Here is a 143,604-nt window from a genome sequence, read left to right on the forward strand (position 1 = left end):
TGGTGCCTGTGTACATATTGCTGCTAAGTGCTTGGTGGTGGAAGGTCTTAGAATATGGTTTTGACCCAACCTCTTCACCATACTGCAAAGTGAGGTCTAAAAGAGGTGGAATCAATGTGTTTGACCAAGCTAGGTCTTTGAGCGCCCTGTCAGGAGTGCTGGTGACCACTCTCACATACATGCTTTGTGGAATCAGTGCCCAGGCAAGTCCTTCCAACAGTATCTAATTTGACCTGAATCAGCAGCTATCTGCTCAAGCTTCTGGCTTCTGGACTTGGGAAGAATTCTTGGACAGCAGAGGGGAAAGGCTGGCTGGAATCCCAATCCATTCAGGCAAAAAGGCTGCCCAGGGCTTGAAGACCTTAAGGAAGGGAGAGTCTGGGAGGGTGTAGTTGGCCAAGTAGACGGTCTCCCCACCAGCCAGGTAGCCGGCCCAGAAGCCAAAAGTGCCAATTGTCATTATTGTGTGGTTGCAATGAGCAAGGAGAGCAAAATCCCTCCCTGGAGAGGACTCGCGCCCATCCCCAGAAAAATAAACATCCCCCCTGGAGGCATTGATGTTTTCCTTGCACCACTCCATCCCATTGCTGGTCACCACAAAGATGGGATTGGGGTACTTCTCTCTGAAATAGTTCATGGCTTTCTCCAAATATTCTCTGTCAGCCACCACACCTTTCCAGATCTTGGGCATCACATGGACATAATCCCCTCTGCGGACATGCACTCCAACGTATGTCACCTCCTGGCGCTGCCCCCATAGCTCCTGAAGATATTGATTGGCTTCTTCCTTGATGTGGTCATGGAAGGAGAACTGCTGAAGTATCTCTTGGCGGATATGGTGATAAAAGGTGTAAGAACATGGGTAGCCCGTCAGCTGGACGTACTTGCCTTTGATGTGTTTATAATCCTCTGACATCCAATCATGCAGACCAAAGTTCCTCCAGCGGATCTTTTTAGCCACTTCAGCATGGAGCACTGGTAAAGTGATTTGGAACATTGGTGAGAGGTACTGGTGCATGGCGGGACTGATGTAGGCTTGATGTCCATTCATCTTGGCTAAGGCGTAGAGGGTGGCATATTGCCCCATCTGGTTTCCCAAACGGCCAATGGAGTTCACTGTCCATATACCACTATCCATTGTCTTAGAGGATGACCTGGAAGAAGTGGTGTTATAGTATGACCGAGAAGAAGTGGTGGTGGTGGTGAGGGAAGCAGGAGGTCCCATCCCTGGGAAATTGGGTGCATTCTTGAAGCTGATCCTCCACTGCTGATATGGTATTTTTTCAGACAAGTACAAGAATGTAGAGAGGGACAGGAAGCCAAAGAAGTACAGGAAGAATAAGAGGGCAGGTTGGCTGAAGGAACATCTTTGGGGGAGATCCATAGCTGCACAATAGGAACACCTAAAGGAAGAGTAAAGTAAGATGAAAAGACAGGTAAGATCAACATGCAGAACACAACCACTGTTGTACATCAGCAGTGACTTAGATGGCACTGTGACCCTTTATGCCATACATGTCCATAACTTCAATGGAACTTACTCCCAGGTAAATGTGTATCAAGTTCCAGATTGAATTAATAAGCCTGAAAACCACTACACAAATGCCTAGAAAGACACTTAAAGTAAACCCACCCTTTGCACTTCGCAAATCCTTCTCCCATTTCCTCACATATGTAGTCTAACCGTGTTTTTGGAAATTTGTGCATTTTTACATCAACTCAGTCTCTAAACTCATTGTTGCTAATTTCTTGGAATTAGCATTGAAATTAAATTTCTGCCTAAGAATTCTAATTTATTTGCATAACTAAAGACATTCTTAACTGTAAATGCCAAAAAGGGAGGCCTCCTGTCTTCTCACTTCCTTGTTCTTAAGATAGTATTCTGCCACTTTTGACCACATTCAGGTATATGGCAACACAGTTCAATTCCCAGGAGTCACAATTTCCTAGATGTCCATCTAAGTTAAAGTCCTCTTCTTTGGTCTCTGAAGCAATGGGAGATTCATAAGGAGCCAGAAACTCTTTATGATTATCCCGGGATGTAACACTGTCATTGTTCTGTGAGCGATCATTTCCCCTGTTTCTTTTTCTTTCTCCATAATAGTCATTTCTACTTCTGTGATGTTGGCAGCTCCTGGAAATAAATGAAGAGATCCTCTCTGTTTCTGTAGGAACTGCTGCCTAATCCATAAATGTTTATTTGCTTCATAGTACCTTGATATCTGTTGCCTTTGTCCATGGAGTTTTCTTGGCAGGGATACTGGAGTGGCTTGCCGGTTCCTGCTCCAAGTCGATCACGTTTGATCAAAACTCTCCACTATGACCTGTCCATCTTGGGTGGCCCTGCACGGCATAGCTCATAGCTTCTCTAAGTTATTCAAGCCCCTTCGCCACGGGAAGGCAGTGATCCACGAAGGGGATCTATGAAGACTTACAACACCTTATAGAAATGACACCAAAGAAGGGTGTTCTTCTCATTATAGGGGATTGGAATGCTAAAGTAGGGAGTCAAGAGATAAAAGGAACTGGCAAGTTTGGCCTTGGAGTTCAAAACGAAGCAGGGCAAAGGCTAATAGAGTTCTGCCAAGAGAACAAGCTGGTCATCACAAACACTCTTTTCCAACAACACAAGAGACGACTCTACACATGGACATCACCAGATGGGCAGCATCAAAATCAGATTGATTATATTCTCTGCAGCCAAAGATGGAGAAGCTCTATACAGTCAGCAAAAACAAGACCCGGAGCTGACTGTGGCTCAGATCATCAGCTTCTTATAGCAAAATTCAAGCTTAAACTGAAGAAAGTAGGAAAAACCACTGGGCCGGTAAGATACAATCTAAGTCAAATCCCTTATGAGTACACAGTGGAAGTGAGGAACAGGTTTAAGGATTTAGATTTGGTGGACAGAGTGCCTGAAGAACTATGGATGGAGGCTCGTAACATTATACAGGAAGCAGCAACTAAAACCATCCTAATGAAACGGAAATGCAAGAAAGCAAAGTGGCTGTCCACCGAGGCCTTACAAATAGCGGGGGAGAGAAGACAGGCAAAATGTGAGGGAGACAGTGAAAGCTACAGGAAATTGAATGCAAATTTCCAAAAAATAGCAAGGAGAGACAAGAAGGCCTTCTTAAACGAGCAATGCAAAGAAATAGAGGGAAACAATAGAATGGGAAAAACCAGAGATCTGTTCAAGAAAATTGGAGATATGAAAGGAACATTTCGTACAAAGATTACCATAATAAAGGACAAAAGTGGAAAGGACCTAACAGAAGCAGAAGACATCAAGAAGAGGTGGCAAGAATACACAGAGGAATTATACCAGAAAGATATGGATGTCTCGTACACCTCAGGTAGTGTGGTTGCTGACCTTGAGCCAGACATCCTGGAGAGTGAGGTCAAATGGGCCTGTGGAGAATAGTTAAGAGCCTCGGACATAAGATCTCCAGGTTGATGGACTGTATGGGGTTGATGGAAGGGACTGGCAGAGGCCGAAACCAGGAAGAGGAGACGGTGGAAGAAGATTGGAAAATTTAAAGTCTATATAGGGAAATTTCGTAAAATTTAATGAGGGATAGAAAAATCTTGGAATGAAATTTTATGGCCTTAGTGGAAATGTTTTAAGAGGTTAAGTGTAATAGGTATATTAGTTTTAATGGGAAATAAGATTAAAAATATTTTAAGACAAAGGAATTGCTGAGATAACTTATAGAAGTGGAATACAAAAAGGGAGGTGAGAGGAGGTCAATGAAACAAGGGAATGAAAGATAGATTATGGTAAAGGTATGATGTGTGTTTTTAAATTGTTTTTGTTTTGTTTTGTTTAGTTTATTGCGTTTAGGTGTTAAGGTTGTGTTTTGTATTGTCTATATTGCATTGTTCCTTTTATTCCTTTTTTATTTTTATTTTTTTTGTAAGTTTTAAAAGTAATAAATATCATTTTTTAAAAAAAGAAAGTACTGCTAATAACAAGGCCAGTGGAAGTGATGATATTCCAGCTGAACTATTTAAAATTTTAAACGATGATGTTGTTAAGGTGCTACACTAAATATGCCAGCAAATTTGGAAAACTCAGCAGTGGCCAGAGGATTGGAGAAGATCAGCCTACATCCCAATCCCAAAGAAGGGCAGTGCCAAAGAATGCTCCAACTATCGCACAATTGCACTCATTTCACACGCTAGCAAGGTTATGCTTAAAATTCTACAAGGCAGGCTTAAGCAGTATGTGGACCGAGAACTCCCAGAAGTGCAAGCTGGATTTCGAAGGGGCAGAGGAACCAGAGACCAAATTGCAAACATGTGCTGGATTATGGAGAAAGCTAGAGAGTTCCAGAAAGACATCTACTTCTGCTTCATTGACTATGCAAAAGCCTTTGACTGTGTCGACCACAGCAAACTATGGCAAGTTCTTAAAGAAATGGGAGTGCCTGATCACCTCATCTGTCTCCTGAGAAATCTCTATGTGGGACAAGAAGCTACAGTTAGAACTGGATATGGAACAACTGACTGGTTCAAAATTGGGAAAGGAGTACGACAAGGCTATATATTGTCTCCCTGCTTATTTAACTTATATGCAGAATTCATCATGCGAAAGGCTGGGCTGGATGAATCCCAAGGCGGAATTAAGATCACCGGAAGAAATATCAGCAACCTCAGATATGCAGATGACACAACCTTGATGGCAGAAAGTGAGGAGGAATTAAAGAACCTTTTAATGAGGGTGAAAGAGGAGAGCGCAAAATATGGTCTGAAGCTCAACATCAAAAAAACGAAGATCATGGCCACTAGTCCCATCACCTCCTGGCAAATAGAAGGGGAAGAAATGGAGGCAGTGAGAGATTTTACTTTCTTGGGCTCCATGATCACTGCAGATGGTGACAGCAGTCACGAAATTAAAAGACGCCTGCTTCTTGGGAGAAAAGCAATGACAAACCTAGACAGCATCTTAAAAGGCAGAGACATCACCTTGCCAACAAAGGTCCGTATAGTTAAAGCCATGGTTTTCCCGGTAGTGATGTATGGAAGTGAGAGCTGGACCATGAAGAAGGCTGATCACAAAAGAATTGATGCTTTTGAATTATGGTGCTGGAGGAGACTCTTGAGAGTCCCATGGACTGCAAGAAGATCAAACGCATCCATTCTTAAGGAAATTAGCCCTGAGTGCTCACTGGAATGACAGATTGTGAAGCTGAGGCTCCAGTACTTTGGCCACCTCATGAGAAGAGAAGACTCCCTGGAAAAGACCCTGATGTTGGGAAAGATTGAGGGCACAAGGAGAAGGGGACGACAGAGGACGAGATGGCTGGACAGTGTTCTCGAAGCCACAAACATGAGTCTGACCAAACTGCGGGAGGCAGTGGAAGACAGGAGTGGCTGGCGTGCTCTAGTCCATGGGGTCACGAAGAGTCGGACACGACTAAACGACTAAACAAAACACCTTGATATCTGGTTCTATTCTACCTGTACATCCAGTTCCCAGCAAAGAATCCAACTTTCCCATGTTCTGTTGCTCGTGGTGGGGAGAAAGGAGTGACCTTTGCTGAAGAAAAACACCATACCATTCAGATGGGAGTTCCCACAAGGACTGTCCTTTAACTTTAAAGGAAGAAAGATCAAAATAAAAACAATTCAGGACAAAGAACAATTTCTGGAGAGATACCTGGAGGATTTGCAGAAAGGAACTGTAGAGGAGAAAGAACCACCTGATATAGCAAATCTATCATTTGGACTTTTACCACCACCATCGGAGGAAGAACAGAAGCTTGGAGCAGTTGGAGGAACAGGTACTTAAACACAAAATGTCTCTGCAACTTCTTAGTTGGAACTGTAATGGCTTGAACCTTCCTCGGAAAAGACGACAAGTTTTTCACATCTTGAAGAGAGAACAATTAGATATAATATGTTTGCAAGAAACCCATATTGCCAGGATACACAGGAAATTATTGATAAATAAAAGACTTGGTCAAGAATTTATCTCATCAGACAAAGTGAAAAAAAGAGGTGTGGTGATCTATGCAAAGGAAAAATTGGCCCCAAAATTGATATTTAAAGATGAACAAGGAAGATACCTGGCAATTGAAATACAAATCCAAGGAGAAAAGATTTTGATTGTTGGAGTATATGCCCCAAATGAAGGGAAGGCAGAATTCTTTAAGAAGTTGCATGAGACACTAGTTGACTTTATAGACTATAAAATCGTAATGATGGGAGATATGAATGGAGTTGTCTCAACAAACATGGATAAAGCACAGAGACAAGTGATCTCAAAAGAAGGGAGACTACCAAAGATCTTTTTTGAAATGACTGAAACTATGGACTTGATTGATATTTGGAGAACAAGGAATCCTCTAGAGAGAGAGGGAACTTTCTTTTCTGAGGCAAAAATGACATGGACAAGAATAGACCAAATTTGGATTTCTAGCAGTCTGGCGTCAAGAACAAAAAAAGTAGAAATATGCCCAAAAACTTGCTCCGACCATAATGCTGTGAAGATGGAGATGAAATTAACAACAACTGGATCCTTTAGATGGAGAATGAATGACACCCTTTTTAGAGATGAAGAGATTTACAAGAAGGCCCTTAAAACATTAAAAGACTATTTTGAGATTAACAGGAAAACAGATGTGGAGAAAAGAACAATTTGGGACGCAAGCAAAGCCGTGATGCGAGGTTTCCTAATCCAACAGAATTCTATAAAGAGGAAGAAACAAAACGAGAGGAAAGAAAAAATCCTAGAAAAAATAAAAGAAGGAGAGAAGAAATTGAGGTCCAAACCAAAGTCCCATGAGATTCTGAGAGAAATAAAGTTTTATCAGATGCAGTACATGGAGCTCATGAACCAACAAATAGAATGGAAGATAAAGCAAATGAGACAAAGAACTTTCGAATCAGCGGATAAATGTGGGAAACTTCTGTCATGGCAATTGAAAAAAAGGCAGAAAATGAACACTGTGACAAGTCTAGAAATGGATGGAAAAATTATCCACAAACCTAATGAAATAAACAATTGCTTTCAAAGTTTCTTTAAGAAATTGTATGCACAAGGGCCAATTAATGAACAAGAAATAGAAGAATTCATCAGAAAATATGGTTTACCAAAAATTCCAGAACAAAGTAAAAGGATCTTAAATGAGGAAATAACAGAACAAGAAATAGAGGGTGCCATCCAAAATATGAAATTGGGAAAATCACCAGGACCAGACGGCCTGACGGCTAAATACTACAAAATGCTGAAAGAATGGTTGATACAACCATTGAAGGAAGTTTGCAATGAAATTCTGAAGGGGAAAAAGGCACCTGAATCGTGGAAAGAGGCTTTCATCTCACTTATACCGAAAACAGAAACTGAGAAGAACCAGGTCAGAAACTACCGCCCTATATCCTTACTTAATGTGGATTACAAAATTTTTGCAGACATTTTGGCAAAAAGATTGAAAAGAGTGTTGATAGAGGAGATTCATAAGGACCAAACAGGCTTTCTCCCAGGGAGACATATGTCAGACAATGTGAGGAACATTATAGACATTTTGGAGTTGCTAGATGTTGACATTAATAGGAAGGCAGTTCTGATTTTTGTGGATGCGGAGAAAGCCTTTGACAATATCTGTTGGACTTTTATGAAAAAGAATCTCCAAGGGATGGGGGTAGGTCAAGGTTTTGAAAACGGTATAGGTGCAATATATTCCAAACAAAAGGCCAAGTTAATTGTAAACAATGTGGTAACAGAAGAAATACCCATAGAAAAAGGTACACGGCAGGGATGCCCAATATCCCCTTTGCTTTTTATATCAGTCCTGGAGGTCTTGTTAAACATGATTAGAAAGGACCAGTTGGTCAAAGGAGTTCAGGTCGGAGTTAGACATTACAAATTAAGAGCATTCGCAGATGATCTAGTATTGACCTTGCAACAGCCAGACACTAGTACTAAAAGAGTATTAGAATTAATTGAAATATTTGGTCGAGTAGCAGGTTTCAAATTGAACAAACAAAAAACGAAAGTGCTGGAAAAAAATTTAACAATGGAAGAAAGAGAGAGTTTTCAGAATGAAACAGGCTTGGAAATAACAAAAAGGGTAAAATACCTGGGGTTAAACTTAACATCCAAGAATGTGAACCTATTTAAGGATAATTATGAAAAAAGTTGGTCAGAGGTAAAGAAGGATCTGGAAATATGGTCAAGGTTGAAACTTTCCTTGTTAGGCCGAATTGCTACTATTAAGATGAATGTATTGCCTAGAATGCTGTTTTTATTCCAGACGTTGCAGATTCTGGACAAGATGGATTGTTTCAAGAAGTGGCAGAAAGACATATCAAAATTTGTCTGGCAGGGCAAAAAGCCCAGAATTAAATTTAAGATTTTAACTGATGCAAAGGATAGAGGGGGGTTTGCCCTGCCGGACTTAAGACTTTATTATGAATCGGCAGCTTTCTGCTGGTTGAAACACTGGCTACTTCTTGAGAACACTGACATTTTGGACCTGGAAGGGTACGACAATAGTTTTGGTTGGCATGCATACTTATGGTACGACAAGGTAAAGGTGTATAAAAGTTTTAAAAATCATATTGTAAGGAAAGCATTGTATAATGTTTGGATTAGATATAAAGATCTGCTGGAAAGTAAAACCCCTAGGTGGGTGTCACCAATGGAAGCTAGGGAAGTAAAAAAGCTTAATATGGACTCTAAATGGCCAAAATACCATGAGATTTTAGAATATGACGGTGAAAGGGTGAAACTTCAGAGTTATGAGACTAAAGCCTAAGGTCCGAGATTGGTTGCATTATCATCAGATAAATGAGACATTTAAACAGGACAGGAAAATAGGATTTCAGAAAGAGAGGTCAAAACTAGAGACAGAATTGTTGGAACCCAATACTAAGAACTTATCAAAAATGTATAACTTGCTGTTGAAATGGAATACTCAGGATGAAACGGTGAAATCAGCAATGATTAAATGGGCACAAGATATTGGTTATGATATTATGTTTGCTGACTGGGAACAGTTATGGACTACCGGTATCAAATTTACTGCATGTAATGCCTTAAAAGAAAATATTATGAAAATGATCTATCGGTGGTACATGACCCCAGTCAAGCTTGCAAAAATTTACCATTTGCCTAATAATAAGTGCTGGAAATGTAATGAGACTGAAGGCACCTTCTATCACCTTTGGTGGACCTGCCCAAAGGTTAAAGCTTTCTGGGAAATGATCTATAATGAAATTAAGAAGGTCCTTAAGTGGACTTTTCCTAAGAAACCAGAGGCTTTTCTCTTGGGCATGGTTGGCCAATTGGTGCCAAAGAAGGATAGGATTTTCTTTATGTACGCCACTACAGCAGCAAGAATTCTACTGGCAAAGTATTGGAAGATGCAAGAACTACCTACTCTGGAAGAATGGCAAACAAAGGTGATCGACTTTATGGGACTGGCCGAGATGACGGGCAGAATCCGTGACCAGGGGAAAGAGTCAGCGGAAGAGGACTGGAAGAAATTTAAAATATATCTTAAAAACAATTGTAAAATTGAGGAATGTTAAGATGTCAGGGGGTAAGAGGTAAAGAATTGCAGCAGTAATCAAAAAATATTAAAGGAAACTTTATGAAAGGGAATTAAGACAATGGACCTAAGGGTTGCTAAAGAACCATTAAACAAGGATGCAGAGATGGGGAGGTATGGGGAAGTCAAAAGAAAGAAGGGTATGAAATTACGATTTTGAAGCTATATTGTTTTATACTGTTTTTATTATCTGTCTGAAAAATGAATAAAAATTATTATAAAAAAAAAAGGAGTGACCTTTGCTTCTCCATCCCCTCCATTGTTCCATCTCTCCACCACCTAGTCTTGCTTCTTGCATGTGTCCTCCCCCCGCCTTGCACACACACACACACACACACAGTCAGCAAAAAGATCCCTCAGCATTGTTTCTCACCTGGTCACAGGGAAAAATTAACTTGGTGCTTGAAGTTGCAGCCAGTCTCCAGAGGTCTTCTGAGAAATGTGGGCAGGGCTCAAGAAAAAAGTACATCTGTTTTTATCTGCCTCTGTGTAGCAGTGCACCCCTCCTGGTAGGATTGCCCTATTTTCATTGGAGAAATGTTGGAGGGTATGGAGTTATCTGACCACCGAGCTGCCTGAAGGCAATCCTGGTCTCAGAGAAGAATTAAGCTGGCGCCAGTCTCAGAGGTGTTCTGAGAAATGTGGGCAGGACTCCTGAAAAAGTACACCTCGTTTTATCTGCCTCCCTGTAGCGTTGCACCTCTCCTGTGGGACTTGCCCTGCCTGAGTAAGAATAAGGAAGAGCCTTTTCCCATCTATTAAATATCTAGAGTTACCGTACTTAATTCCACATTTCAAGTTTCATTACCAATGACCTGCCAATTATTTTAACTGTTTACAATTATTTTTTTAAATAAATTCAGTATTTACTCCAGTCTTAAGAAATGATTAAAGTTAAACTGTATAAAATCTTGTAAAACCGATAAAAATGTTTAATAATAATAATAATAATAGAATAAAGAAGAGCCATAGATACCAAAAGGCTGGCATGCTAACCATATTTTTACAAGGAATTATTGCTTTTCTGCAGACCTGTCATAAAACCCATGCAGAAACTTTTGCAGATTTAGCAATCCTAAATGGCCATTTCCCACACCAGATACATGCATCCGACTTCAGAACTGCCCGGGGCTTCCTGGCCACTTGTTTTCCGCCTGCACTCGGAGCAACAATAATAATAAAAGTCCGCCTGTTAAAGCAGTGTATCTTACTAACTGAATACAGGATTTCTCTAATCACTTAGAATCGTCCCTTAAGGTGTCCATGGCCTTAATGCAGCGCTTTGAGTCTTCTGTAATTCCATGCAAGCTTGCAATGTGGCGACGGCTGAAGAATTCTGAATTCTGGGAAACACCCATTTTGTTTTGAAGAATAGCTCAAGTCTTAAGCTCGTGGTTTTGGAGAACAATATTAATATTAATAATATAATAATTTATTATTTGTACCCCGCCCATCTGGCTGGGTTTCCCCAGCCACTCTGGGCGGCTTCCTGCAAAGATTAAAAATACATTAAAATGTCACACATTAAAAACTTCCCTTCAGGTGTCTTCTAATTGTTAGGTAGTTGTTTATCTCTTTGACATCCACAGGGCAGGCGCCACTACTGAGAAGGCTCTCTTCCTGGTTCCCTGTAGCTTTGCTTCTTGCAATGAGGGAACCGCCAGAAGGATTTACAAAGCTTTACAATGCATGGAATATATCTTGTGAAATCTCCAGAAGCCAGAGACAGGGACCTGATGAAAGAGAGCATCCATCTCCTCTAGAGAGGGTAGATCATGGCCCATTTTTTTGGCAAGATGTAAGTGAGGTCCCTGATAAGGTTGCTAAGCAGCGGCCACGGGATACAGGAGCAAATGCATGGTGTTACTCAGAAAGAACAACTACAGCACCAGTCCACTTGCCCTTCTACTTTTAACTAATTAACTAAATTCAAATGGCTCGATTACATTTCTGCCTAGACTTGCTGAAGTAAGTGAAAAATTACAATGTAAGTAGAAAACAAGATAATCCTCTGAAATAATTTATTATTTATACTTTGCTCATCTGGCTGGGTTTCCTCAGCCACTCTGGGCGGCTCACAACAGAATATTAAAAATACGATAAAACATCAAATGTTAAAAACGTCCCTTAAATAGGGCTGCGTTAGTCAGATAGGTGTTTATTTCCGTGACATCTGATGGGACGGTGTTCCCATCACATCAGGGCGCCTGTGAATATGAAATAGTATAAAACACTTTGACAAATCTAAAATGATGTTACACAAAGCAGGATGGTGCAACAGATGGCTCTGATATAACTCAGTGTGTAGAGACAATATGCCATACAGAAGCATAGATCGCCCTCTGCCTGCAAAACCTGTTCCAGCAAGCTTGTCCCAGGAGACAGCCACACATGGGATTTGATGAATAAATTTTATATGTTGCTTTTTCTTGCTGAAGGCAACTCGAAGCAATTTTCAGCCAAACAAACATGTATGAGTTTTGCTCTGGTCCACAGTCAAAGTGTGTGTGAAAAAAGGGGTGGGAAGGTGAGTCTGGCATGTGTCTGGATCATGATCTGCTCTAGTTGCAAGGACAAAGTTGCGCAGAAATGTCCTATTGTGTGTAAGCACAAACTGCCAGCAAGCAAAACAAGTGCTAGACAAGTTGATTTTAAAACGGCAAACTGGTTTTACAAACTTGCAAAACTCTTATTGGAACTTTTGCAATTCCCCACTATATTTGAGGAAGTGATCTGGGTGCTTGTTCAGCTTCAACTAATGCTTACAAGTTGTACCATATTGTGATGGGATGATGAGCTGCTTGTGCGTAAAAGCTTAGTCCCTCAGAGTTTGCTCAGCTTAGCAAGACTCTGTCTTTAGCGGAGCCCTTAAGCGTGGCTCCTTCAATCGCTGGCAGAATCCGACAGTGGGCGTTTACGGAATCTACTCCAGCATAAAAGCTCCTTGACGGAAACGCGTCGTCTGGATTCTCGGCGCGACAGTTTCCGGCGAGGAGTGGGTGTACCTATGGGAGGACCTGAGACTTCTCCGCTGTTATCGCTGGAAGACTCCCTGAGCCATTCCTTCGTTTCTCTCTCTCTCTGATCTCCCACTCTCCCCCTGCTGGTGCCTTCCTCCGCTGCTGAGTCTCTCCTGACTTCTGAGAGACCCTCCACCTCCTGCCTTTCCGATGGCAGTTCCCTGACACATATTTTGCACACCATGTTTTGCACAGATCAGCAGGATGACTCATAAAACGAAGGGATGCTGCTGACCTGTGTTTCAGAGAATTATCTTGTTTTCTGCTTACTCCGTATTTTTTTTTGTTTATTTCAACAAGTCTACACATAAATGTAATCGAGTCGTTTCCATTTAATTAAAATTGATTAAATTAAATTGATTAAATTAATTAAAATTAAAATTAATTTAAATCCAATTAATTAATTTAAATTTCGCCAATGAAAATAGGGGCACCTTTCGATCGGCAAGCCCTAGGCGCTGAGGCTTTAACCCACAGCGCCACCTGCGTCCCTTTGTACATTTTAACTTTAACCATTTCTTAAAAGACTGGAGTATATTCTTAATTTATTTAAAAGATAATTGTAAACAGTTAAAATCATAGGCAGGGATGTAATGACACTTGAAATGTGGAATTAAGTATGGTAAAGGTAAAGGTACCCCTGACCATTAGGGCCAGTCGTGGCTGACTCTGGGGTTACGGTGCTCATCTCGCTTTTTTTGGCCGCGGGAGCCGGGGTACAGCTTCTGGGTCATGTGGCGAACATGACTAAGCTGCTTCTGGCGAACCAGAGCAGCGCATGGAAACGCTGTTTACCTTCCCACCAGAGCGGTACCTATTTATCTACTTGCACTTTGACGTGCTTTCAAACTGCTAGGTTGGCAGGAGCAGGGACCAAGCAACAGGAGCTCACCCTGTCGCGGGGATTTGAACCGCCAACCTTCTGATTGGCAAGTCCTAGGCTCTGTGGTTTAACCCACAGCGCCACCCATGTCCAAGTACGGTAACCACAGATATTTAATAGATGGGTAAAGGCTCTTCCTTATTTTTACTCAGGCAGGGCAAGTCCCACAGGAGGGGTACAATGCTACATGGGGACAGATAAAACCAGATGTACCAGATGTGAGTCCTGCCCACATTTCTCAGAACACCCCGAGAGCCTGGCTGCAACTTAGAGCTCCAGCTAAATTTCTCCTGAGACCAGGTGAGAAGCAGTCCTTTGGGATCTCTTTGCTGACTCCCTCTCCCCCCCCCCCCCCCGTGTGTGCATGGCGGGCGGGGGGGGGGCAAAACGCATGCAAGAAGCAAGACTAGGTGGTGGAGAGATGGAACAATGGAGGGGATGGAGAAGCAAAGGTCCCTCCCCTCTCCCCACCATGAGCAACAGAACATGGGAAAGTTGGATTCTTTGCTGGGAACTGGATGGACAGGTAGACTAGAACCAGATATCAAGGTACTATGAAGCAAATAAGCATTGTGGATTAGGCAGCAGTTCCTACAGAAAATGAGAGGATCTCTTCATTTATTTCCAGGAATTGCCAACATCACAGAAGTAGAAATGATCATGATGTAGAAAGAGAAAGAAACAGGGGTAATGATTGCACAAAGAACAATTTTATTAAATTTTAATTTTATTTAAAATATTTATCGGTTTTGCAAGATTTTATACAGTTTAACTTTAACCATTTCTTAAAAGACTGGAGTAAATACTTAATTTATTTTTTAAAAATAATTGTAAACATTTAAAACCATTGACACTTGAAATGTGGAATTAAGTACAGTAACTCTAGATATTTAATAGTTGGGTAAAGGCTCTTCCTCCTGGGGCACCGTACCTGGAGGGGCGCACTGCTACATGGAGGCAGATATAACAAGCTTTACTACTTTCCTGAGTCCTGCCCACATTTCTCAGTATACCCCTGGAGCCTGGCTGCAACTTAGAGCTCTGGCTTAATTCTTCCCTGAGACCAGGTGTGAAGCAATGCTGCGGGATCTCTTTGCTGACTCTCTCTCTCTCTCTCTCTCTCTCTCTCTCTCTCTCTCTCTCTGTGTGTGTGTGTATCTGTGTGTGTTTGAGGGCATGAGAGAGAAGGTAAAACACGTGCAAGAAGCAAGACTAGTTGTAGGGCACACCTTGTTCCCTACAGGTGAGCAGGATGACTCTCCTGATATGCATATCACATAAAATGAAGTGATGCCGCTGACCTGTGTTTCAGAGGATTATCATGTTTTCTGCTTACATTGTTATTTTTTGTTTATTTCAACAAGTCTAGTAATTGAGTCATATGAATTTAGTTAATTAGTTAAAAGTAGAAGAGCAAGTGGACTGGTGCAGTAGTTGTTCTTTCTGAGTAACACCATGCATTTGCTCCTGATTGCTAAATTATTATCTGCAAAAGTTTCTGCACGGGTTTCATGACAGGTCTGCAGAAAAACAGTAATTCCTTGTAAAAATATGGTTAGCATGCCAGCCTTTTGGTACCTCTCTTTCTTATTCATCATCATCATCATCATCATTTAACATTTTTAATTGGTTTTACAAGATTTTGTACATTTTAAAGGTAAAGGTAAAGGTACCCCTGCCCGTACGGGCCAGTCTTGACAGACTCTGGGGTTGTGCGCCCATCTCACTTAAGAGGCCAGGGGCCAGCGCTGTCCGGAGACACTTCCGGGTCACGTGGCCAGCGTGACATCGCTGCTCTGGCCAGAGCCAGAGCCAGAGCCAGAGCCAGAGCCGCACACGGAAACGCCGTTTACCTTCCCGCTGGTAAGCGGTCCCTATTTATCTACTTGCACCCGGAGGTGCTTTCGAACTGCTAGGTTGGCAGGCGCTGGGACCGAGCAGCGGGAGCGCACCCCGCCGCAGGGATTCGAACCGCCGACCTTTCGATCGGCAAGCCCTAGGCGCTGAGGCTTTAACCCACAGCGCCACCTGCGTCCCTTTGTACATTTTAACTTTAACCATTTCTTAAAAGACTGGAGTATCTTCTTAATTTATTTAAAAGATAATTGTAAACAGTTAAAATCATAGGCAGGGATGTAATGACACTTGAAATGTGGAATTAAGTATGGTAAAGGTAAAGGTACCCCTGACCATTAGGGCCAGTCGTGGCTGACTCTGGGGTTACGGTGCTCATCTCGCTTTTTTTGGCCGCGGGAGCCGGGGTACAGCTTCTGGGTCATGTGGCGAACATGACTAAGCTGCTTCTGGCGAACCAGAGCAGCGCATGGAAACGCTGTTTACCTTCCCACCAGAGCGGTACCTATTTATCTACTTGCACTTTGACGTGCTTTCAAACTGCTAGGTTGGCAGGAGCAGGGACCAAGCAACAGGAGCTCACCCTGTCGCGGGGATTTGAACCGCCAACCTTCTGATTGGCAAGTCCTAGGCTCTGTGGTTTAACCCACAGCGCCACCCATGTCCAAGTACGGTAACCACAGATATTTAATAGATGGGTAAAGGCTCTTCCTTATTTTTACTCAGGCAGGGCAAGTCCCACAGGAGGGGTACAATGCTACACGGGGACAGATAAAACCAGATGTACCAGATGTGAGTCCTGCCCACATTTCTCAGAACACCCCGAGAGCCTGGCTGCAACTTAGAGCTCCAGCTAAATTTCTCCTGAGACCAGGTGAGAAGCAGTCCTTTGGGATCTCTTTGCTGACTCCCTCTCCCCCCCCCCCCCCGTGTGTGCATGGCGGGCGGGGGGGGGGCAAAACGCATGCAAGAAGCAAGACTAGGTGGTGGAGAGATGGAACAATGGAGGGGATGGAGAAGCAAAGGTCCCTCCCCTCTCCCCACCATGAGCAACAGAACATGGGAAAGTTGGATTCTTTGCTGGGAACTGGATGGACAGGTAGACTAGAACCAGATATCAAGGTACTATGAAGCAAATAAGCATTGTGGATTAGGCAGCAGTTCCTACAGAAAATGAGAGGATCTCTTCATTTATTTCCAGGAATTGCCAACATCACAGAAGTAGAAATGATCATGATGTAGAAAGAGAAAGAAACAGGGGTAATGATTGCACAAAGAACAATTTTATTAAATTTTAATTTTATTTAAAATATTTATCGGTTTTGCAAGATTTTATACAGTTTAACTTTAACCATTTCTTAAAAGACTGGAGTAAATACTTAATTTATTTTTTAAAAATAATTGTAAACATTTAAAACCATTGACACTTGAAATGTGGAATTAAGTACAGTAACTCTAGATATTTAATAGATGGGTAAAGGCTCTTCCTTATTCTTACTAAGGCACAGCAAGTCCCACAGGAGGGGTGCAACTCTACAGGGAGGCAGATAAAACCAGATTCACATTTTTCTGGAGTCCTGCCCACATTTCTCAGAACACCCTTGGAGACTGGTTGCAACTTAGAGCTCCAGGTCAATTCTTCCTTGAGACCAGGTGAGAAGCATTGCTGGGGTATCTATCTCTTTGCTCTCTCTCTCTCTCTCTCTCCCTCTCTCTCTCTCTCTCTCTCTCTCTCTCGGTGTGGGTGTCTGCATGGGGGGGGAAACATATGCAAAAAGCAAGACTATGTGGTGGAGAGATGGAACAGTGGAGGGGATGGAGAAGCAAAGGTCACTCCTTTCTCCCCACCATGAGCAACAGAACATGGGAAAATTGAATTCTTTGCTGGGAACTGGATGAACAGGTAGAATAGAACCAGATATCAAGGTGCTATGAAGCAAACAAACATTTGTGGATTACGCAGCAGTTTCTACAGAAAGAGAGAGGATCTCTTCATTTATTTCCAGGAACTGCCAACATCACAAAAGTGGAAATGACTGTTATGGAGAAAGAAAAAGAAACAGGGGAAATGATTGCTCCAAGAACAATGACAGTGTTATATCCTGGGATAATCATAAAGGGTATCTGGCTCCTTATAAATATCCCATTGCTTCAGAGACCAAAGAAGAGGACTTTAACTTAGATGGACATCTAGGAAATTGTGACTCCTGGGAATTGAACTGTGTTGCCATATACCTGAATGTGGTCAAAAGTGGCAGAATACTATCTTAAGAACAAAGAAGGGAGAAGACAGGAGGCCTCCCTTCTTGGCATTTACATGTCTTTGGTTATGCAAATACATTAAAAAAATTTAGACCGAAAGACTAATTTCAAGTAATTAGCAACAATTAATTTAGAGACAAAGCTGATGTAAAAATGCACAAATTTCCAGAAACAAGGTTAGACTACATAAGTGAAGAAAAGGATTTGCATAGTGCAAAGGCTGGCTTTACTTGAAGTATCCTTCTAGGCATTTGTATAGTGGCTTTTAGGCTTATAAATTTAAAATTGAACTTGATATATATTATGGACATGTATAGCATAAAGGGTCACAGTGCCATCTATGTCACTGCTGATGTACAACAGTGGTTGTGTTCTGCATGTTGATATTACCTGTCTTTTCACCCTACTTGGCTCTTCCTTTAGGTGTTCCTATTGTGCAGGTATGGATCTCTCACAAAGATGTTCCTTCAGCCAACCTGTCCTCTTATTTTTCCTCTGCTTCTTTGGCCTCCTGTCCCTCTCTACATTCTTGTACGTGTCTGAAAAAATACCATATCAGCAGTGGAGGATCAGCTTCAAGAATGCACCCAATTTCCCAGGCATGGGACCTCCTGCTTCCCTCACCACCACCACCACTTCTTCTCGGTCATACTATAACACCACTTCTTCCAGGTCATCTTCTAAGACAATGGATAGTGGTATATGGACGGTGAACTCCATTGGCCGTTTGGGAAACCAGATGGGGGAATATGCCACCCTCTATGCCTTAGCCAAGATGAATGGACATCAAGCCTACATCTATCCCGCCATGCACCAGCCCCTGTCTCTAACTCACTCTGACTCCTCTATCTCCCCCCTCCCCAAAGAACCAACCAAACTAACTGTTTAAACCTCTGGCTGAGCCTCCAAATCAGGTAGGCTCCACTTCCGGGCTTTCTTATTGGTCAACCTATTAACCCTTTCTCTCTCTCAATACAAATGTATCCCCAAAGAATGGGCAAACGCCACAGCCACAATCCATCAAAAGTGGGTGAGTTAAATATTCGTTCACATCTTTTAAAAACTATAGTCCAGCCCCCAACAATGTACAGGGACAGTGAACTGGCCCCCTGTTCAAAAACTTTGAGGATCCCTGGTTTATTATGTTCTATGCTTTAAACTTTCCTGCGGTCTATAGAAGCAGGATGGTGTAGGTGTGTGTTTGTGTGTATGTATAAATAGATGAGTGAATATATGGACTTCTTTCTTTTTTTGCTTAATTTGCATACAGAAAACACCCGAGCAGGAAGCCATGAGGAGTTCTGAAGTCCAATCGCACATTATGATCTGCATGGGTTTCATGATGAGTCTGTACAGAAGTCAAACTTGTAAAAATTATGTTAACAGCAGTCAGTGTAAAGCAGTTACCCATGGCCCTTCCTTATACTATTGCAGTATCCAGGGAGCGCGACTCCCAATCCCACATACAGGCAGAGAAAACAAAGCTTGACTTTTCCTGAATTCTGACCAGATAGAATACCTTTGGAGAGTCACTGCAGGTTAGTTCTCCAATTTAATCCTTCAATTATCAGCAGCTGAGGGATAGTGCTGGGTGATAATGGAGAGAATGGAGTGTTGTTTGGCAGGTTAAGCTGAGAAACAGAGACATCACATTTCCATCCAATAAATTGCACCCCCAGCCATTGCAGTTGTTCCTCCTAGCCTGTAAGGCTGGAATTCTAAATACGTTTTGTTCTAGGGGGCTACATATTAACTATAGTGGAACATCTACTTACGACCATAATCTGTTCCGGAGGTCAGGTCATAACTAGAAACGTACATAAGTAGAGGCGCACTTTTCCATAGAAAGTAATGGAAAAGTGAATTGATCCGTTCTAGACGATGTAAAACACCCCCTAAAACGGCAGTTGGGGGTGGGGCAAGGGTCAGTAAAGGGCTGATTCACTTCGGCCAGGGTCACTTTTTTTCTTGCCAGGCCAGGTTCTTCTCTGGACTTCCTCAGATTAGTTCCTCAGTGGGGTTTGGGGCTGCAGTGCGCCCTGCTGTGCCCCTTGCAGGCAGCACCTCTTCCAAAGCTTTGTGGGTAGGATGGGGGCCCTCTCCCCGGCAGCAGAGGCCTCAGCGCTGCTCCGCAGCCAGCCGGGTGAGCTCTGGGCTGTTGGCAAGGCCTCTGCTCGTATCTAGAGGAAAGTTCATAAGTCGAAGCACCGACTGAAGGTCGTAACTGGAATTGTACATAAGTAGAGCTGTACATAAGTCGAGGTTCCACTGTAGATATGAATTAATAATGCCCTGTAAGTAGGATGGCTAAATGAGTAGGAAGAAAGAGGGAACGTGCGGAACTCAGTCTAAATTATTTTACTTTTTGTTGTTTTCTGGTACATGCATGCCATGATGACTACACCATTTTATGAATTAGACCCTCTGTTAGACAGGGGCATCGACTTACCCCCGCATTGAGAGGGCCTGGCATCACATGACCCATCCTGGCCCCGCCTGGCATGTCAACGCTCCCCCTGTGGTGATGGGGGGCCTCCCACCCAATGGGCCAGAGCTCACCCATCAGCAACGGGCAGCACAGAGGATGAAAATCACCCTCTGCATGTCCCTGTGATGGCCTGGGACTCAGGCTCGGATTCGGAGCCAGGGGAGTCTCAGTCTGCACCGTATCCTTTGCCTCAGGCATCATCTGAACCAAGTCTGGGGCCTGACCCTGAAGAGTTCCAGTCTGCACAGGTTCCCCTGCAACAAACACCAGCTGGGCCAAGTCAGGGGCCTGAGCCTGTCCTGGCTCCAGATGCGGGGATTACCTCATTGCCTTCAGCTAGGCCATCACTTAAAGCTGCTCCACTACCAGATGGGTCAGAGGAGGCTGAGGCAGCCCCTGGGTCTAGTAACCCACCAACATCTCCTGAGCTGCAGAGACTAAGGTCTGAGAGAAGGAGAGACCTGAGTACTCGCAGGAGGAGTGCTCGCCTTTGGGCAAAACAGGGAGGTGAGTCGCCGGGAGATCAGGACCGGCCGTTACTCTGACAAAGATAAAAGGCTGTCGGACCCTGCCCCAGGTTGTGGGAGCAACATGCCAGATCCTGCCTGAGATGCTGTACCTGTCCTTGCCTGGTTTCCTGCCTCGTGTCCTGCCTTGGCCCTGTCGGACTGATGCCTAGTGGAACCTTCAGATTCTGGACCGCTCCTGGACCACGCTTCACAGGTTACCCCCGGGCTGAGCACAGTCCCACCCCCACCCAACATGCCAGCACTTGCCTGGGGGTGGCAGGGGATGGGGAACCTCTCAATGAGGGGGGACAAGTCAGCGCCCCTGTCTGCCTCTAACAGGAGCAGAGAGGGTCAGATCAGTAAAATGGTGTAGTTGCCAAAAGAAACTTTGACTTCAAATAGAACAAAGATGTAAGTTTCATTGAAGTCAATAGGATTTGCTTCCACATAAACATGTATCATATGAAGTGTGGCAACGCAGTCCAAGTCATCACTGACATATATCAGTGGTTGTGATCTGTGTGTAGATACCACCTGTCTTTTCACTCCACTTTGCTCTTCTTTTAGGTGTTCCTATTGTGCAGCTATGCATCTCCCACAAAGATGTTCCTTCAGCCAACCTGCCCTCTTATTCTTCCTCTACTTTTTCGGTCTCCTGTCCCTCTCTGCATTCTTTCACTTATATGACAAGATGCCATATCAGCTGTGGAGGATCATCTTCAAGAATGCATCCAATTTCCCAGAGTTATCCTGTAAGATAACAGATAGTGGCATATGGACAGTGAAATCTGATGGCCGTTTGGGAAACCAGATGGGGGAATATGCCACCCTCTATGCCTTAGCCAAGATGAATGGACATCAAGCCTGTATTTATCCCGCCATGCACCAGTACCTCTCACCAGTGTTCCGAATCACTTTGCCTGTGATCAATGCTGAATTGGACAAAAAGATCCAGTGGAAGGACTTTGGTCTGCATGACTGGATGTCAGAGAGTTATAAACACATCAAAGGCAAGTACGTCCGGCTGACGGGCTACCCATGTTCTTACACCTTTTATCACCATATCCGCCAAGAGATACTTCAGCAGTTCTCCTTCCATGACCACATCAAGGAAGAAGCCAATCAATATCTTCAGGAGCTACGGGGGCAGCGCCAGGAGGTGACATATGTTGGAGTGCATGTCCGCAGAGGGGATTATGTCCATGTGATGCCCAAGATCTGGAAAGGTGTGGTGGCTGACAAAGGCTATTTGGAGAAAGCCATGAACTATTTCAGAGAGAAGTACCCCAATCCCATCTTTGTGGTGACCAGCAATGGGATGGAGTGGTGCAAGGAAAACATCAATGCCTCCAGGGGGGATGTTTATTTTTCTGGGGATGGGCGCGAGTCCTCTCCAGGGAGGGATTTTGCTCTCCTTGCTCATTGCAACCACACAATAATGACAATTGGCACTTTTGGCTTCTGGGCCGGCTACCTGGCTGGTGGGGAGACCATCTACTTGGCCAACTACACCCTCCCAGACTCTCCCTTCCTTAAGGTCTTCAAGCCCTGGGCAGCCTTTTTGCCTGAATGGATTGGGATTCCAGCGGACCTTTCCAATCTGCTGTCCAAGAACCCAGTCAAGTCCAGAAGACAGAAACTTGAGGAGGCAATTTTTGAATCATGTCTAATGTTAATAATAATAATAATAATAATAATAATAATTTATTATTTATACCCTGCCCATCTGGCTAAGTTTACCCAGCCCCTCTGGGCGGCTGTTGGAAGGACTTGTCTGGGCACTGATTCCACAAAGCATGTATGTGAGTGGTCACCAGCACCCCTGACAGGGGGCTCAAAGACCTAGCTTGGTCAAACACATTGATTCCACCTCTTTTAGACCTCACTTTGCAGTATGGTGAAGAGGTTGGGACATAACCATATTCTGGGCCCTTCCACCACTAAGCACTTAGCAGCAATATGTACACAGGCATTATTTCCCCCCTCACTGGTTTCACTGTAGAACTTTTTCTTGCCCCCCTATTCCAGATGTAGATCTTCACTCACTCCTTCTTCCAGGTAATTTTCCAGGTATTTTTGAGGAAGTGATTTGTGGGCTTGTTGAGCTTCAACTAATGCACACATGTCCTTACAAGTTGTATCATGTTTCGCACACCATGTTCCCTACAGGTGAGCAGGATGACTCTCCTGATATGCATATCACATAAAATGAAGTGACACCGCTGACCTGTGTTTCAGAGGATTATCTTGTTTTCTACTTGCATTGTAATTTTTCGCTTGTTTTAACAAGTCTAGTAATTGAGTCATTAGAATTTAGTTAATTAATTAAAAGTAGAAGAGCAAATGGACTGGTGCAGTAGTTGTTCTTTCTGAGTAACACCATGCATTTGCTCCTGTATCCTCTTGCCGCTGCTTAGCAGCCTTATCAGGGACCTCACTTACATCTTGCCAAAAAAATGGGCCAAAAAAATAGGGGAGATGGATGCTCCCTTTCACCAGGTCCCTGTCTCTGGCTTCTGGAGATTTCGCTAGATATATTCCATGCATTGTGAAGCTTCAGTCTCCCAAACCACGAGCTTAAGACTTGAGCTATTTTTCCAAACAAAATGGGTGTTTCCCAGAATTCAGAATTCTTCAGCCGTTGCCACATTTCAAGTTTGCATGGAATTACAGGAGACTCAAAGCGCTGTATTAAGGCCTTGGACACCTTAAGGAACGATTCTAAGTAATTAGAGAAATCCTGCATTCAGTTAGTAAGATACACTGCTTTAACAGGCGGACTTTTATTATTATTGTTGCTTCAAGTTCAGGCAGAAAACAAGTGGCCAGGAAGCCTCAGGCTGCTCTTACATCTGATGCATGTATCTGGTATGGAAAATGGCCAAGAAACCTGCCCAAGTCCAGAAGCCAGAAGCTTGAGCAGATAGTTGCTGATTCAGGTCAAATTAGATACTGTTGAAAGGACTTGTCTGGGCACTGATTCCACATCAGCATACAAAGTGAGCCCACAAAGGAGCATATTTTTAATGATGTGGCTATTTAGCCTGGACTATGTTAGCATACATTTTCTGATGTCTTCTCAAATGGAGGTTGGATCCTTAGGAGCACTGCTTGGGTGAATGAGATTGAGTCTCATTTTAAATATTAGAAGTACAGAACCAGGGAGTATCTGATTCCTGCCTCCAAGGCCTACTTCTCCAGAAAACCTGTTTTCTCCAAGAGCACCTTGATCTAAATATTATGTGATGACTGAATATTATGAAACTTGGGCAGACAAGCTAGGTGACCCACTAACAAAGCACCGAAATGCATGGGCAGTTGGGAAAGAAATTTTAATACTCAAAAAAGCTAAAGAAAAATACAGAAGTAAGCTCATTGTCGACTGTATATTATAAAATATTAACATCTATTCTTACCAAATAAAGTCATTTTAACCATATAGAATAATACCAAGCGGGTTTCATAAAAGGTAGAGTACTAAATATGAACATGAGACAACCAATCAGTGTTATCAAGAATATTAAGAACAGAGGACTCAGGGGACATGACTTCCAGAAACCAAAGGGACAATCAGGTGAGGGAAAGCCCTTGTTTAGAAGTCTGGCGAAAGAAAAGGCATTTAATACACACGGATAAAATGCTTCGCCATGCCACGTGGCTTGCGGGCATGACACAAGCACACCGCACAGCGTGCATGACATTGAGCGGTTGAGTGGCAAGTATGCACAGTTGCTGTGGAATTTTGAGGGGGCCCAGCACCCTCCTTGAAGCTTTTGGTGGGCCCACAACTCCCGCTCCCCCAGATGGTGCCCCTGACTCATAGCATTATTGTCCTTATCAAGCTGTGATTGTTCCAATTTTCATTTAGATTTGATGTTAATTCTGCAGTGGTTGACACCATTTGTGACAGAACCAAAGTCATGGGCAGATTCCTGGAAGCTGATGTACCGTGATGTACAGCTCTCTGTCTCTCTCCTTTCATGTGTTCTATGCAACTTGGTTTCTGAAGGGCATCATGGCTACAGCTGGACAGGATGAAGGCCAGGATGACATGATGGAAAAACATAGACACCAGCAGGAGCAGGGCCGGATTTAGGTTTGATGAGGCCCTAAGCTACTGAAGGTAATGGGGCCCTATATATGTCCAGCTGTCCTTTGTCAACAACAAATTGTCGCTGTTTTTTGTGTTGAATATATGCTATATGGTAATTTATGGACCTAATAGGTATCTAAAGCCATTTGCATATCACAAAATATGTATTTTATCAAAGTAATTGTTGAACTGAAATAAAATTAAGAAGTATATTAATAGTGAAATAATTATTAATCTCTAACTTAAAATGATTTTTTATTCATGGGGTGGGGGGGGGAGAGTGGGGCCCTAAGCTACAGCTTGTTTCGCTTATACGTAAATCCAGCACTGAGCAGGAGTCAAATGGGCCAATTAGGAGAATCTACAACCAGGGTGTCATTGACTATTTGCATATTCTTCCAGTTGTAGATCTGAAGATCTGTTTTGGGGGGACAGGGAGCGGGCGGGTGTGGGGGATTCCCTGGTCCTGATTGGGGTAACTGTGCCCCTGAAGGACCAGGTGCGCAGCCTGGGAGTCATTTTGGACTCACAGCTGTCCATGGAGGTGCAGGTTAACTCTGTGTCCAGAGCAGCTGTCTACCAGCTCCACCTGGTACGCAGGCTAAGACCCTACCTGCCCGCGAACTGTCTCACCAGAGTGGTGCATGCTCTAGTTATCTCCCACTTGGACTACTGCAACGTGCTCTATGCGGGGCTACCTTTGAAGGTGACCCGGAAACTGCAACTAATCCAGAATGTGGCAGCTAGACTGGTGACTGGGAGTGGCCACCGGGACCACATAACACCGGTTCTGAGAGATCTACATTGGCTCCCAGTTTCCGAGCACAATTCAAAGTGTTGGTGCTAACATTTAAAGCCTTAAACAGCCTCAGTCCTGTATACCTGAAGGAGCGTCTCCACCCCCATCGTTCAGCCCGGACACTGAGATCCAGCGCCGAGGGCCTTCTGGCAGTTCCCTCATTGCGAGAAGTGAGGCTACAGGGAACCAGACAGAGGGCCTTCTTGGTAGTGGCGCCCGCCCTGTGGAACGCTCTCCCATCAGATGTCACAGCGAGAAACAACTACCTGACATTCAGAAGACATCTTAAGGCAGCCCTGTTCAGGGAAGTTTTTAATATGTAACGCTGTACTGTTTTTAACACTTGATTGGGAGCCACCCAGAGTGGCTGGGGAAACTCAGCCAGATGGGCAGGGTATAAATAAATAATATTTATTATTATCATTATTATGAAGGGTTAGGCAGGGAGCCGTCACATGAGGACATTTCTCTCCACACAAAGATTCCTAGTTTCTCACTTGGAATAAAATTGAGAAGAGCTGAGCAAAAACAGAAAGCCTTGGCATTATTTGCAAACAGAGCTGGTTCTTCTGATTTTGCATGGAGCATCCTTGCATGCATCAGAATAGGGTCTTGGCCATTGAAATGGTTCAGTCAGGACTACTTAAAGCTGCCCTCTCCTCCAGCTGTACACAGCCTCCGCCACGATCAGCACCAAGACAAGCAAGACCAAGGCAGACACTCCCAGGCGGATGTTGTCCTCGACAGATGCGTCCCCTGTAAAAGCAGGAGAAGGGAGACTTTGTCACTTATTCATTGCAAATAAAAAACCAAGGCTCCTGCAAACTGCTCACTTTTCACTCTTGCATTATTTTGTTTTCCTCTATATGCCCACAAACTGGTGCAGGAAGTCACAGTTGTTTTTTCGTGATTGACCGTGAAAAGTTAAAGTGCGGCTTAAATTTGCGACCTTACCAAAATTGGCTTTTACGATATCGCTGCTGAAACAGACATATGGTAAAACGGAACGGGTGTAAGTGCCTGAAGAATTTTAAGGTGGCAGCTTATATGCGGGTATTGTCTTTTCTCTCCCTCCCCCCCCCTTAAATTTTAAAGGTGCTGATTATATTCAGGTGTGGCTTATATTCGGGCCAATACAGTAAATCCAGTAGGACCTATGTGGTCTTGCCACTTAGCAGAGAATTGCAGGTGCAGTTGGGGATAACTATTATTGCAGAATTTGAGTTAACCTGGTGCACAGCCTTGCTTTCCTAACTAGTCGTGTCCCAAGGAAACACAGCCCTGTGCACAGCCTGCTCGCAGTAGGACATGCTTGGCTCTGTTTTCCCTAATCTGCCAACTGCTTCCATGGCTCCTCTTGTTTGGGGGACATAGCTTAGGGGTAGAGCATCTGCTTTGCATGCAGAAGCTCACAGGTTAAATCCCTGGCGTCTGCAGGTAAAATGGGGAGAGAACGTCTCCTGAAATCTTGGAGAGCTATGGCCAGTCAGCGTAGACGCTACTGAGATAGATGGACCAATGGTCTCAACCTGTCTAAGGCACTTTCCTGTGCTCCTACCCAGCAACTTAACATGGAGCAGGAGGAAGGCAGAATGGTGTCCCCAGGGCCTTCTTGGGAATCATGAACACAGTACGTCCCCCCCCAAAAAAAATATTTATTATTTTCCATACATAAACATAACAGAAAAAGCCAACAATAATAAAGGAGAAAGAATGAAACGGGGAAAAGAAAAAGAAAAAAGAACATAAAACCTAAAATACATCAAATCACCACAAACTAAAACATAATTAATTGATCAAAATCCATCTTCCTAAACATATTACTTGACTTCCTCAAATCTCTTCCATCTGAGTTTTTTTTAGTAATTATATATAGCAGTTTCCAATATCATTATTTCACAAAACCATATCACAGTCATAATCATATTTCCTAACTTTTCTTATTGTACATTTTCTTATTTATTTATTTATTTATTTATTTAATCACAAGTTAATCCTAGGCCTAACTGATTCTTTCAAGTGATTAAAGGTAAAGGTAAAGGTACCCCTGCCCGTACGGGCCAGTCTTGACAGACTCTGGGGTTGTGCGCCCATCTCACTTAAGAGGCCAGGGGCCAGCGCTGTCCGGAGACACTTCCGGGTCACGTGGCCAGCGTGACATCGCTGCTCTGGCCAGAGCCAGAGCCGCACACGGAAACGCCGTTTACCTTCCCGCTGGTAAGCGGTCCCTATTTATCTACTTGCACCCGGAGGTGCTTTCGAACTGCTAGGTTGGCAGGCGCTGGGACCGAGCAGCGGGAGCGCACCCCGCCGCAGGGATTCGAACTGCCGACCTTTCGATCGGCAAGCCCTAGGCACTGAGGCTTTAACCCACAGCGCCACCTGCGTCCCTAGTGATTACATATCATTCAAGTGATTACATATCATTAATATTACAATATCTATTCAAATAGTCTTTAAATTTCTTCCAGTCTTCTTGGTATTCCTCTTCTTTCTGGTCGTGGATTCTCCCGGTGAGATCTGGCTGATCACACAGTAGGTTTTTTGTTGTGGTTCTGGACAGTTTAGAGTTAACACTCCCAGAGGTGTTCTTATTCATTGGGTGGCTGCCCATAATATCCGGGCATTTTTCTTTTTGTTCAGCAGAGTTACTGAGAGTCTCTGAGAGTTGGTTTTGTTTTTGTGAGAGACAGAACGCTGCAAGCATGCAGCTCGATTCTGTCGGTTTATTTCCTGTTTGTTTATGCTTCCGAACAAACACCTTTGGTAGAATAGAAGCACTGGTGTCAAGTTGAGTTATTGAAGGCACCACTTTGACACAGACCAAGCCATTTATGCTGCGTACGAACTCTGCAACGACAACAGCAGCGCGCAGAAGAAGCGTGTGGGTGGCCATAAACGTCGGACCAGCTCGTAAATCAGGCTAACTGCAGTGCTGGGTGGCAGACTCTGTGGGTCAAAGGATTTATGACCTACAAACTTTCACCGTTTTCCTGCTGAGGAATGGATTGGACCAATGGTATTCGTACGTATTTATGTATTTAATGAATTTCCATGCCACCTTTCACCCAAGGATCAGAGGGTGGTTTATAGTATAGTATTCATTAGTATAGTATAGTATTCATTAGGCGGAGCTCTGATGGGACAAAAAAATAACTAAACGTGAAAGCTCTGAAGAGACAGAGTTGAACATAGTAACAAATATGTGGCACTGAATCTTGCTTGTTAAAGAGAAGAGTTAAGAATTGGGAGTCCTGGGCCTGCTATTGTCACCAACTAATGCTTTCCCTATGCAATGAGAGGGGCTAAAACCTAAGGCATCCTGGGACCCCCACTCTGCACCTCGGAAGCCTCAGGTTCTGATTCTGCAAGTTTAATTCATTCATTTATGCTTTATTTAATGTTATTTGAAAGCCCTTGATCAGAAAAAGAATATACGTTGACATTATCAATAAAAGTCACCATTAAACAGAGATTAAATAAAATATGTAATGTTATCATGGATATTAAAACACATGTCACCATTACATCTTTAAATAGGCTTATTTAAAATTTTTTTTAAACAAAATAATTTTTTATTTGATTTTGCAAATATTAATGTATAACAAAACCAACTACATATCCATATAAAGAGATTTCTCTGAGTCTCGAGACTTCCTCCCATCTCCTCCATGGATCCTATTATAAACATTTTCTACTGCATATCATTTCATAATCTGTATTTTATATCATCCATATTATCCATAGTATTTGTTACAGCACAAGTGAGATTAAAATGTTTTTATCTGCTTACAGTGGTCTTCTAAAGAAATTATAAATTTCCCCCATTCTTTTTAAAATGCTTTGTCCTCTTGGTTCCCAAGCTTTCCGGTCGGTTTTGTCATTTTGGCATAGTCCATCGGTTTAACTTGCCATTCCTCTCTTCTTTCCACCAACAGAAAATGTTTAATGAAGTGTCAGTTCCTGGGTTCAACCCAACTGCTCTGCTATGTTTGCTTATCAATAGATGGGGAGTAGAAAGTGGGAAGAGAGAGAGAAATGTTGAATTTTGCGGCACCAGATACCAGGGCTCTCCCTTTCTGGACTCTGCTCAAAGGATTCTGGGCACTGTAGTTTGGTGAGGGTTGGTGATAAATGTAACTCTGTGAAGGGTAAACTACAGTGCCCAGAATTCCTTGCAGGCAAGAATGTGCACTGGATTCATTTTAAAGGTATAGGAGCATGCAACTCCAGACATGATGCCATGGCTATGAAGGACATCAAACGTCATTTGGATTTAGAACTCCTCTAGGGAATGTTACTCACACCTAGTGCTTATCTAGAAGGCTAGAATGGCATTGGGACACTTCTTTTGTTTCTAGAGAAAGCAAAAATGACACAGAATGAAAATTATATTGTGAACTGCCCTTCTTCCTCCTCCTCCCAGCTCAACTATCAGCATCAGAACTCTTCAGCAACCTTCTATTGGCAAAATAGACTTACTAGTTGAACTTGCAGCCAGTTTCCAAGGCCACAGTATAGCTATTACCTGAGCACACAACACTGGCAACTTCTCCATGGCTGCAATCATGTGTTCTCCACTGTAAGTCACAGTCCTTGAAGGCAACTTCTGTCCCCTGACAACTGACACCAGACAACCAGGTGGGACCATTTCCTGTTCCAAAGTGAGCTCCTCCTGCAGCCAGCAAGGCTTCACCGCATCCAAGCTCTCTACATACAGTTTGGGCACTGGTCAGATTCCATCTGTCATCACACACAGCCAGCCACTGCCAGTTGTGGAGCACCTCAACTCTTCCAGAGCAGCTGCTTGTACCGTTCACCAATCTGATCTCTGTTGAGATGAGAAATAGCTTCGACTGAAACGGAGTCTACTGATAGATAAAATTAATAAGATACAAGTTCAGCTGCTCTCCTCCACAGTACGGATAACAAAGATGGAGAAGAGGCCAGAATGTTGCATAAAATCCTCACAAATTATGGTTTGAACCTATTTAATGTGGTGCATATGAAGCGAAGGAAAGACTGTGCAAAAGAGGAGGGGAAGAAAACGCAGACAGAGGGTCTTTCCTGCTTCCATTGATATGATTATCAGCAGCAGAGCTGAAGGAAATGTGTTGATGACAAAATGGGCGTGCTGATTCAACTTGTATACAAGTTTCTAAACCAACTGTATAAAAGGTATAGGGACCCCTGACCATTAGGTCCAGTCGTGGCCGACTCTGGGGTTGCGGTGCTCATCTCGCTTTATTGGCCAAGGGACAGCTTCTGGAGCATGTGGCCAGCATGACTAAGCCGCTTCTGGTGAACCAGAGCAGCCCATGGAAACGCCGTTTACCTTCCCGCCGGAGCGGTACCTATTTATCTACTTGCATTTTGATGTGCTTTTGAACTGCTAGGTTGGCAGGAGCAGGAACCGAGCAACGGGAGCTCACCCTGTCGCGGGGATTCGAATCACCGACCTTCTGATTGGCAAGTCCTAGGCTCTGTGGTTTAACCCGCAGCGCCACCCGCATCCCTCTAACCCAACTGTATAGCTCCTATTAATTAATTTATATATTAAATTTGCATACCACCCTTCGTCTGTAGATCTCAGAGCAGTTCACAACATAACAATACAAGATAAAAACACGATAAGGACTATTTCTTAATTGTAATTTTTACCTGAGCATACAACACCAGCATCTTCTTCATGCACACAGTTATGTTCTCCCCAAGGCTGTAGGTGGCAGTGGTGGAGGGTAGCTTCTGTCCCCTTGCATCTGACCTCATCCAGCAAGATGGAGCCATTGCCTCTCCCAAAGTGAGCTGCTTCTTTGATCGACAAGGCTTCCCCACATCCAAGTTGCCTGCACACGACTTGGGCACTGCTCAGATTCCAACCATCATCACACACAGTCCCCCACTGCCCGGCGTTGAACATCTCAACTCTTCCAGAGCAAGGGCTTGTACCATTCACCAATCTGATATCTGTAGGGTTTAAAATGGTTAGAGTCCATTTTGTGCCTCCACCTCCCAATTCCTCATTTTTTGTAGCTTCCATGGGAAATGTTAAGGGTTCTAGGTTAGAGCATGGGTAGGGAATATCAGGCTCAGGGACCAAATGCAGCCCTCCAAACCTCTCCAGACCTGCTTTGCACCCTCTTGGAGTTTCTCTTTTCCTGAACTGGCAAGTGGTGGTGGGATAGTGCTCATCTGAGCCCCTTTCTTGGACACTCCAAAACACTTCTCCTCTTTCCATTCTGCCAACCTAGCAGAACCTCTCTCTTGCCTTTGCAGCATGGCTTACTGGTTGGAGGCTGCAGCTGCTCTCTTGCAAAGCAGAGAGCCTGTCCATCAAGAAGCAGCTGCAAACACAGCATGGAATTTGAGCAAGACTCTGTGGGTATCAAGGTATGGAAAATATGAGAAGGTGAGATGCCATAGAACGGGGAGAAGAAAAGTGTGATGAAGCAAGGGGGGCTAAATGGAGAGGGGAAATGGGATGGTGGGAGGAGAGGGAAAACAGAAGACGGAAAGTGGGTGTTGGGAGTGAGTGGGAGCGCAGTGGTGGGTGCACAGCGGAGGAGGAGGCGCCTGACAAGCACAGGGTGCTATCTATGGAGTCCAGATCTGCCATCACCTTTGGTCAGCTGAAGACCATTACTTTAAAATTTGAAGAGGTCCTATATTTCAGAATGCAGGATTGAATATATTTCTCTTCTCCTTACTTCTTTTACACACACACACAAACAACTTTAACTTGTTCTTCCCATTGCAGCAAGTGGTGGAAGCATCCCCAAAAGACCCCAGAGCCATTTCCCCCAAGAATACATCAGTGGAAAGATGCTCTATCTGGAAGTCATATCCCTTGGAAGGGCGTGTCCTCTCTACTTGCAGACCAACATGCTGAAAAAAACACCATCTCTGAGAGAACATGACTTTCAGATACACCTGCTTTCCACAGAAGTACAGTGGTACCTCGTGTTAAGAACTTAATTCATTCTGGACGTCTATTCTTAACCTGAAACTGTTCTTAACCTGAAGCACCACTTTAGCTAATGGGGCCTCCTGCTGCCACTGCACCGCCGCTGCACAATTTCTGTTCTCATCCTGAAGCAAAGTTCTTAACCCAAGGTACTTTTTCTGAAGCGTATGTAACCAGAAGAGTATGTAACCCGAGGTTCCACTGTATTATGAGGGAATATGGTCCTGGACCAGTGTGCCAATGCAACTAACCACAATGGCAAAGCATTTTCAAGAAAACAATGAGGAAAAATAAGCTTTTAATATCCTGAATTTCAAAATTGAAGTCATCCTCAAAATGTTTAAATAGATTTCTGTTGGCCTAATTGGCAGAGCAAACCTGCCTACTTTCATGGCAAAAGAATGGGGCTATGGAGATACGACATGCATTCTGCTGCACACAATCATCACCACTGGAAATGTGCCATTATTCCTTTTTGCTGATGCAAAATCCGGTCAAATTATGATAATGTTACTGAATATAAATGAGAATGTATAGTGGATGAGCACAAAAGAAGCTGATTCCCGAGATGCTGCTGAAATAATGATGTTTCTGGAATGTTAGACTTGCAAGTTATTCAAACCTTGGCTATTGGATGAAATTAGTCAAGTGTCAGTTCAGTCACCACTTTTGAAACCAAAAAAGAAAAGGCAAGAATGTAGGGAAAGAGGATAACTGGAGCCCAGAGGAAGAAGAATTGTTCTTACAGAGTTCACTTGCTGTATTGGCAAATACTAGTAAAGAAAGATTTGGCAGTTACAGCCAATTTAAAGTTGTGCCTGGTTCTACAACATAAAATCTAGAAAGTGGTGTACAAAAAAAGGACTAATATCCCTCCCTTCCAATGAAAAACAAGCGGTCCTGATGTTTATAGATGCTGAAAAAGCATTTGATAATGTTTCATGGGATTTTATGAAAAAAGTTCTTGAAGAGATGAACTTTGGGTGAGATTTAGGAAAGGGATTTAATCTATATATTCTGATCAAAAAGCCAAATTAATTGTGAACCAGGTGGTAACAGAGCAATGTAAAATACAGAAAGGAACAAATCAGGGATGTCCCCTATCACCTCTTTTATTTATTTTGGTTTTGGAAGTCCTGGCGAGAAATATCAGGGCAGATAATAAGACTAAAGGAATTATGGTAGGGAAAAAGGAATATAAGCTTAAAGCATATGCAGATGACCTTGTAATTATGGAAGATCCTAAAAATTCCCTTTTGAGGGTATTAGAGAAAATACAGGAATTTGGGCAAGTGGCAGGATTTAAGCGGAATAAAAATAAAACAAAATTATTAGTAAAGAAATTAGCAAGAGAAGATAAAATAGAATTACAACAAAATGTAGAAATAGAGATCCATTTAAAAAATCACATATTTGGGGGTCTGGTTAACAACCAAAAATATAAATATTTTAAAAGACAATTATGAAAAAAAAATTGGAACAAAATAAAAAAGAATCTAGAAATATGAGGAAGAAGGAATTTATCGTTATTAGGGAAGATAGTAGTAATTAAGATGAACGTATTGCCAGTTTCTCTCAACCTAGAATTACCTGAGCAGACAACACTAGCATCTTCTCCATGACTGCAATTATGTGTTTCCCAGTGTAGGTCACAGTCCTTAAATGTGTCTTCCATCCCCCGACACTTGGCTCCAGCCAAGCAGGTGGCACCACATCCTCTTCCAAAGGGAGCTCCTCTTGGGACAAACAAGGCTTCCCCACAGACATGTTCGCTGCACACAGCCTGGGCGCTGTTTAGATCCCAGCCATCATCACACACCGTCAGCCATTGCTGGTTGTGGAGCACCTCCACTCTCCCAGAGCAGCGGTTTGTACCATTCACTAATCTGATCCCTGCAGAGATTGAAAAAGGCTTTTTAACTTTTCAGTTCTGGTTTTTGTTTTTCTCAACAATACAATCAATGAATAAAAACAATAAAAAGAAGAAGAACAGCTGCTCTCCCTGTGCAAAGGTCAGAGGAGGCAGGGTTTCTGTTGAGGCAGGTGATTAGCTGTGGCAGGAGCTTATCAGAGCTTGCAGGGCAGCAGCTGAAGAAGGAGGAAAAAGGTGTTTCTTGTGTGTGTTTCTTGTGGCTGATTAGCTGCTCTCCCTGTGCAAAGGTCAGAGGAGGCAGGGTTTCTGTTGAGGCAGGTGATTAGCTGTGGGAGGAGCTTATCAGAGCTTGCAGGGCAGCGGCGCGCGCCTAGTGGCACGCGCAGTTTGATTCATCTTTAGATTTAGGGGAGCTAGTCTAAAAGGTTTGTTGGGGGAGACCTAGGTTTTTTTGGGGGGGAGTTATTTGTCCTGTCTGCACGCTTCTTATGATGGAGGACCGCTGTAGCCAGCCCCAACGACACGTTCTCAAGATGGAGAGTGAGGGAGCAGCTGCAGTCGCCTGCGGTTCCTGCACAATGTTTGCCATCTTGCCAAAGGTTGCAAGCAGCTTTACCTGCAGCAATTGCATGTTGATTGCCCTCTTAAAAGACAAAGTCCAGCAACTGGAGGAACGTGTGGCTACGCTCCAAAAAATTAGAGAGCTGGAGCTCTTCTTGGAAGCAACAGAGCACACCGTCTCCACCAAGGAGGAGACAGGGGACTCCCCTGAGAAGGAGGCTAGTTCACCAACACAGGAGCCAGATATATGGAGAAACGTGACGCAAAGAAGTAGGAGGCCCAGGGTTCGCTCTGATTGTTTAGAAATACACAATCGCTTTGAGGTCCTCTCCCCTAGCATGGAAGACGAAGAGCAGACTCCATTTGAGGATCTCTCCCTCGTTACAGTCGATCAGGTATATGAAGACGAGCAGCAAAGTCAGTCCTCAGGGAATGTGCAGGCGACCTTGGAACGGACAGCTCGCGGAAGAACCCCGACCAAACCTAAGAGGAGGCGTGTAGTGGTGATAGGGGATTCCCTACTGAGGGGAACAGAAGCAGTGATCTGTGGGCCTGACAAGATGTCTCGGGAAGTGTGCTGTCTCCCCGGGGCTAAGATCCAAGGTGTAACTGAACGACTGCAAGGAATCATAAAACCCACTGACAAATACCCCTTCCTCTTGGTTCATGTGGGAACCAATGACACTGCAAGCAATAGCCTCCAGAAGATCAAAAGAAACTATGAGGCTCTGGGCAGGAAATTGAAGCAATTAAATGCACAAATTGTCATCTCATCTGTCCTCCCAGTTGAACGACGTGGCCCAGGGAGAGAGGGAAAAATAGTGGAAGTGAACAGCTGGCTTCGCAAATGGTGTAAACAGGAACGGTTTGGATTCTTAGATCACGGACTGCAGTTTCTTGAAGATGGACGCCGCGGCCGCGGAAAGGAGCGCGAGATAACCCTCCGGGGGGTCTCGAACAACATGGAGATTTAGAGGGGTCACGAAGGCTCCGTGAACCCCGAAACCGCAGGAGGAATATCCTGGGGGACAAAGTACCCAGCGACGCTGCCTGTGCTCGCCTGTGTTGCCGGCGTTTAACAAGGCTGGAGCTGCAGCGTAAAGGGGAAGCAACAGACTCCATGTTGTGAAGCCTCAGGCTCCGAGGGAAAGCGGCGGACCTCCAACAACAGCGGAAAAGCTGGGAAACAGCTATAAAACACTGTGGAAAAAGCAGTGGGATAAAAGAAATACTGGAAAATATTTAGATAAGATTAAAGAAACTTTAAGATAAGAACCCAGCGGAGACGAAATAAGCGGTGAAAGGAGGAGGAGTCCACCACTGGTGGTAAGGTGAAAAAAGAGTATAGCGAGACGCTGGGAGAGAGGAAACAAGAATAATTAGCCACCAAGTGAGTGTGGTGGAAAGACCTCGGACACAAAGTATAAAGAGTCGGAGGCAAGGCAACAGCAATGTAACAGCGAAATTACTTAATGGACTAGAGAGAAGGGGAAGGGATCTTTCTGTTTCATTGGGACGGAGAGTGTTATAGCCAGCGTGGGCTTCTGCGGAGGACCTTTGTTTCCAAACTTTATGATTGTGGCGTTTCAGGAGTGTTGTGATTTAAACGGTGTGTGGAGTATAGGCTCTTTTCTAGTACTTTTTGTCTAAAGACAGAGACTATGACTATGACAGAGACTATAACAAGGTAAAGGGGGATCTTACTTCGTCATCCCAATCTGACATGTTCCCGACCTTCCTAGATGGCTGTGACTCTCTTTGGGATTTAAAGAGATATACACTTCGGGACTTAAAGAGATATATATTAACGTTGGACCAAGGGGAGATTGCGTCCAATCTTTAAGTCAAAAGAATACGGTATTGTAGGACCCTGCCCCTGAGTCTGGAAGTGTTTTTGGTGGTTCAGACGCTTACTATACCCACCCCCAAGACTTAAAAGACTTAAATACGTGTTTTGATTTAAGGTCCAGTTAAAATTGTGTTACCATCTGATACCCTATTAAGGGCTAATTTTTTTTTGAAGTGTACCAATCAAGTTAATTTTGGACCCTTACTGTACTACTTGAGAGACGTTAGCCCTGTTATTTCTGTATCCTATCCCTCCGGTATTATAGGAGGAATCAACCCTAAATATATAATGCCGAACGGTTCTAAAAAGGGGGTGGCAACACCAGCGGAAAGGAGGCCTTCAAGACAAGAAGAGGTGAAGGAGGCAAGAGAAATCAGAGATTATGATACCTTGATGGCCGAAATAAGAAAGGAATTCAAAAATAATGAACAGTATATTGAGAGAAAATTAATAGAGGTACAAAATACCTTAGATAAGAAACTGGAGGGAGTGGTGGAGGAACTGACAGGAAAAGTTAAAGATCTCTCAGTAAGAACTAAGGTTTTGGAGGATTCAATGAAGAGGGTCCAAAAAGATACGAAAGACAGTAAGAAAGAGGTGGACAGGATTAGACTAGAAGTTAAAGAGATAGGTGAGATACAGGAAGAGTTGTTGGATAACATGGCTCTGACGCAGATGCGACAAAATCAATCTAATCTGAAATTCAGAGGAATTCCAGAGAATTTAAATGAGAATATTAGAGCTAAAGTGGTGAAAGAGCTGGCAATTTGGCTAGACAGAAAAGAAGAAGAGATAAATCATTGTTTAGTAAATATTTTTCGAATAAGAATAAAATCGGCTAAAGCTAAAGGGAAAAAATTGCCAGGAGATGTAATAGCCATGTTTAATTCATTGGAGATAAGAAATGAAATTTTGAAACAGAATTATGTTAAAAGGCTATATATTGAAGGAAACCCAATCATTATTTTTAAAGAGATTCCTTCGAGATTTCTTCGAAGGAGAGACCCATATAAAAAATTAACAAATCAATTGAAGAAAAATGGGATCTTGTACAGATGGGAGTTTCTGGAAGGTATTTCATTTTATTTCAAGGAAAAAAAGTTCAAACTGTCTACCATTTCAGAACTTCACCAATTTGCAAGGAGGTACGAGAAGGACCTGGGAAAAATGATGGGGGAGGAGGAAGTGGGGAATCAGCAGGGGGAGGAAGGCGGGGGGAGTGAAGAAGAAGAAAGAGAGGAGAGCTCAATAGGAGAAAGAGAAGAACCAGAGAAAGAAGACAAAGAACAGTAGTTTGTATATAGATTTGATAAATTAATTAATATTGCATAACAGATGGCGTTAAAAATATTAAACTGGAACGTGAATGGGTTGAATAATAAAAATAAAAGGAACCAGATTGCACATATATTATTGAAAAAGAATTGTGATTTAATATGTCTTCAAGAGACGCATATAATAAATAAGCATAAGAGAGTACTAAGTAATAAGAGACTGGGATTAGACTTTGTGACATCGGACAGGGTGAAGCAAAGAGGGGTGGTAATATACATAAAGGAAAAATATGACCCTCAATTATTGTATAAAGACGACCAAGGGAGACTAGTCATAGTTCAGATGGTGTTTCAGGGAGAAAAAATAATTGTTGTTGGAGTATATGCTCCAAATGATAAAAAATCCGCCTTTTACTCTGAACTAGGGGATAAACTGATGGAATGGATGGACCAAAAAATGATACTGATGGGTGACTTTAATGGGGTGGTGTCTCCAAGCTTAGACAAATTAACAAAAAAACAAGAGAAGAAGGAAGGCAAATTACTGCGATCATTTTTTGATATGGTAAATAACTTGGGATTAATTGATGCATGGAGACTTAAAAACCCCACTATAAAACAATATACTTTTTTCTCAAATCCAAACCAGAGCTGGGGGAGAATAGATAGCATTTGGATATCGAAGGAATTGACACAGAATTTAATTAAATCGGAAATTCTTCCACAAACTATATCCGATCATAATGCGGTATCTATTGAGTTAAAAGGAAAGGACACTAAAATAGGTAGATGGAGAATGAATGAATTTTTATTCAATGACCAGAAGATTGTAAAAAAGGCCATAGAGACAATAGAAGACTATTTCAAATGGAATTTAAATGGGGAAACTGCTATAGAGATGGTGTGGGACGCAGGAAAGGCAGTTATGAGGGGTTTTTTAATACAGAAAAATAGCCAATTAAGAAAAGAAAAAGAGACAAAGAAAGAACAGATCTTAACACAGATTATGGAAAATGAGAGAAACTATCAACCCCAGTGAGGAGACTGCAAAACAGAATATAAAGATACTACAAGCTAAATTTTCTACAATAATTGACCAAGAGGTAGAAGGGAAAATTAAAATGTTGAATCAGAAGACGTTTGAATCTGCAAATAAGATAGGCAAATATTTGGCGTGGCAAATAAGAGAAAGAAGAAAACAAAATACGATCAGTAAGATAAGGGAAGGAGAAAGGATTGTGGAAGAACCAAAAGAACTAAAAAAGTTATTCCAAAAATACTATAAGGATTTATACAAAAGAGGAAAGGAAACAAAACAAGAAATAGATCACTTTTTGCAAGAACACCACCTAAAGCAAATTTCAAAAGAAGAAAAAGAGATATTAGACCAGAAAATTACTCAAGAAGAGATAAAGAAGGCTATTAAAAAGATGAAAAGTGGGAAAGTGCCAGGGCCAGATGGCCTTCCGGCCAAATATTATAAAACACTAAGTGATCAAGTATCCCCAGTGCTAGGAGAAGTGATGAACAATATACTAAAAGAAGGAAGGATCCCGAACACCTGGAAGGAAGCATATATTATACTGATCCCTAAAAAAGATGCAGACACCTTGGAAGTGAAAAATTACAGGCCAATCTCATTATTAAATAATGATTACAAGCTATTTGCAGATATAATGGCAGAAAGATTAAAAAAGGTTCTGAATAATAAAATACATAAAGATCAAACGGGCTTCCTTCCAGGGAGACAATTAAGGGATAATGTAAGGAACGTGATAGATATTATTGAATATTTGGATATGAGTATAGATAGACAAGCGGCCTTAGTATTTATAGATGCCGAAAAGGCGTTTGATAATATCTCATGGGATTTCTTAAAGAAAAGTCTGGAAACGATGGGATTGGGAGAGAAATTTAGAAAAGGCATAGAAGCAATATATAAGGAACAGAAGGCAAAATTGGTAATAAATAACACCACAACAGAATACTTTAATATACATAAAGGAACCAGACAGGGCTGCCCCCTGTCTCCTCTATTATTCATAACAGTATTAGAAATATTGAATGAGAGACTAAGGGGAGCAACAGAAATCAAAGGAGTTAAGGTAGGAAAGAGGGAATATAAAATCAAAGCTTTCGCAGATGACATCGTATTAACCTTAGAAGATCCAAAACATAGTGTAAAAGAGGCTTTACAAAAAATCGACGAATTTGGAGCTGTGGCAGGACTTAAGGTAAACAAAAATAAAACCAAAATGTTGGTTAAAAATCTAACAAAGGAAGAAACGATAGATTTAGAACGAAGGACGGAAATTGTGGTAGCTAAGAAAGTGAAATATCTTGGAATATGGGTCACGGCCAAAAATTTAAACTTATATAAGGATAATTACGAGGTCACCTGGAGGAGCATAAAGAAAGATATGGAAATTTGGGGGAGGATGAAACTCTATTTCTTGGGGAGGATAGCTGTTGTTAAAATGAACATTCTGCCTAGAATGTTGTTTTTATTCCAAACTATCCCCATACTCAAAGGTCTAAAACAGTGTAAAGAGTGGCAGAGAGCCTTGGCGAAATACATCTGGCAGGGGAAAAGGCCATGGATAAAAATGAAAATTTTGATAGACAAAAAAGAAAGAGGGGGTTTTTCTTTGCCGGATTTAAGCTTGTATTATGAAGCGGCGTGCATACTTTGGTTAAAAGATTGGATAAAACTGGAGAATAGAGACTTATTGGACCTGGAAGGTTTTAATAATTGGTACGGATGGCACTCGTACCTATGGTACGGGAAAGTGAAGGTCCACAAGAGTTTCTTAAACCATATTTTTAGGGGACCAATATACCAGGTATGGGAAAGGAATAAAAACCTCCTTGAAAGAAAAACCCCCTGGTGGCTCTCACCAATAGAGGTTTTAACGATCAAGAAAACAAATATGGAGGAGAAAAACGCCACTTATGAAGAAATGTTAAGAAAAACAGACCAAGGGTTTAAACTTAGACCTTATGAAGAGATAAAAAGCTTATTCACTGGTTGGTTGCAATATCACCAGGTGAATGATTTGCTGAAAGAGGATAAGAAGAATCTAGGTTTTGATGATAAAAAAATCAAAATTTAACATAGAAGTAGTAGAAGGTAAAAACAAAACTTTGTCTAGAATTTATGAGATACTATTAGAGTGGTATACAAAAGACGAGGACGTGAAGGAGGCAATGACTAAATGGGCAATCGATTTTGGCTATAACATTGATTTTGAAAGGTGGTTGGAACTGTGGAATAGTAACAAAGTTTACGGCCTGTATGGCATTGAGAGAAAATGTCTGGAAGATGTTATATAGGTGGTACCACACGCCTGTGAAATTGGCCAAAATGTATAGATTAACGGATAAGAAATGCTGGAAATGTGGTGAGGTGGAGGGTGACTTATATCATTTATGGTGGACATGTAAAAGGGTGAAGGGCTTTTGGGAATTAATCTACAATGAGCTTAAAAAAATACTTAAGTACACTTTTCCCAAAAGACCTGAAGCCTTTTTGCTGGGAATGACGGGTAAAGAAATCAAAAAAGAAGACAAGACGATATTTCTCTACGCCACCACAGCAGCAAGAATTATGTTGGCACAATACTGGAAAGTGGAAACCATTCCCAGCGTGAACGATTGGCAGATTAAAATGGTAAATTATGCTGAGCTTGATAGATTAACAGGTAGAATAAGAGATCAAGATGAACAGAAATTTCTGAAAAATTGGAGTAAATACTGGAACTATATTGGAACAAATGTTTAAAGTGAATTGGTGGGGCTAGAACAACTCTATCAGTGAGTGAATCTAAGATTTTAGATTAAAAATCAGTACGTAATGGAAGAAGACATTTGATACTTACCAAAAGGGTGGAAGGGAGTTCAGGGTTTGGGTTTTTTTTTTTTTTTATGATGTAGCCAATTTACCCGTCTTTGTATAGTCGGAGGAAGGGAAATGCTGGCTTGTGTATTTCTATTGTAGTGATTTCTTTTTGTATTTTTTTTTTTTGTATTTTTTCTTATTTGTGTATGTCTGTTCTGCGCATAACTTTAATAAAAATGTATTGCAAAAAAAAAAAGAAGATGATCATCCAAATGTCATAGACCAAATGGAGCAAACAGCACACAGACCTAGTGGTGGGAGGAAAAAATCCTTAAATAAGAGACACGGGGGAATGATTAATGGACTTCAATGTCTGTACACTAATGCGCAAAGCATGGGTAATAAACAAGATGAGCTTGAGCTCTTGGTACAGCAAACTAAATATGACATAATAGGCATCACTGAAACCTGGTGGGATAAGTCCCACGACTGGAATGTAATAATGGAGGGATACAATCTATTTCAGAGAAACAGACCAGACAAGAACGGAGGAGGAGTGGCATTATATGTCAGGGATGTGTATACCTGTGAAGAGATCCAAGATTTAGAACCTCAAAGCCAAAGTGAGAGCATTTGGGTCAAAATTAAAGGAGAGAAGAATAACAGGGACCTCATTGTGGGAGTTTACTATAGATCCCCAAGCCAAACGGAGGACATAGATGATGCCTTCCTGGAACAGATGGCCAAGCATGCAAAAGGAAGGGAGATAGTAGTCAAACTCAGCCAAGAGCATAAGGTCAAACAGATTCCTCACTGGCCTTGCAGACAACTTCATTGTCCAGAAAGTGGGAGAAGCAACAAGAGGAACAGCCATTTTAGATCTGGTCCTAACCAATGTTGATGACCTGGTTAGTGGGGTAGAAGTGGAAGGATCATTAGGCGCGAGTGATCATGCTCTTCTGAAGTTTACTATACAGCGGAAAGGAGCAGCCAAGCATACTAGGACTCAATTTCTTGACTTTAAGAAAGCCGACTTCATAAAACTTAGGGAAGTGCTGGGTGAGATCCCATGGACAGTAATACTAAAAGGAAAGGGAGTTCATGATGGCTGGGAGTTTGTTAAGAGGGAGATAGTAAAAGCACAACTTCAGGCAATACCAATGAGACGGAAACATGGAAGGTGCCTAAAGAAGCCAGGGTGGCTATCTAAAGAACTTTTAACTGAGTTAAGATTAAAAAAGGATGTGTACAAAAAATGGAAAAGGGGGGAAACCACCAAAGAGGAATTCAAACAAATAGCCAGCAAGTGTAGACACAAAGTCAGAAAAGCTAAAGCACAGAATGAACTCAGGCTTGCTAGAGAGGTTAAAAGCAACAAAAAAGGCTTTTATGGGTATGTTCGTAGCAAAAGGAAGAAGAAAGAAACAGTGGGGTCACTCAGAGGAGAAGATGGTGAAATGCAAACAGGGGACACAGAAAGGGCTGAACTCCTCAATGCCTTCTTTGCCTCAGTCTTCTCCAATAAAGAAAACAATGCCCGACCTGAAGAATTTGGAGCAAATAATTCAGCAGAGGAAACACAGCCCAGAATAACTAAGGAGACAGTACAAGAATACTTGGCTAGTTTAGATGTATTCAAGTCTCCAGGGCCAGATGAACTGCATCCAAGAGTATTAAAAGAACTGGCAGATGTGATCTCAGAACCACTGGCAGTCATCTTTGAGAATTCCTGGAGAACAGGCGAAGTCCTGGCAGACTGGAGGAGGGCAAATGTTGTCCCTATTTTCAAAAAGGGGAAAAGAGAGGACCCAAATAATTACCGCCCAGTCAGTCTGACATCAATACCAGGGAAGATTCTGGAGCAGATCATTAAGCAAACAGTCTGTGAGCACCTAGAAAGGAATACTGTGATCACCAATAGTCAGCATGGATTTCTGAAAAATAAGTCATGTCAGACTAACCTGATCTCGTTTTTTGACAGAATTACAAGCCTGGTAGATGAAGGGAACACAGTGGATGTAGCCTACCTTGATTTCAGCAAGGCATTTGACAAGGTGCCCCATGATATTCTTGTAAAGAAGCTGGTAGAATGTGGACTTGACTATGCTACCATTCAGTGGATTTGTAACTGGCTGTCTGACCGAACCCAAAGGGTGCTCATCAATGGTTCCTCTTCATCCTGGAGAAGAGTGACTAGTGGGGTGCCACAGGGTTCTGTCTTGGGCCCCGTCTTATTCAACATCTTTATCAATGACTTGGATGATGAACTCAAGGGCATCCTGATCAAATTTGCAGATGACACCCAACTGGGAGGGGTGGCTAACACCCCAGAGGACAGGATCACACTTCAAAACGACCTTGACAGATTAGAGAACTGGGCCAAAACAAACAAGATGAATTTTAATAGGGAGAAATGTAAAGTATTGCACTTGGGCAAAAAAAATGAGAGGCACAAATACAAGATGGGTGACACCTGGCTTGAGAGCAGTACATGTGAAAAGGATCTAGGAGTCTTGGTTGACCACAAACTTGACATGAGCCAACAGTGTGACGCGGCAGCTAAAAAAGCCAATGCAATTCTGGGCTGCATCAATAGGAGTATTGCATCTAGATCAAGGAAAGTAATAGTGCCACTGTATTCTGCTCTGGTCAGACCTCACCTGGAGTACTGTGTCCAGTTCTGGGCACCACAGTTCAAGAAGGACACTGACAAACTGGAACGTGTCCAGAGGAGGGCAACCAAAATGGTCAAAGGCCTGGAAACGATGCCTTATGAAGAACGGCTAAGGGAGCTGGGCATGTTTAGCCTGGAGAAGAGGAGGTTAAGGGGTGATATGATAGCCATGTTTAAGATATAAAAGGATGTCACATAGAGGAGGGAGAAAGGTTGTTTTCTGCTGCTCCAGAGAAGCGGACACGGAGCAATGGTTCCAAACTACAAGAAAAAAGATTCCACCTAAACATTAGGAAGAACTTCCTGACAGTAAGAGCTGTTCGACAGTGGAATCTGCTGCCAAGGAGTGTGGCGGAGTCTCCTTCTTTGGAGGTCTTTAAGCAGAGGCTTGACAACCATATGTCAGGAGTGCTCTGATGGTGTTTCCTGCTTGGCAGGGGGTTGGACTCGATGGCCCTTGATTCTATGATTCTATGATTCTATGGCAGCTGTAAACAAAATTTGCTCCCCCAGATTCTACGATTTAAATATCTTAGATTGCAGAGCCAATTACGTCTCTAAATTAATAATCCCAGCCCAACGTAGGGCTTTTATGCTGGCCCGTTTGAATGTTTTTCCCTCAGCATTTGTCTGGGGAAGATATCAAAACATTCCCAGAAGCAAGAGATTCTGCAGATGTTCTATGAATGTCCCGGACACTGTAGAGCATATCCTCTTTCATTGCCCATTGTACAGTACGCTCCGTCAACGCGTGCTGTCCCCCCTTTCGGGTGGTCTGGAACCCCAGCAAGCTGAATGTGTGGGACTCTACCTATCCGACGCTGACCAAAGGGTAACGGCGGGGGTAGCCGAGTTTTTGGCAGCAGTCCTCCAAGGAGCAGGTTAACAAGGAAAACCACTGATTCTATATGTATATATTTATATTTGTATGTAGCCAACTCCTGCCTTTTTATATATATCTCAAGGCTTTTATATGTTATTTTCCTTTTATGGTTTTACCTGCATAATGCCTAATAAAGGTTTGATAAGTAGTAGTATTCTATGATTCTATGAATAAATGTATTAATTTATTCATTTGCTATCTTGCTAAGTTAGGGCCCAGCGGCTCTTCATAGCTGCAGTCCTACTACTGATCGGCACAGGAGTTTTGACCTGAAGGTACAGACCTGCTGCAGCAGGATTAATTAAATACATCAAGGGGCACCTACTGGATGGTCTTACTGGTTATCTATGGCCTTGCCTGTTTATTTAAGACAGGTAAAGATCTTGGGTGGCGCTGTGGGTTAAACCACAGAGCCTAGGACTTGCCGATCAGAAGGTCGGCGGTTCGAATCCCCACGACAGGGTGAGCTCCTGTTGCTCGGTCCCTGCTCCTGCCAACCTAGCAGTTTGAAAGCACGTCAAAGTGCAAGTAGATAAATAGGTACCACTCCAGCGGGAAGGTAAACGGCGTTTCCGTGCGCTGCTCTGGCTCGCCAGAAACGGCTTAGTCATGCTGGCCACATGACCCGGAAGCTGTACGCCGGCTCCCTCAGCCAATAAAGCAAGATGAGCGCTGCAACCCCAGAGTCGGCCATGACTGGACCTAATGATCAGGGGTCCCTTTACCTTTTGGGACGCAGGTGGCGCTGTGGGTTAAAGCCTCAGCGCCTAGGGCTTGCTGATCGAAAGGTCGGCGGTTCGAATCCCTGCGGCGGGGTGCGCTCCCGCTGCTCGGTCCCAGCGCCTGCCAACCTAGCAGTTCGAAAGCAACTCCGGGTGCAAGTAGATAAATAGGGACCGCTTACCAGCGGGAAGGTAAACGGCGTTTCCGTGTGCGGCTCTGGCTCTGGCTCTGGCCAGAGCAGCGATGTCACGCTGGCCACGTGACCCGGAAGTGTTTCCGGACAGCGCTGGCCCCTGGCCTCTTAAGTGAGATGGGCGCACAACCCCAGAGTCTGTCAAGACTGGCCCGTACGGGCAGGGGTACCTTTACCTTTACCTAAAGATCCAACCTAATGAAGATCATGGCCACTGGTCCCATCACCTCCTGGCAAATAGAAGGGGAAGAAATGGAGGCAGTGAGAGATTTTACTTTCTTGGGTTCCGTGATCAGTGTAGATGGTGACAGCAGCCACGAAATTAAAAGACGCCTGCTTCTTGGGAGAAAAGCAATGACAAACCTAGACAGCATCTTATAAAGCTGAGACATCACCTTGCCAACAAAGGTCCATATAGTTAAAGCTATGGTTTTCCCAGTAGTAATGTATGGAAGTGAGAGCTGGACCATAAAGAAGGCTGATTGCCGAAGAATTGATGCTTTTGAATTATGGAGGAGACTCTTGAGAGTCCCATGGACTGCAAGAAGATCAAACCTATCCATTCTGAAGGAAATCAGCCCTGAGTGCTCACTGGAAGGACAGATCCTGAAGCTGAGGCTCCAATACTTTGGTCACCTCATAATAATAATAATAATAATAAATTTTATTTATATCCCGCCCTCCCCAGCCGAAGCCAGGCTCAGGGCGGCTAACAACATTAAAACAGTATGACATTATAAAACATTATAAAAATGAATTAAAATCAAAATTGATGGCAACCATAAACTAAAGCTTTGTAAAGATCATGAGAAGAGAAGACTCCCTGGAAAAGACCCTGATGTTGGGAAAGATGGAGGGCACAAGGAGAAGGGGACGACAGAGGACGAGATGGCTGGACAGTGTTCTCGAAGCTACCAGCATGAGTCTGACCAAACTGCGGAAGGCAGTGGAAGACAGGAGTGCCTGGCGTGCTCTGGTCCATGGGGTCACGAAGGGTTGGACACGACTAAACAACTAAACAACAACAAAAGATCCTACCTAGAACAAGCTGCATTTCCATGACCATTCATTCATTTCATAAAATTTATAGTGTACAAAACTTCAAAGTGGTTTACAAAGAGATAAAACTATAAAATCAGGAAAAAATTGAAACACATCAAAAACCTACAAAACCTAAGAGACTCAAACAGATTAAAATTCACACCAGCATTTCTAAGCACCTAGGTAGGTTTGTCTGAGCAAAAGTGTTTTTAACAGGCACTGGAAAGAGAACAGTGAAGGCGCCAATTGGATTTCAATAGGCAGGGAGACACTGCCACACTAAACAATTGAGTACTTACAGATGCAGAATGGGTATTATGTGGCACCTGTAGTAGTGCCAATTCCACCAACTGAAGTGGTCAAGAGGGCACATGTTAGGCGATATCACCTCACCCTTTACATGCCCACCCAATCACTGCACTCTCTGGGAGAAGGTCTCCTGCAGACAGCATCTGATCAGGAGGTCCATAAGAACAAAGCCTTCAGCCTGGTGGAACCCACCCTTTGGAACTTCCTCCTGTAACGTATCAGACAGGTGCCATCTCTATTGCCTATTTGGTGCCTATTAAAGTCTTTCCCCCTCCAACATTTAAAGTCTTTCTTTTTTCAACATTAAAACATTAAATCCTGTATTGGATTTGAAATTTTTTTATATACTGAATTGCTTTATTCATCAAATATATTATAATTGTTTTATACATAAACATTTTCATTGTTTTGATTGCTGTAATGATTTGAGACATTTCATAGGAAGCAAGTTTTAAATGGAATAAAAAAACAAACGAGGAAATTAATATTACCTGAGCATTTAATATGTGCATTGGAAGACCAGCACATCATTCTAGGGACATATCTTCCTTGGCAGTATTTGAGAGAAGCTACTGTTCCCTCACAGGTGAACTTATTTTCTGACACAAAACGTGGTCTATATCTACCACTTACTGCTGTCGCTGACAGGAAGGGTCCACAGCCAAGTTGCCGGCATATGACTTGGAAACTTTCCCAGTTCAAATCGTCTTCACATGGGGGAATCCAGTCCCAGTTGTAGAGCAGCTCAAATCTCCCAGAGCAAATATTTGGACCACCCACCAATCTGATCTCTGTTGGGTGTGAAAAAAGACAGATTTATATCTCCACCTCTCACATTCCTCATCCTCCCTTTTTATTGCCCCTAGTTATCAGAGCTCATCGAAACAGAATCTATTGAAGTGTTTTGTTTATTGGAAGTCATGCCTGAAACTGGGCACTTCTTCGACAATGATAGATATTTGCCTGTTGATTCTCACTAGGGGGCATTGTTTTCATTTTAAAAATATCCTTGTACTAAGCTAAATATTCATTTTGACACCCACCCACCCCAATTTCCAGAATTTTGATATAAACTGTGTGGAAATAACAATATTATATAATATTATATAATTAAAGCTTTTGGTTTTTGAATTGCCTGGAAGAAGATAAAAGATTCTCCAATTGCTGATTTTAGAAAGAAGCAGGATCTCGTTAACCGCTGGAGAGACTTCAGAAAACTTTGGACGGGTTCCTAGAATGTTGAGATGTGACGTATTTTTTAATTTGGAAATCCGCCATGATGGAATAAGACCGAGCTGCAGAGTTATAAATAGTCATAGGGGAAGGTGAGCTCTTAATATGTCATTATATCTGTATTTCAAGTCCGATTTGGTAAATCTCCCCTGGAAAGGCTAATGTTTGATGCAACCGGTCTGGGAAAATTAATGAGCAAAGGCCGAGATTTGATTTCATCGGAACTGGGAGAAGATGGTGTCTGCCAGCAGCGAAATGACTTTTGGATTTATTTGGCACAAACACCAGCGTGTGAGGAGATACTGCAACAACAGAGAAGGTTCATACATATAAAATCCACACCGAAACACATCATTGCTTATTTCAACTTGCTTGTGGAAACAACTCAGAGGCCATGAAAGAAGGAAGGTTAACAACAGGAAGATTTAAAGGAACTATTGGAAAGACTATCCAAGGCAGCAGAGATATGAGATGATCAGAGCCCCCCCCCCCCGAACTTGAAGCATGGGAAGTCCCTGTTGAATGGTCACTTTAAAATGTGAAGGTTCATTATTATTTCACAAGTTGTGTATGTCTTTAAGGGCCAGGGCAAAGGCAAATAACGAGACCCAGTCTTACAGCTGTGAAACATACCAGGTGCTGCTGAGTTGTGTTAATCAAGCTGTGTGTAAGCAATTGGGTGTAGTATATAAGGAGCAGCACCTAGCTCTCCCATTACCCTGGGGGATGGGTTGGTGGTTGGGTCTGGTTTGTTGTTGATGTATTTAGTGTATAAGGAGTTTTTGTTTTTCTTATTAAAACCTTGTTTAAGTTATTTTTGAGTCCCTTTTTAATGCATGGTCTCCCCAGCAAGCTCTCTGCAGCGCTACTAAACTGCAAATAGGCAACAGTCCCAACAAAAAAAATTATAATTTAGGCAGAATATTTGGACTATTTGATATGTATTTGTATAATTTAGAACATTCAATGTGATTTGATTGGATTGTTAAAATGGAAAACTTAATAAAAATGATTTAAAAAAATAATTCCAGAATTTTGGAGGGAAGGGCAGTAATTTCCTCCTTGCTATGGCTATCACCATCATTTGGATATATTCAAAATTTCAGCACAGCAGAGGAATTTCTACCCCCCCCCCTTGTTTCTTCACTAGTTTTTACTATTTTAGCAGTAAGTGTGGTGAGAGTCCCAGGGCACCCCAGAGTCCCTGGAAGGGCACTCCTTCCCCTTGTACACCCTCCCCCAGAAGAGTTGTGGGCAGAAATAGCCACTGAATATGTAAAATGTCCATAGTAATTAGGTTTTCTGGATATTAAAATAGCTAGTTATTTCAAATTCAGCCATTGCATTAAACTGGTATGGTGTCCTTTCAGGTCCCCACCCCCCACCCCAACCAAAAGCGAACAGAAAGGACAAAAATGATGCAGGAGGCAGAACAAAGCCTAGAAGAAACACTGCAAGAACCTATATAATGTTGTGAATTGTGTTCTAGATGAGACCCAGAAAAGAGTATGCAACAAGAAGAGGAAGGCTCACCCTCTGCCCCTTCACAGGATGATCAGAGCTCAAGAGAAGCCAACTTTTGGCATAATAGTCATGATTCAAATTTCAGCTAGTGTCTAAGCATTTATGTTACCTGAGCACACAACGGCAGCACCTTCTCCATGGCTGCAGTCTTTTGTTTGCCAGTTGTTTGGGGTGCACTCCTTGAACGTAGCTTCTGTTCCATGACAATGGACACCAGTCAACCAGGCAGGACCATGTCCTCTTCCAAAATGAGCTCCTCTTGGGACTGACAAGGGAGGGCTACAGCCAATTTCTCGGCAGACAACATTGGCACTGTTCAGATCCCATCCCTCATCACACATGGTCAACCACTGCTGGTTGTGGAGCACCTCAACTCTTCCGGAGCAGGGACTTGTTCCATTCACCAATCTGATGGTTTGGAGGTCTGTAAAGATTAAAGGAAATTTTGTTTCTCCACCTTCCAGTTCCTCATTCTTCCTGGCTTCCATTTAGGCTGAGGCACAACAAGTGGGCAGGTGGCCATGCTGGCATTTCCAGCTAGTATTTTTGTCTGTTGCTCACATTTCCCACTATACACAAACATGAAATTTTAACCAGGGGTAAAAATTTCCAAACTCCTTATAAAGATTTATTACATATACATTACCTAGCCCCTATTAATTTCTATATTAAATAATTAAATATTTTCTAAATATTAAAGCTGATTATAATCAATTCCTATAACGGTTATTCACAATTCCTGTTTTACATGTTGAACTACTGGATTGCATTTACATGGTTTTTCTACTGAGGTTCCTTGATTTCATCATGTAGGAGCCTTTTTTACAATTTGTTTATGTTTGGTATGAGAACATTATTGTCATTGTCATTGTGCGGTTGGGGGAAAAGAGAGGGGGAGAGGGAGAGAGGTGTGGGGGAACCATGAATGCTTTACCTTGAAATGCTGTTATATTTTACTCTATTTGTGGTTGTGAGCTGCTTTGAGCATACAGCGGCATACATATACAGTGGTACCTCGGGTTACATACGCTTCAGGTTACATACACTTCAGGTTACAGACTCCGCTAACCCAGAAATAGTACGTCGGGTTAAGAACTTTGCTTCAGGTTGAGAAGAGAAATCGTGCGGTGGCGGCACGGCAGCAGCAGGAGGCCCCATTACCTAAAGTGGTGCTTCAGGTTAAGAACAGTTTCAGGTTAAGAACGAACTTCCGGAACGAATTAAGTACGTAATCAGAGGTACCACTGTAAACTCATGATCATCTCAACATTTTAACCTTCTCATAAGACTGCAGTTTACCAGATAATTCAAAATAATTTAATTGGGTACACTTTAGGGCTGGAATGAACAGACTCTGGAGCACCATTTCTCACAAAACATGAAGCATCATTCTTTATCCAAAGTCCCCCATCCACAACTATAATAACACATTCTTAGATTTTTGTCTTAAGAATGATAAAAAATAGCTCTTTTTAATACAATGTCATATTAATCGGGTTTCTTGGTGTAGTCAGTTTCTATGGCTATTTTATGGTACTCTCTGAGCACATGATGCCGGCATATTCTCCATTCGTGCAGTCATCTTCTCGGAATCCTTGGACACAACCTTCAAGAACTTGTTTGAGAGTACATCTCATATGAATGTGCCAGAGGTGACCAACTCCACTGGCAACTTGGATATATAAATAAACCTTTTTTTGCCTTCCCCTTCCTCTTTCTTCTTATTGCAGTCTTGGTTATTTGAAATACAGGTCGAGGATAGAGATTTAACTGGAAATAAAGTTCCTCAAAGGGCGAGAGGACTGGGCTTGGAAGAAGCTGAAAACTCATGTTTCATATGGGTATAATATTTGTGGGGGTTTGGGGCCCCTCTCTCTTTGTGTGATTTTTATTCAGACTCTCCATTTTGGATTAGGTGTCGGGATCTCCGCTCGGCCAAGCTGATAAAGCTCATTTTCCTCCAGAATCGCCCCCGACGAATAATTAAAGACCTGAGCCTTTGATGAGGCCTCAAGCACATTCCCATTCAGCAGAGTTTCCAAAGCAGCAGAAGTGATGAGATTTATGGCTACATGCTATGCTTTATTACTAAGCTACACAGAGCAAAGAAAAATACATCCTCTCCCTGTGAGAGCAGAGAGCAACTGAACCAAAGGAACAAAGGAACAGGAAACCAGTAACGTCACATCCGTCTCCTCTCCTGTGAGACTTCCAACAGCCTGGACTGTCTCTGGAATGTGTGGAATGTAAACAGAGTCCTGTGACTCCAAAGCACTGCTCAGTGGCAAAGAGAAACTAACATTAGGCACATAGAAACAGCCAAAGAGAAAGTTCCACCCTCCTTTTCATTTCCCCTTTTATCCCCCCTAGTGGGACAAAGAACAACTCCAGCCCAGATGAGAAGAGGTTCCACCCAAGAACCAAAGCCCAAAATGGAAATTTCAGAAATGTATTCTGAATTAAGGAAAGATATAAAAGATAATGCAAAGAATCTGGAGGAGAAATTGGAGAGGATGGAAAACAAGATCGAACAGAATACAAGATCAGTGGACAAATCAAAGAATTATCAACAAAAAATTTAGAACTAGGAAAACCCATGCAACATTTAAAAGTAAAGACACAAGGCCTGGAAGAAACAACTAAGAAAACAAACGGTAAAAGAGCTGAAAGACCTCATGAGAGGTCTAAGTAAGATGCGGTAGGATTAAGTATGATGCAGGAAACTGTATGGGATTCTTTTGCAGTGCTGGAAATTCAGCAGAAAGAATCAACTTTGAGATTTTGAGGGATCCCAGAGAGTGTGGAGGAGGATATATAGGAGAAGAGCCAATATAATAAAAGAAATAGCAGGCTGGTAAGAAATTGAAGAAGAGGAAGTCAACTTTTCATTGGATAAAGCCTTCATGATCAAATCAAGTTACGCAAAAGCTAAAAAAAAACTACCAGGGGACTGTCTGGTGATATTCAATTCAAGAGAGATGAAAGGTAGGATACTATAGATGAACTATGAAAAAAGAGTGTTTTAACAATACAAACATCATAATCTTGAAGGAGATTCTGACCAGATTGTTAAAGAAGAGAAGTAACTATAAGTTTCTGACAGATTCATTGAGAGAAAATGATATACCGTACAGATGGGAATTTCCAGAAGGGAACTCATTTTCATACAAAGGGGAAAAGCATAGATGTAAGGACAAGTCAGTTTTGGAGGGAATATAAAAAACAACTTGGAGTCAAAACAACTGAGGGAGAAACAGGCCTGGAAGATAGAGGAGATAAACAGGAAGAAGAGAAACAAAAAGACTCATAAAGTGTATATAAATTATAAGATTGGATTCAAAACGTTTGACATGGAATGTTAATGGACTGAATAATAAATTTAAAAGAAATAAAATAGAACACATTTTAATAAAACAAAATTTGGATATAATTTGTCTTCAGGAAGACATGTTGCAAAAAACACAGAAGAGTCTTAATAAACAAAAGATTAGGAAAATAATTTATAACATCACACACACACACACACACACACACAAAGGGGAGTGGTAATTTATGTAAATGACAAATACGACCCGCAGCAAAATTTTAAAGATGATGAAAGAAAATCGGAATACTACAAAATATTAGAGGAAAAACTGTTTGATTATATGGATCCGAAAATAATTCTGATGTGAGATACTAATGGGGTAGTCTCCCTGGATATGGATAGGACAATAAGGAAATCAGACTCAGAGGAAGGGACACTATCCGTTACCTTTTTCAATTTAGTAGAAAACCTTAACTTAATGGATATATGGAGATTTAATCATAAGGAAGAATTGATGGATAAATGCTCCAACTGTAGGCTCCTGTTTAGGAGCAACTAATGCCAGTTTTGGAACGCAGGTGGCGCTGTGGGTTAAAGCCTCAGCGCCTAGGACTTGCCGATCGAAAGGTCGGCGGTTCGAATCCCTGCGGTGGGGTGCGCTCCCGCTGCTCGGTCCCAGCGCCTGCCAACCTAGCAGTTCGAAAGCACCTCCGGGTGCAAGTAGATAAATAGGGACCGCTTACCAGCGGGAAGGTAAACGGCGTTTCCGTGTGCGGCTCTGGCTCGCCAGAGCAGCGATGTCACGCTGGCCACGTGACCCGGAAGTGTCTCCGGACAGCGCTGGCCCCTGGCCTCTTAAGTGAGATGGGCGCACAACCCCAGAGTCTGTCAAGACTGGCCCGTATGGGCAGGGGTACCTTTACCTTTACCTTTAATGCCAGTTTTGGGACGCGGGTGGCGCTGTGGGTAAAACCACAGTGCCTAGGACTTGCCGATCGTATGGTCGGCAGTTCAAATCCCCGTGGCGGGGTGAGCTCCCGTCTTTCAGTCCCAGCTCCTGCCCACCTAGCAGTTTGAAAGCACCCTTAAAGTGCAAGTAGATAAATAGGTACCGCTTTATAGCGGGAAGGTAAAAGGCGTTCCGTGTGCTGCGCTGGTGCAGGCTCGCCAGAGCAGCGATGTCACACTGGCCACGTGACCTGGAAGTGTCTGCAGGCGGCGCCGGCTCCCGGCCTCTAGAGTGAGATGATCGCACAACCCTAGAGTCTGTCAAGGCTGGCCCGTACGGGCAGGGGTACCTTTACCTTTACTTTTAATGCCAGTTTTAGAGCTAGCATTTTCTACCTGAGTACCTGCCAAACATTCCTGCCATTCTCTCTCTCAACAATTTTCTGCCACCAGATGAGTGAATCTATCCAGCTTTCATCTAGAAATACTTTGGGTCTTTGGCTCTACACAGGATACACTAAACAAAATCTCTCCTACAACATTACCTGAACACCCCACACTTGCATCCTGGCTGTGATCACATCTGTGCTCTGCCAATGACTTTCTTGGGCATATGGACAGGGACGCTTCTTCTCCCGTACAGTTGACTCCCTCCAGCCAGATGGGACCCGATCCTTGGCCAAACAAGGCTCCACCAAATGCTTTGGAGGCATTTCCACAGCTCAGTTCTCTGCACACAACATGGGCGTCCTGTAAATCCCAGCCAGCATCACACACAGTCCCCCATTGCTGGTTGTGAAACACTTCAATCCGCCCAGAGCAGCGACTTGAGCCATTCACTAGGCGGAGCTCTGATGGGGAAAAAGAGGGTTGTTTGTTTCTTGTTTTTTGAAAGGCACAGCTGTCATATAACCTTGTTTATAATTTGGGATCTAATGAATGAAATAGAGGGGTTGAGAATTAAGCCACCTACCCTGCCCCCCACATTATCCTCCTAAATAAACACCATCACCCTTTCCATGAATTATTTAATACAATCGTACCTTGGGTTTAAAATGCAGAACACCCTCCCATCAGATGTCAAGGAAATATAAGATTGAGTCAAGTTGTTTTCCCCTCACATACTTCTGGCAAAGCTGTGAGGAGAACCTGAGCTTACAGGGTTAAACAGCTCAGAGTGTACGTCCTGCCTACTGTGGGGTGGGGAGAGACTCTGCATCACTTCTGAGAGTCTCAGCTCTTTGTCTTCTCTCTACTTTCGCTTTTGAGAGGAGCGGACATGTTTTCATGATGCTGCTTGCTGTGATAGACAATGGATAGTTTTCTGCTGTAATAAAGCTGCTTTTAGTTACTAGTAAGCTCTGTGTGAGACTGTTTAAGCACACTGAAGAAGCACAGAAGGCAGCAGCTTTCTCTGACCGCTGCTGGACTCTGCTTTTGCTCAGAGCATTGGAATGTGGACTTTGGAATGCCGAGGCCTGGCAGAGGTTGCGCAGCGAGAGCGGACTGGACGCCAGGCTTATCTGAGCAATAAATCATCTCAGGTTATGGACGGCAGTGATACGCAATTAGAGAAAGCCTGCTTTGATGTGCTGTGTGCTGAGAAAGCTGAAAAGCCGAAAAGCTGCTGTTTTAGGCTGCCGGAGGAGGAAGACCAGCTTTAAGGCTCTGCCTGTAAGGAAAGCAGGGAGTCTCACTGGCTGCAAGCTGTGTGCTGCAAAGAGTCGCTGGAGGCCTCTCCTCGGAGCCGGCCAGTATGTATGAGTACTTCAAAGCCCCAAGGGAGCACCGGGGAAGGAGATGGCTGATCTCCAGGGCTATTATGATGTCCCGTTTGAAAAGCTCACAGGCCACCAGACCTGGGAAATCTGGGCCAGAAGAGCAAGGGGGTGGTTTTTGGCCACAGGGCTCTGGAGTCCAGTCCAGAAGGAGCCGACCCCACCCATGCAAGCTGCTGCTGGAGATGGTGCAGCAGACCTGGAGGCTCTGCTGAGTGAGAGAGAGCAGAGAGTGCTCTGCATGTTGAAAGCAAGTGTGGACGCTTTGCTGTTGCCCCACCTGGAGGGCGTTGAGTCGGCTTAGGCCACCTGGCAGGTGCTGAGGAGTCTGTGTGAAAGCTCAGCAGGAGCCAAGAGCAGGGAGGAAGCCGAGAGCCCAGTGGGGGCTGCTGGCCATGTTCCTGAAGTTACAGCTGGGAGTAGCTGCTTTGTCTCCGAGATGCCGCATGATGCAGAGGCCCACAACCAGAGTGCTGGGGAGCGTGCAGGCCCAGGCTGTGCACCCAAAGGCGGGGGTGCAGGGAACAAAGGAATGGCTGAAGAGGAAGCTGTGAGAGCTGTTGCTACACATTGCTGTTATCGCTGTGGCGCCCCCTCCCATCTTGTGAGAGAATGTCCAGTGGAGACACAGGAACAGCCGAAGGCCGTCTCCCGTAGCAACCAGATAAAGGGCTCTTCGAAACGTGGGAAAGGAAAGCCAAAGGCAGCTGGCAGAGAGGGCTCTGAACATAAACATTTAGCAGCCTCTATGGCATCGGTCAAGAGTTGTCAACAGGACGCTGTGCTGACCTTTGTGGTTGACTCAGGTGCTTCTCATCATCTCGTGCCCTCTGGTGGATTCCTGGAGAACTGCACCTCTGTATCTTCTGGGGAAACTGTTTGTTTAGCAGATGGGACTAAACATGCTCTCATGCAGTCTGGCTCACTGTTTTGTTCTTTCTTACAGGATTCGATACAGGTGTTTGTTGTTCCAGGACTGTCCTGCGCGTTGCTATCTGTCAGTGCTCTTCTTGCTGATAGCTACAGAGTGTGTTTTGAGGATAATATGTGTTATATTTCTAAGAATGGACAGCAACTAGTCAGTGTTGAACGTAAAGACAAGCTGTTTGTGCTAGAAGCTTCTTTTGCAGGTCCAGATGACACGGAGGTGGCTCAAGCACAGTGTGCCAACGTTCCAGTCCATGATACGTGTGCCCACCTCTGGCACCGATGTCTGGCTCACGTATCATGGGGTTCCGTGAAGAAGATCCCAGAGTGCACTGAGGGGTGCAAAATGAAATCATGTGCTAAGTTTCTTGATTGTCGGGCGTGCAAACACGCAAAGGTGAAAACGTGCACATACCTAAGGTCTGAGAGGGTGACCACTAATGCTTTTTAGTTAGTACATGCAGATTTGTGTGGGCCGATGTCCGTGACCAGTATGGGCGGAGCCAAATATGCGCTGGTTCTGATTGATGACCACTCACACAACAGCTGGCTGTTCACGCTCAAACACAAAAGTGAGGCCGCACAGCTAATCAAAGACTAGTCTTTGCAACAAGACCTGGTCCCTGACCTCAAACCTGAAATATTTGGCCTGGAATATAAAACCCAACAAGCAGGAACTCCAGAAGCAGTGCCTCCTGTTCTTCTTATATGTCAATTCAGTTACACACAAACCATTTGGTTTAACCTTCTCTGCTGAAGTTTTTCTGTAGTCACTCAAGCTCCAAGCTGTAGTTCCTGGGGACAGGAGGATGACTCCACTCCTCAGCTGCAGCCCAACCCAAAAATTGCCCTTTGTGGCACATTTAGCCTTGGTGGGGGCGGCGGGGGGGGGGACTGCTATTACACCAAATGAGAGGCTTTTATTCAAGGCCTATTGTAGTCGGTGGGAGCCATTTTCAACACAGGAATCACAGTGCAGTTGTTTTTTAGTCGTTTAGTCATGTCCGACTCTTTGTGACCTCATGGACCAGAGCATGCCAGGCACTCCTGTCTTCCTCTGCCTCCCGCAGTTTGGTCAAACTCATGTTGGTAGCTTTGAGAACACTGTCCAACCATCTCATCCTCTGTCGTCCCCTTCTCCTTGTTCCCTAATCTTTCAAACACAGCATTTAGTCTTGAGGAAAAACTATTGATTCCATTAGCAGGTTTCCCTCCAAGCAAAAACCTGTATGATGTGGCCTGTATAAGGAAACTCTGCTTTGCAGGGCATATGGCCTGTGTGTCAGTTGTTCCCCACCACTGCATTAAAAAAAACCCCTTTAAATTTCAAAGATCCACCCTTTGAAAGTATAAGAGCTACAAGATTAGATTTTGCGTCAGACATAAGCACGAAAGGAGAGAGGGATGTGGGAAAAAGGAAAGATGCATTGTGGACTGTATCTCTTCTCCCTTCTCATGACTACTAATACCAATATGCTGCCAACAAAAGTGACAGACTGATTTAACTTATACCCAATTTCTATGTCCACAGTATGGCACCCTTTAATGCATTCACACCCATTACCTGAGCACACAACACCAACATCTTCCCAATAGTCTTCAAAATAGTCTTCAAAAATTACTTTATGCAACATATCATTTTTTTGACAGTATCTGAGAGCAGCTTCTTTCCCATAACAGGCTTCATCTTTCCACAAGAAGGGGCCATGTCCTCTTCCAAAGTGAGGTCCTTTCTCGGTTGACAAAGCAGGTCCACAGCCAACTTCCCTGCACACTACTTGGGCATCATGCAGATTCCAGAAAACAGAACGCACTGTCTTCCACTGCTGGTTGTGGAGCACCTCAACCCTTCCAGAACAAAAGCTTGAGCCATTCACCAATCTGGTTTCTGGTGGTTCTAGAATTTTGGAAAGGCACATCTGTTGTTTCTGTGCGATAATCAGCCTCATATAACCGACAGGCTTAAATCTAAATGCACGAAAGGATTCATAAAGTCAGGGTGCTTAGCCAGGAATTTTGCCTCCAGAAGGTGCCATTGCTGCTCTCAGCCCACCAGCCATTTTATTGTCTGGGCTTCTCTCCTGCCCTTTCTCTCTTTCCCAGGCACCCTTCCCTGCAGCCCTGGGGGATCCCTTCACCCCCGAAGTCAAAACAGCAAGCTCACCCAACCCCAGGAGGGAATCACAGGTAAAACTGTCTCTACACATTTGTGAGTGATTGTGTGAAAGAGTGCACACTTGCTGGTTTTTACAGCTCTACTATTGTGCATTGTGTACACTCATTTAATGCAACATGTGAACATCTGTAATATGGTTCAGTGACAGAAGATGTTTCCTTCAGGTGGGACACAAGGCAAAAGAAAGGAGGCAAAGGAAGATATCTAACATGTCTAAGGGTGATTCACTTTCATGAAGCCTCCATGTTGTCCAGGGGATTTCAATAAAGTGTGAAGCAACCTCGTGAAGGAAGGTCCCATGAACAAAAAGGCATCACATAAATTAAAGACCCAGGACATGCCCAAGGGTATGGGGTTCTTCACAGATTACCTTTAACACTTGTGCACAAACTCTCTATACAAGTACGACTGTGTGAAAGAGTGTGCATGTATTCATCTTCTAAATATCCATATATTTAAATCTTGTATCTTGCACCAATTCCTTGGCAGAACTGGATATAAAGGTAAAGGCAAAGGGACCCCTGACCATTAGGTCCAGTCGTGGCCGACTCTGGGGTTGCGGCACTCATCTTGCTTTATTGGCCAAGGGAGCCGGTATACAGCTTCTGGTGAACCAGAGCAGTGCACAGAAACGCCGTTTACCTTCCCGCCGGAGCGGTACCTATTTATCTACTTGCACTTTGACGTGCTTTCAAACTGCTAGGTTGGCAGGAGCAGGGGCGGAGCAATGGGAGCTCACCCCGTCACGGGGATTCGAACCACCGACCTTCTGCTCAGCAAGCTCTAGGCTCTGTGGTTTAACCCACAGCGCCACCTGTGTCCCAAAACTGGATATACTGCAATAATAATTTGAACTTGATAGTTGGGATTTTCCAAACTTCCCTCTACAGAGGATTCACTGACTCCTAAGAGAGAACCTTACCTGAGCACTCCACACTTGCATCCTGGCTGTGGCTGCAGTTGTGCTCTCCCCAGGGACCTCTGGGGCAATCATAGAAGGATGTTTCTTCTCCTGTACAATTAACTTTCTCCAGCCAAATGGGACCAGATGCCTGGCCAAACCAAGCTTCACTTCGCACTCTTAAGGCATTTCCACAGCCCATTTCTCCACAAACAACGTTGGCATCCTGTAAATCCCAGCCAGCGCCACAAACGGACCCCCACAGCTGGTTGTGAAACACCTCAATCCGTCCAGAGCAGTTACTCGAGCCATTTATGAAACGGAGCTCTGATGGAACAAAAAAGACTTATAGTAACATATCCAGGGAAGGAACCTACAGAAATGCTTGCATGTCTTGCTGCTAGTAGAGGTAAATTATCATATTAAGATTCATGCAGGTGGAGGGGAAGATCATTTAGGGATTTTAGTCAGTTGTAATAAAAATAGAAACAGAAGAAGAAGAGTTTGGATTTGATATCCCACTTTATCACTACCCGAAGGAGTCTCAAAGCAGCTAACATTCTCCTTTCCCTTCCTCCCCCACAACAAACACTCTGTGAGGTGAGTGAGGCTGAGAGACTTCAAAGAAGTGTGACTGGCCCAAGGTCACCCAGCAGCTGCATGTGGAGGAGCGGAGACGCGAACCCGGTTCCCCAGATTACGAGACTACTGCTCTTAACCACTACACCACACTGGCTCTCAAATAGAAACCAAAGCAGCAATTGCAGATATTTGTTGATTCATCCCATGTCAAGAATGGAGATAAATCCAGAAAATACAATCAATATTCTCTGTTGTTGCTTTCAAGCCCCAAAAGATGCAATTGGTGGCATTTGCTCCCCAATTCCATTATATTTCCTTTGCACTAAAATGAATGAGGTGGGAAAATATAGTGGCAGCATAACTTATGTAATTGCATAATTTTACCACAGTCCACAGTGAGAAAAATGACTTGTCAGAAGACAAACTGCAGGGGAAGGGGAACACTTGTCAGGAGCTGCACCCAGCCAGCTTACCCACCAACATTTCTCAGATGAAAAAAGGGGCATCAGCATATAAAGCCAGTAGCAGCTGGGGACCAGTTTACCTATGAGTACACTTATCTCCCTGCCTGGCAACTGCACTCCTCAGATGGGGAGCACAGCATACTCCAAATGTGGGCTTAGAATGCAGTGAGGCTGTGCTTTTCGTACTGCAGCTCCAGCCCTCTAGAATAAGGGGTCAGCTGAAATCAGAAAAGCACCTAACAATTTGATATTTGGCACCTTTTCAAAAATTTTACTTAAATGGCTTTCCACAATGCACGTGACCCAGTCATTTTAGAGAATGACCGCTCCCCGCTTAAAACGGGGGGCGCCCTTTGTGTGGACACGCGCAGCCCCTAGATCTGAAGCAGCTCCAACAGCATAGGCTTGGCTTTGCCTCCCTCAGGTGGGATACCTGGAGGTCTCCGCCTACCTCAGTCAATTGTCCAATCCCACCTGGGGGAGGTGTTGCCAAGGAGACCAGGCCAGGTAGGGGAGGGATTACCTGCCCACACAATAGAGGGAGGATCTTACCTGGGTTTCATAGGGTGGTATAAATAAAGTTTTACTCAGAGTTGACCCATTGAAATTAATGGGCCTAACTCAGTCACCTTAATGTTAGTGGATCTACTCTGAGTAAAATGCAGTAGAATACCACACACTGTCTCCATTTACTGGGTTTGTAACCTTTAATGTTTTGTTTTGTTTTGTTTTATCTTATTTTATTAGACACTGCTTCAGTAACTTTTTGTTGTGGAATATTTTATGAAACTGTAAATTAAAATAAAGAGTTCCAACTTCCCCTAGGTGGACCCTGGGGACAGGTGGGAACAGGGCAGACTCTTTAGGGTCAGGTGTGGATCAACAAGTGGGTGATTGGGTGGAACATGGCAAAATTTAACAGGTCGTGACTAAAGGCTAGAATAATCTGGAAGTTATCGTTACCTTATTTCTTCCCCACTGCGGATAGCATTCTCCACTCTTAGCATGTGGGAATATAATCCAGGGTTCCCCCCCCCTCCCTACCTCCCACTAACTACATTAAGACTCCCATTTCAATCGTTTTGAAAAATGCATTGAATTTGCTATAGCTCATCTAGTGTCACAATTGTATATTGCACTTTACAACACATTCAAAACGTTTTATTTGCAGCTGTGTGGCTGAGCCATAAACCAAGCTGAGGGACACCTACAAGTCTGCAAGAAATGATGTCAGAGGTTTTTGCCCAATTCCAGCTCTCTTGCCACCCAACAACCCTTTTAAAAGTTTGTTTACAGAGCTTGTTGGGAAACTTGCCGAGATTGGTGCCAGGGAAGACCATCACACTGTAATGTGTAACATGTTTACTCAGCAGAAAGTTGCACTGAGTTCAAAGGTATTTATTCCTAGGGAGTGCATTGCAGCCAAGAGAGAATTAGTGCAACAAGAGGAGCCAGGGCTCATATGAAGTGAGAGACCTGCAGCAGTTGTCCTGCTCCTTGCACCAAGGCTCACTTCAGCCAGCCACAAGCCTGACTCCCTGCCTTGCCAGTCCCACTCCTTTTCCCCGCTCAGCTGCATACCCTGGAGCCTCAAATTTCAGTGGCACCCTGTGAGGCCTCCCCAACTTCTCGCCTTCTATTGGCACCTGCTGCACAGCCCCAGAAGCTCTGTGCCCAGTGCCACCACACCAGTTACGCTCATGGCAGTTGGTGGGTATGAGTCAGTCCATGACAACAGTGCTGCAAGAACCTGCACCTTTTCCATGATAGGAATTACCATATTTTTCACTCTATAAGACACTCCAGACCATAAGCCGCACCTAATTTTTGGAGGAGGAAAACAAGAAAAAAAAAAATTCTGAATCCCAGAAGCCACAACAGCAAGAGGGATCTGGCTTCTGGGATAGCCTCTTGCTGTTCTGGCTTCTGGGATAGCCACGCGAAGCCTCTTCAGGACAGCAGGATGAAGGTGCCCCCTGCCCTCAAGAGGCTTTGTGCAGCCAAGCCAGGAGCCAGGACAGCAAGAGGGATAGCTGCGCAGCGATCCCTCTTGCTGTCCTGGTTTATGGGATAGCCGCGCACAGCTTCTCCCAGGCAGTGGGATGAAGGCTCCCCCAAGAGCCGCTCTCCCTTTAAAGAGCATGTGGAGCGTGTGTGCAGCTCTTGGGGGCTTTTTACCGAGGAGGGAGAAGGGGAGCCGCCCTCACTCCTCAGGGAAAAGCCCCCAAGAGCCGCACGCACGCTCCACGCAGCTCTTTAAAGGGAGTGCTGAGCAGAGCCTCCCGCCTGCATTCACTCCATAAGACGCACACACATTTCCCCTTACTTTTTAGGAGGGGAAAAGTGCGTCTTATAGAGCAAAAAATACGGTACTTCTTCCCAAGGCTTCTTATTCGAGAGTAATGCAGATAATGAACTTACTTGAGCATACAACCGCAGCAGCATTTCGATCACCGCAGTTCAGTGCCCCCCAAGACCTTGCTGGGCATTGACCGAGAGTTGATTCTGTCCCTGTGCATCGGACATCATTCAGCCAGATGGGGCCAGTGCCTCTTCCAAATTCTGCATTCTGTAGAGCTGATCTTGCATCTCCGCAACCCAACTGCCGACATACAACTCTGGCATCCTCCATGTCCCAGCCGTGACCACATACAGTGCCCCACTGGCCATGAAGGAGCACTTCAACCCTTCCACTGCAGCGACCTGAGCCTCCCACCAGCCTGATTTCCACTTGGGATGAGTTTGCAACATCTGAGTCTGAAGCTACTCCTGGGTCAAGCAAATGCCAGAGAGTGGGTGAGGAAATGGGATTATAGAAATTCATCCTATGTATAACCATTCTGAAAGTAGCAATAGGATATCAAAAGTGGGTGAGAAAAAGGGGAGTGACCACCATGTTGCTGGATCAGACCAACATCCATGCTCTTTATAAATTTCCAGCAGCATCCAATCAGTCAGTGCATGAAACTGGGAGCCCATGCCATCCTCTTTAGTGGATTTTAAAAAAAATATTGTTTTGTGAGCTGTTTAGAAGGCTTTTAGGCAGAAAAAAATGACATAGAAATACCGTATTTTTTGCTCCATAGGACACACTTTTTTCCTCCGATAAAGTAAGGGGAAATGTGAGTGCTTCGCAGGAAAGTCACTGCGCAGAGAGGGAGAACTGTGCACTGCCCCTTCAGCCATGTGCCTGCCTGGAAGCCGGAGGAGGAACAGAAGGGTCTCCTTCTGTTCCTCCTCCAGCTTCGCTTGAAGGGGCGCTGCGCAGTTCTCCCTCTCTGTGAAGGAGAGGTGCTGCGCAGAGAGGAAGAACTGTGCAGCGCCTCTTCAGCGACGTGCCTGCCCTGGCTTCTGCCTTAGCCGTGCGCAGCCTCTTCGGGCAGGGGGAGCCTTCATCCCGCTGCCCTGAAGAGGTTTGGCACAGTTATCCCAGAAGCCAGAACAGCCACACGGTATCCCAGAAGCCAGATCCCTCTTACTGTTCTGGCTTCTGGGATTCAAAATATTTTTTTTCTTGTTTTCCTCCCCCCCCCCCAAACTAGGTGCATCTTATCATCTGGTGCATCCTATAGAGTGAAAAATATGGTATATCCATAGCAAACTCAAAAATATAGCCTTTTGCTATATACACTATGCACAGCAGACCAATAGTTAAGAACAAAACAAACAAAAAACCCACACCTTTCATCACTACATCACTTAGTATATAAGTAATCATAGTGTGTTTAGTTACAGGTTGGATAGCTGTAGTCTTGCCCCAGCAGGTTACAGAAACCCAAGAAATGTTTTCTTCTGCAAGTGCTTCATTCCAGAATGGCAATTCACGGTGGTTCTTCCCTCTTAGATCTCTAGCTTCATTATTTGTCAGATCTCTCTTCTTCGACCATATTCCATGAGAACTTTCCCCTTTGGGAGTTTAGCCTGCAGTCTTGCTGGCTCCCTGTTTCCCCTAAAACACCATATAGGCGCCAACTCCAGGGGTGGGGGTGGGGGTGGGAGGCTGGGCACCCACAAAGTCAATGGACAAAGCTGGAAAGGGGCAGCCATCCAGCCTCTGCAGCGACACCTCCGAGACAAGTCTTTCAGCTCTGCCCTCTGCAGCCAGTCAGCGAGTCACCCTTTTCCAGGAGGGGGGGGGGTGGCCTCAGACGCGGAGGCATCTGAGCCCCTCCCCACGAAAAAGGGTACCTTGCTGGTGGCAAAGAGGAGGAAGAGGATTCGCCAGAAGACAGGTGTGTGTCATCACACACATGATGCACAACCTTGCATCACTTTTTTGGAGGAGCAGCTCTCCAAAAACGCGATGAAACATTGCGAGTCTTGCATGTGACAGTACACACACAACATGCACGCATGTTGCGGCGGTGGGCACCCCATGATCCTGAGGGCAAGATGGCGACCCTGCCATAAAGGACAATTCTGTGCCCTCAGTCTCTTCCCCCTCTATATGTCTCCAAGTCATGGAGGGAGGGGAATCCTCTGCCGCATCATGCCCTGGCCAGCCTATCGGCTGGCTCAGGGGGTGTGGCTTACAGGAAGGGCATGGACATAATGTGGAATATTTACAATGATTTTGACGAATTGAAAAATACTTACTCAAAGTTAGTCATAATTTGGTCTTCCCTGTTAGAAAGGCGCAAATGGAGAGATTGCAAATGTCCTATTGCTATTAACAAGTCCAGGAAAATACTGGAACGCTTGGTGGCTCGTAGAGTGGTGTCGCTGGGGGGCGGGTCATTGACCACCCCAACATTCGATTCAGCAAGGACACCCTCTACCATGGGGATGGCGTACATCTTTCCAATGAAGGGGACGATGTTTGGCTGGCTGACATTTCTGTGGGGATTAGGGATTGGTTGCAGGTTTGAGGGTATTGGCTGCGAGCTTTTGCTCGAGTGGCGGTGAGGCATTGGTCAGGGTATTGTTATGTAGATGGATGGGGGGGAGGAACGCCCTCATGCCCCCGGTTGTGAAGGGTAGTCCGGTAAAGGACTCTGGGGGCATGGCCCCGTCCGAAGCCTAGGCAGGCCAGGGCCCAAGGCACGCCCCTGAGCGGTGACCCCAGGGGAGTGCCTAGTTGATGTCCATCAGCAGGGCTCCCCCCTGCTGGTGTTAACCCTTCCCGGCCTCTCAGGCATACAGCCTGAAGCCGGATAGTTGATAGGACCAATGCCTAGGCCAATATCGCTCATTTCCTGCAATCAATAAAGTTGTGGCCAATTTTTGCCCCTTACCTTAACCTATGGTATCTTGTGTCTTTATTTTTTCTGGTGGGAGGTGGGAACTCGCCACGCAACAATTATGGTCTGTATTGTGAGAATAGGAACAGGTCTGCCAAAGCACTGGCACGGGCTGCCTTCAGGGACTGGGGAAGTGCAGATCAAGCCTTAATTTATGAACTTACCTGAACACACAAGAACAGCATATTGACACGGGCTTAAGATTTTTGAAAGCCTTCCTTGGCACTGATGGATGGCTGATTCTGTTCCTGCGCAAATGCTGTCTCTTAGTGTGATAAAGTCAGTTCCTTTTCTCCATCGTTCTTCCTTTGTAGCGAGGATTACATCTCCACAGTCTAGCTGTTGGCATATAGCACTGGCTTTCTCAATATTCATGCCATAGTCACAAACAATGTTCCATTGACCATTAAGGAAAATTTCAACCTTTCCACTGCAGCGACTTTGACCTTCCACCAGCCTGATTTCCACAGGACCTAAACCTGCAATATCTGTTGAACGCTTCAGACCTGGGTGAAGCAAATTCAGGATAGTGGGTAAGAGGAGTGGTAAGTTGTCCTTTGTGCAATTATGTTGAAAGTAGCATCAGGATAGAAAAAGTGGATAGCTTAAAAGGGCATAACTACTAGCTTGCTGGGTAAGATCAGCCAGATAAGACCACCCACAGCCTCTAGATGCCATTAGCTGCTCACAAGCCCCACATAGCAGTGGTGACCATCCTATATTCTTTGTCTTAAATGCCCAGTATCCTGCCTCTGACTGTGGAGGTTCCAATGAGCTATCCTGGCTGAAGTCTGTTGGTGAAGCCATTCCTCCATGCTAATGTACCTGCAGGACTGAGTGGGAGAAAAAGAAGTCAAGCTGTTTGAAGGTCTTTCATGTGCCAAAGAACCATATTTATCACTGGTGAAGCTTGGTAATTTTGGACCATGGACATACATCTGCCCACCCTTCTGCAATCAGTTGTGAATCACACAGTGTTTCTCTCCACTGACCCACCCTGCCCCTGCTATTCCATGCTCTACACCTGCTTCTACATTCCTGATATGCGAGAAGAACAAAACAAACAAATGGCAGTTTTCCAACCCTGATTGGGTTGACGGTGCTTCCAGATGACTTGTTTATTGAGCAGTGATGCTGATTGGTTTGAGGGAAAGCTGGATGACATCTCAAACTACCCAGTGCATTCTTCCATTATTCTCCTTATGACAAAACATTTGATCCTTTGGTGGCGGGGGGGGGGGGGTTGTGGCACAACCTCTCCCACTCAGATTTAATTTCACAGCCTGAATTTGCCAGTATGTGGTTGAATCCAACCCGAAAAACCCAGGGACTGTCTGGCGGAGGCCAAAGTTTGCTTTTTCTGCCAATAAGCATGTTTATTTTGGAATAAGCACCATTTTGGAATCAGTATGTGTGAAAATATATTTTAAAGAAATAATAAAATAAGCATCTGTTACCTTGTTTCAAGACGATTGGATGATTTCCTGACATATGTACACATACACATGGAATTTTTATTCTGTTTTGACTTGTTATGGGTTTTTTATCTTTTAAAGTATTCTAGGGTCTCACTTTCCCTATTATTATGCTTTATTATTACTAATGTTGGGTTTTTCCTTTCGTTTTTCAGAATTGTAATCTGCTTTGAGATGCCTTCTTAGCCATGAAGAGCAGGCTGTAAATATTTGAAATAAACCCTGATATTTTGAAAACCAACAAACATGTAGGATCAATTCATAGTTTATGAACTCACCTGAGCACACAACACCTGCATCCTGCTCATGTCTGCAGTCATGTTCTCCCCATGGCATTTTGGGGCATTGATAGAGATTTGATTCTGTCCCTGTGCATCTGACATCATCCAGCCAGATGGGGCCAGTGCCTCTTCCAAATTCTGCATTCTGTAGGGCTGATCTTGCATCTCCGCAGCCCAGCTGCCGGCATACAACTCTGGCATCCTCAAGGCCCCAGTAGTGACCGCATACTGTGCCCCACTGGCCATTATGCAGCAATTCAACTCTTCCCCTGCAGTGATTTGAACCATTCACCAGCCTGATTTCCACTCGACTTGAGTCTTCAGCATCTGAATCTAACGTCATGCCTGAGGAAAGGAAATTCCAGAGAGTGAGGTAGCACATGAGACAAGATGTAGTTCTCTTCTGCATGATCATTTCGAAAGCAGGACAGTGGATAAGATAAAGGGACAAGCCATAAGGCTAAAAATAGTCCTGCTTCCTGTGAGGCAGGCTTTTTGCTTTGAGAATTCAGGCAGATTGAAGGGGAGACTTGGAAAAGTGGAAGAGAGGCTAGGGCAGGGGTCAGCAACCCGCGGCTCCGGAACCACATGTGGCTCTTTTACACCTTTGCCGCGGCTCCGGGGCGGATACTAGTGAGGGGAGGACGCACATTGTGCGCCCCGACACTCCCCACTGTGGCGGGCGCTGTACTGGCTGTGACGTCGCATGGGGACGGTGCGTGCGTTAGTCACGCACCATCCTGACGTCACCTTCCCGCCCGCTGTCAGATCGCGGCTCCAGAGATATATTTGTTTTTAATGTCGCAATGGTTTTGCAGCTCCCAGTTATTTTTTCTTCGGAAATGGGTCCAAGTGGCTCTTTTTGTCTTAAAGGTTGCAGACCCCTGGGCTAGGGGAAAAGCAGTAATTTTTTGAGTTAAAAAAATACGAATCAAAATAGAGATGCAATATGTACTTTCCCTTGTTTTTTGTTTGTTTTGTAACACAAGAAAATCTTTAATGTAAACTAATTAAAAAAAAAGAAAACATCAACCCTGGGGCTATGTTTGATTGTTCTTGGGGTTAATTCCATACTGAAGAACTACAGTTTCACCAAATTTAATGCTCAGAAGTGTAAAAACAAAAGTTATGACCAAAAGAGTGAATGGGAGTGAATGGCAGTTCTGAAGATTCGGAGTTCAGAATCTGAATTTGGATTGCCAAGCCTAGACTCTACCTGCATCAGTGGGCAGGGCTTGCACAGTGCTTGTATTTATTTACCACTTCAGAGAGCCAGCTGTCCCCTCATTCTCCTTTTACCTGTCAACAATGCTTTCAAAAGAAAAGAAAAAATCACCATCTAGAAAGTAGCTAGTAAATTAATCTTGAGAAGACTCGGTCACATCTGGGATTGACAATTTTATTACTGGTCTCTGATCTGGGGTTTTAAAAGCAATTGGTCATGTAGGCTTTGTGAGGTAATTATGCTTCTTTCCAGCCAATGAAAAGCTTCACTTGCAAGATCTTGCATATCAGGCTGGCCTAAAAGGCACAGGATTCATTCAGGATACATTTTCTGGTCAACTCTAATGTACGTGATAATGTAAAAAGCAAACAAAACAGGGATTGACATAAGTGAACAACTTACCTGAGCAGACAACACCAGCATCTTCCGCATGTGTGCAGTCATGCTCTCCCCAGTTACTTGCAGGACACTGACTGAGTTCTGATTCTGCCCCTGAGCATCGGACCTCATCCAGCCAGATGGGTCCAGTTCCCCCCCAAAATTGTGCTTCAAGTGTGGCTGATATTGCAGGTCCACAACGTAGCTGTTGGCACACAACTGTGGCTTCCTCGATGCCCCAATCGTCATCACAAATGGTGCCCCATTGGCCATTATGGAGAAATTCAACCATTCCATTGCAATGACTTGTACCATTCACCAGCCTAATCTCCAGCTGTCCCGCTTCTGCAATAGATGAGTCCAGCACCACACCTGGGCAAACCCAAGTTCAGAGAACCAGTTAGCAAGTCAGATGAGATTTCTCCCCACCTATAACAATTTTTAAAATAGCATCAGGAAAGAAAAAGTGGAGGATAAAAGGCTGTGACTTTTGGCTATTTGCAGATTAGTTGCACTGCGGAGAGCTTCCTGGGGAGACCACACATTACAAGGAACTCAAAATAACTTTTGCTAGGTTTTAATAACAAAAACGGGGACGCAGGTGGCGCTGTGGGTTAAAGCCTCAGCGCCTAGGGCTTGCCGATCGAAAGGTTGGCGGTTCGAATCCCTGCGGCGGGGTGCGCTCCCGCTGCTCGGTCCCAGCGCCTGCCAACCTAGCAGTTCGAAAGCACCTCCGGGTGCAAGTAGATAAATAGGGACCGCTTACCGGCGGGAAGGTAAACGGCGTTTCCGTGTGCGGCTCTGGCTCGCCAGAGCAGCGATGTCACGCTGGCCACGTGACCCGGAAGTGTCTCCGGACAGCGCTGGCCCCTGGCCTCTTAAGTGAGATGGGCGCACAACCCCAGAGTCTGTCAAGACTGGCCCGTACGGGCAGGGGTACCTTTACCTTTACCTTTTAATAACAAAAACAAAAATGCCTTCTACATTATAATATATCAATAAGCATGACCCAATCACCAGGGTACTGAGAGAGCTAGGTGCTGCTCTTTATATACTATACCCAATTGCTGACACAGCTTAATTAACACAACTTAAAAGCACCTGCTGGATGTGGGTGGCACTGTGGGTTAAACCACAGAGCCTAGGACTTGCCAATCAGAAGGTCGGCGGTTCGAATCCCTGTGACGGGGTGAGCTCCCATTGCTTGGTCCCTGCTCCTGCCCACCTAGCAGTTCAAAAGCACGTCAAAGTGCAAGCAGATAAATAGGTACCACTCCAGTGGGAAGGTAAACAGTGTTTCCGTGCACTGCTCTGGTTCGCCAGAAGCGGCTTAGTCATGCTGGCCACATGACCCAGAAGCTGTATGCCAGCTCCCTCTGCCAATAAAGTGAGATGAGCACTGCAACCCCAGAGTTGGTCACGACTGGACCTAATGGTCAGGGTTCCTTTACCTATACCTTTAACAGCACCTGCTATATTGCTTCACAGCTGTAAAACTAGGTCACGTTATTTGCTCTGGCCCTTAAAGACATACACATCTTGTGGAACAATAACAAACCTTCAAATTTAAAGAAACCATTCAACAGTGACAGCTGTCTTGCTGGCCGGAAAATATCTGTTTGTTTGTTTGTTTGTTTGTTTGTTTGTTTGTTTGTTTGTTTTGGGGGAAATTGGCAAAACAAACAAACAAAAGAAAAAGAAGAAACAACAAGAAAAAAAAATCCTTCTGGTCCTGCATGTGGCTCTTTGCAATGATAATCCAGACTTTTCCCCTCCACTGGTTGCATACACTCAACCTGGGTATCAAACATATTCCAGTGAGACTTAATTAGATTCCTTAAGTGCAATTTTTAAAAACTGTGGGAGACAACCAGCAAGGATATTATGAGATGGAAACTGGAAGATTTCACTCTAATGGATAGACTAGCTCTAACCAAAATGGTTATCTTCACTAGATTGAACTTTTCTTTCTCTCCCCCCCCCCATGCTTGTACTCACCATGAAGTTGTTATACTAAGTGCCACACTTTTTAACAACAACAATAATAAAGGTGCCAGTACTGCGTACCCTTACTGCTAGGTGCTTTATATCTATATTTCCACTGCCACTGCATATACAAAGCTCCTGAATGATGACTACCTCTAGCATGGCTGGTCAATTATTATTACTATTTTAATGATTATTAATTAAAATTCTATACCACCCTTCATCTGAAGATCACAGGGTGGTCTACAATATAAAAGCAAAGAATAAGGGAATTAGCAAAGAATTAGGTCCAGTTGTGGCCGACTCTGGGGTTGCAGCTGAGGGAGCCAACGTACAGCTTCCAGGTCATATGGCCAGCAAGACTAAGCCACTTCTGGCAAACCAGAGAAGCACACGGAAACGCCATTTACCTTCCCGACAGAGCGGTACCTATTTATCTACTTGCACTTTGACGTGCTTTCGAACTGCTAAGTTGGCAGGAGCAGGGACCAAGCAACAGGAGCTCACCCGTCGCGGGGATTCAAACTGCCAACCTTCTGATTGGCAAGTCCTAGGCTCTGTGGTTTAACCCACAGCGCCACCTGTGTCCCAAAGCAAAAAATACATACCATAATAACAGACAAAAATAATACCCCCCCCCCCAGTATTCAACTCTCTTTCAAAACTCCTATCCAATCGCCACTCACTTCCAACATCACAATCACACAATCACCATAAAGAAGGCTGATCGCTGAAGAATTGATGCTTTTGAATTATGGTATTGGAGGAGACTCTTGAGAGTCCCATGGACTGCAAGAAGATCAAACCTCTCCATTCTGAAGGAAATCAGCCCTGAGTGCTCACTGGAAAGACAGATAGTGAAGCTGAGGCTCCAATACTTTGGTCACCTCATGAGAAGAGAAGACTCCCTGGAAAAGACCCTGGTGTTGGGAAAGATGGAGGGCACAAGGAGAAGGGGACGACAGAAGACAAGATGGTCGGATAGTGTTCTCAAAGCTACCAGCATGAGTTTGACCAAACTGCGGGAGGCAGTGGAAGACAGGAGTGCCTGGCGTGCTCTGGTCCATGGGGTCATGATGAGTCGGACACGACTAAACAACTAAACAACAACAACAAAAGCACTCAGAAATGTGTTTGGAAGCAAGCATCTGCTCTGGCAGGAACCGACGGAGATGCCAAACCTATAAAGGTCAACCAGAGGGAAAGCTGGGTGGAGCTGCAGAACCAGTGAGGTCAGGGTTGGCAAGTACAGCTGGCCATTAAGATGTCAGAAAAACAGCCTTGGGAGAAAGGGAGGCTATGGCACTGAGCTCCTGTTTTGTCCCATCCCACTACCCTCCCAAATTAATATTCTCTTGTCTGCTGATACTCAACTCCAAGTACTCGCCTCTGACCAGACAGCCACCATTCTGGAAAGGAGAGGATTCTATTAATAAAAAGGTATCTGAACAGCGGCGGGACGCAGGTGGCGCTGTGGGTTAAAGCCTCAGCGCCTAGGGCTTGCCGATCGAAAGGTCGGCGGTTCGAATCCCTGCGGCGGGGTGCGCTCCCGCTGCTCGGTCCCAGCGCCTGCCAACCTAGCAGTTCGAAAGCACCTCCGGGTGCAATTAGATAAATAGGGACCGCTTACCAGCGGGAAGGTAAACGGCGTTTCCGTGTGCGGCTCTGGCTCGCCAGAGCAGCGATGTCACGCTGGCCACGTGACCCGGAAGTGTCTCCGGACAGCGCTGGCCCCTGGCCTCTTAAGTGAGATGGGCGCACAACCCCAGAGTCTGTCAAGACTGGCCCGTACGGGCAGGGGTACCTTTACCTTTACCTTATCTGAACAGCAGGAACCAAAGCTGGGTCTCTGGTCCTCCCACCCAGCCACTGCACTGATCATCAGTGATACTAACCCAGGAAGAAAATGCTGAAAGAGAACTTCATGCTGAAAGACCATTCAGCCCAGTAGCCAGGGGTGTCCTTTTCCAATGTCCCATGAAGGAAGATCTCCTCTGGAGGCTGCAGCATTTGAACTATCACACTCGCCTGCAGCGTAGCTGTTTCCTATCATATATCGTTTCCTTTGATCTGAGGGGATGGGTTGCCTTTTTAACCAACCAGCACCACATGACAAAAAACTTCTCTTATCAGTGTGCAGTCACTGCATGCAAGAAGTAGGAGCCCACAAATGGACATATTTTTCATGTTGTGTTTAGCCTGGACTATGTGAACATGTGTTTTCTGATGCCTCCTCAAGCAGATTATTGGATCCTTAGGAGCACTGCTGTGGTGAATGAGATTGAATCTCACTTTAATATTTTGAAGCTGGGGTGGGGTGGGGGAGGAATGGATTCTGTCTCATGTTAAACCTCCAAGGTATACTTTTCCAGGATGTGCGGAATCACCTAGTTACCAGACCAAGTTACTTAAGCGACTTAGTGTATCCAAATATATATAAAAAATAAAAAAATTGTCCAGTAGCACCTTAGAGACCAACTAAGTTTGTTCTTGGTATAAGCTTTCATGTGCAGGCACACATTTGAAGAAGTGTGCATGCACACAGAAGCTTATACCAAGAACAAATTTAGTTGGTCTCTAAGGTGCTACTGGACAATTTATTTATTTATATATATGTATTTCGACTGCATCAGCCCAACAGTGCTACCTACCTGAATCTTAGTGTATCCAGTTACAGAACAAAGCAGCTGATGAGTTTGTGAGCTCCTGGGACTTTGAAGAAGATATCAGCCTTCCAATAGCCTGGTTCAAAGAACATGCCAAGCCCAAACTTGACTTAGCCGGTAAAGGTAAAGGAACCCTGGACGATGAAGTCCAGTCAAAGAGAGCTTTCCGGGTCATGTGGCCAGAATGATTAAACCACTTTTGGTGCAACGGGACACAGTGACGGAAACCAGAGTGCACAGAAACACCATTTACCTACCTGCCACAGCAGTACCCATTTATCTACTTGCACTGGTGTGCTTTCGAACTGCTAGGTTGGCAGGAGCTGGGACAGAGCAACGGGAGCTGACACCATCGTGCAGATTCGAACCGCTGACCTTCTGATCATCAAGCCCAAGAGGCTCAGTGGTTTAGACCAGTGTTTCCCAACCTTGTGCCTCCAGCTGTTTTTGAACTACAACTCCCATCATCCCTGACTAGCAAGACCAGTGGCAAGGGATGATGGGAATTGTAGTCCAAAAACAGCTGGAGGCACAAGGTTGGGAAACACTGGTTTAGACCACAGAGCCATATGAACATGAGAAGTGAGTGCCCTGATAAGGCTGCTAAGCAATGGCAACAGATTTGGGAGATACAGGAGCAAGAACAGCAGCTTCACCCTTCAACTTCCTCTTCTACTTTTAACCGATTCACTAAATCATTTCTGCGTAGACTTGCTGAAACAAACAAAAATTACAATGTGATAACTATATCCCTCAAATCTTCAGCTGTGTCGTGGAGATCAGAAAACAAGATAATCTTCTGAAACATACACAAGAGGCATTACTTCGTGGCTGACATTTATTATGAATTATTCTAAGTAGAGAACCCCTTTTGGACTGTTTGTGTGAAAAGGAAAAGGAATGTCAGGATGAAACAGTGAAGTCTGTTATGATTAAATGGGCACAGGATGTTGGACATAACATTATGTTTGCTGACTGGGAACAGTTATGGACCACCGGTTTGAAATTTACGGCATGTAATGCCTTAAGAGAGAATATTATGAAAATGATTTACAGGTGGTACATGACCCCAGTCAAGCTTGCAAAAAATTATCATTTGCCCGATAACAAATGTTGGAAATGTAAGGAGACTGAAGGTACATTCTTTCACCTTTGGTGGACGTGCCCAAGGATTAAGGCTTTTTGGGAAATGATTTATAATGAAATGAAAAAGGTATTTAAGTATACCTTCTTGAAGAAACCAGAGGCCTTTCTCCTGGGCATGGTCGGCCAATTGGTGCCAAAGAAGGATAGAACTTTCTTTTTGTATGCGACAACAGCAGCAAGAATACTTATTGCAAAATATTGGAAGACACAACAACTACCCACTCGGGAAGAATGGCAGATGAAGATGATCGACTACATGGGACTGGCAGAAATGACTGGCCGAATCGGAGACCAGGGAAAAGAGTCAGTGGAAGAAGACTGGAAGAAGTTCAAAGACTATTTACAGAAACATTGCAAAATTAAGGAATGTTAGCGGGATGTTGGATGGCAGCTAAGTGGTTTTCAGCTGTAATGCATAAGAAATAGAAATTAAGGATTTGAATTAAGTAAAAGATCTAATGGTGAGGACTTGCTGAACAAATAATTGTAAACTGGAATATAAGAAAGGGTGGTATGAGGAGGTCTAGAAAGTAAGGTAAAAGAAAATATGTAAATGGAATTTATACATGTTCTTTTTTTTCTTTCTTGTTTTTAAATTGTTTTTACCTTTTTGTATTTTTATATTTCTGTATTTCTGTTTTTTTTTCTTTTTCTGTTACTACGTATTAACTTTGAAAATTTAATAAATATTTATAAAAAAAAGAAAAGGAAAGGAAAAGGAATGAATTTGAGACATTTGTGTCTGAAGATTGGGAAAACATCACTTAACAGAAAGCAGAACAGTTGGATATCACCCTAGCAGGAATGTTTTGAATAATTTCTTTTATGTAACTAACAGATGGAAAATCAGAAATTCCCTTTTATTCTCCTTCTTTTGGCTTTCTTCCTTTCTTCTCTTTGTTTTTTTCTTTTCCCCCTTTGGTGTCCTCTGCTCTGGGTCATTATTGGGGTCCAAGGATTAGACACACATGGTTGGTGGAAGGACCTTGAGTGAGAGGCAGGGAAGGGAAATCTCCCAGGGTGAGAGACTGGGAGAAGAAGGAAAAACTCCCAGGGGAGAGATAGGAGAGCCCACCACTTTCTGTGTGTGACAAGGGTTAAAAACTACCTTTGAGAGAGGACTCTGCATTTTCTTTTATTTTCCATGTTTTTGTTTTTATCTAGATTAATTTCTTTTATCCTATTGTATTATGAAAAAGCTGCAATAAAATCTTCAGAAAAAGCACAGCTAGCTTTGGACAAAGAGACTTGTACATTGTTTCTGCACTTTAGATATGCTGCTGCAGGTTTTCCTCCCGTTAATTTTTCTGGAGCCTGTTATTAAGTATGTTTTATGTTTTATAATTGCACCTGAGCTGTGTTGGGTTTTTGTTTTCTTTGTAAGCACTTTGAGCTGTTCTGGGAAGAAAACTGATCAATACATTTAATCAATAATAATTCATATTTGCATGAGTTAAAGAATTAGTTGCTGGGATGACAAAGTATATAATTCAACATTGCTGTTTGATATGAATTATGTACTATTATGTATCACTATGCATTTATTATAAATTGTATTTATATAACTCTCTTAATTTTTTGAATTGAATGACTATTATATGTTGACATATATGGTTAATTATGTTCTATGCTTTAAACTGTGTTTGTGTGTGTATATAAATAGATGAGTGAATATATGGACTTCTTTCTTTCTTCCTTCCTTCCTTCCTTCCTTCCTTCCTTCCTTCCTTCCTTCCTTTTTGCTTAAAGTGCATACAGAAAACACCCAATCAGGGAGTCATGAGGAGGTCTGAAGTCCAATCCTTTTATGTCACATTATAATGGGTTTCATGAAGAGTCGGTACAGAAGTCAAACCCACAGCACTTCCTTATACTATTGCAGTATCCAGGGAGCACAACTCCCAGTCCCCCATACAGGCAGAGAAAACAAAGCTTGACTTTTCCTGAATTCTGACCTGATAGAACACCTTTGGAGAGTCACTGCAGGTTAGTTCTCCAATTTAATCCTTCAGTTATCAGCAGCTGAGGGATAGTGCTGGCTGATCTCTTTGCTGTATGCGTGTGTGTCTGTGTCAGTCTGTCTGTGTGTGAGAGAGAGAAAAAGAGAAAGAGGACCAAAAGGAAGGAAAGTCTAGGTGCGAGAGAAGTTGAACAATGAAGAAAATGGAGTGCAGTTTGGCAGGTGAAGCTGAGAGACAGAGACATCACATTTCCATCCAATAAATTGCACCCCCAAAGTCCAAGCACTGCAGTTGTTCCGTCTAGCCTCTAAGGCCGGAATTCTAAATACGTATCCTTCTAGGGGGCTACATATTAACTATATATGTATTAAAATTGTTCTGTAAGACCAATTTCTTTACTAAATTCAGATTATAAATTATTTGCAGGGATATTGGCTAATAGATTTAAAAAGATTTTGAGGAGAATTGTCATTGGTGATCAAGCAGGCTTCCTTCCAGGGAGGCAAATGTATAACAACACAAGAATGGTGATTAACATATTAGAATATATTTTTTTAAAAAAATATTTATTAAGATTTCAAAAAAGTTACAGAAAAAAGTTAAAGAAAAAGAAGAGAAAAATACAAAACACAAAAAGATAAAAAACAATTAAAAACAAATCAACCTTTCCATATCTTAACTTTCATTTACTTGTTTCCCTGACCTCCTCGCACCTCCCTTTTTTGTATTCTAGTTCAATTAATTATTTCAGCAAATCCTTTCCATTTTTGCTTTTATCCTAATAGTTTATCTTAATATATTATAACTTTACATTCTCACCTGTTAACAATCCATCTTTAAATACTCCTTTATAACATTACTGCTAAAGCCACATAACTTCATTCCAGTATCCTTCTAACATTCCTTAATTTTACAATATTTCTGTAAATAGTCTTTAAATTTCTTCCCATCTTCTTCTACCAGCTCTTCTCCCAGGTCTTGGATTCTGCCAGTCATTTCTAACATGGAGTAAGAGAGAAAATAGGATGCAGCATAAAAATGATATGTAAAAATCAAAAAGCCAAACTAATATTTCTAAAGGCACCAGGCAAGGCTGCCCACTATCACCACTTTTATTTAAAACAATATTGGAAATATTATTAAAGGAAATTAGAGAAGGAAAAAGAATAAAAGGAATGAAATTGGGATATAGATCTTACAAATGAAAAGCATTTGCCGATGACCTCATCATTACGGCAGAAAACCCAACAGAAAGTATAACAGAAGCAATGGCAAAAATGAATAAATTTGGACAGGTTTCGGGCTTTAAATTGAATAAAAATAAAACAAAATTATTAGTGAAAAATATGAATGAACAAGAAAGAACAGAGCTAGTAAATAAGATATGGCTAACGATTACAAACCAAGTTAAATATTTAGTAATCTGGATTACGGTAAAAAACATAAATTTATCTAATGATAACTATACCCAAATATGCATAGAAATAAAAAAAGACCTGGAAATTTGGAGTAGGCTAAATTTTTTGCTATGGGGAAGGATAGCTACAATAAAGATGACATATTGGTGGTTGTGATCTGTGTGTAGATCCTACCTGTCTTTTCACTCTACTTTGCTCTTCCTTTAGGTGTTCCTATTGTGCAGCTATGGATCTCCCACAAAGATGTTCCTTCAGCCAACGTGCCCTCTTATTCATTCTCTCCTTCTTTGGCCTCCTGTCCCTCTCTACATTATTACATCTGTATGACAAGATGCCATATCAGCGGTGGAGGATCAGCGTCAAGAATTCATCTAATTTCCCAGGGAGGGGACATCCAGCTTCCCTCATTAACACCAAGACAACCAGTAATTCTTCTAGGTCATCCCCTAAGATCATAGATAGTGGCATATGGACAGTGAACTCTGCTGGCCGTTTTGGGAACCAGATGGGGGAATATGCCACCCTCTATGCCTTAGCCAAGATGAATAGACATCAAGCCTACATCTATCCCGCCATGCACCAGTACCTCTCACCAATGTTCCAAATCACTTTACCAGTGCTTCATGCTGAAGTGGCTAAAAAGATCCGCTGGAAGAACTTCCATCTGCATAATTGGATGTCAGAGGATTATAAACACATCAAAGGCAAGTACGTCCGGCTGACGGGCTTCCCATGGTCTTACACCTTTTTTCAGCATATCCGCCAAGAGATACTTCAGCAGTTCTCCTTCCATGACCACATCAAGGAAGAAGCCAATCAATATCTTCAGGAGCTACGGGGGCAGCGCCAGGAGGTGACATATGTTGGAGTGCATGTCCGCAGAGGGGATTATGTCCATGTGATGCCCAGCTGGAAAGGTGTGGTGGCTGACAAAGGCTATTTGGAGAAAGCCATGAACTATTTCAGAGAGAAGTACCCCAATCCCATCTTTGTGGTGACCAGCAATGGGATGGAGTGGTGCAAGGAAAACATCAATGCCTCCAGGGGGGATGTTTATTTTTCTGGGGATGGGCGCGAGTCCTCTCCAGGGAGGGATTTTGCTCTCCTTGTTCATTGCAACCACACAGTAATGACAATTGGCTCTTTTGGCCTCTGGGCCAGCTACCTGGCTGGTGGGGAGACCGTCTACTTGGCCAACTACACCCTCCCAGACTCACCTGTCCGCAAGCGCTTCAAGCCCTCAGCAATTTTTTTACCTGAATGGATTGGGATTCCAGCAGACCTCTCCCCTCTGCTGTCCAAGAAATCTTCTCAAGTCCAGAAGCCAGAAGTTTGAGCAGATAGCTGCCGATTCATGTCTAATTAGATACACTGTGTTCAGGCATTTGGCTAAATACTCTAGGCGAATACTGAAGTGCAGTGCCGGATTTACGTATAAACTAAACAAGCTATAGCTTAGTGCTACACTCTCTTGGGGGGCCCCAAAAAATTAAATGGGAAAAAAAACTGGATGTACATTTTCAAAATATAAGATAAAAAACAAATAAAATAAAACCTACATACAGCAACAGTGTTTTGTGTTGTGTAGGCTCCTATTTGTTATATGCAAATAGCTTTAGATACCTATTAGGTCCATAAATTACCATATAGCATATATTCAACACAAAAAAACAGCGGCAATTTGTTGTTGACAAAGGACAGCTGGACATATAAAGGGCCCCATTACCTTCAGTAGCTTAGTGCCTCATCTAACCTAAATCCAACCCTGCTGAAGTTCCCTGGGAAGTTATGCAAGCCCTATTAAAATTATATTTTAATTAGGACTTTTATTATGAAGAAGTAGCAGCAAGCAATAACTAAATCATTTGCGCGAACAGACCTAGACCCCCCCCCCCAACCCCGGGTGACACCCGAGTGGAATAATGACTCAAGACAACGTGTTTATGGGATTAAAATTTGGCCACAAATTTATTAAAGCTTCAGATGTAGTGAGACCTTGGCTCAGGCATTGGGCGTTTATCCCTCCCAGGCCCTGGCCAGGGATCTGGGGAACATCAGGGTTATCCAGAATGTGTGGGGATTGGGCTGGCTCTGGAGAACATCTGTTCAAGCAGAGAGCCCGCCCCCCATTTTGCCACCGTCACAGGGGAGAGCAATGACAACCTATTGGCGTATGACCAATGCCTCCCTTCAAGACCCCTTTAACGGGGAACACTGGGATCACCGCTGCAAGGGGGGCGTGGTTCACCACTTCCAGCCCTCCCCCCCCCCATTTAGGAAGACAAACTAAAGGATTCTGCCCAAGGCCTGAAACCGCCAAAGTTGTGACATTTTGCTAAAGGTAAGGCAAACCCTGCTAATACAGGAAAATTCCTTTCCAGCCCTTCAACAGCTACCATAACATAGCAGCACCTGTGTACCTATGAAGAAGAGGTTAACCTGCAAAAGAAGTCTTAACTGAGAGAGGGAAGGGTGGGAGAAGCTCTGGGTCCGACTGAGAACTCCCATGTAAGTTCCGCCCACTATTGTGTGGGCAGGGCGATCCCTCCCCTTACCTGGCCAACTCTCTCCTGGCAACGCCTCCCCAGCTGGGATTGGGTAACTGGCAGAGGTAGGCGGCTACCTCCAGGTGTCCAGCCTGGGGGTGTGTGAATCCAGGCTGTACTGCTGGGAGTTGAATGGGATGGGGGGGCTGCACACGACCACGCAAAATGCACCCCCATTTGATGTGGGGAGCAGTCATTCTCCATAGACCTTCTGAAACAAACAAAAAATTACAATGTGATAACTATATCCTTGAAATCTTCAGCTGTGTCGTGGAGATCAGAAAACAAGATAATCATCTGAAACATACACAAGAGGCATTACTTCGTGGCTGACATTTATTATGAATTATTCTAAGTAGAGAACCCCTTTTGGACCGTTGGTCTGAAAAGGAAAAGGAATGAATTTGAGACATTTGTGTCTGAAGATTGGGAAAACATCACTTAACAGAAAGCAGAACAGTTGGATATCACCCTAGCGGGAATGTTCCGAATAATTTCTTTTATGTAAATGACAGACAGAAAATCAGAAATCCCCTTTTATTCTCCTTTTCTTGGCTTTCTTCCTTTCTTCTCTTTCTTTTTTTCTTTTCCCCTTTTGGTGTCCTCTGCTGTGGGTCATTATTGGAGTCCAAGGATTAGACACACATGGTTGGTGGAAGGACCTTGAGTGAGAGGCAGGGAAGGGAAATCTCCCAGGGTGAGAGACTGGGAGAATATGGGGAAACTCCCAGGGGAGAGACAGGAGAGCCCACCACTTTCTGTGTGTGACAAGGGTTAAAAACTACCTTTGAGAGAGGACTCTGCATTTTCTTTTATTTTCCCTGTTTTTGTTTTTATCTAGATTAATTTCTTTTATCCTATTGTATTATGAAAAAGCTTCAATAAAATCTTCCGAAAAAGCACAAAGCTAGTTTTGGACAAAGAGACTTGTACATTGTTTCTGCACTTTAGATATTCTGCTGCAGGTTTTCCTCCCGTTAATTTTTCTGGAGGCTGTTATTAAGTATATTTTATGTTTTATTATTGCAGCTGAGCTGTGTTGGGTTTTTGTTTTCTTTGTAAGCACTTTGAGCTGTTCTGGCAAGAAAAAGTGATGAATACATTTAATCAATAATAAATAATATTTGCATGAGTTAAAGAATTAGTTGCTGGGATGACAAAGTTTATAATTCAACATTGCTGTTTGGTATGGATTATGTACTATTATGTATCACTATGCATTTATTATAAATTATATTTATAGAACTCTCTTAATTTTTTGAATTGAATGACTGTTATATGTTGACATATATTGTTTATTATGGTCTATGCTTTAAACAGTCCTGCGGTCTATTGAAGCAGGATGGTGTACGTGTGTGTTTGTGTGTGTATATAAATAGATGAGTGAATATATGGACTTCTTTCTTTGTTTTGCTTAAAGTTCATACAAAAACACCCAAGCAGGGACTCATGAGGAGGTCTGAAGTCCAATCCTTTTATGTCACATTATGACCTGCATGGGTTTCATGAAGAGTCTGTACAGAAGTCAAACCCACTTGAAAAATTGTGTTAACATCAGTCAATGTAAAGCAGTTACTCACGGCCCTTCCTTATACTATTGCAGTATCCAGGGAGCACAACTCCCAGTCCCCCATACAGGCAGAGAAAACAAAGCTTGACTTTTCCTGAATTCTGACCTGATAGAACACCTTTGGAGAGTCACTGCAGGTTAGTTCTCCAATTTAATCCTTCAATTATCAGCAGCTGAGGGATAGTGCTGGGTGATCTCTTTGCTCTCTCTGTGTGTGAGAGAGAGAGTGAGAGAGAGAGAGAGAGAGAGAGAGAGAGAGAGGACCAAAATTAAGGAAAGTCTAGGTGCGAGAGAAGTTGAACAATGAAGAGAATGGCGTGTTGTTTGGCAGGCGAAGCTGAGAGACAGAGACATCACATTTCCATCCAATAAATTGCACCCCCAAAGTCCAAGCACTGCAGTTGTTCCTCCTAGCCTCTAAGGCTGGAATTCTAAATACGTATCCTTCTAGGAGGCTACATATTAACTAGATATGAATTAAAATCACCCTGTAAGTAAGATGGCTAAATGACTAGGAAGAAAGAGGGAATGTGCGGATCTCAATCTAAATTATTTCACTTCTTCTTGTTCTCTGGTACATGCATGGCATGCTGACTACGCCATTTTACTAATTTGACCCTCTGTTAGAGGCAAGTCAGGGGCACCGACTTATCCCCCACACTGAGGGGGGCAGGCAGCACATTACCATTCCTGGCCCCGCCTGGCATGCCAATGCTCCCCCTGTGGTGGTTGTGGGGCTGGTGAAGGTGGGGGGTGATCTTCAGTGGGCCAGCACTCGCTCATAAGCAATGGGGAGCACAGAGGATGAAAATCATCCTCTGTACGTCCCACCCCGACCCAACATACCAGCACTCGCTCGGGGGCAGCGGGGGATGGTGGCCCCCTCATTGGCGGGGGAGGGGGAACACGTCTGCGCCCCTGTCCTGCCTCTAACAGAGGCAGAGAGGGTCAGATCAGTAAAATAGTGTGGTTGCCAAAAAAAAGGTATTGTTATCACTTTCTCTAAAACCAAACTTTGACTTCAGATAGAACCAAGATGTAAGTTTCATTGAAGTCAGCAGAATTTGCTTCCACATAGACATGTATCATATGAAGTGTGGCAACACAGTCCAAGTCACCACTGACATATATCGGTGGTTGTGATCTGCGTGTAGATAACACCTGTCTTTTCACTCCACTTTGCTCTTCCTTTAGGTGTTCCAATTGTGCAGCTATGGATCTCCCACAAAGATGTTCCTTCAGCCAACGTGCCCTCTTATTCATTCTCTCCTTCTTTGGACTCCTGTCCCTCTCTACATTATTACATCTGTATGACAAGATGCCATATCAGCGGTGGAGGATCAGCGTCAAGAATTCATCCAATTTCCCAGGGAGTGGACAACCTGCTTCCCTCATTACCACCAACACTGCCTGTAATTCTTCCAGGTCATCCTCTAAGATCATAGATAGTGGCATGTGGACAGTGAAATCTGATGGCCGTTTGGGAAACCAGATGGGGGAATATGCCACCCTCTATGCCTTAGCCAAGATGAATGGACATCAAGCCTGTATTTATCCAGCCATGCACCAGTACCTCTCACCACTGTTCCGAATCACTTTACCAGTGATCAGTGCTGAATTGGACAAAAAGATCCGCTGGAAGAACTTCTCTCTGCGAAGTTGGATGTCAGAGGATTATAAACACATCAAAGGCAAGTACATCCGGCTGACGGGCTACCCATGGTCTTACACTTTTTATCACCATATCCGCCAAAAGATACTTCAGCAGTTCTCCTTCCATGACCACATCAAGGAGGAAGCCAATCAATATCTTTAGGAGCTACGGGGGCAGCGCCAGGAGGTGACATATGTTGGAGTGCATGTCCGCAGAGGGGATTATGTCCATGTGATGCCCAGCTGGAAAGGTGTGGTGGCTGACAAAGGCTATTTGGAGAAAGCCATGAACTATTTCAGAGAGAAGTACCCCAATCCCATCTTTGTGGTGACCAGCAATGGGATGGCGTGGTGCAAGGAAAACATCAATACCTCCAGGGGGGATGTTTATTTTTCTGGGGATGGGCGTGAGTCCTCTCCAGGGAGTGATTTTGCTCTCCTTGCTCATTGCAACCACACAATAATGACAATTGGCACTTTTGGCCGCTGGGCTGGCTACCTAGCTGGTGGGGAGACCATCTACTTGGCCAACTACACCCTCCCAGACTCTCGCTACCTTAAGGTCTTCAATCTCTCAACACTGTTTTTACCTGAATGGATTGGGATTCCAGCAGACCTCTCCCCTCTGCTGTCCAAGAAACCTTCTCAAGTCCAGAAGCCAGAGGCTTGAGCAGATAGCTGCTGATTCATGTCTAATTAGATACACTGTGTTTTGGCATTTGGCTAAATACTCTAGGTGAATACTGAAGAGCAGTGCCGGATTCACGTATAAACTAAACAAACTATAACTTAGTGCTACAATCTCTTGGGGCCCCCCAAAAAATTAAATGCAAAAAAACCCTGGGTGCACATTTCCAAAATATAGAATAAAAAACAAATAAAATAAAACCTACATACAGCAACAGTGTATTGTGTTGTGTAGGCTCCTCTTTGTTATGTGGAAATGGCTTTAGATATCTATTAGGTCCATAAAATCCATATAGCATACATTGAACACAAAAAAACAGTGGCAATTTGTTGTTGACAAAGGACAGCTGGACATATAAAGGGCCCCATTACCTTCAGTAGCTTAGGGCCTCATCAAACGTAAATCCAGCCCTGCTGAAGAGTTCCCAGGGAAGTTATGCAAGCCCTATTAAAATTATATTAAAATTATATTTTAATTAGGAGTTTTATTACAAAGAAGTAGCAGCAAGTTGTAAGATAAAACAACAACAACAACAACCAGGCACACAACTCTACTTGAGGAGTTGTCAAAGAGACAATAGTCTCTAGAACAGTGGTCTTCACCCAGTCCAGACCCAGAACAAGGGACTCACTTCTACAGTTTCACTTTTAATTTAAAATTAATAGCACTAGGATATACCACATATCACACACAGGGATATTGGCATGATGTTTTTCCCAATACAAGTGAATCAATATTTCATGTATTATTGGTCAAGCTTTTGAAGCCTTTCAGTGGTTGCATCCTCGCTTTGATTTCTGGGACCATTTCTCTTGTGAGGGCAAGTGACCATCACAATTAGCTTTGCATTTGCTTATCTAAAAAATCCTTTCTGTCATTTTCTTACTTTCCATAACTTTCAGTACCTGCTTTCTATTTTTGTCACCTGTTTGTGCTTTTTTCTCCAACTCTCTTCCTGCAGTTCTTTTGTCCTCCATCCTGACTTCCTCCTTCCGCTTTCTCAGCCTTTTTTTCTGTTGCCACTTACTCTCATCTCACCATCTTGAACAGTCCTTTGTATCACAAGCCATCTGCCTGTTTCCTTTTTAAAAAACCACATACAGAAATTTGGAGAACCAAACTAAGACTGGAAATGTGAGAACCCAAAATTTCCAGATTTGCCCATCCCTAGTGATAAACTGGGATCAGCAGTTGGATTTTACTGCTTTGTAAAGTTCAAATTTCCCAATTTAAGCAGGCAGACTCTCCCAGGTGTTAGTGTACAAACATTGTTTTATGATCAGCTAGCTAGTACCCTGAGAAGGCTGCTAAGCAATGGCAACAGATTTGGGAGATATAGGAGCAAGAACAGCTGCTACACCCTTCAATTTCCACTTCTACTTTTAACCGATTCACTAAATCATTTCAGCGTAGACTTGCTGAAACAAACAAAAAATTACAATGTGATAACTATATCCATGAAATCTTCAGCTGTGTTGCAGAGATCAGAAAACAAGATAATAATCTGAAATATACACCAGAGGCATTACTTCATGGCTAACTTTTATTATTAATTATTTTAATTAGAGAACCCCTTTTGGACTGTTTGTGTGAAAAGGAAAAGGAATGAATTTGAGACATTTGTGTCTGAAGATTGGGAAAACATTACTAAACAGAAAGCAGAACAGTTGGATATCACCCTAGCAGGAATGTTCTGAATAATTTCTTTTATGTAAATGACAGACGGAAAATCAGAAATCCCCTTTTCTTCTCCTTTTCTTTGTTTCTCCCCCTTTCTTCTCCCCCCCCATTGGTGTCCTCTGCTGTGGGTCATTACTGGGGTCCAAGGATTAGACACACATAGTTGATGGAAGGACCTTGAGTGAGAGACAGGGATCTGGCCTGCCAGGGTCCTGAACCCGGCCCGCCCAGCCATTGCAGAACCCGCCGCTGTCTAACGTGGAAAGGGCCAATTCGAGTGCCGCAATGAGTCTGATGGGCTTCAGCGCTGACCAATAGGGCGCCTCCTGGGAGGGTCGCTCTTGGACTCCTCCTCCTTGCGCTCACCGCCAGTGGTTGTGTGCTGCGTTCCGGCGGGTGAGCGATTTTCAGCATTCCCCGCCCCCCAACAATCAAGTGGCCAATCGCCGCTTACAATCTCGGGTTCGTGCTTCGTTACAGTGGGTGAGCGATTTTCGGCACTGGCTGCTTGATGGTTTGGGGGGGGGGGATTCTGAAATTCGCTCACCCACCAGAACGCAACACACAACCACTCGTGCCACAGAATGGGGAATGGGAAGGCCATTGTGGTGTTCATACAGAGCCCCCGGTCATTTCACAGACTATTGACCTGTACACCACTACAGTGGTACCTCGGGTTAAGTACTTAATTCATTCCGGAGGTCCGTTCTTAACCTGAAACTGTTCTTAACCTGAAGCACCACTTTAGCTAATGGGGCCTCCTGTTGCCACCGCACAGCCGGAGCCCGATTTCTGTTCTCATCCTGAAGCAAAGTTCTTAACCTGAAGCACTATTTCTGGGTTAGCAGAGTGTGTAACCTGAAGCGTATGTAACCCGAGGCACCACTGTACTTTATTCTTCCACTGCAGTGGCGTAGCGTGGGGGGTGCAGGGGGGGCCGGCCGCACCGGGTGCAACATCTGGGGGTTAGGGAAATCCATGGGTTAGGGGGCGCAAATCCACGGGTTAGGGGGCGCAAATCCATGGGTTAGGGGGCGCAAATTACCGGTACTTGCCTTGCCCCGGGTGCTGATAACCCACGCTACGCCACTGTTCCACTGCCACCAATTTTGTGGGGAAAAACCCAGGGTTCCTGGTGAAGTATTAAGTCTCAGTCAGGTAGAGGTAACAATGAAGATTAAAGTTGATTTCAAACACAAACAAGTTTTAAAATATATTCGAAACGCTGTCACTCTATTCCCTCTCAGTCTTGTCCCTGTCTCTAACTCACTCTGACTCCTCTATCTCCCCCCTCCCCAAAGAACCAACCAAATTACTGTTTAAACCTCTGGCTGAGCCTCAAAATCAGGTAGGCTCCACTTCCGGGCTTTCTTATTGGTCAACCTATTAACCCTTTCTCTCTCTCAATACAAATGTATCCCCAAAGAATGGGCAAACGCCACAGCCACAAACCATCAAAAGTGGGTGAGTTAAATATTCGTTCACATCTTTTAAAAACTATAGTCCAGCCCCCAACAATGTACAGGTACAGTGAACTGGCCCCCTGTTCAAAAACTTTGAGGATCCCTGGTTTATTATGTTCTATGCTTTAAGTTATGAGAAATTAAAGCCCAAAGTTCGAGATTGGCTGCACTATCATCAGATAAATGAGGCATACAAACAGGACAGGAAAATAGGATTTCAGAAAGAGAGGTCAAAACTAGAAACAGAATTGTTAGAACCCAATACTAAGAACTTATCAAGAATGTATAATTTGCTGCTGAAATGGAACACAGAGGATGAGATGGTGAAATCAGCTATGATTAAATGGGCACAAGATATCGGTCATGATATTATGTTTGCTGACTGGGAACAGTTATGGACTACCGGTATTAAATTTACTGCATGTAATGCTTTAAAAGAAAACATAATGAAAATGATCTACAGGTGGTACATGACCCCAGTCAAGCTTGCAAAAATCTATCATCTGCCCAATAATAAATGTTGGAAATGTAATGAGACTGAAGGTACTTTCTACCACCTTTGGTGGACCTGCCCGAAGATTAAGGCTTTTTGGGAAATGATCTATAATGAAATTAAGAAAGTCCTTAAGTGGACTTTTCCTAAGAAACCAGAGGCTTTTCTCTTGGGCATGGTTGGCCAATTGGTGTTAAAGAAGGATAGGATTTTCTTTATGTATGCTACCACAGCAGCAAGAATTCTACTGGCAAAGTATTGGAAGAGGCAAGAACTACCTACTCTGGAAGAATGGCAAACAAAGGTGATGGACTTTATGGGACTGGCTGAGATGACGGGCAGAATCCGTGACCAGGGGAAGGAGACAGTGGAAGAGGACTGGAAGAAATTTAAAATATACCTTAAAAACTGTTGTAAAATTGAGGAATGCTAAGATGTCAAGGGGTAAGAAACAGAGAATTACAGCTGTAACTAAAAAAGTAAAGGAAATTTAATGAAAGGGAATCAAGATAAATTGACCAAAGGGTTGCTAAAGAATCATAAAACAGGGATGCAGAGATTGGGAAGGTATGGGGAAGTCGAAGGAAAGAAGGTGTATGAAAATACAATTTTGAAGTTATATTTGTTTAAATGTTTTGTATGTTTTTGTTTTGTGCTTTGTGTTTTTGTTTTGTGTTTTGTTTCTATTATGTGTTTGAAAAATGAATAAAAATTATTTAAAAAAAAATATATTATGTTCTATGCTTTAAACTTTCCTGCGGTCTATAGAAGCAGGATGGTGTAGGTGTGTGTTTGTGTGTATGTATAAATAGATGAGTGAATATATGGACTTCTTTCTTTTTTTGCTTAATTTGCATACAGAAAACACCCGAGCAGGAAGTCATGAAGAGTTCTGAAGTCCAATCGCACATTACGATCTGAATGGGTTTCATGAAGAGTCTGTACAGAAGTCAAACTCACTTGTAAAAATTATGTTAACATCAGTCAATGTAAAGCAGTTACTCATGGCCCTTCCTTATACTATTGCAGTATCCAGGGAGCGCAACTCCCAGTCCCACATACAGGCAGAGAAAACAAAGCTTGACTTTTCCTGAATTCTGACCTGATAGAACACCTTTGGAGAGTCACTGCAGGTTAGTTCTCCAATTTAATCCTTCAGTTATCAGCAGCTGAGGGATAGTGCTGGGTGATATCTTTGCTGTGTGTGTGTGTGTGTGTGTGTGTGTGTGTGTGAAAGAGAGAGAGAGAGAGAGAGAGAGAGAGAGAGAGAAGACCAAAAGGAAGGAAAGTCTAGGTGCGAGAGAAGTTGAACAATGGGGAGAATGGAGTGTTGTTTGGCAGGTTAAGCTGAGAAACAGAGACATCACATTTCCATCCAATAAATTGCACCCCCAAAGTCCAGCCATTGCAGTTGTTCCTCCTAGCCTGTAAGGCTGGAATTCTAAATACGTTTCGTTCTAGGGGGCTACATATTAACTATAGTGGAACATCTACTTACAACCATAATCCGTTCCGGAGGTCAGGTCATAACTAGAAACGTACATAAGTAGAGGCGCACTTTTCCATAGAAAGTAATGGAAAAGTGAATTGATCCGTTCTAGACGATGTAAAACACCCCCTAAAACGGCAGTTGGGGCGGGGCAAGGGTCAGTAAAGGGCTGATTCACTTCGGCCAGGGTCACTTTTTTTCTTGCCAGGCCAGGTTCTTCTCTGGACTTCCTCAGGTTAGTTCCTCAGTGGGGTTTGGGGCTGCAGTGCGCCCTGCTGTGCCCCTTGCAGGCAGCACTTCTTCCAAAGCTTTGTGGGTAGGATCGGGGCCCTCTCCCCAGCAGCAGAGGCCTCAGCGCTGCTCCGCAGCCAGCCGGGTGAGCTCTGGGCTGTTGGCAAGGCCTCTGCTCGTATCTAGAGGAAAGTTCATAAGTCGAAGCACCGACTGAAGGTTGTAACTGGAATCGGACATAAGTAGAGCTGTACATGTCGAGGTTCCACTGTAGATATGAATTAATAATGCCCTGTAAGTAGGATGGCTAAATGAGTAGGAAGAAAGAGGGAACGTGCGGAACTCAGTCTAAATTATTTTACTTTTTGTTGTTTTCTGGTACATGCATGCCATGATGACTACACCATTTTATGAATTAGACCCTCTGTTAGACAGGGGCATCGACTTACCCCCCGCATTGAGAGGGCCTGGCATCACATGACCCATCCCGGCCCCGCCTGGCATGTCAACGCTCCCCCTGTGGTGATGGGGGGCCTCCCACCCAATGGGCCAGAGCTCACCCATCAGCAACGGGCAGCACAGAGGATGAAAATCACCCTCTGCATGTCCCTGTGATGGCCTGGGACTCAGGCTCGGATTCGGAGCCAGGGGAGTCTCATTCTGCACCGTATCCTTTGCCTCAGGCATCATCTGAACCAAGTGTGGGGCCTGACCCTGAAGAGTTCCAGTCTGCACAGGTTCCCCTGCAACAAACACCAGCTGGGCCAAGTCAGGGGCCTGAGCCTGTCCTGGCTCCAGATGCGGGGATTACCTCATTACCTTCAGCTAGGCCATCACTTAAAGCTGCTCCACTACCAGATGGGTCAGAGGAGGCTGAGGCAGCCCCTGGGTCTAGTAACCCACCAACATCTCCTGAGCTGCAGAGACTAAGGTCTGAGAGAAGGAGAGACCTGAGTACTCGCAGGAGGAGTGCTCGCCTTTGGGCAAAACAGGGAGGTGAGTCACCGGGAGATCAGGACTGGCTGTTACTCCGACAAAGATAAAAGGCTGTCGGACCCTGCCCCAGGTTGCGGGAGCAACATGCCAGATCCTGCCTGAGATGCTGTACCTGTCCTTGCCTGGTTTCCTGCCTCGTGTCCTGCCTTGGCCCTGTCGGACTGATGCCTAGTGGAACCTTCAGATTCTGGACCGCTCCTGGACCACGCTTCACAGGTTACCCCCGGGCTGAGCACAGTCCCACCCCCACCCAACATGCCAGCACTTGCCTGGGGGTGGCAGGGGATGGGGAACCTCTCAATGAGGGGGGACAAGTCAGCGCCCCTGTCCTGCCTCTAACAGAAGCAGAGAGGGTCAGATCAGTAAAATGGTGTAGTTGCCAAAAGAAACTTTGTCTTCAAATAGAACAAAGATATAAGTTTCATTGAAGTCAATAGGATTTGCTTCCACATAAACATGTATCATATGAAGTGGGGCAACACAGTCCAAGTCACCACAGACATATATCAGTGGTTGTGATCTGTGTGTAGATAACACCTATCTTTTCACTCCACTTTGCTCTTCTTTTAGGTGTTCCTATTGTGCAGCTATGCATCTCCCACAAAGATGTTCCTTCAGCCAACTTGCCTTCTTATTCTTCCTCTACTTTTTCGGTCTCCTGTCCCTCTCTACATTATTACATCTGCATGACAAGATGCCATATCAGCGGTGGAGGATCAGCTTCAAGAATGCATCCAATTTCTCAGAGATGGAAAATTCATCCAGGTTATCCTGTAAGATAACAGATAGTGGCATATGGACAGTGAAATCTGATGGCCGTTTGGGAAACCAGATGGAGGAATATGCCACCCTCTATGCCTTAGCCAAGATGAATGGACATCAAGCCTGTATTTATCCAGCCATGCACCAGTACCTCTCACCATTGTTCCGAATCACTTTACCAGTGATCAGTGCTGAATTGGACAAAAAGATCCACTGGAAGAACTTCCCTCTGCGAAGTTGGATGTCGGAGAGTTATAAACACATCAAAGGCAAGTACATCCGGCTGACGGGCTACCCATGGTCTTACACCTTTTATCACCATATCCGCCAAGAGATACTTCAGCAGTTCTCCTTCCATGACCACATCAAGGAAGAAGCCAATCAATATCTTCAGGAGCTACGGGGGCAGCGCCAGGAGGTGACATATGTTGGAGTGCATGTCCGCAGAGGGGATTATGTCCATGTGATGCCCAAGATCTGGAAAGGTGTGGTGGCTGACAAAGGCTATTTGGAGAAAGCCATGAACTATTTCAGAGGGAAGTACCCCAATCCCATCTTTGTGGTGACCAGCAATGGGATGGAGTGGTGCAAGGAAAACATCAATACCTCCAGGGGGGATGTCTATTTTTCTGGGGATGGGCGAGAATCCTCTCCAGGGAGGGATTTTGCTCTCCTTGCTCATTGCAACCACACAATAATGACAATTGGCACTTTTGGCCACTGGGCCGGCTACCTGGCTGGTGGGGAGACTGTCTACTTGGCCAACTACACCCTCCCAGACTCTCGCTACCTTAAGGTCTTCAATCTCTCAACACTGTTTTTACCTGAATGGATTGGGATTCCAGCAGACCTCTCCCCTCTGCTGTCCAAGAAACCTTCTCAAGTCCAGAAGCCAGAAGCTTGAGCAGATAGCTGCTGATTCATGTCTAATTAGATACACTGTGTTTTGGCATTTGGCTAAATACTCTAGGTGAATACTGAAGAGCAGTGCCGGATTCACGTATAAACTAAACAAACTATAACTTAGTGCTACAATCTCTTGGGGCCCCCCAAAATATTAAATGCAAAAAAACCCTGGGTGCACATTTCCAAAATATAGAATAAAAAACAAATAAAATAAAACCTACATACAGCAACAGTGTATTGTGTTGTGTAGGCTCCTCTTTGTTATGTGGAAATGGCTTTAGATATCCATTAGGTCCATAAAATCCATATAGCATACATTGAACACAAAAAAACAGTGGCAATTTGTTGTTGACAAAGGACAGCTGGACATATAAAGGGCCCCATTACCTTCAGTAGCTTAGGGCCTCATCAAACGTAAATCCAGCCCTGCTGAAGAGTATTTTAATTAGGAGTTTTATTACAAAGAAGTAGCAGCAAGTTGTAAGATAAAACAACAACAACAACAACCAGGCACACAACTCTACTTGAGGAGTTGTCAAAGAGACAATAGTCTCTAGAACAGTGGTCTTCACCCAGTCCAGACCCAGAACAAGGGACTCACTTCTACAGTTTCACTTTTAATTTAAAATTAATAGCACTAGGATATACCACATATCACACACAGGGATATTGGCATGATGTTTTTCCCAATACAAGTGAATCAATATTTCATGTATTATTGGTCAAGCTTTTGAAGCCTTTCAGTGGTTGCATCCTCGCTTTGATTTCTGGGACCATTTCTCTTGTGAGGGCAAGTGACCATCACAATTAGCTTTGCATTTGCTTATCTAAAAAATCCTTTCTGTCATTTTCTTACTTTCCATAACTTTCAGTACCTGCTTTCTATTTTTGTCACCTGTTTGTGCTTTTTTCTCCAACTCTCTTCCTGCAGTTCTTTTGTCCTCCATCCTGACTTCCTCCTTCCGCTTTCTCAGCCTTTTTTTCTGTTGCCACTTACTCTCATCTCACCATCTTGAACAGTCCTTTGTATCACAAGCCATCTGCCTGTTTCCTTTTTAAAAAACCACATACAGAAATTTGGAGAACCAAACTAAGACTGGAAATGTGAGAACCCAAAATTTCCAGATTTGCCCATCCCTAGTGATAAACTGGGATCAGCAGTTGGATTTTACTGCTTTGTAAAGTTCAAATTTCCCAATTTAAGCAGGCAGACTCTCCCAGGTGTTAGTGTACAAACATTGTTTTATGATCAGCTAGCTAGTACCCTGAGAAGGCTGCTAAGCAATGGCAACAGATTTGGGAGATATAGGAGCAAGAACAGCTGCTACACCCTTCAATTTCCACTTCTACTTTTAACCGATTCACTAAATCATTTCAGCGTAGACTTGCTGAAACAAACAAAAAATTACAATGTGATAACTATATCCATGAAATCTTCAGCTGTGTTGCAGAGATCAGAAAACAAGATAATAATCTGAAATATACACCAGAGGCATTACTTCATGGCTAACTTTTATTATTAATTATTTTAATTAGAGAACCCCTTTTGGACTGTTTGTGTGAAAAGGAAAAGGAATGAATTTGAGACATTTGTGTCTGAAGATTGGGAAAACATTACTAAACAGAAAGCAGAACAGTTGGATATCACCCTAGCAGGAATGTTCTGAATAATTTCTTTTATGTAAATGACAGACGGAAAATCAGAAATCCCCTTTTCTTCTCCTTTTCTTTGTTTCTCCCCCTTTCTTCTCCCCCCCATTGGTGTCCTCTGCTGTGGGTCATTACTGGGGTCCAAGGATTAGACACACATAGTTGATGGAAGGACCTTGAGTGAGAGACAGGGATCTGGCCTGCCAGGGTCCTGAACCCGGCCCGCCCAGCCATTGCAGAACCCGCCGCTGTCTAACGTGGAAAGGGCCAATTCGAGTGCCGCAATGAGTCTGATGGGCTTCAGCGCTGACCAATAGGGCGCCTCCTGGGAGGGTCGCTCTTGGACTCCTCCTCCTTGCGCTCACCGCCAGTGGTTGTGTGCTGCGTTCCGGCGGGTGAGCGATTTTCAGCATTCCCCGCCCCCCAACAATCAAGTGGCCAATCGCCGCTTACAATCTCGGGTTCGTGCTTCGTTACAGTGGGTGAGCGATTTTCGGCACTGGCTGCTTGATGGTTTGGGGGGGGGGGATTCTGAAATTCGCTCACCCACCAGAACGCAACACACAACCACTCATGCCACAGAATGGGGAATGGGAAGGCCATTGTGGTGTTCATACAGAGCCCCCGGTCATTTCACAGACTATTGACCTGTACACCACTACAGTGGTACCTCGGGTTAAGTACTTAATTCATTCCGGAGGTCCGTTCTTAACCTGAAACTGTTCTTAACCTGAAGCACCACTTTAGCTAATGGGGCCTCCTGTTGCCACCGCACAGCCGGAGCCCGATTTCTGTTCTCATCCTGAAGCAAAGTTCTTAACCTGAAGCACTATTTCTGGGTTAGCAGAGTGTGTAACCTGAAGCGTATGTAACCCGAGGCACCACTGTACTTTATTCTTCCACTGCAGTGGCGTAGCGTGGGGGGTGCAGGGGGGGCCGGCCGCACCGGGTGCAACATCTGGGGGTTAGGGAAATCTATGGGTTAGGGGGCGCAAATCCACGGGTTAGGGGGCGCAAATTACCGGTACTTGCCTTGCCCCGGGTGCTGATAACCCACGCTACGCCACTGTTCCACTGCCACCAATTTTGTGGGGAAAAACCCAGGGTTCCTGGTGAAGTATTAAGTCTCAGTCAGGTAGAGGTAACAATGAAGATTAAAGTTGATTTCAAACACAAACAAGTTTTAAAATATATTCGAAACGCTGTCACTCTATTCCCTCTCAGTCTTGTCCCTGTCTCTAACTCACTCTGACTCCTCTATCTCCCCCCTCCCCAAAGAACCAACCAAATTACTGTTTAAACCTCTGGCTGAGCCTCAAAATCAGGTAGGCTCCACTTCCGGGCTTTCTTATTGGTCAACCTATTAACCCTTTCTCTCTCTCAATACAAATGTATCCCCAAAGAATGGGCAAACGCCACAGCCACAAACCATCAAAAGTGGGTGAGTTAAATATTCGTTCACATCTTTTAAAAACTATAGTCCAGCCCCCAACAATGTACAGGTACAGTGAACTGGCCCCCTGTTCAAAAACTTTGAGGATCCCTGGTTTATTATGTTCTATGCTTTAAGTTATGAGAAATTAAAGCCCAAAGTTCGAGATTGGCTGCACTATCATCAGATAAATGAGGCATACAAACAGGACAGGAAAATAGGATTTCAGAAAGAGAGGTCAAAACTAGAAACAGAATTGTTAGAACCCAATACTAAGAACTTATCAAGAATGTATAATTTGCTGCTGAAATGGAACACAGAGGATGAGATGGTGAAATCAGCTATGATTAAATGGGCACAAGATATCGGTCATGATATTATGTTTGCTGACTGGGAACAGTTATGGACTACCGGTATTAAATTTACTGCATGTAATGCTTTAAAAGAAAACATAATGAAAATGATCTACAGGTGGTACATGACCCCAGTCAAGCTTGCAAAAATCTATCATCTGCCCAATAATAAATGTTGGAAATGTAATGAGACTGAAGGTACTTTCTACCACCTTTGGTGGACCTGCCCGAAGATTAAGGCTTTTTGGGAAATGATCTATAATGAAATTAAGAAAGTCCTTAAGTGGACTTTTCCTAAGAAACCAGAGGCTTTTCTCTTGGGCATGGTTGGCCAATTGGTGTTAAAGAAGGATAGGATTTTCTTTATGTATGCTACCACAGCAGCAAGAATTCTACTGGCAAAGTATTGGAAGAGGCAAGAACTACCTACTCTGGAAGAATGGCAAACAAAGGTGATGGACTTTATGGGACTGGCTGAGATGACGGGCAGAATCCGTGACCAGGGGAAGGAGACAGTGGAAGAGGACTGGAAGAAATTTAAAATATACCTTAAAAACTGTTGTAAAATTGAGGAATGCTAAGATGTCAAGGGGTAAGAAACAGAGAATTACAGCTGTAACTAAAAAAGTAAAGGAAATTTAATGAAAGGGAATCAAGATAAATTGACCAAAGGGTTGCTAAAGAATCATAAAACAGGGATGCAGAGATTGGGAAGGTATGGGGAAGTCGAAGGAAAGAAGGTGTATGAAAATACAATTTTGAAGTTATATTTGTTTAAATGTTTTGTATGTTTTTGTTTTGTGCTTTGTGTTTTTGTTTTGTGTTTTGTTTCTATTATGTGTTTGAAAAATGAATAAAAATTATTTAAAAAAAAATATATTATGTTCTATGCTTTAAACTTTCCTGCGGTCTATAGAAGCAGGATGGTGTAGGTGTGTGTTTGTGTGTATGTATAAATAGATGAGTGAATATATGGACTTCTTTCTTTTTTTGCTTAATTTGCATACAGAAAACACCCGAGCAGGAAGTCATGAAGAGTTCTGAAGTCCAATCGCACATTACGATCTGAATGGGTTTCATGAAGAGTCTGTACAGAAGTCAAACTCACTTGTAAAAATTATGTTAACATCAGTCAATGTAAAGCAGTTACTCACGGCCCTTCCTTATACTATTGCAGTATCCAGGGAGCGCAACTCCCAGTCCCACATACAGGCAGAGAAAACAAAGCTTGACTTTTCCTGAATTCTGACCTGATAGAACACCTTTGGAGAGTCACTGCAGGTTAGTTCTCCAATTTAATCCTTCAATTATCAGCAGCCGAGGGATAGTGCTGGGTGATATCTTTGCTGCGTGTGTGTGTGTGTGTGTGTGTGTGAAAGAGAGAGAGAGAGAGAGAGAGAGAGAGAGAGAGAGAGAGAGAGAAGACCAAAAGGAAGGAAAGTCTAGGTGCGAGAGAAGTTGAACAATGGGGAGAATGGAGTGTTGTTTGGCAGGTTAAGCTGAGAAACAGAGACATCACATTTCCATCCAATAAATTGCACCCCCAAAGTCCAGCCATTGCAGTTGTTCCTCCTAGCCTGTAAGGCTGGAATTCTAAATACGTTTCGTTCTAGGGGGCTACATATTAACTATAGTGGAACATCTACTTACAACCATAATCCGTTCCGGAGGTCAGGTCATAACTAGAAACGTACATAAGTAGAGGCGCACTTTTCCATAGAAAGTAATGGAAAAGTGAATTGATCCGTTCTAGACGATGTAAAACACCCCCTAAAACGGCAGTTGGGGCGGGGCAAGGGTCAGTAAAGGGCTGATTCACTTCGGCCAGGGTCACTTTTTTTCTTGCCAGGCCAGGTTCTTCTCTGGACTTCCTCAGGTTAGTTCCTCAGTGGGGTTTGGGGCTGCAGTGCGCCCTGCTGTGCCCCTTGCAGGCAGCACTTCTTCCAAAGCTTTGTGGGTAGGATGGGGGCCCTCTCCCCAGCAGCAGAGGCCTCAGCGCTGCTCCGCAGCCAGCCGGGTGAGCTCTGGGCTGTTGGCAAGGCCTCTGCTCGTATCTAGAGGAAAGTTCATAAGTCGAAGCACCGACTGAAGGTTGTAACTGGAATCGGACATAAGTAGAGCTGTACATGTCGAGGTTCCACTGTAGATATGAATTAATAATGCCCTGTAAGTAGGATGGCTAAATGAGTAGGAAGAAAGAGGGAACGTGCGGAACTCAGTCTAAATTATTTTACTTTTTGTTGTTTTCTGGTACATGCATGCCATGATGACTACACCATTTTATGAATTAGACCCTCTGTTAGACAGGGGCATCGACTTACCCCCCGCATTGAGAGGGCCTGGCATCACATGACCCATCCCGGCCCCGCCTGGCATGTCAACGCTCCCCCTGTGGTGATGGGGGGCCTCCCACCCAATGGGCCAGAGCTCACCCATCAGCAACGGGCAGCACAGAGGATGAAAATCACCCTCTGCATGTCCCTGTGATGGCCTGGGACTCAGGCTCGGATTCGGAGCCAGGGGAGTCTCATTCTGCACCGTATCCTTTGCCTCAGGCATCATCTGAACCAAGTGTGGGGCCTGACCCTGAAGAGTTCCAGTCTGCACAGGTTCCCCTGCAACAAACACCAGCTGGGCCAAGTCAGGGGCCTGAGCCTGTCCGGGCTCCAGAAACGGGGATTACCACATTGCCTTCAGCTAGGCCATCACTTAAAGCTGCTCCACTACCAGATGGGTCAGAGGAGGCTGAGGCAGCCCCTGGGTCTAGTAACCCACCAACATCTCCTGAGCTGCAGAGACTAAGGTCTGAGAGAAGGAGAGACCTGAGTACTCGCAGGAGGAGTGCTCGCCTTTGGGCAAAACAGGGAGGTGAGTCGCCGGGAGATCAGGACTGGCCGTTACTCCGACAAAGATAAAAGGCTGTCGGACCCTGCCCCAGGTTGCGGGAGCAACATGCCAGATCCTGCCTGAGATGCTGTACCTGTCCTTGCCTGGTTTCCTGCCTCGTGTCCTGCCTTGGCCCTGTCGGACTGATGCCTAGTGGAACCTTCAGATTCTGGACCGCTCCTGGACCACACTTCACAGGTTACCCCTGGGCTGAGCACAGTCCCACCCCCACCCAACATGCCAGCACTTGCCTGGGGGTGGCAGGGGATGGGGAACCTCTCAATGAGGGGGGACAAGTCAGCGCCCCTGTCCTGCCTCTAACAGAAGCAGAGAGGGTCAGATCAGTAAAATGGTGTAGTTGCCAAAAGAAACTTTGTCTTCAAATAGAACAAAGATATAAGTTTCATTGAAGTCAATAGGATTTGCTTCCACATAAACATGTATCATATGAAGTGGGGCAACACAGTCCAAGTCACCACAGACATATATCAGTGGTTGTGATCTGTGTGTAGATAACACCTATCTTTTCACTCCACTTTGCTCTTCTTTTAGGTGTTCCTATTGTGCAGCTATGCATCTCCCACAAAGATGTTCCTTCAGCCAACTTGCCTTCTTATTCTTCCTCTACTTTTTCGGTCTCCTGTCCCTCTCTACATTATTACATCTGCATGACAAGATGCCATATCAGCGGTGGAGGATCAGCTTCAAGAATGCATCCAATTTCTCAGAGATGGAAAATTCATCCAGGTTATCCTGTAAGATAACAGATAGTGGCATATGGACAGTGAAATCTGATGGCCGTTTGGGAAACCAGATGGAGGAATATGCCACCCTCTATGCCTTAGCCAAGATGAATGGACATCAAGCCTGTATTTATCCAGCCATGCACCAGTACCTCTCACCATTGTTCCGAATCACTTTACCAGTGATCAGTGCTGAATTGGACAAAAAGATCCACTGGAAGAACTTCCCTCTGCGAAGTTGGATGTCGGAGAGTTATAAACACATCAAAGGCAAGTACATCCGGCTGACGGGCTACCCATGGTCTTACACCTTTTATCACCATATCCGCCAAGAGATACTTCAGCAGTTCTCCTTCCATGACTACATCAAGGAAGAAGCCAATCAATATCTTCAGGAGCTACGGGGGCAGCGCCAGGAGGTGACATATGTTGGAGTGCATGTCCGCAGAGGGGATTATGTCCATGTGATGCCCAAGATCTGGAAAGGTGTGGTGGCTGACAAAGGCTATTTGGAGAAAGCCATGAACTATTTCAGAGGGAAGTACCCCAATCCCATCTTTGTGGTGACCAGCAATGGGATGGAGTGGTGCAAGGAAAACATCAATACCTCCAGGGGGGATGTCTATTTTTCTGGGGATGGGCGAGAATCCTCTCCAGGGAGGGATTTTGCTCTCCTTGCTCATTGCAACCACACAATAATGACAATTGGCACTTTTGGCCACTGGGCCGGCTACCTGGCTGGTGGGGAGACTGTCTACTTGGCCAACTACACCCTCCCAGACTCTCGCTACCTTAAGGTCTTCAATCTCTCAACACTGTTTTTACCTGAATGGATTGGGATTCCAGCAGACCTCTCCCCTCTGCTGTCCAAGAAACCTTCTCAAGTCCAGAAGCCAGAAGCTTGAGCAGATAGCTGCTGATTCATGTCTAATTAGATACACTGTGTTTTGGCATTTGGCTAAATACTCTAGGTGAATACTGAAGAGCAGTGCCGGATTCACGTATAAACTAAACAAACTATAACTTAGTGCTACAATCTCTTGGGGCCCCCCAAAATATTAAATGCAAAAAAACCCTGGGTGCACATTTCCAAAATATAGAATAAAAAACAAATAAAATAAAACCTACATACAGCAACAGTGTATTGTGTTGTGTAGGCTCCTCTTTGTTATGCGGAAATGGCTTTAGATATCTATTAGGTCCATAAAATCCATATAGCATACATTGAACACAAAAAAACAGTGGCAATTTGTTGTTGACAAAGGACAGCTGGACATATAAAGGGCCCCATTACCTTCAGTAGCTTAGGGCCTCATCAAACGTAAATCCAGCCCTGCTGAAGAGTATTTTAATTAGGAGTTTTATTACAAAGAAGTAGCAGCAAGTTGTAAGATAAAACAACAACAACAACAACCAGGCACACAACTCTACTTGAGGAGTTGTCAAAGAGACAATAGTCTCTAGAACAGTGGTCTTCACCCAGTCCAGACCCAGAACAAGGGAATCACTTCTACAGTTTCACTTTTAATTTAAAATTAATAGCACTAGGATATACCACATATCACACACAGGGATATTGGCATGATGTTTTTCCCAATACAAGTGAATCAATATTTCATGTATTATTGGTCAAGCTTTTGAAGCCTTTCAGTGGTTGCATCCTCGCTTTGATTTCTGGGACCATTTCTCTTGTGAGGGCAAGTGACCATCACAATTAGCTTTGCATTTGCTTATCTAAAAAATCCTTTCTGTCATTTTCTTACTTTCCATAACTTTCAGTACCTGCTTTCTATTTTTGTCACCTGTTTGTGCTTTTTTCTCCAACTCTCTTCCTGCAGTTCTTTTGTCCTCCATCCTGACTTCCTCCTTCCGCTTTCTCAGCCTTTTTTTCTGTTGCCACTTACTCTCATCTCACCATCTTGAACAGTCCTTTGTATCACAAGCCATCTGCCTGTTTCCTTTTTAAAAAACCACATACAGAAATTTGGAGAACCAAACTAAGACTGGAAATGTGAGAACCCAAAATTTCCAGATTTGCCCATCCCTAGTGATAAACTGGGATCAGCAGTTGGATTTTACTGCTTTGTAAAGTTCAAATTTCCCAATTTAAGCAGGCAGACTCTCCCAGGTGTTAGTGTACAAACATTGTTTTATGATCAGCTAGCTAGTACCCTGAGAAGGCTGCTAAGCAATGGCAACAGATTTGGGAGATATAGGAGCAAGAACAGCTGCTACACCCTTCAATTTCCACTTCTACTTTTAACCGATTCACTAAATCATTTCAGCGTAGACTTGCTGAAACAAACAAAAAATTACAATGTGATAACTATATCCATGAAATCTTCAGCTGTGTTGCAGAGATCAGAAAACAAGATAATAATCTGAAATATACACCAGAGGCATTACTTCATGGCTAACTTTTATTATTAATTATTTTAATTAGAGAACCCCTTTTGGACTGTTTGTGTGAAAAGGAAAAGGAATGAATTTGAGACATTTGTGTCTGAAGATTGGGAAAACATTACTAAACAGAAAGCAGAACAGTTGGATATCACCCTAGCAGGAATGTTCTGAATAATTTCTTTTATGTAAATGACAGACGGAAAATCAGAAATCCCCTTTTCTTCTCCTTTTCTTTGTTTCTCCCCCTTTCTTCTCCCCCCCATTGGTGTCCTCTGCTGTGGGTCATTACTGGGGTCCAAGGATTAGACACACATAGTTGATGGAAGGACCTTGAGTGAGAGACAGGGATCTGGCCTGCCAGGGTCCTGAACCCGGCCCGCCCAGCCATTGCAGAACCCGCCGCTGTCTAACGTGGAAAGGGCCAATTCGAGTGCCGCAATGAGTCTGATGGGCTTCAGCGCTGACCAATAGGGCGCCTCCTGGGAGGGTCGCTCTTGGACTCCTCCTCCTTGCGCTCACCGCCAGTGGTTGTGTGCTGCGTTCCGGCGGGTGAGCGATTTTCAGCATTCCCCGCCCCCCAACAATCAAGTGGCCAATCGCCGCTTACAATCTCGGGTTTGTGCTTCGTTACAGTGGGTGAGCGATTTTCGGCACTGGCTGCTTGATGATTTGGGGGGGGGGATTCTGAAATTCGCTCACCCACCAGAACGCAACACACAACCACTCATGCCACAGAATGGGGAATGGGAAGGCCATTGTGGCGTTCATACAGAGCCCCCGGTCATTTCACAGACTATTGACCTGTACACCACTACAGTGGTACCTCGGGTTAAGTACTTAATTCATTCCGGAGGTCCGTTCTTAACCTGAAACTGTTCTTAACCTGAAGCACCACTTTAGCTAATGGGGCCTCCTGTTGCCACCGCACAGCTGGAGCCTGATTTCTGTTCTCATCCTGAAGCAAAGTTCTTAACCTGAAGCACTATTTCTGGGTTAGCAGAGTGTGTAACCTGAAGCGTATGTAACCCGAGGCACCACTGTACTTTATTCTTCCACTGCAGTGGCGTAGCGTGGGAGGTGCGGGGGGGGCCGGCCGCACCGGGTGCAACATCTGGGGGTTAGGGAAATCCACGGGTTAGGGGGCGCAAATCCATGGGTTAGGGGGCACAAATTACCGGTACTTGCCTTGCCCCGGGTGCTGATAACCCACGCTACGCCACTGTTCCACTGCCACCAATTGTGTGGGGAAAAACCCAGGGTTCCTGGTGAAGTATTGAGTCTCAGTCAGGTAGAGGTAACAATGAAGATTAAAGTTGATTTCAAACACAAACAAGTTTTAAAATATATTCGAAACGCTGTCACTCTATTCCCTCTCAGTCTTGTCCCTGTCTCTAACTCACTCTGACTCCTCTATCTCCCCCCTCCCCAAAGAACCAACCAAACTAACTGTTTAAACCTCTGGCTGAGCCTCAAAATCAGGTAGGCTCCACTTCCGGGCTTTCTTATTGGTCAACCTATTAACCCTTTCTCTCTCTCAATACAAATGTATCCCCAAAGAATGGGCAAACGCCACAGCCACAAACCATCAAAAGTGGGTGAGTTAAATATTCGTTCACATCTTTTAAAAACTATAGTCCAGCCCCCAACAATGTACAGGTACAGTGAACTGGCCCCCTGTTCAAAAACTTTGATGATCCCTGGTTTATTATGTTCTATGCTTTAAACTTTCCTGCGGTCTATAGAAGCAGGATGGTGTAGGTGTGTGTTTGTGTGTATGTATAAATAGATGAGTGAATATATGGACTTCTTTCTTTTTTTGCTTAATTTGCATACAGAAAACACCCGAGCAGGAAGTCATGAGGAGTTCTGAAGTCCAATCGCACATTATGATCTGAATAGGTTTCATGAAGAGTCTGTACAGAAGTCAAACTCACTTGTAAAAATTATGTTAACAGCAGTCAGTGTAAAGCAGTTACCCATGGCCCTTCCTTATACTATTACAGTATCCAGGGAGCGCGACTCCCAATCCCACATACAGGCAGAGAAAACAAAGCTTGACTTTTCCTGAATTCTGACCAGATAGAACACCTTTAGAGAGTCACTGCAGGTTAGTTCTCCAATTTAATCCTTCAGTTATCAGCAGCTGAGGGATAGTGCTGGGTGATATCTTTGCTGCGTGTGTGTGTGTGTATGTGTGTGAAAGAGAGAGAGAGAGAGAGAGAGAGAGAGAGAGAAGACCAAAAGGAAGGAAAGTCTAGGTGCGAGAGAAGTTGAACAATGGAGAGAATGGAGTGTTGTTTGGCAGGTTAAGCTGAGAAACAGAGACATCACATTTCCATCCAATAAATTGCACCCCCAAAGTCCAGCCATTGCAGTTGTTCCTCCTAGCCTGTAAGGCTGGAATTCTAAATACGTTTCGTTCTAGGGGGCTACATATTAACTATAGTGGAACATCTACTTACAACCATAATCCGTTCCGGAGGTCAGGTCATAACTAGAAACGTACATAAGTAGAGGCGCACTTTTCCATAGAAAGTAATGGAAAAGTGAATTGATCCGTTCTAGACGATGTAAAACACCCCCTAAAGCGGCAGTTGGGGCGGGGCAAGGGTCAGTAAAGGGCTGATTCACTTCGGCCAGGGTCACTTTTTTTCTTGCCAGGCCAGGTTCTTCTCTGGACTTCCTCAGATTAGTTCCTCAGTGGGGTTTGGGGCTGCAGTGCGCCCTGCTGTGCCCCTTGCAGGCAGCACCTCTTCCAAAGCTTTGTGGGTAGGATGGATGACGTGGTGCAAGGAAAACATCAATACCTCCAGGGGGGATGTTTATTTTTCTGGGGATGGGCGTGAGTCCTCTCCAGGGAGTGATTTTGCTCTCCTTGCTCATTGCAACCACACAATAATGACAATTGGCACTTTTGGCCGCTGGGCTGGCTACCTAGCTGGTGGGGAGACCATCTACTTGGCCAACTACACCCTCCCAGACTCTCGCTACCTTAAGGCCTTCAATCTCTCAACACTGTTTTTACCTGAATGGATTGGGATTCCAGCAGACCTCTCCCCTCTGCTAGCCAAGAAACCTTCTCTTTTTTCTTTTTTATATATTTTTTATTGATCAATTTCCACATAAGTCCAGAAGCCAGAAGCTTGCGCAGATTTTTGCTGATTCATGTCTAATTAGATACTTGCATTGAGTGATTGCACTGAGAAATTATTATTATTATTATTATTATTATTATTATTATTATTATTATTTACTTATACCCCACCCATCTGGCCAGGCCTCCCCAGCCACTCTGGGTGACTCACAACAGAATATTAAAAACACAATGAAACATCAAACATTAAAAACTTCCCTAAACAGGGCTGCCTTCAGATGTCTTCTAAAAGTCAGATAGTTGTTTATTTCCTTGCGTTTGAACTTTCAGGTTAAGTTTTTGCTTCAAGGTGGGTTCAGGCATTTGGCTAAATACTGTAGGCGAATACTGAAGAGTTCCCTGGGAAGTTATGTGAGCCCTATTAAAATTATATTAAAATCATGTTTTAATTAGGAGTTTTATTATGAAGAAGTAGCAGCAAGTTGTAAGATAAAACAACAACAACAACAACAACCAGGCACACAACTCTACTTGAGGAGTTGTCAAAGAGACAATAGTCTCTAGAACAGTGGTCTTCACCCAGTCCAGACCCAGAACAAGGGAATCACTTCTACAGTTTCACTTTTAATTTAAAATTAATAGCACTAGGATATACCACATATCACACACAGGGATACTGGCATGATTCCCCCCCCCCCCCAATACAAGTGAACCAATATTTCATGTATTATCAAATTTTTGAAGCCTTTCAGTGGTTGCATCCTCGCTTTGATTTCTGGGACCATTTCTCTTGTGAGGGCAAGTGACCATCACCATTAGCTTTGCATTTTCTTATCTAAAAAATAATTTCTGTCATTTTCTCACTTTCTATAACTTTCAGTACCTCCTTTCTATCTTTGTCACCTCCACATGCTTTTTTCTCCAACTCTCTTCCTGCAATTATTTTGTCCTCCATCCTGACTTCCTTCCGCTTTCTCAGCCTTTTTTTTCTGTTGCCACTTACTCTCATCTCACCATCTTGAACAGTCCTTTGTATCACAAGCCATCTTCCTGTTGCCTTTTTAAAAAACCACATACAGAAATTTGGAGAACCAAACTAAGACTGGAAATGTGAGAACCCAAAATTTCCAGATTTGCCCATCCCTAGTGAAAAGCAGTTGGATTTTACTGCATTGTAAAGTTCAGATTTAAAGACTCATTTCCTATTTGACCAAGCAGACTCTCCCATTTGTTAGTGTGCCAACATTGCTTTATGATCAGCTAGCAGTGACTGGTTGTAATTTTAATAGGCAGCAGGGACATCACACTTCTCACTTCCGTTGGTAGGAGATGCAATTGCTCACAAACAGTCCCCCATCCAAGTTGCCATTTTGATTATTTTCTTGCTTTCCTTTCAGCATTGCAATCCCCAGATGGTAACACCTGGATTACCCCAAACCTACAGGTCTTTCTCGTAGTGACCTCTTAAAGGATGTCCTTGAGTCAGGATCACTTGTCAAAGGGTCTCACATCCCCTGGATCCGAGCATATAATTGCAATTCAAACTTCCCACAAAGTTCTCTGAGCAGGAACTTTGTTGTTGTTTAGTCGTTTAGTCGTGTCCGACTCATCATGACCCCATGGACCAGAGCACACCAGGCACTTCTGTCTTCCACTGCCTCCCGCTGTTTGGTCAAACTCATGCTGGTAGCTTTCAGAACACTGTCCAACCATCTCGTCCTCTGTCGTCCCCTTCTCTTTGTGCCCTCCATCTTTCCCAACATCAAGGTCTTTTCCAGGGAGTCTTCTCTTCTCATGAGGTGGCCAAAGTATTGGAGCCTCAGCTTCAGGATCTGTCCTTCCAGTGAGCACTCAGGGCTGATTTCCTTCAGAATGGATAGGTTTGATCTTCTTGCAGTCCATGGGACTCTCAAGAGTCTCCTCCAGCACCATAATTCAAAAGCATCAATTCTTCGGCAATCAGCCTTCTTTATGGTCCAGCTCTCACTTCCATACATCACTACTGGGAAAACCATAGCTTTAACTATATGGACTATACGGACTATATAGAGCAGGAACTACTAGCCTCTAAAGCCAGTAGCACCAGATCTTTTGGGCAAGTTGTCTGAATTAACACAGCAACACCTCATACTTGTCAATTCTTCCATAGGTCCCCAACAAAGAAGGTGGGAATCACTCGAGGCCATTCTCTTTTTTAAAAAATAATAATATTTATTAACATTTTAAAGACTATAAAAGAAAGAAAAAGAATTAAACAAAACAATACAATACAATACAAAAACAAAAACACCACACAACACCATAATATTAAATTAACAAAACAAACACAATTTAAAACACATCCAATAATTTCAGTATCTTATCTTTCATTCCCTTGTTTCAATGACCTCCTCACACCTCCCTTTTTGTATTCCACTTTAATTAACTGTTTCAGCAATTCCTTTCCATCTTCCTCTGTTTTCTGTCCTGTAATTTATCTTAACATATTCTAACCTTATTTTTCCCTTTAATATATAATTGTCTTAGCATATTTTAACCTTATTTTCCCTTTAATACTCTAATAATCTATTTGTACTTAATTCCTTATAACATCTCTACTAAAGCCATATAACTCCTTTCCAACATTTTTCTAACACTCATTAATTTTACAATATTTTTATAAATAGTCTTTAAACTTTTTCCAATCTTCTTCCACCGACTCTTCTCCCTGGTCTCGGATTCTGCCAGTCATATCCGCCAATTCCATATAGTCCATCAACCTGGTGATCTTCTGTCCGATGCTCTTAACTCTTTTCCAAGTCCCTTCTGTGAGTCTTCTTCATATTTATACATGAACTTTACTTTGTCTTCCACTGATCTTATTTTTATTTTCCTTCCTTTGAAGCTAAAGAGTAAATCTCGGGGAAACTCCCACCTAAAGATGATTTTATTCCTTCTCGACAGGGCAACCAAATCTCCGTAGTTAAACCTAAGATCCAAAAGGTATTTCAGGACGTCTTTCAAAATTTCCACTCTTAACTGTTGTTCTTCTAAGTTCTTCTGGTAGTTCCAACAGTCTCTTATTTTGTTCGTCTCTTTTTTCCCTCCTCTTCCAATTCCAAAGGCCCTCACAGTTTTAATCTCTTCTTGACCCAAGTCCCAGTCCCAAAAATCATCAAATTCCTGTGTGAAGAAATCTATCAAACTTTCCTTCTCCAGTTCAGGTAGGGCTCTGATCCTCAAAATCTTTAGATTCAATCATAGCAGGCATCAGCTTATGGTCATCAAATTGCATCTGTAAGGCTGGGACTCTCTCTCTCTCTCCAATTGTGTTACTTTAGGTTCAAAGGCAATAACATTCTCCCTAGCCTTCTCCGCAGTTTGCCATGTCAAAATAGATTCCTGTATCAATTTCTGATTAGTTTCTGTATTGGTGTTCACTTTTTGTCCCAAATTATCGATTTTGGTAGTTACCACATCCACCTTTTTGTGAAGCTGTTCCAGTGAATCACTTATCTTACATAATATAACCACTAAGGCCTCTTCTGTCGACATTCTCAACCGATTCAAGGTCCCCAGAATCCTACAGCTTTTTATCTTGCAGCTGGAAATTCCCCCAGCTCAACTCTTGTAACAGTTTCAAAGGCTTCCTCTAGAGGGAAACAGTTTCTATTTGTATTAGTCCTTTTAAACTCAATTCAAACAATAAAATTAGTTTCAATTTTCTGTTACTTTTACTCCTTTTTAAACGCAGACGGGGATAGTGGAAACAATGTATTCCTCTTATTTAACTAACTGTCAGTGAACGTTCTAATCACGATCAGTGAGCATTCCAGAACACGTCAGTCCTGTTGGCAGCCTGTTTCCAGGATCGGAGCAGTGGTATTTTAACTCTGTTCGGTCTCTCCTGCAGGTATACTCAGTCCAAAACTTCCCCCCCCCCTCTTCTCCTGCCACCAAGGGAGGTTTAGAATTTTTTACCGATGGAAATTTAGTCCTTTACAATAGGCTTTCCGAGGCTTCAGCTTGCATCCTCATTGCTTCAATCTATTTACAAAAGGGGGAGGTGGACTTCCTGTTTTAGACCTCCCCATTTCGACACCAAATTAAGACGTTTAAAAATCCAATTCTCCGCTCTACTCACGGGTAGTTGCCTTAAGATCAAATTGTCCACAGGAAAAAGTCAGCGCTCTCCGGCAACAGCTATACGGCTTCGCTCCGTGGAAGAAGCAGTCAATTCGAAGCACCGCGCTGCTCACCCCACGTCGCCCCGGATCCCCGAAACCGGGTTTCCCCGTGAGTAGGGGAGGCGCAAAAGGTGCCAGCCGAATCCCACGTTCACAGGCTTCACCCGCCTGTGATTTTTAGTGGGTCTCCGCCTTCGCCGTGGCGGCCAGACCCAAATTTCCACGAGGCAAATTCCTCCCGATCAGAGGAATTCCGCCATTACCGGAGGCGCCATTCTCGTGTACCCAAGGTTATGATGAAATCCAAATCAGAGCACTGTGCCCTTTCAAACTGTCAGCAATATCAAAAGCAACACGATGGCCAGAAACAATTATAATTACAGGGGTTGGGTGGTTTACCCTTTCAAACTGTGGCAGCTTCACTTGAGGGCAGGAGCCCTGGAAACTGATTGTAAAGCACAGAAACACCTCCCATGTTATAGGAAAGTCTAGGCTGCTTAAATTGCCCCTTCCAGTCTAAATGCAGCAGATGGCTTGGGCTCCCTATGAATGCTTCATGCTGTTAAATGTATAGAAACATTAAAAATAAATAAATCAACATTTCCATGTGAAACAAAAACTGAGTTACGAAGAGTATTATCTCAAGATCCTGCTGTTGTCCTGCTTGGGGCATGGGGCGTGGCATGAATGCCTGTTCCCCAGCCAGGTATTTCTCAGTTATTTTCTATAGGTAGCTCTCACCCATAGAAAGATAGAAAGAGTGGTCCTAGAGGATTGTGTGAGACTCTAACCAAGTGAGCTCCTCAGTGTCTTATGTTATTATAAAGCAGCAATGCAGCAGCAAACAAAGGCTATAGCAGCTAAGTCAGCTGCTTGAGGCTGGAAAGCCAAACAGGAAGTTTGTGACTGTTGCCATGGAAACAAAGGGGCAGTCCATTCTGTATTGAGCACCAGATGTTAGCTCAGTGTGTGTGTCATATGACCTGTACTGGCAGTACATGGGTGGAGTTTATTCTTACTGCCGTTGAGTGCAGACATGTTTCTCTGTACTGATGTAAAGGACAGAAATAAAATATGTAAATAGATTTCTGTCTGCTTCTTTCCCCTCCCTGGGGGACACCAAAGGGGAGAGAGGAAGAAACGATGTGTTTTTCTCACAGCCTGAGAAAAATCGCCGAGACCTCGCCAGCTTATCTGCCGGGAGTAGCAGCCAGGAGGTCGCCAAGGAATATCTGCCGGTGCCTACGCTGTGGCACATTCCTCTGACCCAGGCAGAATTCCAACATCTTATTCATTCTAGCTTGATTCAAAAGGACATGATAAAGGAAGTCTTTTATTTGGTTGTTTGTATTGTTGTATGTTATGCTCACTGTATGTTATGTTCACGTTTAATGAGGGTGGATTTGTATAATGGGGGGTTGGGGAGTTTGTGTTATGTTGTAAATAAAATTCCAATAAAAATTTAAAATTAAAATCAAAAGGACATGGAGCCTTGTAAACTGAAATATTAGCTGCCCTGTATAGGGCATGCAGGCAGCAACAAAGAAATCAAAAGATTCTGACCATATATATGACAAAACTAAGGCCTACAACAGTCCCAAAGCCACAGTTTCTCAGACTATCTACTTTTTTGAGATTATAAAGCAGTGTAAAATATTATACAATGTAATGGACGAAAGAAAACAAACTGAGAAGAAAACCCCATCTTTATTATTATTATTTAAATACAGTTTAAAAGTAACACATCTAGGTAAAGATATTAAGAAAGAAGATAGAACGATATTCCTCTATGCCACCACAGCAGCGAGAATTTTATTGGCACAATATTGGAAAGTGGAAACTATCCCCAATATAAATGATTGGCAAATTAAAATGATAAATTATGCTGAGCTTGATAAATTAACAGGTAAATTAAGAGACCACGATGAACAGAAATCTCTGAAAAATTGGAGTAAATACTGGAACTATATTGGAATAAATGCTTAATGTGATTGGCGGGGTCAGAACAATACTACCAGCGTGTGAATTTAGGCCTATAGATTAAAAATCAAATACGTAATGGAAGCAGATATTCGATACTTACCAAAAGGATGGAAGGAAGTCCAGGAGGTGGTTTTTGCGTGTGTGTGGTTTTTTTTTAATCGTTTACTGTTTTGTGAAACAGCCAGATTAATCTATCTTTGTATAGTTAGAGAGAGGAAAAAGTTGGCTTGTATATCCTGACGCTTTTTTTGTTTTGTTATAATTTTTTCTTTTGTATCTGTTTGTATGTTTGCTATGTGTATAACCTCAATAAAAATGTATTTGGGGGAAAAAAAAAAGTAACACATCTAAAACACAATGGCATCAAATACCGGTAAAAAAAGCACCATTACAAAATATAAATCAAACCAAAGAGAATAAACACATGGTGCCTTGAAGAACAGCCCCAATAATTAAAACGTGCTTTTAGTCATGGATCACCTGAAGACTGATGAATTGGGGGAAACCCTCCAATTCATAGGTTGTAGCCAGTGACAAAAAGAAGAAGCTTGCTTATCGGCCTGCTTCATGCAGTGGTGCATCTGGTATGTCTGAGTGTTGAAAAAAGAATAATCTCATATTGTTGTTGTATGTCTTGAGAAAATTATCTTGTCATCACGGTGGACTCATGGAGCTATCTTTGCTTGGCTTCTTGGCCAGTGGTTTCAACATCTCTTGTACTTTTGCACATCAAAATCTAAGGGCAATATAAATATCCTGTAAATATAGTGGAAAAGGCATGAGATAACAATAGGTAAAGGACCCGTGGACTGTTAAGTCCAGTCAAAGGTGACTACGGGGTTGCGGAGCTCATCTCACTTTCAGGCCGAGGGAGCCAGCGTTTGTCCACAGACAGCTTTCTGGGTCATGTGGCCAGCATGACTAAACTGCTTCTGGCACAATGGAACACTTTACCTTCCTGCTGCAGCGGTACCTATTTATCTGCTTGCACTGGTGTGCTTTCGAATTGCTAGGTTGGCAGGACCTGGGACCGAGCAACAGGAGGTCACCCCGTTGCGCAGATTTGAACTGCTGACCTTCTGATCAGCAAGCCCAAGAGGCTCAGTGGTTCAGACCACAGCACCACCCACATCCCAATAATAACAATAGAGGGGTTTTTCCCCAACCCAGATTAACTAGACACTGGCATTAGAGGCTAAGCTGTGTGCATAACTTGAGGGGGGACAAGAGAGGGCTAAGCTGCCATTCATTGGGAAGTTTGCCTAAAATCAACACTGGACGGATGGTGTCATTGTTATCCCTACTCCATCCATTCCAGGGACTTCCTGAGCACAGAAAGGGATAGAGGCACCAGGTTGGATGAGGATAATAGATGGGATACAAAGAGGCTTGTAAGTAGTGTCCATGGGCTTCTGGAAGTCAACCGGTTGGTGTTTTCTTTCTTTGAACATGTGATACCCATGTAATATCAAAAATTGTGTTTGAAAGTCCTTTGGCTTTGGAGGGTGATTGTCCCATAGTCGTGGTAAAGAGTGGTGGCCGATGTGATAAGAGAAACACAAGCTAGCCCACAACTCCCTTGAATGCATGAAATTATTTGTATGTTTCTTTGAATGTATACCAAGCAAAATAAGGATCAGCCTTCTACTGTATCAGACCTTTAATCTATCCCCTTCTTCTCAACTGTCTTCTCTGACCGGCACCTGTGATTTGCATCCTGGAGCTTTTCACCAGTGATCATTTCAGCAGAGAAGCTAAGGGATGTGACTAAACCTGGACCTTTCTTTCAAAATGAAAAGTATATGAACAGTGGGCAAATGCAAAAAGTCCCTTGAAGATTACATACCCTGCAACATTCCTCTGATGAAAATAGGAACGCCCTATTCCATAATAATAAAATTTTTATTATTTATACCCCGCCCACCTGACTGGATTGCCCCAGCTTCTCTGAGTGACTTTCAACAGATAAAAGCATAATAAAACATTAAACATTAAAGAAAACTTCCTTATACAGAGCTGCCTTCAGATGTCTTCTAAAGGTTGTATAGTTACTTATCTCCTTGACTCAGGGGTTGCCTAATTCTATACCCTCCAACATTTCCCCGATGAAAATAGGGACATCCTAAGGAAAAGCAGGATATTCCAGGATCAAATCAGAAACCGAGATGGTTTCTGTAAATACATGACTGTCCCTGGAAAATAGGGACACTTGGAGGGTCTGAGATTAGGTTCAGACCTAGTTTGGAAAATCAAAGGAACCAGTGTGGAACCAGGAAGTGGTGGAAGAGTAATCTCACCTAAAATCCATGTTTCCTCCTGAAGGAGAGTCATCTCACTTTAAGGCCATGTTTCCTTTGGAGCTGCTGGTCTCTGATTATGACATATGTGAGGAAGAAGAGGATCAGACTTCCTATGGCAAATCTAATTATGTTGATCAGGGTATAATCTGGAGGCTCAGAAGTCCCCGGATTGGAGGTGTGAGGACCTGTGCGCATAAGCAAATGAACAGGGAGACTTTAATCCACTGATCCCACCAACTGTCTATTCCAACAGACCACAATGTGCAGGATGCATTGCTCTGGATGTGAAAGCAGCGGCAAGTACATCTGCATACAGAGTTAGTTGTGCAATAGCTTTTCTATCCATGCAACCCAGACTTCCTGACTGTCCTCGGAAATGCATTAACTGGGACTATACAAAATAAAAAAATCCTTTCCAGGAGCACCTTAGAGATCAACTAAGTTTGTTACTGGTATGAGCTTTCGGGTGCATGCACGCTTCTTCAGATACACTGAAACAGAAGACACCAGACCCTTATATATAGTGAGAGGGTGGGGAGGGGTATTACTCAGAAGTGTGGTGGGAATGGGTGATTGGCTGATAGGTGTGGAAACCTGTTAACGACTGTTAACGACTGCAATTGGTCTTACAGGAAAAACCAAGGGGTGAGATGGCTAAAAAAGCCACTCCCAAATTTAGGGGGGGGGGTGTTGCGGGCTCACGACCCCGCCCACACTCTCGCGGGGCTGGCTCCAGCCCCGCAGGATCAGGGGATTCCCATTACTATTCATCTCCTGCAGCGTCAGCCAATCGGCTGGCGGCAGGGGCGGGCCGAGCTAGGGGCACTTAAGGTCGGGGCAGCCCCTGGCTCGCCCCTTTCCCTCCTCTACAGCAGAAGAAGAAGATACCTGATATAACAACAACAACAACATACCTGATATAAGAAGTTCCAGGAAGTTACTTGGTTGTGAGACTAACAGCGGGCGATCTAAACATGCATAGCTACAGCTGTAGTTCCCTTCATCCTTCCTGCTGATATTGCCAATGGAAAAAATACCCACATGATTGTGAGCCTTCACCAACTGTTTTGGCATTGGATCTCCAGCCTTGTGGAGATAGAATTTTGCAGGTCCACCATTAGTTGTACACGTGATGTTGACTTGTGCTCCAGGGGCAATCAGCTGACTGGTAACAATGGAGATGGTTGGTGTGTGCAACCTGCGATCTGTGCACAGAAGGAAACAGGAATTGAGATGTTGACAACCATAAGCCAGGGCTCTGTCTTCAGCCACAGGATAGGAAGCTACATTAGGGATTATGCTTTTCCCTTTAATGGAAGCCATATGGTATTTCAAAACAAGCACACAAGGAAATAAAACAAGCTAAACAACAGCTGATCAAAACTATCTTAAGACAAAGCAGAGAATACTTCTTTAAAAAAAAGTAAAATGAAATAACTCATAAAAAGAGAAAGCCAGTCAAATACTTTTCAAAACAGATAAACTTTCACTTGCTGGTGGAATATAGTAAGTGAATGGCTGTCTTATCAGATATTCTTTTGGATTCAGGCTGGCAGTAAAAGGAACACTCAGAATGAACTTTAACAAGTTGTATTTGTTAGATAAACATATAAAGCATGAAGCACAGAAAAGCAGATAACTTACAGCCCTTTCAAAACCTATTTGGTGTTTCACAACTTTCTGACTAGTTGCAGGACCTTAGCCATACCTAGCAGAGTAAACGCAGAATCCACGAAAGCAACTGGTGACTTGGCTGCAGACAGGATAGATGAAGCAGGAACCAGGAAATTGTAGTTAGGTGTTTATTACATACAGTGGACTATTTACAGGAACAGAACACGAATCTTTTGCTAGCTCTCTCTGACACGACTCACAACTCTTACACTGACACACAGAACTCTGAACCTGAAATACTGAACTAACAGTTAGTAGGCCATTAATTATCACTCCTTTGATAGAGCTTGACCAGTCAGGGAGAGGTCTCCATGTCTCTGTTATCACCAGGCAGACTTATTCCTTCAGATTGCCTTCTGGCTGTCTGCCAAACCTTAACTGACTCTGTGTGGGTAGCTGCACATACACAGATTCCCAAAAGGGGTCACCAAGTATGCAAAACTTGCTTTAACAAAGTCAGCCCAGATGTTTTCCAGGAAAGTCTGATATGCAACAGGCAGGGGAATTATTATTTTTTAAACGCTACATCTTCCCACCCAGGAAGTGGGACTCTTTAAATAAACCTCTGTTTAATCCAGGGGTCGGCAACCTAAGGCTCATGGGCCACAAGTAGCCCATGGGGGTTGTTTAACCGGCCCCCGAGCCGCCCCTGAACCAAGCCATCTGCTCCATGAGTCCCCTTGTGCTGCGCTAAACCGGCACAGCGCAGCACAGAGATTTGCATCTGCAGTGCCGGAAATTAGGTCTGCACATGCGCAGATGCTGGAAATTGCGTCAGCACAGACGCCAGAAATTGTGGGGGAGGGGTGTGTGTGATCCAACCCATGGAGGGATCTCCGCTGGAGTGAACCAGCCCAGGCTAGGTAAACCTTGCCAACCCCTGGTTTAATCCATGTTATGTGCCTTCTCCAGATAGCCTTCTGGTGCCTTGCTAGTAAACACCCAGCTTGATGCTCAAGCTGAAACCAGAAATGAAAGCTGAAGCAAGGGGGGTGGGGAAGGTGCTTGCAATGACGACTCCCTTACCTATAACTAGAAACTCGGCAGGCTTACTGGGCTCTGAGATGACAAAAAGATCTGACGAAGGGCGGTAACTACAGGCAAAGCTTCGATTGTGCTCCTGCTCTGCAATGATGGTGAAGGTGGCTGTGTTCCTGCTGGTCACAAGGCGCTGCAGAGGCTTCGTTTCTCCAGACTTTTGGAGATAGAATGTCACGGCCCTGTCTTGGCTGTTGCACTGGAGGGAGACAGTTTCTCCCACACTGACAATGACAGAACTCAGGGAAAGACTGGGTCTGGGTAAACTGGGATCTGTGGAAAGGGAGAGATTGGATGGTGAGGAGTCCCACTCCATTTATCATCACCCTGCTTTTTTCTTGATGTCTTCAGCACTACAAAGAGATCTGATTATAACTGCTGGTTTATATTATTTCCAGAGAAAGCACATCAACCAGGTATGCAATTTTTTGTGCAGACATATTAACGGCTCACGTGCACTATATATTTAAAGGAGTATTGCACCACTTTAAACAATTACAGCTTGTGAATCCCAGGAAGTATAGTTTGTTAAGGATCCTGAGAGTTGTTAGGAGACACCGATTCTCCTAACTGAACTACAATTCCCAGAGTTCTCTGTGAAGACACATTGATTTCTAAGGCATTGGTTGTTAAACCACTCTGGAAATGGTACCTCCGTGATGGGAATAAGGGTCTCCTAGCAACTGTCAGTCCCCTTAACAAACTACACTTCCTTCTGTGTCTTTGCTGGAAGACATGGTTGCTGAAAGTGGTTTGATACTGTTTAAACGGGCCTAAGTCTAACACGTCTTCAACGTGAAGGAACATTTAGACCTCATTGTGATGAACTTATCCCAGGCAAATCCAGTTTAGCCAAATATTCTAGAAGGGCACGGGGGAAGAATCCTGCATTTCTGTTGAGTTGCCACCTATTCTTACTGGTTCAAGCCCAGTGACCTGAACAGCAGCCTGGAAAACAAGCAGTTGTAGTTTGTTCCTTCCCTCGCCATTGTGTTATCCCATAGCTAGGAGAAAGATGCACTTTGCTTAATTTCCTCATGTCATGGTGATGTTAAAAACGCAGGAGCAGGAGAACACTGCTACCTCTCAAGCTCACCTGAGCAAATTCCCATTTAAACATTTATGACATAAACAACCAGATGTGCTAGATAAATAAATGAATAAGCTTCAAAGGCCATTCTAAAACAAATATTGCAGATTGCTGGAGGACTAGCCTTACCTGTTACCAGAAGCTCTAGGGGGGCACTGTGTTTTGAGATGAAAAAGGAATTTCCTGAACATATGTAGCTGCAAGTATAATGCCCTTTGTCCTCCAAGCTGATATTGGTAATGGGAAAAGTGTGGGTGCTCGAATTACCCATCCTGGAATACTTTGGTGTTGGATCTCCAGTCTTATGGAGATAAAACTGTGCAGATCCATATGCAATTGTGCACACAATATTGACTCGTCCTCCAAGGGCAACTAACTCACTGGGGTTGATGGAGATTGAAGGTTTTATTAAGCTGTCATCTTACCACTACAGCTCTTGTTGGCCCTGAGGAGAATCTCTATCACTCACTCATTCACTTTCTCACACATAGATGCAGAGAGCCCATTTAAAAGCTTCCCACAGATCAAAGTTACTGGAGTAACTTACATCCCTGCCACATTCAGCTTCAATGTAGTCTTACCTTTGAACACCTCCTCTTAAGCCAGAAAGGAGCCTGGGAAGAGGAAAGAACCATACATTTAGTGGGTGGAGATAGTTTAATTCTTCTCCCCTTCACCAACACAAATTAGCCCTCTCCCTACTTTAGAAAAGAGATAGAGCACCTGTTTTGGATTCAGAATGTCCCAGATTCAGTCCCCAGCTCTGGAAAGACTCTTGCCTGAAACGGCCAGTCAGTGTCAACAATGCTATACTAGATGGGCCAAAGTTCTGACTCAGTGTAAGACAACTTCCTTCATCCCCCGCAAGCTGCTATTTATTCACAGATGGAAGCCACCAATGGTGCCAATAAACCAGAAATTATGTTATTTCATGCCTAATTTTTTACCTTGCCCCACGTTATAAGGCTTTCACCTATCAAACACACAATTAACATATTTTTTTATTTTTTAAAATCCCCACACAGAATACATCTAACCACGTGAAGAGTACATGCTAAATAATCACAATTTTACTCCAATGTCCGGGGAAGAAAATAGTGGCTGCCACCGTCTGCTGAGCTGGGCTTTGCCCCTTCCCTGTAGAAGCACAGCTTTGAAAACAGGGAAAAGGCCTACTGGCAAGGCTGAACCCTATTACCACGAACCTTTTGCTGATTTTTGCCACCTCCCTTAAAAATCTCTATAACCTCTGCCCCTGCCCCCCACCGCCATCAACAACTGTGGAGGAATTTGTTTTTGTTTTGCCATATAAAAATCTCACCAAAAGAACACCATGGGGAGAGTGGGTATCATGATGCAGAAATGTCGGGGTCTTTCAGCCAGTTCCAGAGCTGCTGTTCCCCACTCTGTTTGGCGTGATGTTTTCAGCGAGGCCCCAGATTGCATCTGAAATGTCAGGAAGCTGACAGTGGCCGCATTTGCTACCCCACCCTAGACCTCGAGCTTCTCAGAGTCTCCTTCAATCTAAACAATCTCCTGCGGCCATATATCAGATTGCATGCAAATAAATCAAGCACAAAGCAGGGTTTTGAATTGCCATAGAATTGCTTTTATGGAAAACATACATAAGAAAATGCATTTCTAGATTGGCTGCCTTGGAACGTGGTAGAATCTCCTCACTGGAGACTTGAAACAGAGGTTGGGCCATCTTACTACTAGAATTAAGACCATTACTAGAGTCAAATAGGGATGCATTTTGGCGCCTTTCTTGTTTAAATTTTATATTAATGACATGCAGCGGTGTAGCATGGGTTGTCAGCACCCGGGACAAGGCAAGTAATTTGCGCCCCCTAACCCAGGGCAAGGCAAGTAATTTGCACCCCTAACCTGCCGCCGCTGCCAGCTTCTTCTTGCTGCTGCCTGGGCTGGGGTATTTACGGTAAGGTAGCCACGGCGGCGGCGGCGGGTCCGTGTCAGGTGATCTGAGGCGAGTTGCCGCTGGCGCTGCCGCCCAAACGACGCCGCTTGCCCGGAGGAGGAGGAGGGCAGAGAGGCGAGGAAAATGCAACATGGCCCAGCAGCTGCAGCAGCTGCAGCGGCGGCGGCGCTGGCGGGGCTGTGAGGAGGGGCTGCCTGGCGCGCCCTCCGCGGCGAGCGCTGAGAGCCGCTGCCTGCCGGGCGCCTTCAGCCCGGACGCGCGCACAGCTCGTCGGTTCCGCGAGACATGGGGCTCTGCTACAGCCTGCGCCTGAAGCTCTTCGGCGACTCCGGAGGCGGCGAGCGCCCCCCCCCCCCCGATGTTGCGCCTGGTGCGGCCGGCCCCCCCTGCACCCCCCACGCTACGCCACTGATGACATGGTTAAAGGACTGGAGGGTCTTAGTTTGCCCCTGTCACAATTCTCAACCAAAAACTCTCAGTCTTAATTTATGCTGATGACCTAGTACTTATATCTAGAACCCAGGCAAGCCTGAGACGACTGCTTGCGAAATTAAGTTCATATTGCACGAGGAATGCTTTAACTATAGATTACGATAAGACGCAGGTCATTGTATTTGGGAAGCACCCTAAAAAGCATGCTTTTGGCACCTGGATGAACACATCATAAACCAAGTAAATACGTTTAAATATCTGGGGTTGGTTTATTCAGAAACGGCATCCTGAAATATACAGCTATCCAATATTAAATTGCAAGCCTTTAAATCAGCAAAAGCTATTTTGAAATTTGCTGCTTGTAAAGGTGGAAATCTGGTTAACCCAGCTCTATCTCTGTATAAGAGAGGTTGGGTGACCGTCTGTCAGGAATTGTCTGGTTGTGATTCCGGCGTTGCAGGGGGTTGAAAAAGATCACCCTTCAGGTCCCCCCTCCAACTATGATTCTAGCACAGATTTGCCTATCCCTGGAGACAAGGCATCACATCTACTTACCCCATTGCCTTCTGTTTACAGCTCCAGAGGCAGGGAAGCATGGTATCATTTGCAACTTTCCTACGTCTCCTAGTGGAGACTATGGGAATGTGGCCCTTTGGATGGGAGGGGGGAACACCCCTTTTCTAGGCCTCTGAATAATAATAATAATAATAATAATAATAATAATACCTTATCAGCATTATAGCTCAAATGTATAGTTCCAACTTTTTAAATAAAATCTGGCTGATTTTCCAGTTTTGAATATGAAATTTTGTATCCAAAACGTGACCATTTCACCATGGAAGTCACATGCTTCAGGAATGTGTTGGTATCTCCTGCTCATGGGGGCAAATACAAAGTATGAAGGTATTCTTGCAGCTGTGATATCATTCTGTTAGTTATCAAATAAATAAAGATGGCTAACGGGCAGTAAATATTTGGGCACATGGGAAATAATCCGAGGAGCATTCAATGCCAAAGTGAACAGCTTTGCAGAGAATGTTTAGAAGCAGATTCTGTTCCAGCTATAAATAGAAAGCAAACAGCCTACCATGGCAAAACACTGCAAGTAATCTTGGTTCCTGCCATAAGAGGTATTGATAGCAGATTCGGGGAACATTGCTTTCATAACAGGATGGTGTGGTGAGGAGAGCTGATAACATGTCCTGGTGATTGTGCTCAGGATATGAAGAACACGTATGTGTTGCCATTGGGTTGAGCAGACATGTTGGCAGGTCTCTTCTGCATCTGTACATTTAAAACACTCTTATAATACTTTTAGCAGTCATGGATTCCCTCAAAGAATGCCGAGAACTGCCATTTTTTAAGGGTAATGTCCTCACAAGCTTACAATTCCCTGCACCATTAACAAATGACAGCTCCCAGGACTAAAATGAGCTGGAACAGCATTTTAGTTTGTGACCGTTAAAGTGGTATAGGTAAAGGTAAAGGACCCCTGGACAGTTAAGTCCAGTCAAAGGTGAATATGGGGTGCAGTGCTCATCTAGCTTCAGGCTGAGGTAGCCGGTGTTTGTCCACAGACAGCTTTTCTGGGTCATGTGGTCAGCATAACTAAACCGCTTCTGGAGCAACAGAACACAATGATGGGAGCCAGAGTGCATGGAAACACCATTTACCTTCCTGCCACAGCGGTACCTATTTATCTACTTGCACTGGCATGCTTTCAAACTGCTAGGTTGGCAGAAGCTGGGACACAGCAACGGGAGTTCGCCCCATTGTGGGGATTCGAACCGCTGACCTTCTGATCAGACCCCGCCTCCCAGAACCCAGTGAGCATTGAAAGTAGTAGAGCAAAGGGCTCAGAAGCAGAGGGCCCTCAGCGCCACCTGTAGGGGAAAAGGTGGCAAATGATGAAGTGGGAGAAAAGGGGGTGGAGAGTCACTTGGGACAACATCCAAGAGGCTGCATTCCCAAGCCTGTCTCTGTGAATATTGAATAAAAAGCAGACGGTGAGGACTTTTCCTTGTCTTATCTGTTCCTGGCAACCTGCCATGGGGGTTGGTTCCTCTGCCGCCTGACACAGGACCCCCGGGAGATGGCATCTATGGTGATGTCAAAGAGTTGGCGCAAGCATGTAATGGTACTACATTCTGTCCCTAGAACAGTGTGAGGGAAGGAAGCAGAGGAAGGGAAGAAAGTCATGCAGGTGCAAAGGAACAGCAATAGCTGTGATTCCATAATGACTGCTCTCCCATCAACTGGGGGGGCACCTTTTGCATGGCAGCGCACAGCACGCCGATCTCTGAGACAACGGCAGAAGTTCCTGGTCTGGCTCCCCATGTCACAGCCCTTTGAGGCTCCCGCCAAACCTCAGTTCTAATGAACCTATCTGTGGTGGGGGGAGGCGGAGCTCTTTGCATAGATAAAAGGGCGGAGCCTACCTGAGAGTGCATAGTCAGCTCCAGAGCTTCACCCGCCCTCCCCTCCCTTTGTTTTATGCTCTTTTCTTACAGGTTAACTTCTTTTACAGGTATGCGGGTGCTGCTACGGTCTTAGGATGGCTGCTGTTAAGGGACCAGGAAGGAATTTCCCTGAATTGGCAGGTTTCACCTTCCCCATAGCAAATGTCACAACTTTGGTGGTTTTAGGCCTTGGGAGGAATCCTTTAGTCTATCTTCCCTAAATGGGGGGAGGGGCGTGATGCCTCCCCCCCCCCCCGCAGTGGCAATCCCAGGGTTCCCTGTTAAAGGGTCTGAGTCAGAGGGGAGTCACTGGCCATATGCTGAAAGGTTGTCAGCGCACTCCCCAGTGTTGCGGTGAAATGGGGGCGGGCACTCTGCATAAACAAATGTCTTCCAGAGCCAGCCCACTTCCCAGACAGACCTGATTGCCCTGATGTGCCCCAAACCCCCGGCTGGGGACTGGGAGGGATACGCGCCCAATGCCTAAGCCAAGGTCTTCCTACATGTGAAAGTTTAAATAAAGCTGTGGCCAATTTAATCCCATAATTGTCCCACGTTGTCATGAGTCATTCATTTCTTCCAGGTGGCTCTTGGCACGCAATGTGATGATAGAACTGGAAGGTCACATCCTTCCTGAAAATGTGGAGGTAGGGTAGCCTAAGAATAACCCCTGCCTCCAGCAATACATGGGGAGGATTTCATGGACAGGAGCATGAAACTTACCAACTTCCTCCACAGTGCTTCCAATCAGTCAGCCGCCATTTTGAAATCCCCACAATGCTCTGCAATGTTATGTCATGATGTAGCATCATTCTGAGGGATGTTATGTGGAAAAGGCCCTACTGGTGGCCATTTTATATCACCAAAAATAACCCACAATTCAACAAAGAGACTATACTACCCACTGGTAAAAGGAAAGCTTATCTTTATTATAATCTTCATGTACATTTTCCCATTAAAATGACAGAAAACTGCTGAAAGCAACAGAACAAGAAACACAGAATAAACACATTTCCATAAACAGTAACACCTGTCTTCTGCCTTGGCAATGTGACTGTTTAATTGAATGAAAAGAACACAAAGGTGCTCTTAGCATTAAGATGCAGGGCTGGTCCGTTTGAACCTAATGGATTATGAACCAGAAATTTGACAACATCTTTTTGCTAGAAAGCATAAGTAGAAAAATCATTTCGTTTCATGGTTTGAGTGCAGGGCCAAAGGGAGATGAAGTTCACTTCTTGGCATGTCTTACACAGAAACTCATCTGGTATATCTGAGATTTACCAAAGTGGACCCCAAATGTCATACTTCTTGAGAAAAATCATCTTGTCGTCAGGCTACATACAGTAGCAAAGCCATGTTTGCTTTGCTTCTCAGCCAACAACTGCAACATCTCTAGGAATGTTGCACATCAAAATCAGGATGCAATTCTGCTCTAATTTAATGTAATTCAAAATGAATTCTGCTGAAAATATGAAGTGTGCCGACTTTGGTTCCTGGAACTGGTACTTTTAGTGGACTCTGTGGGAGAAAGGAGTAGAAATCTGAGGAAGACCAAGCTCATTGCCCTTGAGGAATCTCAGTGCCTTGTTTGGACCTGGGCCATTGGTAGTAGCATTTTGAGTTTTCAAATAGATATCCTCTGCACAAAAAGAATGATGGAGTTGAGGATAATGGAGACCAATTCATATGCGGTGCCACTGAACTGCACTCCTCTTGTCTTTTGGGTTGCAATTGTTGGTAAAGGAAAAGGAAACATATCAGGAGATATTTATCATGTTCCCTCTGAAGTGCTGATTACTGAGAATGATACATGTAAGCAGAAGAAGAATCAGAACTCCTATGGCAAAGCGGATGATGTTGACTTGGGTGCAATTATAGGTATCTGGAATGAGATGAGAAATCAAGGTCTGGATTATGAGGTGGCATGTTAAGGGTACATTGTTATTTTATTTTATTTAGCATAATTTGTATACTGCTTGGTTGCAAAACAAAAAACAACCCCCCCAAACTCTCTAATTGGTTAACAAATATAATATACGCTGAGCAGTTTAATGTGCATAACAACCAACCATTATATATATTCACCAGGCTTTATGAAGAATGTGCATGTAATCTGTCCGTGAAGAGGGAATTGAGCACATTTCCCAATCAATATATCTCCAACAGTCCTTGGGGAATGTGTATATAGTGTCTGAATTTTGTACACTCTCTGGTTATTATGGTAAGTTTCCAACACACCTTGGGGAATCTGCATATGTCGACTGAATTTTGTATATTATCTGGCCAATATGCATAATCCCCCAATAGGAGCTGTTTTCCCCAACCATCAATCTTCCTGTTAGAGAAACCTTTATCTGCTAAATTAACTCGTGTCAGCCTGATGTTAAAGGCACATAAAAATGCCTCTCTCCACCATAATAAGCCTAATGTGACTGAGACTTGCATGTTTTGAAGCTTACTGGAATTTTCAATTAAGCTTCAAAGACCTCCTAAACCAGACTTCCGGGTTAGCGCTGCCGATTAATGGCGGATTCCCTCCGAGTTCCGGAGGGAATCGGCTCCGCAGGATCGGGTCTTGTCCGCGCCGGCGACGCGGGGACCCTTAAAAATCACAGGCGCGGATGCCTGTGAACGTGGTGACTCGGCGGGCACCATTTGCGCCCCCCCAAACCGCGAAGGAGCCTTTTTAAAGGCTCAGGAACGGGGACGGGGGACGGCGCGGTGCTGTGAGTCGATTGCTCCTTCTGCGGAGCGAAGCCGCATGCCATTGCCGGAGAAGCACTGACTTTTTCCTTGAAACATTCGGACTCAAAAACAAGAACCCGTGAGTAAACATGGAATTTGGATCTTAAACAAATTTTTCCTGAATTGGGAACGAGCGGGGAAGGGTCAAAAAGGAAGTCGCCCCCCCCTTTGAGTAGATATTCTAACGCAAAGAGCTGGCAACTTAAGGTCGAGAGAACTTTTTTTTAAAAAAAAAAAAAAAAAACTTCACGGCTTGACGATATAAACTTTACCGGAGGATAAACTTGACGTTTGGAGCTAAAGTTTCACCCCCCCCAGAACCCGGGGACGCCCCGTGAGAGAACCTGTTGAGGAACTATTGAAGATTTTGACAGCTGTCAAATAGCTGTCAAAAGGAAAGGATAAAGGGAACTTTGTCTTTGTTGCATCTGCTGGCTATATTTGTTGCAACTTCTAGAAAATAAGGGAGAGCAGCTACAAATTAACTTACTGACTGGTTTTTAAACTGAGAGACACTGTAAAAATGGCTGAAAGAAGCAATAATCAGACTAAACTCAACAAAATACTGGCTCTCCTGGGAAAGTTACAAGATCAGACAGATGTTTTGACTACAAATGCGAACACCCTGGCCTTGGCAGTAAACAACATTGCTGAAGCTGACAGGGAGTGGAGGCAGGAAGTTTATATACATCAACAACAAGAGGAATTTGAGAGTCACGAGACTGTGGATTTTGAGGAAAAGGAAGGTGGACTGGTAATTTTGCAGATGTCAAGGGAGAATTACAGTTTGGGGCCTGGCATGCAGACAACAAAGGAGAATAAAAACTTGAGGTGGAAAGTTTGGACTGAGTTGGAAATTGCAAATTTGAGAGTGGAGCACCTCATTAGCATTAATCTTAAATATGGAGGGCCAACTGGAAAAATCATGGATCTTGTTGGGTCAGAGCCCCTTCGAGCCTTGGGGCTTAACCTAAAGGACTATCCAAGAGGCCGGCAGAGAGGAACTGAGGGTGACTTGAGAGCCTCGGACGTGAGATCTCCAGGTTAAACAGTATTGATTGATGAACATTTATTGGGGACCAAACCGGGAAAGGGGGGTTGGAGTTTGATAATCCAAAGGGTACAGAATTTTTAATTACTTACTTTTAATTTGTTTTGATATTTGTATGGAAGTTGGGAAAGCTATGGAAGGGAAATATTGACTTTAAGAAGTATGTTAAAGAATAAGAAATGATGTATAAGATGTTTAAGATTAGATAAGCTAAAATTGGTGTCTAAAATGGTTAAAAGGAAATGAAAATGAGGAATGTAATAATAATTTTATGGAAGAATGAGGAAAGGTAAAATTACAGTATGTCAAAATTATTAAGTTTAAGGTTGAGAATTAAGTAATAAGGATTTGCAGGACTAATAACTTGAATTGGAATACAAGAAGGGGAGGGGAGAGGAGGTCTAAGAAAGAAGTTATATGAAAATAAGCAATTGAAATTTCATTTGTTTTTAATTGTTTTCTTTTTCTAAATTTTTGTATCTTCTGTTATTTTTTCTTGTTTTTTTTTGTGTGTGTTTATGTGTATTATTGAAATGCTAATAAACATTTATTAAAAAAAACAAAAAAAAAAACAAAGACCTCCTAAACCAAAGCCTGATACGATACCTGATATCAGAATCTCCAGGGAAACACTGGGTGCTGAAATCATAAAAGGCTCTTCTGTGCTTTCATAGATGCAGCTATAGTTGCCTTCATGCTCCCGTGTAAAATTGCTGATGGTAAATTCACCCACATAAAAGTGACCATTCATGAGCGTAGGATTTGTGTCTCCAGTCTTGTGAAGAGAGAAGTTCACATCTTCAGAATCAGATTCACACCTGATCTTGACCTGCCCTCCAAGTGCAACACATCCTCCATGTTGGATGGAAATGACAGGTGCGGACAATGGGGAATCTGTGCATAAAAGGAAACAGGAAGTGAGATGTCAACCGCCAAACAATTATGTCCAGTTCTTGGCCATCAGGAGACGTTGTCCTTTTCTTATTCATATAATAGCTTTGCATGCTTCAATATAAATGTTTGGGGGCTGGCTTAAAATCCACAAAGATAGATAGATAGATAGATAGATAGATAGATAGATAGATAGATATAACAACAGCATGTTCTCATCACAGAGTATAGATTTAAATAAAGAGCCAGGGAGAATAAAGAGGTCTTTGTTTGGTGCTAAAAACACAGCAAGATGGGCCACAGGCAAGCAATTCTGAAGTGAGAATTCCGTATGTTCCATATGTTTGACACCACAGGTTCCACTAATGCCAACTGGGCATTCAATCCAGTCTAAAATACAGGACCACAACTCCAACTTCACACAACTTCCCCACCTCCTCTCTCACTTCCCATTAATCTCACTTCCACCTGAGAGCAGCCCCTGGAAGAGGAAGGAAAGCTCTTTAAAAGGAATGTGCTCAGGGAGGAAAATATTCGTCACAGAAAACCACACACATCCAAAACCATGTAGAGAGAATGTATGAGCATGCGAAGAGAACTCCAGGCTATTCAGAAGATACATAGCTACACATGTTGGCTTTTACATTCTTCCCAAGTAGACTGTTTATCACAGGTAACTAAACCCAGGTATAGTTGACTTCCCCCCAGAGATAGCATAACATGAGAAAACTCTTTATGTTACCTAAGATCAGCAGTTTCACTATTTCACTAGAGACTGAAAAGACTTCTGATATACTGATATATTTGCAGCTGTATCCTACTGCATCATCTCTGCTCAGGTTGCTGATGACAAGGTGAGCGCCATCCAAATTGTTCTTCAACAGCTGTGGTACAAAATTCTCTCTATGCTTATAAAATTTGAATCGGACACCTTGGCCTTGGCAATTGAGGGTCACATTTCCCCCCAGAGGAAGTGGTCGTCTAGGACTCAGGGAGATGGTGGGTCTGGCTAGGTCTGGATCTGCAATTGAGAAAAGGTTGTGAGTGAGATGCTGGAGCTGCAACTAGCCTTTTTCCAAACAGATGTTAGTTTGTGAAGTAGCAGAGATAACAGTTCACACATCATCTCAAATAATCCACCATTAACATATATGAAGTTTTCCCATCTGATTCATCTTTACTGAGACTGCTTTTTTTCCCCCATTTCCTTGTATACAGGATCCAGCCTCAGGACCCCCAAATTACCTGTGTGTACACTGGAACTTGGGACGCAGGTGGCGCTGTGGGTTAAAGCCTCAGCGCCTAGGGCTTGCCGATCGAAAGGTCGGCGGTTCGAATCCCTGCGGCGGGGTGCGCTCCCGCTGCTCGGTCCCAGCGCCTGCCAACCTAGCAGTTCGAAAGCACCTCCGGGTACAAGTAGATAAATAGGGACCGCTTACCAGCGGGAAGGTAAACGGCGTTTCCGTGTGCAGCTCTGGCTCTGGCTCTGGCTCTGGCCAGAGCAGCGATGTCACGCTGGCCACGTGACCCGGAAGTGTCTCCGGACAGCGCTGGCCCCTGGCCTCTTAAGTGAGATGGGCGCACAACCCCAGAGTCTGTCAAGACTGGCCCGTACGGGCAGGGGTACCTTTACCTTTTACACTGGAACTTAGCCTAGGGTTTTGCCAAAGATGCCTCAAGTTCAAGAGTTTGGAAATCTTTTTAGTAGTACTACTACTAGTAGTAGTAAGTGGTAGTAGTAGTAGTAGTAGTAATTTGGATTGCTGACCCACCCTTCATTTTAAGATCCAGGGCAAGTTACAACAATAGTGTGTGTGTGTGTGTGTGTGTGTGTGTGTGTGTGTAAACAATGAGGGTTTTTTGTTTTAAAATGAATACCTCATTGTTCTCCCAAATGATTTCCCCACTGGAGAACCTCCACTATTAGAAACAGTATATCTTGGAGAACCAGTGGTGAGAGCTGCTGCTGCTGCATTCAGCTCCTTTTGGGCTTCCCACAGTCATCTGGTGGCAACTATGAGAACAGGTTGCTGCACTAGATGGGCCACTGGCCTGATCCAGCCGGGCTTTTCAGGGTATTCAAGCTGTTGCGTTGCCAACTTCCTGTTATATTTTATGTTATATTTATATTACTGTTTTAGATGTGTTGTAAGTTGCCTGGAGACCTTCAAGTAACAAGTGACAAAGTAGTAGCAGTGGTGGTGGTAATAAAATAAATAAATAATAATAATTTATAATGTTCTCATATACCCTCAAGTAAAGGATTCCCATGGTTCTATAGCTGCCCTGTACAAATAGCCTCATCACGGTTTGCCACAACTAACTCTTCCTCTTTGGCAATCACTCATAGCTGAGTAAGATTGTCTTCCATAAACACAGTTTTAACAATGAGTCCGTAAGTGACTGTGGAGGCCAATTTTCTGTATCCACATGTCCTTCCACAGTGGGGACATTGGTTTCCGGACGGGAGCTGATCACGGTGTGGATTTGCCAAGCGTACCTTCCTCTTAGCACGTTTCTCTCACCCAGCAGTCATAGCTGCAGCTAAAATTCAATTAATTTTAAAAAAGAAACCCACCAAAGATGAATGGGTCTTTCAGTTGGGAAGCAGATGCATGCAAAATCAGATATATTTTTTTACCTGTTAGCTGTAACTCCACCTCATCGCTGGGTTCTGAGATGGCAAAGCAATCTGGCAGGGTGCTGTATGTGCAGCTGTAATATCCCGAGTGCTCCCATCTTGCGTTGCTGATGGAGAACTTGGCAAGAGTTCCATTGTTTTGGATGAGCTGAACAGGCTTCGCAACTCCATACTTTTGGAAATAGAACCTGACAGCAGTGGCGTTGCTTCTGCAATCAATCGTCACATTACTTCCTAGGGTGACCTCTTCATCGTGGCTCAGGCTGATGCTTGGTTTGGGTAAGCTGTGATCTAGGTAATAGTAATAATAATAAATTTTATTTATACCCCGCCCTCCCCAGCCAAGGCCGGGCTCAGGGCAGCTAACAACCAATAATAACAATGAGTTGAATGAATACAACTTAAAAACAAGATTAAAATGCAACATTAAGTGAAGAGATTATACCCCACCCATCTGACCAAGGATCCACAAAGGAGTGCATTCATTTTTCCAAAAAAAAAAGTCAATTCTTCTACCCGTAAAACTGCTTGGATGACAAAGGAGGAGAAATGGCTGGCATATTATTCACATTGTTACATGATAATTTGTGTCTCTCTCCCCCCCCCTCCCCCCGGAAATTGCCAACAGAGTCTTCTCTGGGCACACTAAAGATTGAGTGTTACATCTGAGCAGTTTCTCTTAAAGCTGTGAGAGAAGTTTTGGCAGTCGATGGTGCATTTAGCCTTAACTAAGCAGCCATCTGGGACGCGGGTTGCGCTGTGGCCTAAACCACAGAGCCTAGGGCTTGCCGATCAGAAGGTGAGCTCCTGTTGCTCGGTCCCTGCTCCTGCCAACCTAGCAGTCCGAAAGCACGTCAAGTGCAAGTAGATAAATAGGTACCACTCTGGCCGGAAGGTAAACGGTGTTTCCATGCGCTGCTCTGGTTCGCCAGAAGCGGCTTAGTCATGCTGGCCACATGACCTGGAAGCTGTCTGCAGACAAACGCCGGCTCCCTTGGCCTATAGAGTGAGATGAGCTCTGCAGCCCCAGAGTCGTCCACGACTGGACCTAAAAGTCAGGGATACCTTTACCTTTACCTTTTAAGCAGGCACAATTTGGATTTGGCGGCACAGAAATGTGGTTTATAGAATAACGCTTGTACAGGATCTCACTACCCATCTTGATTGATTGATGGATCATTTAATTTCTATACAGTGGTACCTCAAGTTAAGTACTTAATTCATTCCGGAGGTCCGTACTTAACCTGAAACTGTTCTTAACCTGAAGCACCACTTTAGCTAATGGGGCCTCCTGCTGCCGCCACACCACCAGACCACGATTTCTGTTCTCATCCTGAAGCAAAGTTCTTAACCCGAGGTAATATTTCTGGGTTAGCTGAGTCTGCAACATGAAGCATATGTAACCCAAGGTACCACTGTACCACTTACCGTATTTTTCACCCCATAGGACGCACTTTTCCCCCTCCAAAAATGAAGGGGAAATGTGTGTGCGTCCTATGGGGCGAATGCAGGCTTTTGCTGAAGCCTGGAGAGTGAGAGGCATCGGTGCGCACCAACCCCTCTCGCTCTCCAGGCTTCAGGAAGCTATCCGCAAGCCTTGCAAGCCCGGCGGGAGTTCCGGCGGGCTCACAAGGCTTGCGGGCAGCAGCCTGCAGCCCCGGCGAGTGTCCACAAGCCTTGCGCACCCAGCGGGAGGTACTGCTGAGCGCATGAGGCTTGGGGCAGCAGCCTACCGCCCGAAGCACGGGGAGCCCTCCAGAGGGCTCCCCGTGCTTCGGGTGAGTGTCCGCAAGCCTTGCGTGCCCGGTGGGAGGACCTGCCGGGCGCGCAAGGCTTGGGGCGGCAGCCTGCAGCCTGAAGCACGTGGAGCCCTCCGCGGCTGGGGGAGGGGAATAATTTTTTTTTATTCATTCCCCCCCCCAAAAAAAACGCAAGCTCCGGGGACAGCTGGGAGGCGCAGCGCGTCTTCCCGCTGTCCCCGGACCTGGTCTGAAGGTGGGCGGCGGGGAGAAGAGCGCTTCTCCCCGCTGCCGGCCCCACAAGCACCTGGGGGGGAAATATTTTTTTTTTCCTTTATTTCCCCCCAAAAAAACTTGGTGTGTCCTATGGGCCGGTGCATCCTATGGGGCAAAAAATACGTTAATACATTTAAAATATCTGTAAACGGTGCATGGAAAACTGAAGCCAGGACAAACAAAGCAAAATATTACAAAAATACAGTTACTATACATATAAAAGTGTTACATTAATACAAAGTTACATATATATATATATATATATATATATATATATATATATATATATATATATCCTTCTAAAACAACCTCCCTCTCAGCCTCTGGGCTCTCATCCAGGGTCCAAGAAACGCTCAGCTCACCCACAAAGGTCTCGCAATGAGAAAAGTTGCTGGAAACAGAGGGCATCACCCCAGTTCCTCACTCTAGACTTGCTTTTTATGGGCAGGTACTTCCTCAGGCTGCCCACAGCTGTGTCCCATTCAGCTGCACTTTTTTCACCCAGTTCCAGGTACAGCAGGTTTGTTGGGTTTCCCAGGGGGGTCCAAAGGATGGGAAGAGAGTGCCCCCATCCATTCACAGCTCTTTATTCTCTCTCTATCCTCTCCTCCTCCTCCTCCTCCAGCTGGTAATACCTGACTTCAAGTAATTAATTAATTAATTAATTAATTAACGGACAAATCAAGGACAATGAGAAGCTACAGGGAGCCAGGAAATGGCAAGCTAGATATTACACACCTGTTGCTGGAAGTTGCAAGGGGGAACTGTGGCGTGAGTGCAAGAAAAGATTTGATTGAGGTATATAGCTGCACCTGTAGCTCCCTTTGTCCTCCCAGCTGATGTTCAGGGAAAGCTCTCCCTCATTTGACTTTGGGCTTGTGAGAAACCTTGGTTTCGGGTCTCCAGCTTTATGGAGAAAAAACTTTGCAGACTGTTCTTCAGTTTTACACTGGATGGTGACTGAGTGGCCCAGGGAAACAAACGAACTGGGGTAGATGGAGATGACAGGTATGGGTAATTTGGGATCTGTATACAGAAAGAAGGAAAGCAGAAATGAGATCACAACCATCTTAAGATGGTTCCTGTCCTCAATCGCAGGCCAGAGAGGTACATTTGGGACATTGCGCTACCCTCTGTTGTACAGTTATAACTTCACTCAGAAAACATATAGGAATCATTAATTTATATTCATTTTAGCCCAAACTACCAAGGGCATGCAGAAAGAAGAAAGAAAGAAAGAAAGAAAGAAAGAAAGAAAGAAAGAAAGAAAGAAAATTTAAAACAAAAGATTTCACATCCCTGCTGTAATGGGTAGAAATTTGCCTTTTTTGAAAGTGCAAGCACTTGGTTTCAACTACCCCTTGTCATCTTGCTTCAATTTATCTTAATTGGGTGAGATAGAGGCATCGCTAGACCCTGAAAGGCTGGTTTTGCCTTGGAAATATGGGGGAATAAAATGTGTTTCAGCAACATTCCCAATGATGCACTTTGGCCAAAATCACCTGTCATTGCACAAATCCACAGCTCCAACCAAATAAATCACATTGATTGCTATCACACCTTTCCCATCCATTTGCCCAGCGTATGCCACTCTCAGGACTCCCAAACTACTAAGTCCCAAATGAGTGTCAGGGTATAGCCTAGAACTTTGCCAAAGTAGTTTTAACTTCATTGTAATGGAAATATTTTGAGAAACAGTGGTGCCTCGCAAGACGAATGCCTCGTAAGATGAAAAACTCGCAAGACGAAAGAGTTTTTTGTTTTTTGAGTTGCTTTGCAAGACGAATTTCCCTATGGGCTTGCTTCACAAGACGAAAATGTCTTGCAAGTTTGTTTCCTTTTTCTTAAAACCGTTAATACCCAGGGTGCATTCAGGGGGTGCAGTTGCGACTTGACTTCGAGGAGCCTTTTTTGAGGTTTTTGAAGACTTTGGTGATTTTTGAAGCTTTTCCAAAATCCATGCTTCGCAAGACAAAAAATTCGCAAGATGAAAAAACTCGCAGAACGAATTAATTTCATCTTGCGAGGTACCACTGAACTCCTTTCTTGCTTTTTCTGATGAAAGAACTAGGTCCTCGAGAAATGCTCCTGCTGGTTTATCCTCCCAGCTGCCCTGAATGGATAGCCTCCTAGTGCTTGGCTACTAGACATTCTGCAGACATTAAAAATTTTCTTTGAAATGAATCCATATGGTGAGAGGTGTGGAGAGAGAGAGAGAGAGAGAGAGATTCCTTACCTTCTAGCAGCAACTCCACAGGATCACTAGGCTCTGAGATAACAAAGGGTTCTGATTCAGAGCTATAACGGCACCTGTAACCTCCTCCATCTGCCCGGCTAATGCTACTGATTGTGTAGCTGCCCCTAGTCCCATTGGTCTCCATGTGCTTATGATCCATTTGGTCTTCATCCTTTTGGAGATAGAAACCTGCAAGTGGACTTTGGGACTGGCACTGGATAGTTGCATTTTTTTCAATGGCGCTCATCCCAATGGGGCTTATTGTGGGTTTGGGTAGGCTAGGATCTGTGGAAAGGAAGAGACAGGGCTGTGGTCATTCCCCTCCTGTGGTGGAAATGCGGAAGACAATTGTATTTCGAGGAGTTCGGTGACATGTCCCTTTCCCTTTAACATCCCCAGTTGGATTCTTGTGTTTTACACACCTGTCGGGAGTTTCTTCTGTGTTGCAAGTGCTGGCTGGATGCCGGCTGCAGGTAGTGGGAGACTCTCAGCCACCCTGTATTCATCATGAGTAATGCCAGGTGCACTTGATTACATCAAGGCAGGCTATAAAAGCCATGAGTGGGAGGGGCCCAGTAAGCTTCTGTCCAGAGCAAAGGACCTGATGCTTGGGCTCTTTCTCCTGCTGCTCTACCTGGGGCTCCAGGCAGCTGAAGGGGAGATTGGGTAGCCCCTGTCGGGTATGTTTTATTTTATGCTTTGTATGACTGCTGTTTATTTGTTAATAAAACTGTTTTGGTTCCCCTTCCACCTCCTCATTCCTTTTGTCCTGATATCCTTGGAAAGAACTGCGGTATTTGGCAGCACACCTCCCAGTTCTGCACTTTCTGTCACTGGAGTGAAAAAGAGGGCAACACCATTTAAATGCCCCTGAGGTTCACAAGTATCCACCCAAGCTGACCCAAGGATCTGCTAGTTTAAAATAGCCACAGTTTTGAAGTCCAGGAAGCAAACAAACATGGGCTGCCAAAATAGAAAGGTCTATATGTTGGTCCACAAGGTGGGGGAAAACACATCCAGAAACCATATTGGGCAAGTATCCTTATTAGGCCAATCAAAATGTCATAAAGAGGTGTGGAAGATTTTGGGTTCCCCAGCACTTTTTATCTGTCTGCTTGGTGATAACCAAAGCAATGGCAGGGAGATGGAGGCAGAGAGGAAATGTTGGCTGATAGATGGAATCTGCTCTGGGTCACATAGAATATGGGAGGAAGTAGCAGACATTCATATGCTATGCAGGTTTCAGTTTGTACCAGGTTTCAGTTTGCGCCTCTGGGAAGAAGGGCATATAATTTTTGACCTTTTAATTTTTGATAATCTCACACAGAGACCTTTCTCAGGTTCTCTACTCCCCGAGCCCAATAATCCAGGAGTCAGTTTCTCCTGGATCCAATATTAGGCAATTTTCACGTTCATTCACTCCTTAGGCCCCTCCAGACATTCTTTTTAAATATACTGAATAGCCATGATCATTTGTGCTCATGATGCTATTGGGTTGGTAATACGTGAGCCCATTTTCAATAATGTTTGTAGCTGCAACAGTTTTGGGGTGGCCATACTGCTTCATTTCCAATCAGTGCACGTTCTGTAACATGCTGAAATTCTGCTTTGGGGGGGGGGGGGCTCTCCAAGCTGACGTTTCTTTGCAGCTTTAATTCCCCAATTCCACTGAATGATTTCTGTCCAAAGGGGATATAGCACAACCAAAGTGAGGCAAAAATAAATCAGGGATTTCAGCAGGCACTTACAGGATATGCACTGACTTGAAAATGAAGCAGTGTGTGTTCTTCCCCCACAAGGGTCAGTTATTAATCTTGGTTGTGCAGTAATGGTGGTGAGGCGATTTGTGTAAGATGTCCTTTGGTGATAGATATCCTTGAGGAGTGTTACACCATCAGTCTCCAGAATGTCTTTCTGCAACTTAACTGACCCTTGTGAGGACAGAACAGTGTGACCGTCTCAAAACTTCCGCAGGCTCAAACAGTATTGAAAGCAAGCTCATCTATGACCCTGGTAGCATTCTGAGCACAGTTAACATAGAGAACACTACAAATGTTCTGGGTTTGTTTTTTGTCTTTTGTCCTGCTTTCGTGGCACTAGAGCCAGCCTGGACAGCAATAATGTGGTAGCATTTGAGATGCACCACAGAATAAAAGAGAATAAAACCACCACTAACATTACTATAGTGTCACAAATACACCTGCAATAAATTGCCAGTCTGAAGGGCCCAAAATCCAGATGTTACTTAGGTCTGTCTATGCCCTTAGGCAAAATACACAGGTTTCTTGGTAGGAGAAAATAATAACAATAATTTTATTATTTATATGCCGCCCATCTGACTGGGTTGCCCCAGAAAAGCAGGAATACTATTCTGTAGAATCAGGTTTAGAACTAATGAAGCAGGATTATCTTCTATAAGGCTGAGCAGGACTTTGGTCACATCCACTCCACACATCTAAATCACATTTATACCACGTTAACAGTCATGGCTTCCCTCAGAGGATTCTGGGAAGTGCAATTTACCCCTCACAAAGTTACAACCCCCTCCACCCTTAGCCAATTGCTGAACCTCTTACCTAATATAAACAACTCCACGGAGTTGCTGTGTTCTGACCGGTATGTTTTCAGTGGCATTCTGTAGTGACAGCTGTATGTCCCTCCATCTTTTCTTGTGACATCACTGATGTGGAACAGTGCCTTTCTTTTATATCCACCACTGGTGGTGCTTATTTTCACACCATCTTTATGCAGAAAGAAATCCAGCCAGCAGTCTAAATGAACCCAGCAAGAGATGGTGACATTTCCTCCCAGCGAGACTATCCAGCTAGGGCTCATGTGGATGTGGGGAGGATGGAAAATTCTCTCTGGAATGACAACAAAAAGGAAACAGTATGCTGGATGGTGGGGAGAGATTCTGCAAGAGAGAACCTATCTCTGGGAATATTTCATCTCTAGGAACCAAGCAAATTGCTGAATGAAGAAAGCGAACACAATCCAACAGTTCCAACCTATACCAAGCATTGGAAGTGAGAATGACCGCTCCCCACATTAAATGTGGTCGCGCGCAGCCCCCTGGACCCTATGCGGCACCATTAGCACAGGCTTGGCTTCGCCTTCCCCAGGTGGAATACCTGGAAGTCTCTGCCTACCTCAGCCAGCTGCCCAATCCCATCTCAAGTTGCGTTGCCAAGGTGATCAGGCCAGGTAGGGGGAGGGACCACCTTGCCTACGCAATAGGGGGAAGATCTTACCTGGGAATTGTGTCCTTATTGGTTCTCTTGCATCACATATAACACACACACACACACACACACAAGCACTTATAAATTGTATCTCATGTAAAGTGTCAAGGCAGCGTACAGCAATATAAATGCGATAAAACGTGATAAAAACAATACAATATGTATTGCAGTGGTTCTGGTCCTTCCTGGAGAACAAGTCCCAGAAGGTGGTTCTGCGAGTATATTGGCAAGGTTCTTTCTTGCTTCCTGTGCTTATTACTTTCTGTGTGAGTGAGATTGTCTAGATATTTGGGCTCAAGTGCTGCCAGGGTGTGGAGGACACCCACCTCATCCTCTCACTCTTCCATCTGCTGCTAGAAAAATAGTGGAAGTTCTTAGAGGGTGATCGGGGTGGGGGGTGGCATGAACTGAATGAAAATTATGATATCAAAACAAGATGAACATGCTTAGGGATTATGGGGTAGATGTATAAATATGGTAGTTTTAGGTGGGGTTGCACTCACCCTGAGGACTCAAGTTTGAAGTTCAGATAGACTTTTGGATCTGACACTGCCCCTGAATGTGGCTGTAGTGGCCAAGAGTGCCTTCTTAGATATTTTAAAAACCAGCTTAGAATGGTGTGTGTTCTCGTCCATTTTTTAGTTTAAAATGACAGTGATTATGCTATCAATTATGTGATTCCAGAAATCACACAACATACCCTATGTAGAGTGCCTTTGAAGAGCATGCCCCTCCCCAATCGAAATCCCAAAACTTCATGAGTGGCCAACAGGACTGAATGACAGGCATCTGCATGCAATGCTCGATCAGGACCTTGGAGACTGGAAGAGCCCCAAAGAATGAAAGTCAAAGACGCTGGAGGCATGTGATATCTAAAAGGTTTGAGGCTACTGGAGCCATTTCCCCATTCCATCCAGCTTTGTCGGGTCCTTACCTTCTGGAACGTTTTCCTCTTTAGTTATAGGGTAGCCTGGAAAGAAGAAATAAATAACTGAACTGATTCCACACCATATCCTTCCATCCCCAGTAGTAAACACATATAGGCAGTGCTTTATTTAAGAGCTATATACACAATAGTTTGCAATGAGCTGCTTGCTGAAATGGAGGGTTTTCTTTCTTGCAGAGGAAAAAAAAGCTCTGTTTTCGGAAGTGCTTTCAATGCAAACTACTTCAAAATGGTGCAGTTAATTCTTGCAGGTGTCTCTGCCTAGTCAACTGCTTAGCACTTTAAGGGAGCCCTGCTCACAAGGGAACAAGCAGAGCTCACTGTAGGCTTCTGATTGTTCTACTGTAATCATATCTGTACCTGTCTCACACATGACATCAGATGTAGCCTAGGTGGGTGGAGCTTGGAGAAAATAGCCTGTAGGCCAAAGGTTTCCTCAGTCGCCTAACTACAGGTTTCAGATTGTGAGCTCACAACAGTGAACTCAATGCTCATGCAAAGAAATGAGAGATCTAGCTCTTTCTTACATGATTATACTACATGCATACACATTCCCCTGTTGCATAATCTCACACTTCAACCATCCTCTCCCCTCCAATCCCTTTCCCTCATACTCACTGGATGCTAAAATAGAGAAGGTGGAAGAAGTCCAATGGATTGCACAACATTTCATTTTTTAGATAAAGGCAGTTGGAGTGGGACCACTCAGGCTTGCAAATGCCCAGCTTTCTGAGTGGGACATCTAGCAACCGGTAGAGAGGTTTAGATTGGAGAAACAAAGTGAAAAAGTGCTTTTCTAAATAAATAACTTCAGCAGCAGGAACTCCAATCCCAGATGTCTCTTCTGGTTTGGCCACAAACAAAAGAGTCCCAGACCTTTTCCCAACTATACTGCTCCTGTGATTGTGGCTCAGTCTGTCTCTTCCTCTCCATTCAGCAGCACTGGCCGGGATGAACTGTTCCTGCCAGCACCATATGCCCAGCAGCACCAAGGGCAGAGCTGGCCCAATATGAAAACTGGTAAATGCTTTGCCACTGCTGCCTCCTCTCCTCCCCCTTAAAAAAAATGCATCTGCAATGCATGGTGATGCATCTTCCCCAATCTCCTGCTGGAAAGAGGGCCTCAAGAGGAAGTCAAAATGTGCAGGAATGGCTAGATTTGAGATGAAGGCCCTGAAGAGGAAGAAGGCCAAAGCTTGAGATCGGACAACTATTGTCATGCTGAAATTCTCTCTCTCTCTCTCTCTCTCTCTCTCTCTCTCTCTCACACACACACACACACACACACACACACACACATCCTTCCCAGTTGGGGCAAATCCTTGGCTTTTTTGCTCACCGAAAAAGAGGATGAAGAGGACAAGTCTCATGATGAAGCAAAGCAGAAGTCTTTAAGTCCTGTTTCCAATGTCACAGTCTCCAAGTCAGTTAGTCTGCAGATTACTTTTGCAGGGCATGGGAAATGTGCAATATCATTTTATCACCCACTCCATCCTTTGCCGTAAGCCTCTCAATCTGCATACCACATATGATCTGATACCACATATTTTTTCGCCACTGCTCCCCTTACTTTCATGCTGATTATTGTACCAAGAAGAGACCAGAACTGCTTACAGAATGTTCACCCACAATGTAGGAAGCCAGGAAGGCTGCCTTAGCTAGCAATGAGGAACTCCATCAGCTTTAGCTAGTCCATCTTTCTCATTTCCCATCTGTAACAGCTCTCCAGAGTCCCACATCAGTCAGAGAACTTTTTTCAAAACGGGTTCTCTTGAAAATCCATCAGTTTAGTACAAATTTCTCCTTTTCATCTTTGTATGCAATTTTGCTTAAAAGGCCTATTTTTGCAATGCAGTTTTTTCCATATATAATAAAAGTGTTAATGTTATTTGCATTAGTATATGCATTTTTATGCAAACTTTACCTAGCAAAATTATTCTTGTACACATTACACTGCATTGCAATATCTTGAGAAGTGTGAATTTCAAAAGATGGCTGTGTTTTGGTTTGCATATCGTTTTAGAAAGCATGAATCTAGAAGGTTTGCCTGTATATGAGAACTGAATCAGATTTCTTCCCCCATCATAAGTCCTAGCTAACCAAGCTGGGTTAGAAACACAAAGATCTGCCTTACAGAACACTTAGAGAGGACCATGATTAAGTGGTATACAAATTATAATATATGGCAGACCTTTGGGCAATCTAGTTCCATATTGCCTGTAATAACTCTCCAGAGTTTTAAGCAGGGTTCTCATTTCTAAACTTAGTCCAGAGGAATCTGGGCCTGAACCCAGGTTTTCTGCATACAAAGCATAAAATGTGGTTAGGAGGATAAAATGGAGGGGGAATGGTTCTGTTTTTGTAGCCTTGTGCTTCTAGGAGGAAAGGCAGGATATGAATGTGATTAAACAAATAGGTCAGTAAATATTAAAGCACCAAAGGAAAAAATGGAAAATATTGCTGTTATTATTGTTTGCTTAAAATATTTATAGATTGCCTTTTTAAGTGAGAACTTATTGAAGGCAACTTACAAAAGAGATTTAAAAAATACAATTCCAATGATGTTTTTGTCATGTTTATTTTTATTCATTCAAAACCAAAACCATATAGTTCAATGACACAATGAATTAAAGAGAAAACAGAACAGAACCATACAATTGCATGAAAATTAAAATTAAGCACACGCGAACGAAAAAAAATACTAATCTAAATTTCTGCATTCGCAATGCCTGTGGTGATGATTATGATGATATTTGATACTGGAGAGTAGAAATATGTCCTTTTAAAAAAAAAAAGAGTTGCCTTGTTTGTAAATATCAGGTTGTTGTTGTTGTTGTTGTCATGCTGCCATGCCCTCAGCTGGCACCACAGACTGCCCTCAAGTCTTCTGTACCAGCTTCCAGGGGCGAACAAAGGCGTTGTGACACCCAGGGCACCGCTCCAGCACCGTACAGATGGTGCCGGGATCCCTCCGTCACTGCTACAGCCGTGAATGGAGAATCCTCCATTCACGGCTGCAGCCGCAAGCAGAGGATCCCTGCACCATCTGTACGGCGCTGGAGCGGCGCCAGCAGCAAACCGCTATACAGCGTATGTGCGACGGTGCTACGTATGGCGCATGCGTGCGATGTCACACATGTGCTGTACTTAGCGGTTTGCTGCCAGCCCCAGGATCCTCTGCTTGTGGCTGCAGCTGGGAATGGGGGATCCTCCACATACGGCTGTGTTGGCGCGATGGCTGCTCGTGCTGCCACGAGCCCCCGCGGGGTGACTTCTTGTCACCCCCGCAGACATGGAACCTGGGGTGCACCGCCCCCCCACCCGCCCCCCATTGAGATGCTACTGCCAGCTTCTTGACAGGTATTTCTAAACTTCCTTTCTTCCCAGAGCCAACACGGATACTGTGGACTACTAGATATCTCCTACTTAGTAGAGACATCACTTTGCCAACAAAGGTCCGCATAGTTAAAGCTATGGTTTTCCCAGTAGTGATGTATGGAAGTGAGAGCTGGACCATAAAGAAGGCTGATCGCCGAAGAATTGATGCTTTTGAATTATGGTGCTGGAGGAGACTCTTGAGAGTCCCATGGACTGCAAGAAGATCAAACCTCTCCATTCTTAAGGAAATCAGCCCTGAGTGCTCACTGGAAGGACAGATTGTGAAGCTGAGGCTCCAGTACTTTGGCCACCTCATGAGAAGAGAAGACTCCCTGGAGAAGACCCTGATGTTGGGAAAGATGGAGGGCACAAGGAGAAGGGGACAACAAAGGATGAGATGGTTGGACAGTGTTCTCAAAGCTACCAGCATGAGTTTGACCAAACTGCGGGAGGCAGTGGAAGACAGGAGTGCCTGGCGTGCTCTGGTCCATGGGGTCATGATGAGTCGGACACGACTAAACAACTAAACAACAACAACTTCTTAAGAAGCCATTCAAGAGGCATGTGTGTGCAGTACCATTTATTTAAAACAGAAATATTAAAATGTTTTATCATCACTTACAGTGTAGAGAAGCACATGGTTTTGTAGCCTTATGAGGCTTTGCCCTCGGGTGGGAAAAAGTATTGCACCCGGGAAAGGGAGATGGGAGTCAAAACAGACACAGAAGGAATAGTTTTGGAGAAAAAGCTTTATTTCTACCATCCATGAACTGGTAGAAGGAGCAAGTGTGATAACTCACAAAACAAGCACGGGTTCACAGCCATTTGCACAGAGCATATATTCCCCTTCCAGTTCCCTCCCCTTTCTCCTCCCTCAGGAGTCCTGCCCCATGAGTTCACCTGAGCATGAACAGAAAGCTCCTGTCTTGGGACTCTTTTGGACTCTTCACAGGAAAGGGGGTGAGAAGCCAAGGGGGTCGAGGAGCCTTGCGGTTCAGCATGTCCAAGATGTTGCAACTGAATGAGATAAAAGTCAGTTCTCAGGCTTGCTCTGACAGAGCCTATTCATTAGCT

At 44.0% G+C, this 143,604-nt stretch overlaps 4 protein-coding genes and 5 pseudogenes across 17 annotated transcripts in view; 5 read left to right on the forward strand and 4 right to left on the reverse strand.

Moving 5' to 3' along the window:
• Positions 1–205: 205 nt before the first annotated feature.
• On the reverse strand, positions 206–1,384 carry LOC307200451 (galactoside alpha-(1,2)-fucosyltransferase 2 pseudogene; annotated as a pseudogene). The gene has a single exon. The product of its transcript is annotated as a galactoside alpha-(1,2)-fucosyltransferase 2 pseudogene (transcript).
• A 16,793-nt stretch (positions 1,385–18,177) lies between these two features.
• Positions 18,178–22,607, forward strand: LOC307200452 (galactoside alpha-(1,2)-fucosyltransferase 2 pseudogene; annotated as a pseudogene). The gene is made up of 3 exons: positions 18,178–18,393; positions 21,463–22,221; positions 22,602–22,607. The product of its transcript is annotated as a galactoside alpha-(1,2)-fucosyltransferase 2 pseudogene (transcript).
• A 5,962-nt stretch (positions 22,608–28,569) lies between these two features.
• Positions 28,570–74,082, reverse strand: LOC307200453 (scavenger receptor cysteine-rich domain-containing protein DMBT1-like; the record flags this gene model as incomplete). The annotated part of the gene is made up of 14 exons (XM_079948995.1): positions 28,570–28,601; positions 29,994–30,296; positions 31,127–31,432; positions 34,020–34,322; positions 48,139–48,438; positions 50,514–50,828; positions 55,205–55,510; positions 58,929–59,261; positions 60,463–60,768; positions 63,909–64,256; positions 66,892–67,233; positions 68,481–68,828; positions 70,111–70,458; positions 73,968–74,082. The coding sequence occupies 14 exons, from the start codon at positions 74,080–74,082 to the stop codon at positions 28,570–28,572; spliced, it is 4,005 nt and encodes a 1,334-aa protein (XP_079805121.1).
• A 5,512-nt stretch (positions 74,083–79,594) lies between these two features.
• Positions 79,595–80,599, forward strand: LOC307200454 (galactoside alpha-(1,2)-fucosyltransferase 2 pseudogene; annotated as a pseudogene). Its single transcript has one exon. The product of its transcript is annotated as a galactoside alpha-(1,2)-fucosyltransferase 2 pseudogene (transcript).
• Positions 80,600–84,766: 4,167 nt separating this feature from the next.
• LOC307200455 (galactoside alpha-(1,2)-fucosyltransferase 2-like) lies at positions 84,767–85,702 on the forward strand (the record flags this gene model as incomplete). Its single annotated transcript, XM_079948996.1, is given in 2 exon segments — positions 84,767–85,192; positions 85,196–85,702. Coding segments are annotated over 2 exon segments (867 nt in total). The 5' UTR covers positions 84,767–84,832.
• Positions 85,703–90,611: 4,909 nt separating this feature from the next.
• Positions 90,612–93,745, forward strand: LOC307201691 (galactoside alpha-(1,2)-fucosyltransferase 2 pseudogene; annotated as a pseudogene). The gene is made up of 2 exons: positions 90,612–91,080; positions 92,643–93,745. The product of its transcript is annotated as a galactoside alpha-(1,2)-fucosyltransferase 2 pseudogene (transcript).
• Positions 93,746–98,723: 4,978 nt separating this feature from the next.
• LOC307201326 (galactoside alpha-(1,2)-fucosyltransferase 2 pseudogene) lies at positions 98,724–101,712 on the forward strand (annotated as a pseudogene). The gene is made up of 2 exons: positions 98,724–99,051; positions 100,614–101,712. The product of its transcript is annotated as a galactoside alpha-(1,2)-fucosyltransferase 2 pseudogene (transcript).
• Positions 99,223–118,982, reverse strand: LOC307201327 (leukocyte immunoglobulin-like receptor subfamily A member 6). Of its 3 annotated transcripts, none has more exons than XM_079950417.1 (5): positions 118,682–118,982; positions 117,451–117,735; positions 115,665–115,955; positions 114,748–114,935; positions 99,223–99,339 (listed from the first exon to the last, which is right to left on the reverse strand). In XM_079950417.1, the coding sequence occupies exons 1-4, from the start codon at positions 118,821–118,823 to the stop codon at positions 114,778–114,780; spliced, it is 876 nt and encodes a 291-aa protein (XP_079806543.1). In that variant the 5' UTR covers positions 118,824–118,982; the 3' UTR covers positions 99,223–99,339; positions 114,748–114,777. The 3 variants fall into 3 exon arrangements, with proteins under 3 accessions (XP_079806543.1, XP_079806542.1, XP_079806541.1); XM_079950416.1 differs by lacking the exon at positions 99,223–99,339 and adding an exon at positions 112,799–113,186; XM_079950415.1 differs by lacking the exon at positions 99,223–99,339 and adding an exon at positions 112,799–113,206.
• Positions 118,983–124,290: 5,308 nt separating this feature from the next.
• The window catches only part of LOC307201319 (immunoglobulin superfamily member 1-like), a 19,916-nt gene continuing 602 nt past the window's right edge, over positions 124,291–143,604 (reverse strand). The window contains exons 2-10 of one of the 7 annotated variants that reach the window (XM_079950396.1): positions 143,153–143,170; positions 139,141–139,176; positions 137,541–137,735; positions 134,965–135,249; positions 133,467–133,754; positions 130,714–131,004; positions 128,815–129,093; positions 127,788–128,075; positions 124,291–125,267 (exon numbers count right to left, since the gene is read on the reverse strand). In XM_079950396.1, the coding sequence (XP_079806522.1) occupies positions 125,143–125,267; positions 127,788–128,075; positions 128,815–129,093; positions 130,714–131,004; positions 133,467–133,754; positions 134,965–135,249; positions 137,541–137,735; positions 139,141–139,176; positions 143,153–143,170 (1,805 nt within the window). In that variant the 3' untranslated portion in view covers positions 124,291–125,142. Of the gene's footprint in view, positions 125,268–125,375; positions 125,872–127,760; positions 128,076–128,814; positions 129,094–130,713; positions 131,005–133,466; positions 133,755–134,964; positions 135,250–137,540; positions 137,829–139,140; positions 139,177–140,491; positions 140,579–143,152; positions 143,171–143,604 lie in introns of those variants that run through there. The other 6 variants (XM_079950393.1, XM_079950395.1, XM_079950392.1 and 3 more) reach the window with 6 other exon arrangements.

This window comes from Podarcis cretensis, assembly GCF_951804945.1.
Source record: "Podarcis cretensis genome assembly, chromosome: 13".
NCBI lineage: Eukaryota > Metazoa > Chordata > Lepidosauria > Squamata > Lacertidae > Podarcis > Podarcis cretensis.

Coding starts and splice junctions, on each gene's coding strand:
- LOC307201327 (XM_079950417.1), bottom strand. CDS start 118,823: ATGGGTAATTCGAGCACCCACACTTTTCCCATTACCAATATCAGCTTG. Junction 115,956..117,450: donor TGCCGAGTTTCTAGTTATAG/GTAAGGGAGTCG, acceptor TTCTGTGCACAG/ATCGCAGGTTGCACACACCA. Junction 114,936..115,664: donor CCTGGAACTTCTTATATCAG/GTATGTTGTTGT, acceptor TTATGCGCACAG/GTCCTCACACCTCCAATCCG.